At 41.9% G+C, this 144,179-nt stretch overlaps 3 protein-coding genes across 3 annotated transcripts in view; 1 reads left to right on the top strand and 2 right to left on the bottom strand.

Annotated features, from left to right (window-relative positions):
- The window catches only part of esyt1b (extended synaptotagmin-like protein 1b), a 94,303-nt gene extending 88,243 nt beyond the window's left edge, over nucleotides 1–6,060 (top strand). The window contains exon 52 of the mRNA XM_037534861.1: nucleotides 2,137–6,060. Within this exon, the coding sequence (XP_037390758.1) occupies nucleotides 2,137–2,164 (28 nt within the window). The 3' untranslated portion in view covers nucleotides 2,165–6,060. The remainder of the gene's footprint in view (nucleotides 1–2,136) is intronic.
- Nucleotides 6,061–7,255: 1,195 nt separating this feature from the next.
- On the bottom strand, nucleotides 7,256–18,219 carry eif6 (eukaryotic translation initiation factor 6). The gene is made up of 7 exons (XM_017684400.2): nucleotides 18,081–18,219; nucleotides 16,760–16,907; nucleotides 16,525–16,610; nucleotides 14,859–15,034; nucleotides 12,464–12,640; nucleotides 10,357–10,538; nucleotides 7,256–7,611 (listed from the first exon to the last, which is right to left on the bottom strand). Exons 2-7 carry the CDS (start codon nucleotides 16,864–16,866, stop codon nucleotides 7,602–7,604), a joined length of 738 nt encoding a protein of 245 aa, XP_017539889.1. The 5' UTR covers nucleotides 16,867–16,907; nucleotides 18,081–18,219; the 3' UTR covers nucleotides 7,256–7,601.
- Nucleotides 18,220–33,330: 15,111 nt separating this feature from the next.
- mmp24 (matrix metallopeptidase 24) lies at nucleotides 33,331–115,596 on the bottom strand. Its single transcript, XM_017684401.2, has 9 exons — nucleotides 115,471–115,596; nucleotides 77,247–77,395; nucleotides 76,938–77,054; nucleotides 68,412–68,716; nucleotides 63,441–63,602; nucleotides 62,957–63,174; nucleotides 59,585–59,723; nucleotides 50,761–51,027; nucleotides 33,331–34,967 (listed from the first exon to the last, which is right to left on the bottom strand). The coding sequence occupies exons 1-9, from the start codon at nucleotides 115,594–115,596 to the stop codon at nucleotides 34,630–34,632; spliced, it is 1,821 nt and encodes a 606-aa protein (XP_017539890.1). The 3' UTR covers nucleotides 33,331–34,629.
- Between the last annotated feature and the right edge of the window lie 28,583 nt (nucleotides 115,597–144,179).

The following is a 144,179-nucleotide window of genomic DNA, read 5'->3' as shown; positions in this document are numbered from 1 at the left end:
TGCGGGATTATTATGGTTGATCTGTCATTTTTATGCTCTGTATCTTGATGTTAAAAACAAAAAATGATAGACATGGTCTGGAGAATCGTCTAATCATGGGAATCGTGGAAAGCCACTATTTGCCTCTATAATGACTTTAAAGGCATTTCTGTAAAACATTTCAGCAGAAATTTACCTGACGATGCAGTGACTGTGAAAAAGGTCCATATTAGACTTGGAACCATAATACTACCACCACCGTGCTTCACAGATGGGATTAGGTTTTTATGCTGGAATGCAGATGTTTTCCTTTCTCCAACCATAACGTTTCTTATTTAAACCAAGAAGATCTGTCCACAAAACGTTGTTCCAGTAGCCTTCTGGCTCGTCCACGTGATCTTTAGCAAACTGCAGATGGACAGCCATGTTCTTTTTGGAGAGCAGCGGCTTCTCCTTGCAACCCTGCCATGCACACCATTGTTGTTCAGTGTTCTCCTGATTGTGGGCTCATGAACATCAACATTAGCCACTGTGATTCAGGCCTTTAGTTGCTTAGAAGGTACCCTGGGCTCTTTTGTGACCTCGCGGACTATTACACACCTTGCTCTTAGTGAGATCTTTGTTGGTCGACCCGTCTTGAGAAGCGTAACAGGGTCATTTGTACACAGTCTGTCTGACTGTGGATTGGTGGAGTCCAAACTCTTTAGAGTTGGTTCTGTAACCTTTTCCAGCCTGATGAGAATCAACAGCAGTTCCTCTGAAGTCCTCCGAAATCTCCTTCGTTGGTGGCATTATATACTTCCATAAACATGACATGAAGATCAGACTGTGTTAGATCCCAGGTCTTTAAATAAAACAGGGTGGTCACTCACACCTGATTGCGCATCCCATTGATTGAAACTTTTGCCACTCACAGATATGAAATATTGGACCATTTTCCTCAATAAATAAAAGACCAAGTCTAACATTTTTGTCTCATTTGTTTCATTTGGTCCTGTTCTGGACTGGTTATGTTTGGAGAAAGGAAAACCCTGCATTCCAGCATAAGAACCTTATCCCATCTGTGAAACATGGTGGTGGTAGTGTCATGGTTTGGGCCTGTTTTGCTGCATCTGGGCCAGGTGAACTCCATCATCGATGAAACGGTGAACTCTGAATTATAAAAGCGAATTCTAAAGGAAAATGTTACTCAGTAAAAAAAATGACCAAGTCTAACATTTTTGCCTCGTTTGTTTAATTTGGTTCTCTTTATCTACCAATAGGACAATAGAAAATCTTTAGTTTTAGGTCAAATTTAAGCAGAAACACAGAAAATTCACAAACTTTCAAGCCACTGTAGTTGTTTTACTGGTGTGATGAGATTTTAGGTTTTGAATACGTTCTGCTGGTTGTCACAATCATTATACGTTACATTAAACCTACAACGAATCGATATACCACTGTTTATTTCTCATCAAAGAGCAAAAACATTTTGAAGAATCATTTGTATGAACCGAAATTCAGATCTTCTTTATGAATACATTTGATTGATGTACATCAATCCTAACATTATGACCACCTCCTCGTTTCTACACTCATTGTCCATCTTATCAGCTCCACTTACTGTATAATAAGATTAATGATTAAGAGACCCTTATTAGTCCCACAACGGGGAAATTTCACCTCTGCATGTAACCCATCCGTGAAGTGAAACACCACATACACACTAGTGAGCACACACACACGAGGGGGCAGTGAGCAGCCCAACCTGCAGGGCCCAGGGAGCAGTTGGGGGTTAGGTGTCTTGCTCAAGGAAGCCTCAGTCATGTGCTGTTGGCTCTGGGGATCAAACCGGCGACCTTCCGGTCCCGAGGCTGGATCCCTAACCTCCAGCCCACAACTGCCCCCAAATTATGTAGCTGCACTTTGTAGTTCTACAGTTACAGACTCTAGTCCATCTGTTTCTCTGATACTCTGTTACCCTGTTCTTCAGTGGTCAGGACCCTCATGGACCCTCACAGAGCAGGTACTATTTGGGTGGTGGATCATTCTCAGCACTGCAGTTACACTGACGTCGTGGTGGTGTGATACTATGTGTTGTGCTGGTACGAGTGGATCAGGCACCGCAGTTTAAAAACATCGCTTTTCTCACAAGCCTTTTTTTCCCCCCAATTTCAGGTTTGACTTGAAGGAAGAGAACAACTAGCTGAATGCGCTTCACTCTGACCTTCCTTCGAGGTCAACGATGCAACTTATCACACCGATGCCTTCCTGTGCTCTCCTTTCTCTGCCTGCTCATACTGGATTAGTGAACTGATGGACTGACCGATGGTGTAATGTGGCTTACAGGCACAGTATTGAAGTTTATTAGTGAAATATGAGTATGCTTACAAGAAGAGTGTCTCATCTCAATTTTAAAATTGCCAATTTCTATGTAAGCAGTGGGTCATAGATGCTTAGCAAAGTCCCGACATTGTTACATTAATGATGCTTAATGTTCTGAAATGTTAGTGGTGTCAGAACTGCTGAGAATTCCAGAAAGAGAGCTCTTATTATTTTGGTGCGGGATCATTTACAGTGAGCTCCAAAAGTTTCGTCATATCTATGTGCTTTAACACTTTGGTATTGGAAGTGCATAGTGATTATAAGGGTTAGGGTTAGGAACTCTAGAACACAGATTTCGGCACCACACATCAGGATCATCTTCGTTTGTTCGCCAGATCTTTGGAGCTCACTGTATGAAGAATATTAAGCAATATAAGCAGAAAAAAATGCTGATTGGACCACAAACGGTGAGGACCACAGCTTGGATTGCTGGGTTAAAATCTTTTATGATGTATGCTGGGGTAGCTAATGGCCTTGAGCACTTAAGATAAATGACTAAGGAATCCCAGTTTGTGACGAATGCCTGAGAGCAACAAAATATGCTGGACGAGGAAAATGTAGATTAAGATGTTTTAGAATTCAACTTTCATTATGCTGGTAAATAGTTCACTGGCCTTTTCTAGCCTTAAGAATGACCAACGCTTGTGTCATTGTGTTATTGTGTTGTACTGCATAGTTGCCTTTACTGCTGAAAGCATATAGAGTGTGACGTGCTAAAGATCCTCATATCCAAGGCACTTCGTTTTATTTCATTGCCTTATATTTTCAGGAGGTTTGATTTGGACGCCTAAGCTATGTAGGGATGCACCGATTCCAATTTCTTGCCAGACGGATAATCCAAAGCTCACACTGTGGGTGAAATGAACACATTTCGGACTTTCTGTTTGCCAAACGTCACAATATGAATAACAGTATTTGCTCTTAAATTAGCCAAACTGGCATTTTAAACTCAAGTCCTTTGTCTATTGAAATAATATGAGTGGAATAAAGTGCTATAGTGAAGGTAAGAGGCGACATGCGTGGGCAGGGTTATAATAGTTCACTAAAACTGTCATTAAAAACAAGAATTTGCAGTGAAAAAATGTGCTGGTTAAATGTAATGAAGATAAAAATGACAAGAAAATCCGAACTACAACATCCACGGAAAATCAGACTATAATTGTGGTCAGTTTAGTAGATATGTAGTTGAATGTAACTTGAAAGTGGACTGTCCAAATATCTGCCGATTCTGCCTGTGCATCCCTAAAGCTGGGGTAAGAAAAGGAATTCCACTGGAGAACTGCCGTTATAAACACTCGGAAAACTGACCTTAACTGTACCGCTCACTGTAGACGTTAGACTGAGTTGTTAAGCCGTGCTGTAGTTATAGAGGAGTGACTGTAGAGCTGCAGTAGTGAAGGAAACTGGACTCCAGAGTTTCTTCTGAAATGAGGGTGTTAATAGTGAGTCTGTGCTGCAGTAACAGCCTAAACATGCCTTGGAACATTGCTGTGAGGATTTGATTGAGCATTGGTGAGGTCAGGTACTGATGTGAGATGGTCAGTTCTGTATCAAGCTGACACTCAGCACTTTAGTAAAGAAGATGGTTCTATATAGAACTGTAAACACTCTGAGAACATTTTGCATGAATAATGTTCTTTGCAACAGGAATCGGTTCTTCAGATTAATGAAAAACTTGCATGAATGTACTATAGATGATGGTATATAGCACCCAAAAGTGTTCTTCTATTGTTACAAGCTTGACACTGTAACAATAGCAGAACCCTTTTGGGTGCTATATAGAATCATTTTCAAAAAGGTCCATATAGAACCATCTACAGCACGTTCTTTGTCAGCCTGAATAACCATTTTATGATAACGATTAAGGTTGTTATGAGTGTTTATGGTTCTATGTAGTACCATTTTCTTTACTAAAGAACCCTTGAAGCACTTTTCAGCATCTTTTTTTAAGAGTGTAATGGAATGGGATGCTCTGCCCAGTGCTGAGAGTCAGCTGGATCCAGAACTGACCATCTAACATCAGCACCTGACCTCACTAATGCTCAGTCAAATCCTCACAGCAATGTTCCAACATCTAGAAGCCTTTCCCGAAGAGCAGAGGCTGTTACTGCAGCACAAACTCACTATTAACACCCTTTTGCATGGAGACGTGAACTTCTGTACCTTCAGCACCTTAAAGTAGTTGAATTCAGGCCTTAGAAGGACCATCTGGATGGTTCTGGACATAAAGTGTAGGTGTAAAGGTCAGGAGGACCAGGGAACATTGCACTTCCAGCACTGGGTCCAAAAGCATCGTAGTTCTAAGATCTTCTGAAGGCCTGGGGACACCAAACGGACATGATTTACCGGTGATGAGTCTGTTTGCCGTGTTCAGAATATGCCTCTGAATCAATGGTGACTAGAAATAGTTAAGGTCATCGTTCTGTTTGTCCGTTGTTTATTCTTGCACTCAAACTCGGAAGGCCTTATATTTCCTTCTGTGTTACCACGTTTTATTTTTTACGCAGTAGTTTGCTTTTTATTACTCATGTTTATGTGGCTTCATAAGGTTCGTTCCATTTGTTACATTTAACCCTCTACTGCATGCGTTATGACAGCAATTAAAAAAATATTTCATTCACTTTTCTTGCAAAAAATGGACCTGATTATTACATATCAAACATAAAAAGTGGGTGGAGGGTCATTTTGGGGTATGTTGCCTTGAGGCAACATTGTGTGACAATGGGAAGAAATTATATGGAGGCCTGGCTTGTGACTGGTGTTGCTTCTAGGCAACAAACATATGTATAAAAATTCTCATAACAAAAATAACTGATAGTGAATGTTAAAGAGCTTTAGCAGTGACCACTAAGAGAGTATGATCAGGAACATGCTTTTTATTGACATACGTAAACGGTTCCCTTTATTGTTAACCCCGTCATTGTCTTTAAATATGGATGTTATTGTAAAGTGAGGAAAATGGCTTTGTTGCCCAGAGGCAACATATGCAATAGAGGGTTAATGTGTTATGACAGCAATACAAAAACAAAAATCAGTTCACTTTTCTTGTATAAAATGGACTTGATTATTGCATATCAAAACATTTAAAAAATATTGTTCAGGGGTCATTTTGGGGTATGTTGCCTTAAGGCAACATTGTGGTCCCTGAAGTGGTGAGACCTGTTGTTTCTAGGCAACAATATTTCTGCAAGTTCTCATAACAAAAAATTGACAGTGAATGTTAAAGAGCTTTAACCCCGTCATTTTCTTTAAATATGGATGTTATTGTAAAGTGAGGAAAATGGGTTTGTTGCCCTGAGGCAACATTAAATAATAGAGGGCCAATTATTCCTGTTGTATTTGTTGTCTGTGACCCAAATTTGCATGTTTCCATTGTGTATTCCGAAGCTGTATGGCTCTGAACAGCCATAAATGTTTATGCCTTTTGTTTTATTGTCATTTTTTTATACGCTACTGCTTGTAAGCAATAGAAGATGTGCTTTTCACCAGAAGTATAACCCCCTTCGTTTTTATATGATTGTTTTTAAACGTTGTGTCTCTAAACCCTGCTTGAATATGATTTCTGCAGAGATGTACAAAAAGCCAAGCACCAAAGAAACAATCGACCACAGTGTGAAGCTCCTCGCAGCACTTTCACAATTTCCCACAATCCTCTTCACTGTGTTCCGGCTTGACTATCGCCATATTTACGCCAGTAAAACATATCAAACAAACCTTCCTGATGTGTTCACTGTCTTCATGTGGTATCTTAATGGGAACTGCTCCATTTTAGAGCGACATAGACCTGTTCACAGTGGTGGTGATAGGAACCAGACGTCCACCTTTAAAAGCTCCTCACAGAAAGTTCCTACAGGAAATGGTTATGAATTCATTGTTTTGGGATCAGAGGTGGCAGAAGTACTTTACTTAAGTACTAATAATCCAGTAAAAATACTCAAGTAAAAGTTGGTGTAACATTTGTGTGATTTTTTTAATTTAAAGTATAAAAACAAATGTTTTCTTAAAAAAAAAAAAAACAAAAGCAGGTTTTTTTTATTGAGGGTCCATTAAACTGATATATATTGGTTTATACTAGAACTGCAGGCATCATCCACAAAAATCCACTTATCTTGAGAACCCAAACATGTTTACATGCTAGATTTTCTTTAGAAGAATTAGAGGTGCTTTCCTGTAAGACCTTCAACACATTTTGGGATGATTTACATTATTGGTTATAACCAAAGATCGTGGGTTTACGTGAGGTTACAAAGGCAGATGTTATATATGGATTGATTTTCCGAGACACACATTCTAAAATGATTGTAAATGTTATTTTATTGTTGGGAATATTTTTCATACATAAAGTATGGGTTTATGAAAACATCTGTCATAAGGCCATCTACTACGTTTAGTACCTTTGAGTGCATGAAAAAGAAAAAAAAAAAGCCAAAAAGTTGCTCAAATTTATGAAAATGGTTTGAAAGACACTAGGGAGCAATAGTGTCTCCTCTAACATCCCCCCACCATTATTATTATTATTATTATATTTAATATGGTTACTTGAATTTACCAACTGCTTCATAAACAAGTGTACATTGCATAAAAATAATAATAATAAAAAAAAAACCTCTCACTGTGACGAAGATGCACCTAACATACTTAAACTTTCCGATAGGGAATCTAATCAGATACAGGCAGATTATTTACAGGATTACCCACCCTCGTTCAATCGGATACAAACTATTCCGAATGGCCTCAAACGGACTAGACTGCTCCGACAGACATTTACATGGCCGTATTTCGATTGAGCTATTAGTCGGATTATTAACGGATTATTAGGCTACACGTAAACACGGCTTTTGTCTTTAAAAGAAGGCAACAGTGGAAGTGTAGTGGTGAAAACTGACTACTGTAACATGAATTCAGGCTTCAGTGAGTTTTGACCATGAAAGGCTTTATTTTGCACTGCATTGAAGGAAATGGAAGTGACATTTAAACGACGAATCGCTGGATATTTGACTGATATCTTCACATGATTAAGTTGATCCTTGCACTTTGCTCTGCACGTCAATAGATTACATACTTCCCCTTCACATTTCATACAACAAATCTAGTCTGACCAGTTTACACTATAATCTTACAAAGTTTCCATGTGGTATAAAGAGTCTCCCTCCTTTGGAGAGAGGCGTGTCGAAGAAGAGGGCTGAACTTTCCAACTGATGTCCACGTCCTTATCCGGTATTTAGCCAGTTCCAGATCATCGTGAATCCATCTGCAGTTTATGTAAGGCTGAAAAACAAGAATAAAAAGACTCCCATCAGCACCGAAAACACATCAACAGCTATCTTCTCCACAGGGCTGGCCGATATACGGACCCTCATATCTTTAATGTTGAGTACGGCCAAATCTGATCGTAAAAATTAGTGCGCTCAAATTTCACCAAGTTTTCTTATTCATCAGGTTTGTCTTTGGCGTATCTGTAGGATCGAACTCGTGTAAATTTGACCCGGTTTTATTTGCAGTTAAATAATACCAAAATGCCAATTACGGTCAATAACAGTAAAATACACCGTGGTGAATAAAGCTCATGATAATACAGGGAGATTCACTCGAAAGAGGCCCCGAACACTCTGTAATAACTCTCTCTGGGACGACGCCACCTGAAGGGAACAACGTGCAATGAACTCCTCAGTAAATGGAGCTTTGAACAAGCCGGGATGCCCCTGCATCGGAACGATGAGGCAGCCGTTGGACAGCCTCCGTTTGGGTGCAGACCCCTACACCCCTTCATGTGTCTGGCAGAAAAGGGAGCTCACTTCCAGCACTGCATGTTAATGCAAATCAATTACACACACACAGTACGTCAAGATATGCTGCAGAATATTTTTGGTTTAGGTTGCTTCATCATGCTCAGCCATGGAAAACCATTCCATGAAGCTCTCTACGCTGTTCTTGAGCTGATCTGAAGGCCACATGAAGTTTGGAGGTCTGTAGTGATTGACTCTGCAGAAAGTCGGTGACCTCTGCCCTCTATGCCCCTCAGCATCCGCTGACCCCGCTCTGTCATTTTACGTGGCCGACCACTTCGTGGCTGAGCTGCTGTCGTTCCCAATCACTTCCACTTTGTTATAATCCCACTGACAGTGGACTGTGGAATATTTAGTAGTGAGGAAATTTCACGACTGGACTTGCTGCACAGGTGGCGTCCGATCACGGCACCACGCTGGAATTCACTGAGCTCCTGAGAGTGACCCATTCTTTCACTAATGTCTGTAGAAGCAGTCTGCAGGCCTAGGGGCTCGGCTTTATACACCTGTGGCCATGGAAGTGACTGGAACACCTGAACTCAATGATTTGGATGGGGGAATGAATACTTTTGGAAATATAGCGCAAGTGCATAAAACAATGACATGTAAATTATGCACTTATGAAAGCAAACTGGGGCAAATCTGCTCTCATTTCTACACATTGTTCAGGTTGCTTCATCCTAACGGGAGTTACAACAGAATATTTGGGGCCTCTTTCAAGTGAATCTCCCTGTACACCAGTATTGCACGATGTAAAAGCAAAACATCATTACTGTTCAGAACAAAAAAAAAATCTATTTGCAAAAAAGTAACTTTACAGAAGGCAAAAAGCTTCTAAGTGACTAAATATTGGAGCTTCCATTAGTTCATTCATCATGAAATGGTCATAAAAGGCAGCTGGTAGTGGTGTTCCTGCAATTTGACTTATTCAGTTCTGTGCTCTTTGCTGAAGGGATCCTGGACCTGACACAATCCTGCAGCGTGTAATTTACTGTGAGCTTCAGACTGTTTTGAAGACAGATCAAAAATCATAAAAATTAAATAAAGACCAAGATGTCTTTCTGCTAAATGTCCTTTGTCCCTGTCTGCTGAATGTTTACAATACTGTGTAAGGTTCCATTTGGTTGAATTTTAAGAGAAGAAAACAGAACAGAACAGTCCCATCAGAGCTCTGTAAGCTTTCTAAAACTTTATTTTAGCGTAGTGTAGGGAAGCACAGGCTCATTCACTTAATATATAATTCATAACTACCACCCAGCACTACAGCACAGCACTCTGCAAGTGCAGGAAAGGACATATCCTTCACACTCAGACGGACTTATAATATGATAATACAGCCATCAGATCCTTTAACTCCCATGGACTGAACTGAAGGACACACACACCGACCAACACACACATACACAACAATATAGGACTAACTCCCTCCTCACTTCTTGCAGTTCCAAATCATGTCTGGAAAACTGTATTTAAATATATTTACATTTATGGCATTTGGCTGACGCTCTTATCCAGAGCGACTTACAAGTTGATCATTTTTTACATAGGCAGGCCAAGGTGGTGTTGGGAATCTTGCCCAAGGACTCTTATTGGTATAGTGTAGGGTGTTTGCCCAGGTGGGGATTGAACCCCAGTCTACAGTGTAGAAGGCAGAGGTGTTACCCACTACACTAACCACCATTAAATATAATTACTGCGTTTCATTGAAATGCTTCATTTGATGACTGTAGATCTGAATACTTGTATTTTTGCACTTTTTCCTGTATCAACCAAATACTGTATGGTGTACATTGCTGCTGTGGTTGCTGCCTCAGTGACTGCTATGCTCATATATGCCAGGCTATCTTCTAAGCTGCTAATGTCACAGTACGCTCCGTCCTGCTCTGCACAGCTCCACGTACTCTCAGTACCGTGTGCTGCCTGCGTTCTGTTTGTGTTTACTGCAAGTCTTTCGCGGTTATTTATTATACTGTATTGTCTGCACTGTGTTTATTGTATCGTCTCGCACTTTGGTCCTTGAGGGACGTTATTTCGTTTCACTTTGTACTTGTATAGAGCTGAAATGACAAAGCCTGACTTGACCTGACCTCACTACCTTCGTAACGGCTCTTCAGCCTGAAAACTGTCTAGCCGACACACAAAGACTTCCACTTAAAGCTTCCGCAAAACGCAACTGAGAGAAACTAAAGATACTGAAGTGATTCTAACCACCCCGGCCTGGACGTACCTGTCAATCAGCGAGTCTCTCATGGTGGTTGCTATGGCGCTGGGCTGAGTCTCACTCAACCGGAACACACTCTCGATGACTGACAGCTCTGTGCTCGTGGTGTCCAGCCCGCAGAAGGCGCACCAGTCGTTCACCACCATGCCGGCAGCGATCACCTCACTGCCGCGATTTACAGTTCCAGCCTGAAGAGAAGAGACCAATATTATCACCAACGAAAAAAAGGTTTTGTAATACGGCCCCTATTTATTTCAATTTACACGGCTTAAAGAGTCAGAATATGAATATTGTTACATACAAGCCAACAGCGCTTTGCAATGAAATCACACTCATTGTCCAGTTTATCAGCTCCACTTACTGTATAGCTGGTCTTTGTAGTTCTACAGTTACAGACTGTAGTCCATCTGTTTCTCTGATACTCTGTTACCCTGTTCTTCAGTGGTCAGGACCCCCATGGACCCTCACAGAGCAGGTACTATTTGGGTGGTGGGTCATTCTCAGCACTGCAGTAACACTGACGTGGTGGTGGTGTGTTAGTGTGTGTTGTGCTGGTCTGAGTGGATCAGACACAGCAGTGCTGCTGGAGTTTTTAAAAACTGTGTCCACTCACTGTCCACTCTATTAGACACTCCTACCTTGTCGGTCCACCTTGTAGATGTAAAGTCAGAGACGACAGCTCATCTGCTGCTGCACAGTTTGTGTTGGTCATCTTCTAGTTCTTCATCAGTGGTCACAGAACGCTGCCCACAGGACGCTGTTGGCTGGATATTTTTGGATGGTGGACTATTCTCAGTCCAGCAGCGACACTGAGGTGTTTAAAAGCTCCAGCACTGCTGTGTCTGATCCACTCAGACCAGCGCAACACACACTAACACACCACCACCACGTCAGTGTTACCGCAGTGCTGAGAATGACCCACCACCCAAATAGTAATAGCTCTGTGAGGGTCCATGGGGGTCCTGACCACTGAAGAACAGGGTAACAGAGTATCAGAGAAACAGATGGACTACAGTCTGTAACTGTAGAACTACAGAGACCAGCTATACAGTAAGTGGAGCTGATAAAGTGGACAGTGAGTGTAGAAACAAGGAGGTGGTGTGTATACTATATTCCATTTCTGCTAATAGCCCCCTAAATCTCTCACAGCGCACCCTCAAACCGTATGCTGTTTTCCCTGCTTTACCCTGGACTCTCCACGGGGTCACCACACAAAGCAACCAGATTTACCCAAGTAGCTTAATTAGCTGGTGATGTCAGACCAGTGTTTAAGACCAACCTTCAAGAGACATCAAATAAATGCATGAGGGTTCGATTGCATTATTGCATTCTGACTCCATACGAACTCGTAATTTAGAGGATCCAATGATATTTGGGGGGAAAGTGAACAGAAAACATATCAATATATTTTATTCGCAACAGTGTTGATTTTCTAAGGCACGGCTCACTGCTCACTATAGAGAAAACCAGCTTAGACCTGGGGTTCATCATTTGAGCATGAAGTTGACTACAGAATTCAGCTTCAGAGGTCTATTAGCCTCGTATTCTCCAGGGTGTATTTTGGTTTGTCCATCGGAATATACCTGACCAAGCCATAAGGCAAATTATTCAGTAACTGCATGAAATCAATGCACATTTTTTCTTTTATTTATTTATTTTTTTGGTAAAGGCTCCCATCAAATGAACAGAACGTGCGTTTTATGATCTCCACACATCGCTATACGCTTACAATTTACTGCTGAAAGCCAAAAATCTCCGACGCTCTTTGTGTTATTCTCTAAAAGCGATGTTTCCAGAGCAGATCACTGAAGAGACGCCGTCTGTTTATAGTTTAGAGCCCAGATTTGGGGAAAAACGGGTCGACTTTCAGTAGAAAAACAAAGTTCAGCTTCTTTTATTATAAGGGTTTAAAATGACATCACCGTCTATTAGACTGGAGAGAAGAGCTACAGCCTCACACGACGCCCAGCTTCTGAATGGAGCTTATGGAATATGAACGTTATGGAGAACATGACCAAGAGCGTATTGGAACCACCGGTGGTCTCACAGAGGTGAAGAGGTTAATACCCACACCTGACTGTGAACAAAAAGGAAGAACATTACATTTACTCACAACCAGAGGCACTTGAAGAAGCGACGAGAGCTCATCTTGGTCTTCGATGGAAGTTTTGGGGTGGACGAGGCCTCCCTGGTTGCTAAAGGCGCAGTAACTACCCACAAGCACCTGCTCTGCCACCGTTTGCCTAAAGACCTCCACCTTGAGAGTGTCCGCCAAAATTTCTTCCGTCTCCTGCACAACACAGTAAACGTGTAACGTTAACCAAACCGAACATTTCCCAAGTGAAGCAGTGAGGGGTCGGAAATATGGTATGTAATGATAAATTGCACGTTATGATTTTCCAAGCATCCTGTGGAAACAGAAGGGAAAAGCCACCAATTTTTCAAAACTTCGGCTAATTCAATCGATGAACGCGGATCACTTCACGTCAGACCACGCTGAATGACTTTCTTTACATCTCGACCATTTCATCATACAGGAATTTGGAAAATTTGGTGGAATTCCTCTTTAAAGAACACGGACCTGCATCTTTCACCCCAAACAGAGCAGATTAGCTCCTGTTAAACTGGATTTATTGCAGTGAAGAAAAACTAAAAATCAATCTTCTGTTTTTATTCGTTTTTGTGTCTCTGCTCATTTTTTTGTGTTTCGACAATATTATGAAAATGTCTTTGCCATATTATCCACCTTTGGCAGTTCGCCAAACATCACTACATACATTTAACCTCTGCCAAATGTTTCAGATTTATAATGATACGACTTAGACTTTCAAATTAACACCGTACAGTGAGCACTAGATCAAAATTTTGTTGCCTTGGCTCAGAGTAGTTCGGTAATAAAAGTAATACAATGTAGTGCAAAGTGTATCATGTATGTAAACATATTTATATCAGCAGATAAATACTTTTTTAATGAGTATATACACTGGAGGTCCCATGTATGAGGTAATCAAAAGAAAGAAAGATTTGGAGCCGTGTTTTATTTAGAGTCCAGACGTCTTATGGCGTGTGGGAAGAAGCTGTTTTGGAACCTGGCTGTTCTGCTTCGAAGGCTGTGGAACCTCCTTCCAGAGCCCAGCAGCGAGAACAGTCCATGGTGGGGGTGGGAGGGGTCTCTGTTTATGTTCGGAGTTCTGGTCAGACAGCGACTTTTCTCAATGTCCTGTACTGGAGGAAGTGAGTACACGACCCCAGAGAAGAGATGATGACTGAATCTCTTGTGCTAAATAACAGGTTTATTGTATCTATCAGCACATATGGACACCTTACTGTACATACGGCACTGTCATAATACGCTGTTACCTGCAACTCACTGTACAGTCATTGCCTTTTTTATCTCCGATTATAGATCTCACTGCATATACTTGTATATTTCTAGCTGTATAACTGCCTGTAAATAGGTGTCTTTTTGTATTTATTCCTGCCTCTTTGTAATAAGCCAGATTTATTTATAGTTTACAGCATGTGGGGCAGTCGTGGGCTGGAGGTTAGGGACCTGGGCCCTGTGACCGGAAGGTTGCCAGTTCGATCCCCAGGGCTGAGAGTCCATGACTGAGGTGTCCTTGAGCAAGACACCTAACCCCCAACTGCTCCCCGGGTGCCGTGGATAGGGCTGCCCACCGCTCCGGGCAAGTGTGCTCACTGCCCCCTAGTGTGTGTGTTCACTAGTGTGTATGTGGTGTTTCACTTCACGGATGGGGCAAATGCGGAGGTGGAATTTCCCCATTTGTGGGATCAAAAAAGCATCACAAATTATGTATAGTTGACAATTTTGCTGAGCTGGTACATTCTTCTTTTTGTATCAGGGGTCTTAATTTAAAATTCAATAAGGTCCAGTTAGAGAAAATTTCCTCAAGCAAAGGTGCCACATACTGTATACTGAAGTAGCCGAGTAGGAATATCAGCATCTTATACAGTCGACAACTGAATATCAAATCAAATAAAGTCCAGTTCGGTCAGATTTCAACAACATTTACTGTCATTTTTCTCTTTTTAGAGTCACGTCATGTGGAATAACTTCCCTCTGACTCACTTTCTTCTCTGACTGCTGTTTCTCTCCTCGTCCCTCCCCTGTGTGGCGTCACTCACTCGAGTCTCAGAGCTCATCGTAATGCACTGATCTGATTGGCTGAGCAGCGTCACGTGTGATTTTTTTACAACGCAGAGTCTCCCGGGCCAATAAAGGCTAGAAAAGCTACCAATTAAAATAGGAACACCCCATCAAAAATAAATACTTCTCCATAGCTTCTAGGCATAGGACAGGTCTGGACTTGGACCTCGGTCCACCTATTAGTGACCTCTGGTTTACACTGCATCACCCTTATAACTGTGCTGTGTTGCATGACTGCTACATTTCATTTGGGATCAATCAAGTATGTCTATGTATCTGTCTAATCTAAGAAAAAATGTGTCTGTCTTGAAAAGAATAATGAGTCCAAAACGGTTCGTACCCTGTCGAGATCAGGATGGATTAGAGCCACATAGTCGTTGCAGGCAATGACGTTCCCCAGTGCGGAGAGACGCTCCTCTACTCTCTGAATGCGGACCGAGTCTGGAAGGCTGTTCCTGATGTGCTGCATCTCCTGATCTGTTGTGTTGTTGGGCACAAGAAGGCCGTGACGGTTTCCTGTGGAATTAAGAAGTTCACGTTTTAGCCACCACTTTAGACTCAGATCAAAGTGCCCCAATATCTCCTGCAGTGATATACACTCACCAGACACTTTATTAGGTACCTTGCTAGTAAAAGGTTGGACCCCCTTTTGCCTTCAGAACTGCCTTAACTGTTCGTGCTATACTTTCAACAAGGTGTTGGAAACGTTCCTCAGAGATTTTGGTTGGTTATTTGAGTTCCTGTTGCCTTTCTATCATCTGGAACCAGTCTGCCCGTTCTCCTCTGACCTCTCACATCAACAAGGCATTTTCGTCCACACAACTGACCGCTCACTGGATATTTCCTCTTTTTCGGACCATTCTCTGTAAACCCTAGAGATGGTTGTGTGTGAAAATCCCAGCAGATCAGCAGTTTCTGAAATACTCAGACCAGCCCGTCTGGCACCAACAACCACGCCACGTTCAAAGCCCCTTAAATCCCCTTTCTTCCCCGTTCTGATGCTCGGTCTGCACTTCAGCAAGTTGTCTTGACCACCTCTACATGCCTAAATACATTGAGTTGAGCCATCTAATTGGCTAATTAGCGATGTATGTTAACAAGCAACTGAGTACCTAATAAAGTGGCCGGTGAGTGAATACTGGACTCAGCGAAGCTCCTTTGACACGTTTCTTGCCTTTTCCTCCATAATGTCCTCTTTCCAAAATAAGTTTGATGTCCCTTGTTAGACAGCGCTGTAATTATTGGTTTAAACCTTTCAGCAACTCCACAATAAAAGATGCACGGTGTAAACGCAGTAATAGGCGTTTTGATGACGCTGCCATAAAAATTCAGTTTGATTGTGTACAAAACTACGACACAGTTAGTTTGATGTAAAAGTCTGACTGTTCAGACTGAGGTCACATGGCCACGTATCAGATTTCAGTACTGCATATGAAAGTGGCCCAAATCAGAACCGAATTCAACTGTTTAAGCACATTACCTGAACTTTTACTATGTTGTCTGAAAATTTAGTCTAAACCAAAAACACATGTAACCATTAAGTCTACTTCACACCCTCGCCTACAGTATCTGGCATGCACAACGCCGAAACAGTGCGATGGTGCTGAAAAGACCGTTACAGTTTCACGTATCGGTTTAAAAATAGACAGACGCTCCTCGATTTGTTTGATGCCAGTCAGTCTTTAATGACTCTTCCGACACATAAGCCAGAAATTTGTGGGAGCAGTAGATGATTAATCAGCTGTAATATGCCAATTTGCCCTGTGTTTTTGGGTCCCATGCATTGGGGGGGTGGGGGGGATTATCTACTAAACTATCAGAAAACAAATGTTCCGAGGATCAAAACTATATTTGGATACTTCTAAATAAAAATGAATCCCAATTATTTTATCCCAATAATTAGTGTGGACAAACCAGACCCAGGGTGACCAACAAGGTGGGTCAGAGCATATAAATATATCAGAGCATCAAATATCAGAGCATTACCTAATGCCAACTATACTTACCCACACACATTCTACCAATTATCCGACACCCTGCTATGGAAGCGTGGACCACTGGGATCGTTTCTGACAGTTCACCTTCAAAGACACTGAACAACACAATCCAGTTACACAGAATTCATACATTTACATATACATGGTCATTTTTGATGGGTTTAACACAGGGTTTGTGTACAATATAAGCCGAGTAGTCTTACTGGGCAGAGGTCTGATGTTCTACAGCTCCGTGAAGACTCACCTGTAGAAGTTCTCTGACCCTCCTATGGCGACCAGGCAGTATGTGTTGGTGAGTTTTGAGAAGCACCCTATCTCATTGTTCTTCTCAAATGAAGCTCGAACCGCCATCTCTGATTAAAAGCTGAAGAAGGACTGAAATCTGCCAGAAACTGGAGAACACAATCACACCGGTACCGTCAGAGACATTTACAACAACCGCTGCTCTCTTACATTCACTTACAAGCCATTTCCCCACATAATAGCTTGGTTTGAACGTAAATGGCCTTAGGCTGTATATTACCACACGGTGGTGTGACATTATCAAGAGCAACAGCAAGAAGAAAAACTTTGGTCCTTAGAGGAGTGGTGAGGAACCTCTCATCTCTTCTGGTGAGAAGCCATCATAGGCAACAAACTACCAGCCTTACAGGACGTCTGCCAGCCCCACTGCCTCAGGAAGGCCAGAAGATCTGGTCAGACAGAGTCACCCAGCACACGGCCTGTTCACCATCCTGCCATCAGGCAGGAGATTCTGCAGGATCCAGGCCGGAACAACCCGGCTAATGAACAGCTTCTACCCACAGGCTGCCCGGCTTCTGAACAAGCTGTGAAGCCGTGGGTCCAACTACCACTTCACTCAGTCTCTCTGTTATGATTATGATTATTACTGTATTACTGTACTGCTATAAACAATAACACAGTCACTTAAGCTGCTTTAAAATGTATATATTCTTTAGAGATATATAGAAATATATCTGTACACAGCAGAGAGCCCCCCCCCCAACCCCCCCTACATCCTTACATAACCTAGCTCCCTCTTGTTTTTCTACTTTGAGCACATTTAATACATTTCAGTTTGAGTATTTCCCTGTTTTTATTTCTCTAGAAAGTGATTATCTCAACCTCACCACACGCATTTCACCGCATGGATGTCCTGACTTGTGCAAATCTCACTCACACACTCACACACACACACACACACACACTCACTGGAACCTTGAGGATACTGGAGTATTAGGAAGATCAGCAGCTCTACTCCAAAACCGATCACCCACACAGACCCTGGGGCGACTTAACCGCGTCATTACGACACTACATACGGATAATGACATGAACGGGAAAACTGGAACCAACTTATTTCACCCAGAAGAGCTGCTGGTCCTCCATAAACACGGCTAAGCTAAGTTAGCTGGCTGATCATTAAGCGGCCGAACAGGCGACCAAGCAGCCCGTATATCCCAGTAATGTGCGCGTAGGACTAGTTTCTGTAACATATGTACACCATACAGAGTCGTCGCCCTCATAATAGTAATAAAAAAGAAGAAATAAAAGTTTTTTTTTACCGAAACGCCGAACCGAAGCGTGGACTGCGGCGACCCACGTGTTCTCTTCCGTTCCGCACGACGCGCTGACGTCACGGTGACGTCGCCGCGGATGACGTGGAGCGCATGGGGAACCGGAGCTGTTTGTTTTGGTTCTTAAGGTACCACATTTTCCCAAAATTACAGCTCGAACAGGCGTTTAAAGTGCTCGTCTCAGATTCAGACCGCAGTACATTTAACACAGATGCTCGAAACGCTCGAAGGTTTAAACCTTTTCGCTTCGTACGGCGTGTTTTTTGGTCCCAAACACGCCATAAATACAGACGGACGGCGCCTTCGCAGGACGAGCCGGGTGAAGGTGGAGCCGCTGGCGATGTGTTGAAGGGCTTTACCCGTGCAGCGTGTACACACGGCTGGTGTAAACTACCGAAAATGTGCATAATACATGCATACAGTCGTTTAAATAATGATATATATCCTAAATAATAAACAATGAACTCAGATTTCATTGAACAAAGCTTATAGATGTTTTAAAAACGTGTTACCAAGAGAAAAGATCAAATATTCGTCCTTAATTTTGCGCTATAACGTGAATTAGGATGTTAGTGGTGTTGCATAAATACAAGCATGTGATTGATTTAAAGAACATGCTTACTATAGCAGTAATTAATCAATAAATTAATCAAATAATCAATACAGATAAAGCAATGATAAGATTTAAAGAGTCTTGCCTCACTACATACACACATATACACACACACACACAAACATATATATATATATATATATATATATATATATATATATATATATATATATATATATATACACACAAACACACACACACATGGGAGAATATGATGATATTATGTAATACTGTGCTAGGAAACAGTTTGGATGTTATTGAGGCTTTATTATTATTATTTCCCCTTCATATGTCCTGCATAGCAACCGGGCTTCACCTCTCCTGGATCGAAGGATTTGTGAGCCAATCAGGTCGGGCCTCCGCCGTGACGTCACCGGCGTTGACGCTTTCATTAGTCAGGCGCCCGTGCCACGTCACTGCGGTAGCTGCGCGTCACCCGCGGCCGAGTTCTGCCTGGAAACACCGGACAAGCTCCCCGGAGTCTCTCCGCGGCCCGGAGGCCTGAGCGCGGTAACGGCTTCGCCCAGCAGCCCGCAGCTGCGCTCCTCCTGCTTTAAAGGGCAACTCCACCGACTTTACCAAAATTTCTGCACGGCCACACGTGGCTAACACGCCAGCAGAGTCATTCGGGCTGAAGAGATGGTTCTCCAAGGGTTCTGTAGTACAAGCAATGGGTGCATGTAGAACCATGAGTTCCACATAGAACCATTCGCATGCTTTGCGTGGCGCAGTGGTTCCTCACACTGATGGAGAACGTGCGGTGTTGTGTATGGTTCTGTATAGAACCTTTCTGAAAATGGTTCTACATGGCACCAGAAAGAGTTTTTTTCTGTTGCCACAGCGTCAAGCTTGTGCACAGTAGAGAAAATGGTTCTATGTGGAACCACGAACACTTTGCGTCATTAAAGGGTTCTTTGCATCGCGATGCATTGATGGAGAATGTGCCAGAGGTGGTTCTGTAAAGAACTTTTTTTGAAAAGGCTTCCATATAGCACCCCAAAAAATGGTTCTGCTCTTGTCACATGAAGTTTGTAACCATAGAAACCACAGTTTCGGTGCTATATAGAACAACTTTCATAAACAGCACATCCTCCATCAGTCTGAAGAACCATTCCACCACGAAAAGAGCCATTTAAGGATGCCAGGGGTTCTATATAGACCTCATGGTGCTAAACAGAAGCATTCCTTTTATAAAGAGCCGTCTTTTTTTAGGAGTGCAGGGAGTTCGCTCTAGGTCACGTCTCTCTCTGAGGTTCTGTTCTGGTGGAGCTGCTGAGCAGCTGAATTTCTGAATAGCTGCTTTTGTGAACAGCAGAATATCCTGAACTATAAAGCAGCAGGAAAGCAGACGTGCATTACAGGAGCCCGTAACTCCACTGTGCACATGAATCGTTCCACTCATGTAATAAATGCCCACCTATTCAGGTGCACCTGCACATTTCAGTGAGTCGATACCAGTGGCATAAGAAAATCGCCATAAAACTGCTTGTGTTTTTATTTTTCAGTGATATTTCACATCTTTTAATTCATGTGAAAGTAAATAGGAATGTAGGACAGAGTCATTTTGTTAGGGATGTTAGTTTTTGTCCACATGGGGGCAGCACTGAGACATTTGGGGGCACAAAGTGTTCATTTTTAAAGGGGAACTCCACCGATTTTACCAAATTGTTTCACAGTTTAATGGTTGAAACATAAACAGAGTGGGTTTGGTGGGAAATGGTTCAGATTTCTTTACAGTGGTGGTGATAGGAACCAGGGGTCGCCATGACAACAACACAAACATCAGGTGTAACATTATGACACAATTACAGTTCTACAGTTACAGACTGTAGTCCATCTGTTTCTCTGATACCCTGTTCTTCAGTGGTCAGGACCCCCATGGACCCCCACAGAGCAGGTACTATTTGGTTGGTGGATCATTCTCAGCACTGCAGTAACACTGACGTGGTGGTGTGTGTTGTGCTGGTGCAAGTGGATCAGACACAGCTGGAGTTTTTAAACACTGTGTCCACTCACTGTCCACTCTATTAGACACTCCTACCTTGTAGATGTAAAGTCAGAGGTGACAGCTCATCTGCTGCTGCACAGTTTGTGTTGGTCATCCTCTAGTCCTTCATCAGTGGTCACAGGACGCTGCCCACAGGACGCTGTTAGCTGGATATTTTTTGGTTGGTGGACTGTTCTCAGTCCAGCTGCGACACTGAGGTGTTTAAAAACTCCAGCAGCACTGCTGTGTCTGATCCACTCAGTCCAGCACAACACACACAATCACACCACCACCACGTCAGTGTTACTGCAGTGCTGAGAATGATCCACCACCCAAATACTACCTGCTCTGTGAGGGTCCATGGGGGTCCTGACCACTGAAGAACAGGGTAACAGAGTATCAGAGAAACAGATGGACTACAGTCTGTAACTGTAGAACTACAGAGTGCAGCTATACAGTAAGTGGAGCTGATAAAGTGGACAGTGAGTGTAGAAACTAGGAGGTGGTCAGAATGTCACGCCTGATCGGTGTAGATTTCATTTTGTAGTATTATATGGAATGTTGGTGATGGGAAAAGTAGGAAATCTGAAATAATAACTCTCTGTAAGGGAGCTTTCAGTGGCATTAAGCTCTGCGGATGTCAGGTGTTGTATGTGGTTCCTGTCCTCGTGCCCTTTTCTCAAGCTCCTGCATAAATAATCTAAGTCTCATCTCTGTCCTGTAGCCATGGGAGGAGGTCAGAGTGCTGATTCACCTGCTGAACTGAGGCAGAAGAACCAAGAACATCCATCAGATCAAGGCAATGAGCCGCCAGCGAGTCAGAGTCTAGACACGGAAAGTGGAAGCCGTCCACTGGAAGCAGGATCGGAGCTGCCACAGCGCAGAATAGGCAGCAGAAAGGTAGACGACATGAGCTTCATGATATCCTGCACGAACTGGTACTAGAGGGTATCAGCATCAGTGCCAAATCGAGACGGAGAACGCCACCATACTTCACGCTCGCTGTGCACGGCTGCAATAAACATGCATTTGCATCCTGTAAATACACTGTAGGCCTCTTTTACTGCTCTGTGTGTCCAAAAGTCTGTAGACAGCAGCGTTTCTTTTGAAATGAAGGGTGTTAATAGGGATTTTGTCCCCCTTGGCTGCAGTTGCTGGAACACTGGGGATGCAGCAATATCAGATACTTTTCATGTTTCTATCTGCTGCTACTGACACCGATATACAGTCGCCTGCAAAAGTTTGTGCTCCCTGGTAAATGCCCAATCCCACTTCTTCTTTTTACCCCTACCCCTTGTTTTTGAGGGTCACCCTAACCCCTTAGACCTGAGCTACAGGGCAGTGGTTGTGATCTTCCTCTGAAATGAGACCCTCAAATAAAAGAGCATCTCTTCATTATCAGCTACCAGCGCCGCTCTGTAGGCGCCCCTGCCCGTCTGCAGGGACAGCAGAGGAGGGGAAAGTTCAGCTCCTCAAAGAGGGGGGCAGTTATTTATTATCACCCCCCCCTCCACAATTGTTCAGTGATATGAAGCTGAAGTCAGAGATTCAACAGATTCTTGGTCAAATTTTCCCGATCCACGTGTAGTGGGTATCTATTTAGCAGCCCCTTTTCCATGCAGATTATACAAACTTTGCAAAGGACACACATTAAAATAGCTGAGTTCCCTCATTAGAAGGGCTGTCTGGATACTTTTGGACATATAAGCAACTATAAGCTTGAGAGAAGCGTCCTGTAACTGACATTAATGATTTAATTGTATATTTAAATGTCTTTGTTGCAGTATTAGTCTGTAAAGGTGTGATTACTGAATTGTGTCAGAGGTAAATTCAATGGCTGTATCGTATAAACACAGCATGCCTGTAGTAAAGCAACAGACAACTGCACTGCATACAGGAGTCGGTCTGTGTTCTGTGTTGCAGTTACATTAAGCCTGACTTGTACAGTTGGACACAGTTCACCGAATTAATATCCCGGGACCGTATTACAGAAACTTCCTGTCTTAACTCTCTATTGCGCGATGTTGCCTCAGGGCAACATCTCATTTCCCTCACTTTACAATAACATTATACATATTTAAAGATAGGGCTAACAATAAAGGGAAGAGATTGAGTATGTCACTAACAAGCATGTGATTGGTCATGCTTTCTGTTTAAACCCCTTTTTGTACTTTTTTTTGACTTGAGATTTTGCAGAAATATGTTTGTTGCCTAGAAGCAACACTGCGTGACAGTGGAATGGCCGGTCAGCCGGTCACAATCCAGGTCTCACCACGTCACGCAACACGGCTCCATATCATTTCTTCCCATTGTCGCAGTGTTGCGTCAAGGCGACATACACTAAAATGACCCCTGTACACATTATTATTGATTATTATTGATTATTATTATTATTATTTTTATTTGATGCTGTTGTTGTTTATGTTTTTGAATTTATAATCAGGTCTGAAAAAATAAAGGACTATTTTATGCAAGAAAAGTGAATCGATTTTTTAAAAATTGCTCTCATAGTGCATGCAGTAGAGCGTTAAGATCGACAGATCAAAAGATTTTTCACAAATTCATATTACAGAAGCAAAATCTGATCTTAGTTTAGGATTTTTATCTCATCTTACAGCGTCTTTTCTCAAGATAGAAAATCTTAACATACTCGAGCAGAGTCGTCAGTCAACTGGCATGTCTGTTGCCTAGCAACCGACCATACGCACACATTAAACTAATCAGGTTATTTATCCAGACAGCCACTGGTAGTGATGGGAAAAGATCAAACAAAACTAAAGTGTGATAAACTGTAAGTAGTGAATACTGTGACAGTGCCCCCTGCAGTTTATCAGAGTGTCGCCGCTCTCAGTTTCAGTCTCCATTTCCCAAGCGCTTCAGCCGTGTGCGCTAACGTTACTCCTCCTAATAAACAGATGCATGTTCAGCTCTGCCTCCTCATTATTCACCACCATCACTGTAATATTCCATCATCCACATTAACACAGGAAGGTGATCAGAGGGGCGGTGGAGTTCGAGTCGGCAGCGTCTGAGATGTTTAAAACACAGAGTTAGAAAAGAAAAACTTCTCCCAGTGAAAGCCACGTTTTACAGTAAAGATAAACGGAGCTCAATATGCTGGTAGTGAACTACGCCGCCTGACTCAGCCGCCTAAAAACCAGAAAAACGGACCTTAAACAGAAGTCAGGACCCTGTTGGGGTTCATCCTAAAGTTAGGACAGGATTTAGGAGGTTTAGTCTAGTCAGGATGTTTGTGTGATGCTGTTTCCTAATCTGGAGTTAATGATGAGATCAGGAAGGGAGGAGCTGTTATTCTGGAATACTACTGTCCCAAATTCGTCATGGAGACCAAACAGATCAGATTTCAGAGTGAAGAGGTTTCTGTAATACGACCCTGTGGACTGTGGGATTACAACAAAGTGACCGTACACAAGAAATTCACCACATCACTGACTTTTTATTTTCTTTTATTGACATTTCTTTGTTAATAGAACATGGTGATATTATTAGGTACACAGTGTAGAACTGCTGACATAAGATTGAAAATTAAAAGACAATTTGAATCTTTACGGAATTGAAAAAGTTCTTGCAAATAAAGCGGAAATATCTATACTATTAAATCAATACAGTTCAAAATCAATTTAACGTCATTCGTAAGAATGATAGCATTATACATGATGTGTGAACTCAGGCTTCTCTTATAGAGTGAAAGAAAAATTCCGTTTATCACCGTATTTACACGAGCCGTGAGCGAGGCTGAGCGGACAGCAACGTCTGACCTGTAAATCTGACGGATATCAAAAGAGCCACACGGACAGAATCTGTGTTGGTCGGCTTAAATTACGAAGTCACGCGTGTTTCGTCCAAAGAAACGAAAAGAAAAAAGGATTTATGTACAGTTTAAAGTTGTTTAAAAAGCAAATAAAAATAACTTTAAAGCTATTTCAGATAAAATCTTGCTTGTAATCAATCCTCTGTAGGCAAAGAACATAAACAAGTTGTTCCTGTAAAATTCTGGACTACCTCTGATATGTTTTTAATCTTCCTATTGTTAGTCTCGTAAAAGGACTATAGAAACCAAAGGCAACAGCAGGTATAGGTTAAGAGTGGCTGTCGTCCAAAGCCACGATTTCACCCATAAAAAGAGGCAAATCACCACAGAACTCCTTTTCCACGTCTTCCTGTGCAGTTATGTTTATGTTCCAGTTGAGCCGGGTGTCACGTGGATTCACCCTGGCTTTAAACTAAACTGTAGAAAACTCTGTAGACATTAAACGATAAATACTGTAAATAGTTAAATCTTTCTGTTGCTACAATATACAGCGCTGTAGAAAAGTCTTATGGCTGCTGAGAAACTATTTATCTGGGCAGTGAGTTTAACATTAGAATAAATACAGATACACCGGTCAGGCATAACATTCTGACCACCTCCTTGTTTCTACGCTCATTGTCCACTTTATCAGCTCCACTTACTGTATAGCTGGTCTTTGTAGTTCTACAGTTACAGACTGTAGTCCATCTGTTTCTCTGATACTCTGTTACCCTGTTCTTCAGTGGTCAGGACCCCCATGGACCCTTACAGAACAGGTACTATTTGGGTGGTGGATCATTCTCAGCACTGCAGTAACACTGACGTGGTGGTGGTATGAGTGGATCAGACACAGCAGTGCTGCTGGAGTTTTTAAACACCTCAGTGCCGCTGCTGGACTGAGAATAGTCCACCAACCAAAAATATCCAGCCAACATCCTGTGGGCAGCGTCCTGTGACCACTGATGAAAGACTAGAGGATGACCAACACAAACTGTGCAGCAGCAGATGAGCTGTCGTGTCTGACTTTACATCTACAAGGAGGACCCACAAGGCAGGAGTGTCTAATAGAGTGGACAGTGAGTGGACACAGTGTTTAAAAACTCCAGCAGCACTGCTGTGTCTGATCCACTCAGACCAGCACAACACACACTAACACACCACCACCACGTCTGCAGTAGTGAGAATGATCCACCACCCAAATAGTACCTGCTATGTGGGGGTTCATGGGGGTCCTGATCACTGAAGAACAGGGTAACAGAGTATCAGAGAAACAGATGGACTACAGTCTGTAACTGTAGAACTACAGAGTGCAGCTATACAGTAAGTGGAGCTGATAAGACGGACAATAAGCGCAGAAAGGAGGTGGTCATGTTATGCCTGATTGATGTAAACATAAATACAGTAAGACGTGATGTCAGTAAAGTTATTGATATGTTGGGTTTGGTTCCTGACGTCACATGGATTTCTTCCTTTCCATCAAATCATAATATATCGTTTATTTGTATTTACTCTAATGTTAGTGTTTTTAAAGCAAATGAATCTTTCCTGCCCACATAAATGGCTTTACTGATCATTTCCCCAGACTTTTTGCACAGCACTGCCCCCTCATTATAATTCTAAAGACATCAATAACTCTGATAAATGTAACTCTGATGTTATAAATACTTCACTCTTTTCTTTAAGACAATATGCAGTAGTTTGAATATGTGCTGAAGTATGCAGCACCATCATGCTCAGCGTTTTGGGGCCTCATTTATAAAATATACTCTAATTTTATTCTCAACTTTGAAAAATGTCAACAAATCACACACTAATGTCTGCAGCGCAGTCACCGACACTGACATTTTTCTGCTTGTAGATCCATCTACTCACATTTTACATGAAGTTCCTAGTTTAAATGATGAATTTTCACATACGATCAGATTAAAACGTGATACCAAAACTGACCTATTTTAGTTTGTGTTCCTGGTCATATTAAACATGATTCATATCATATTCTGGGCTGTCACTATGGATTAGTATAGAAATCGAGTAGTGAATATATTCACAATTAATCTACAAACAACAAACATATGCGCATTGGTGAGATCCTGCTGGTGTGGGTTTCCTCTTTTTGCGATTTGTGAGTGCTAACAGCAAGGCTGAATGATTATGGCAAAACGTCTAATTGTGATTTCTCTGACTAATATTGTGATGATTTAAATTGCAATAGTTTATAACTGAAGTATAAATTAAGGTATGGGCCTTTTTATTGGCTAAAAAAACTGTATTTTTTCTGGTTTGTTAACATCACATTTTTTTACAAACACTATCACTCCGCTGAGACACTGTTGCTAAGCAACGACTTTGACAGCTGTAGGAGTCGCTCAAGCCATTTGAACATTTTTACTTTGCCACAAACAGAAAACGGACACGGTTAAGACCACATTTGATCGACAGCCGATTTGGTCCGACTCTGAAGACGAGACGACACTAAATTCTCAAACTGTCGTCACCACTGAGCAGCTTTTCAGTCGGCAGCTGTGACAGAAGAACAGCTGAACAACCTGGAATCAGCCAGAAATGAACCCAACAGCATTCGCCAAACTGAACGGGCTGTAAGAAGCTTTACAGACCGGCTGGAACAAAACAACATTAATACTGATCTGGAGAAACTGACCAAACTGAGCTGAACCTGATATTGGCTCAGTTTCATGGCTCAGTCTGCACTTCAAAAGGCGGGGCTTACAGCAGATGGTGCAGCGAGTGGGCGGAGCTTGTTACTCTGACGTAGCAACAAGCTGCTCGTTAAGGAGCTCTAATTAGGAGGAAGGAACTGAACATTAAAACATATTAAACGCCGCGTTCACGGCCAGTTTATTCATTTCTTACTGTATTTATTTAACTGCTGTATTAAAGCAGTAGAGACACTCGAGGAGTGAGTTATCACCAATAACATCACGGCTGTGATGATCTACGGCCACCAGATCACAGCAGGGATGTTATTTCACGATGATACACTCCCTCTCGGGTTCTACTGCTTAAAAATTTCTCTACTTAAAACTTGCAATGTATTCACGTTGTTGATAATCGACTCTTTCATGCTGCGATTTTTATATAAAAACAATTCATCTTTCTACCTACAGCGCCCCTAGTGGAGGGTGTACAGACTACTGAACATGGCTTTATTATGACTCTGTGTTTATCATTGGATTTCATCGAGCAATCATGACAGCCCAAATCATTTCACTGAAAAAGACTACATTGTACATTTGCTGTGAAATGTCTATCAGAACTTTTGGTTTTGATTAGGTCACCGTGCACCAGTGGGCGGGGCACAATAATGTTCACCAATAAAATCATCACCTTCCTCTGACACCGATCATGAAAAATGTTAGCTGAGAGTCCCTCCCTTACAGCAAGATTCACTCTCAAATCCGTCCTGGTAAGAAAGGCGAATGACTTTAAGAGCAAATCTGTGTTCATGTTTTATAAATGTTTTATAAATGAGGCCTCTTAAACCCGGCTTGCGACGTCCATAAATGTAACCACTCTAGAGTGACCATAACATCTGCGTTATGTTCCTCAGATCTCACAGCTCCTCTGAAAAGAGTATGCGCTTTGCTTTTCAGCACAAAAGGGGAGCTGACGAACTCCAAAAAACCTGTAGATCCATCGATTTCATCAATAAATTCATTTTCACTGCCATCACACCAATATTGTTGAATATATTCACAAGTATAAAATGACACAATTGTGAGAACTTGCCTGTTTTCATTCTCATAAAAGACATTTAGTCCATCCTCAGATCGAGGACTACTGGAGCAGCTTTTCCTTAAGGTTGTGTTTTTCCTCTCGCTCCACCACCGTCTCCTAACGACGGGAAAAACCGACTGCATCATCAAAGGATTCAGCGATAAGGTACAACATGTCCAAAAGTTTGTAGACACTTTCTTCTGTAATGAAGGTGTTGATAGTGAGTTTGAGCTGCAGTGACTGCCTCCACTCTTCTGAAAATGCTTCAATATGTTGGAACATTGCTGGGTTGCTTTGATTGAGCATTAGTGAGGTCAGGTACTGTTGTTTAATGGTCATTTCTGGATCAATAATCATCCCAAAGGTATTGTATGGAGCTCCATCACTCCAGAGAACACAGTTCCACTGCTCCACAGCCCAATGCTGGTGGGCTTTATAGCCCTCTAGCCCACACTTGGCACTGGGCATGGTGAGCTGTGTCAGCAATGGGTGGCAACTGTGTTCACTAGTTATATGGGGCGTCTGGATACTTTTGGACATATTGTATATGTATATATGTTGTATGTGTAGATATCATAGAAGAATGTTAAAAAAACATAGTAACACTACTGAAGGGCAGCATTCATGTCAACTGACAAACTAACAGGCGTCTCATTTGTCGTTAAGGCTACTATCGATGTCGTTTCACATCTGTAAGTAACACTTGCTGGGATAAGCCTTTATAAACGTCTACACAGGCCTATGTAGGTGTTGTGTTGCCTTATGAACGCTGGCCTTCAGTAAAACCAAGAACATTTAACCACGGAACGCATTCGTATGTGCTACAACACCAAACTGAACCCAGGTCTCCGAGTTATTTCGGCTCTCGTCACCCAACACCAGTTCATCAGACCATTCAGAGTTGAGGAAGACGATCAGTGAAGCACAGTGTGTTCCATTTAAAACATCCCACCCAGGACGTCATGTACCCAAGCTCTAGAACGCCTCCTTCACCACAGAGCTGACTGGCAGGTGCTTGAATCAGACTCTTATCTGAGAGACAAAAACGCTGGACTCTGCAGGCACAGACGTGTGAAAGCCTGTTGCTGTTTTTTGTGCCATTTCTCTGCCCACAGCCAAGCTGCTCACAGCATACAGTACTGTGCGGGAGTCTCAGGCAGCCTTGAGGATTGTGTGAAACTATTGATCTCACTAAGCTGGATTTTACCAGGAAAGCATTAGAATGAATACAGATATATGATTAACTGATTAAGGGACAAATAAGCAACACCACAGGTTAAAACAGTCTTTTTAGCTGCGTTCAGAACGTTACAGGCCTCGTTGTTCAAATCCGATCAAATCTGATCTCTGACTCGATGGTTCTCACTCGTTTAGGTAAGAGACTCAAACCTGTCGTTAATGTGATGAACCGGCTCCTGAACTGACCCTCATGAGCTCCTCCTACTCAGTAACGTCACGTGACTGAATCACTGCATCATCAGCACAAACTAACGAGCAGAACGAGCTTCGTTCTTATATTTCATATATTCTCATATTTTCATATACGTTCTCATATTTCACGATATTTCAGCAGTTGATGTATTAATAAAGTCATTCAGAGTGGGATGTTGTGAAATTGTTCGTTTGCAGAGAAACTTACCGACTCATGTTCCTTTACAGTGGTGGTGATAGGAACCGGGGGTCCCGATGTCCACAATGCAAACATAACCATTTACTATCCAGAACCTCCAGGGAACCTACTTGTGTTTTGATGACATTTGTTAATGAGGGTAAAATAATGACCAAATCTGAAAAATCATGTTTTCTTTAGGGACTATTTTCCCTGTAGAGCACCCCTCCTGTATCCCTCCACCATGGATGGATTAAAATAAATAGATGAAAATATGTTTGAGACCCAAAATTGATCACAAAACTACTTTAAAACAATGTCTCAGGCACCAGGCAGTGCATTCATAACAACTGAATGCAACTTTTTTTAGAGTTTTAGAGTTTTTAAAGGCATTAAACTCTGACGTCTGGTTCCTACCACCACCACTGTGAACAATTCTGACTATGTTTCCTCTCTGATTGACTTTGTTGATATGTTCACCATTTAGTTATGCAGAAATGTTGAAAAATCAGTGGAGCTCCCCTTTAATTGGATAAAGCAGGTATTGTATGGTAACTAAGCATTTGACGTCCTTGAGGAGAGATTTGGAAACGGTTAAACTCACACGGTCAAGCACATCCCATTAAAATGTTTGTATATTTGGATTTATTCTAATGTTGATGTGTTTCCTAACAAATGTTTGCTGTCCAGTTAAATGGCTTCTTTGCGGATCATTTCCTCAAATGGGCTAAGACTTCTGCACAGTGCTGTCGATTCAGGTGAAATAAGTGACAGAGAGATTAATCAACGCGAGTGGAGAGGAGGGAAAGCACGTTACTCTTGCTTATGGCACGGATTTATGTTATGAGATGCCGGGCTAACTAGAGTTCCTAATGAAACGTCTCCCCTTTGAAATGACGGTGAACTTAAATGAACGATCGAACAGGCCATAGCAAGTTTTAAGACAAGGCACGATGTCTTAAAGAAGGCCCAGAAGCTGTTTTAAGGCAGACGCACAAACATACACAGAGATAATCAGGTGAGAGGTTGTTTGGAAGACCAGAGAACAAATAAACGTGGATAGAAAGGTGTTTTTCTCATTCAGACACGTCTGATGGTAAATTAAAAGATGTTCCGCTCATCCCAGATGTCGGTTTTCAGCAAAGCTTTTTCTGGTTTAGCACCACAGCTACGAGGCTGACACTGGAAGTCAATAGTCACCCAAATCTTATCAGTATAAACATCCTCAAACCTTCACGCTCTTCATTGGGGCAGTCGTGGGCTGGAGGTTAGGGAGCTGGCCCTGTGACTGGAAGGTTGCCGGTTCGATCCCCAGTGCCGACAGTCCATGACTGAGGTGTCCTTGAGCAAGACACCTAACCCCCAACTGCACTGCGGATTGGGCTGCCCACCGCTCTGTGCAAGTGTGCTCACTGCCCCTAGTGTGTGTGTGTTCACTAGTGTGTATGTGGTGCTTCACTACACAGATGGGTTAAATGTGGAGGTGAAATTTCCCTGCTGTGGGACTAATAAGTATCACTTAATTAAGTTGGTGCAGACTTGAGATTTAGGACACAGCATGTACTTAAGGAAGGCTAAACACACATCTGCTAAGCCGCTTCTCCTTCCGGGTCACGGGGGGTGCTGGAGCCTATCCCAGCTGTCACTGGGCGAAAAAAAAAAATTTGGGTGACTATTGACTTCTGTTGTTAGCACCGTCAGCCTCGTCGCTCCAGTTTAAAACTAAACCAGGCAGAATTTGGGCAACAAACCCTCTGGGAGAAGTGGAAAATTCAGTAAATCAGATTTTTTTTTACTTCTTTAAAGACATTATCTTTGAGAAAACATTCATATCGACTGACCATTCAGAGTTGTAGGCCATGTATTCAGAGTATAGCAACTTTTCTGCGTCCAAATCTGAACTGCTACTAAAAGTAAAACATGCCAAAGATGTAACTCTGTTCATTCCAGTGAATAAATGTGACAGAACTTGAGTGGGAGATCAAACCAGTGATGGAGAGCACCGACAGACCAGAACAGAGGAGAAGCCAAATGCTACCCACTGCAGATTCATGCCTCATTGAACGGTGAATGCAGTATGTACAGTACACTAATTACCCTCTGCGGGAGAAACAGAGCCACTATTGTATTGAGATAAATGGCGTTTTTTCACTTTTTCGGACAAACTGCAGTGGTCATGGCAGCTATGGAAAGGCAAGATCGCCAGTAATAATAAGTGAAGGCATGTGAAGAGCTTTATCTAGTCGGGGAACTCGAAGATTATCTTAACATCTTAATGTCTAGGAATCCATCTCAGCAGTAAGGACCGTCCAACGTTTGCTTATAGCGTTACAAAACATTCCTCCCTCATTTTCTGTCGCAAAAAGACTGGATATATTTAGGCTAATAACAAGTAGTCCGGCCAAACGTGACTATCAATGTAATTAAACAGGTTTGTGGAGGAACGTGAGTGAGGCATGCTCAGATGACGTCTAATCATCTAATAAAAGCGCTTGGAAACTAGACGAGATGAACTGATATTAGAAGCTGTTCACCACGTTTTCACCTTTAAACCATTTTAGTCTGAACCAAAACGGCTCCAACTCTTACTGATGAATACGTTCTTTATAAAGCTCTACTGAGGGCCACTTTCACAGACATGGACTGAAGGGAAACTCCACAGATTTTTCAGAATTCGACTATAATTTGATTTAAGCTCATTCGATTAAGATGTAAACACCGTCATTCAGAGCGGTTCGGTGTGAAACGCTGTCTTTTTGAGAAACTTGCAGTCAGAACTGTGCACAGTGGTGGTGACAGGAACCAGACGTCCACCTCTAAAAGCTCCCTCATATGAAACGCTCGTGAATACTTGTTTGTGAATAATTGGCGATATTTCTGAGACACAATTTAAGCCAAACAACATTTTTTTTTAAACATGTTTGTAGTGGAGAGGCTCATGCAGGACACTGTAAAGCTAAACGGTCCCCAAAGAAAACTTCTTCTGATTGATTTATTTATTTATTTTTATTTATTCCTCAACATTTCTTGACGTTGACATTGCCACCCCTGGTTCCTATCACCACCACTGTAAAGAAATCGGAGTCTCTACAATCAACGATTTCAGACTAAACCAGTCTGAATGACTGAATTTTGAAAAAAATGGTGGACGTCCCCTTTGAGCCTAACCTATACGCGTCAATGTAAAATTGTTTTAGTGTGGGCTTCTAATCTGGGAAACTGGCCCTACATCTCTCGCAGATAATCTGTGGAATAAAGCACTCATCTTGCGCCACTGCATTGTTGGTTAAACATTAAAATATATGGCGTTATTTATTAAAATGTTTTACAAAAGTGTGAAGATATGAAATGCGCCCATTTTAAGCTCCTCCACGATGCATGAATTTGCAGATGCTTGTTATCTAGAAACAGCATGACAGTGCAAAAATGTAGGTTTCAGTGTCATCGTCAGCTCGTCATGTCAAAAACGAGCACTTTAGCCACTGTTTATGAATATTTGCATATTTATAGAGGGAGGCGCATTTCCAGTAGTGTGATATGTGTGACTAATAAACAAGGCCTTGCCTAAGAAAGTTACATCTCCGAAAATCTTCCCCAAAGCACACTCTGGGCGCTCCCTGCGCCAAAACACAGGCCGAGATCAAAATGGTTTAAAGATGAATAATTGGTGATATTCCCTGTTTACATTTAAACCAGACTCACAATCTTTTCCACAAATCGTTGTGATCTGTAAAAAATGCCACAATCGGTAAATGAAATTCAAATGTGACTGTTTGTAAAAACACATTCCCACCTTGTTTTCTATTTAGGCAATACTGTGCTTATAAAAATGACCCTTGATGAAAATGTAGGTAGTTATAATAGCAATACGTGACAGTAAAAGGGAATCCTAACTACAGGCAAATGGTTAAAACCACTGATGAACAGTCTGGGATTAAAGATGACTCTCCTTTATCCTTACGGTTAAAAAAACAGACAACTTCAGGATATCAATCCTCACAGAAAAGCACTCCGAATGTGGTGAGACGAGGAACCGCTGAGAAGAGCGATACTACAGAGGGAGAAGAGCATGGGATCTGCTTGGTGCCTGTGAAGTGAGAGCAACCTAGGAAACGAAGAGAAGTAAGAAAGAAACCATGATGTCGTACCACGTTAGGCCGCCTGATCTCCTTGACAAGTCTGAGAAGAAATTCGCTGTCGCGAAAAAGACCCCTGGAGCGCCGGTGCTGACTCTTACAGTCGATAGATCAAAAAAGACTAAAATGATCAGCAAAACTTGGTATTCTTTTCTATGGCCTTTCTACCTACATCGTTATTCGAGTCTTTAACATTTTATTTCTGCTGTTTTTGTTTCGCTTCTTCGGCTAGTTCGATGATAATTCCTGTACAAGTCTGAGTCTGTGGGGAGAGCAAGACAAAAGAGGTGCCGGCGTCTGGCTACTCTTGTTCTCCGGAGGTTTGGGTTCAGTGTGGTGGTCCTCAGACTGTTCACCTCAGCCAGACTGGAGTGCAGGGAGGGAAGGCGTAGGAGCGTAAGGCCAAAGCGATGGTGCGGCTCCTGTCCACACGACCCAACACTCGCCCGGCAATCCAGTGCGGAAAAAAAGAGACGTTTTTGTTTTGTCACAGATGGAGCGACATGGACTCAACCACGTCTCGATTCCCCTCCCCTCAGTTTACGACACAGTCAACAGGCACTGGTCACGTAGGTGCTTCCAAACGTCGTCTAAGCCCTCGTTAGCGGTCCTCTAGTCAGTTCGGCTCTGCGGCGCCCCCAGCCTGTCATACCCACTCCTGCACCGGGTGTTTGTAGTAGGTCACATGCTGTGGAACTGCTTTGTTCTTGAACTGGAAGATGGTGTAAACGAGGACCAGAATGCACAGCGACAAAATGCAGGGGATCACCACCGCGATCGCGTTTACAGTGCTTGGCACGTCATTGATGGCAACCATGATGTCGACGTCGTCGGGGGGGAGGTGCCTGTCCTTGTTCTTCTCCATTTCTGACTGGTCACAGCCCATCCAGTCCTTGAGGATCGACTTGGGGTAGCCCGGTTCCACCGTCAGCTTCTGGTTGTCAAACTTCCAGTACTCCTTTCCTTTGTAGAAGTAGGTGTAAACTGGAAAGAGGATCGGAGAGAAACATGATCAGTTCTACAGGATCACTGTTCAATCACACTGCAGTAAAGAAACTCACATAATACGCAGGGAATTTAAACCCTTGTGTGGTGTTCAGGTCTGTGGGACTCATTTTCAGTGTTTACCAAATGAAAAAATTATGATTTATTATTATTTCAGCCTCAGATTCTTGGCCTTTGCTCATTTTCTGTAAAGAACATATAAAATGACCCATTTTCAGAGCTTCACTCTGTTCACCCCCCACATTTATATTACACATGTGGTGTTGGGCTGAACCCGCGGGGAGTAAAAGTGTGGAGGTGCTGTGTCCTTCACTCTGTTCTCCTCCTACATGGCCTGCTGTTAGTGTGTGTGTGTGTGTGTGTGTGAGGGTGGACAACATGGACAGGCTGCTGACTGGCTACAGCTGCTAAAGGAGAACCCTACGCTGGTTTTAAACATCTGGTATTTTTACATAAATTGTTATGGCTGTATTGATTAAAAACCAATGGGTCCATTAGACCCCTGAGTAACAAACACATCAAGACCACACAAGGGTTAAAACTGAGAGTACGGCCAAGTGAGAAAGTTGCTGTAGTGTACATGTTAATGGATTGCGGCCTGTTTCCATTGGGCCAGTTTGGTTCTATCAACCCTGGTAAGGTTGCCTGTTAGTGTGGTTTTTTAGGAGTAGGAAATGTCTGAAGTGTCACTTTCTGTTTTGGCCAAGAGGCAGAAAATTTTAGATTAAAAAAAAAAAAAAAAGACATAGACGTTCAACAAAGAGTCAACATGTAAGAGTTTACCACTACCACTAATTTACCACTAATTTACCACTAATTTACTGCCAATAAAAATAAAAATAGTCAGATGCATTCGAACAATTTGAGGTGCAGTGGACCAACAGTGAAGATATCAGCCATGTGACGCTTTTATACAGTTTCTATGAGGAACGTTACACACGAGATTTATAACCTGACCATGTGGAGCATCAAGAGGAGATACAACATCCAAGAACTTCTCTACAGCAGCTCTGATAGCACCTGAAAACACAACTCGATATGCAGAAAACAGCAAAACAGAAGCTCACGTGGTGACCATGGAAGAGTCATGTATAATAAAGTGTTTATTAAACGTTTGCTTTTACATGCAGGCCGAGACGCATGACCTTTCCAGACAACTCGCTCCATATTCATGAGGATGTATGTAAGTGTCCTTCTAAAGGTTCAAGGACTCATACAACCCTGGGAGTCTGATTGTAAAGACAAGATAAACAGATGCCTTTAAGATACACACACACACACACACACACACACACACACACACACACACACACACACACACACACACACACACACACACAGATCAAGCTCTCTCTTCCTTTCCTGAAGAATCATGAGTCTGTCTCAGGAACAACTTTCTACTTAGCTACAATTTATGGCCTTAAAGAAACTCATGCAACTTTTTAAACCCAGCTTCCCTTTAACCTCTTAAACTCCTTAAGACCACCGGTGGTTCTAAACCGCACTTGGTCATGTTCTCCATAACGTTCATATTCCATAAGCTCCATTCAGAAGCTGGGCGTCGTGTGAGGCTGTAGCTCTTCTCTCCAGTCTAATAGACGGTGATGTCATTTTAAACCCTTATAATAAAAGAAGCTGAACTTTGTTTTTCTACTGAAATCGACCCGTTTTTCCCCAAATCTGGGCTCTAAACTATAAACAGACGGCGTCTCTTCAGTGATCTGCTCTGGAAACATCACTTTTAGAAAATAACACAAAGAGCGTCAGAGATTTTTGGCTTTCAGCAGTAAATTGTCAGCATATAGTGATGTGTGGAGACCATAAAATGTAAAATGACCATAAAATGAGGAGCTTTTAGAGGGGGACGTCTGGTTCCTATCACCACCACTGTGAACAGTTCTGACTCGGTAAGTTTCACACCAAACCGCTCTGAGTGACTCTGTTTACATCTTAACAACTGCAGTATGAAGAAATTTAGAAAAATCTGGAATTAACCCCGGGGTCTCATTCCAGTAGGCCGTGCCTGGTACACCCCTGCCGGGAGGCATCCAGGGGGCATCCGGATCAGATGCCTGGCCTGGACCACCTCACCTGGCTCCTCTCAGCGTGGAGGAGTAGCGGCTCTACTCCAAGCTCCTCCTGGATGACCGAGCTCCTCACCCTGTCAGTGCAGAGCAGCCCACCACCCTGTGAAGTGAGGAGGGTCGAATTGCAGCACCATATGAGTCTGCATCACAGACACGCCCCCCCCAGGAATGCCCCTCATGGGACGTCAGGGGCAGGTGGGCTTTGGAGTAAAAGCCACAGTAACGTTGCTGAGTAAGCAGAACTACGACGGCGTTTTAGAGTCGCGGTTAATCAAAATAAAAATAGTGGACTTTGGGAATAAAGTCGGAATATTTAGAGATTAAAGACGTAAAATTACGAGAGCAAAATCGACATATTTCGAGGATTAAGTGCTAACCGTAGGGGGGCTGCCATGGGGTCTCGGTTGCTGTACTGGCGACGGTGAAGACGCAGAGCGCGCTGGATTTCCTCACACTCCTGTCTCTTTGTGGATCATTTTGATCTTCATTCTCACTGTCTGTGAAACTTCATGGCCTCTTCATCATATGAAATGCCCTTCATTGCCATTTGACTCTATTGCGTGAAGAGGCTCATTTCCACAGCTCGTATCCTCGATCTCGTTCTTTCGGTCATTACCCACAGCTCATGACCACAGGTGAGGGTGGGGATGTAGACTGACCGTTAAACAGAGAGCTCTGCTATCTGACTCAGCTCCCTCTTCACCACTAAAGTCCGGTACAGTGACCGCATTACTGCTGCTGCCTGTGACCCATCACTCAACAACAAGACTCCTCCACCTGGGGCAGGGCCTTTCCCCTTACCTGGCGTGGGCATGCCATCCTTGTTTACATTAATGCTGCAAATATCAAAGCCATGCTGCTGTGCTATTCTTCCCAGTCTTGATTGTGCATGGATTGTTAAACTAATGAACATCTAAAGACCTGCAGCAAATAAAAACAAAAACAGTGACTGGATACCAGAGGGTATCAGAAGCTTGGCTCTGATTGGTCCAAGAGTTGGATACGATCCATAATCCTGAACCTGACTGGCCCTGGAGCAGGTTAGGCGTGCAGGTGATGCGCCCTGGTAAGATGTGATCCACTGTCCAGAGAACTAGAACGAACTACATTTAAAGTTAGATGGCTAAGCTTCGAGAGGCAGACCACAGATACAGTCCCACTACATGACGGCCCCCCACCCCCAGCTCCCACGTTGAGCAGGGGGTTATGACACGGCTAGTGGAATCGATAATCGCATACTCGAGGGACAGAAAGCACGACTCTGGAATTTTATGCAGCAGCAGCAAAAACAACCAGCTCACTCCGGTCCCCCGCAACGGCCCATAACCCCCCCCCAGAGCTGGACGCACTGCCTGAGACTGCAAAATCAACCTAACGCAGAGCAGCAGATTCACTTACGAAGCATGATGCAGTGAGCCTGAAAACACAGTTCTCTGTGCTTCACCTTGGCAGTGATCATACATAATCAATAGGGCATTATGCCTGTCGGGCACAGAGCCGTTAGCCTGATTGATTTTGTTGAGCTTGAAGGTCCAGCTTGCAGCTGTCAGTACCACTCCTGTTTAAGGTCACTGTACACTCTCAGAAAAAGGTGAGAAGGTCTGGCTGCAGACATGCACACTCAGCCTGACATGCACCACCATGCACCACCAGCCTATTGATGACGTCAGTGCTGCTCTGCCACGACGGTGTTTTTGCCGGTTTTATGAAGAAAAACAGCAAAACTTGAGCTGCTGGGCAACAAGAGCTACACTGAACATATGTTAATGTTGCCATACTGATAATAAGGTCATTAAATATGGAAACGAGCTGAAGACGATCAGAACCGCGTATCAAAAAACTGTAATACTGATTAAACTCCTCAGGACCACCGGTGGTTCCAAACCGCACTTGGTCGTGTTCTTCATAACGTTCATATTCCATAAGCTCCATTCAGAAGCTGGGCGTCGTGTGAGGCTGTAGCTCTTCTCTCCAGTCTAATAGACGGTGATGTCATTTTAAACCCTTATAATAAAATAATAAGCTGAACTTTGTTTTTCTACTGAAAGTCGACCCAAATCTGGGCTCTAAACTATAAACAGATGGCGTCTCTTCAGTGATCTGCTCTGGAAACATCACTTTTAGAAAATAACACAAGTCTTTTAACACAAAATTTTTGGACTTTAGCAGGGAACTGTAAGTGTAGATCATAAAACACAGGTTCTGTTAATCTGAGGGGAGCTTTAAAACTATAAATAAATACAAAATAATAATAAAAATGTACATTTATATTGATGCAGTTACTGAATTATTGGCCTTACGATTTGGTCACGTAAATTCAGATGGACAAACCAGAACATACCCTGGAGAACACGAGGTTAAGGATTCTAGGAGGCTGTGACGATGTACAGTCAGCGTAGTACCGATTACTTTCGCTTTCTCGTCAACATCATCACAACCTCCTACAAAGTTGTGAGACAACGGCGTCATAACTTTGAGGAATTACATTTCAACGTTGTGACAGTGTAGAGAGCACCAAGCAGTTGTCACAACGTAACTGTTTGCAGAGCCATTAGGAATAAAAACCTGATGGTTTTGCTTCCTAATAGGAATCGGCCTAATGGTTGCCGTTGGGAAACAATCAAATGTATATGGAATGAGTCCCAAAACGCCGGATTAAACGATCAGAATCCTTTACACTGTGATATCAACCTCAGCGACTACTGATCCACCAGGAACCTACAGACACTTTCAATGGGTTCCATGACTTTTTTCAACAGGGAGGTAAATTAGACGGAGTTCTCCAAGTGTGTGATGTTGTCGCTAAGCAGCAGCAGCCAAAAGTTCCCGGGCTGCTGGGCCGCTTCTGCCACTGGGGCTGAGAATGCGTGTCGGCAGCCAGACTACTGGAAAACGTACTCAACTGCACTTTTCAGGTCAGGCAGCGTCAGTACTTTTCCGGAGGGAGTTTGATTTTACAAGGACTTCACGTCTCTGTTCAGATTATTTCTACTGTAATGATAAAGCAAAGAGAGTTGTGTGGTCAGTAGTTTGGATAATCAAAGCTGATATTGGAGAGTCCGCACAAGTAGCCGCATCAGAAGGAAAAGGCCGTTATCCTCGTATTCTCCTGGGTATGTTTTGGTTTGTCCATCTGAATTTTCGTGACCAAATCGTAAGGCAAATTACTCAGTAACTGCCTGAATATAAATGTACATTTTTATTTGATTTATTTATTATTTATTTATTTTTGTAAAGGCTCCCTTCAGATGAACAGAACTTATAATTGTTCAGTAACTGCATGAAATAAATGTAAATGTATTTATTTATTTATTTATTTTGGTAAAAGCCCCTCAAATGAACATTTTATGATCTAGACATATTTCTATATGCTTACAGTTTATTGCTGGAAGCCAAAAATCTATGTGTTATTTTCTAAAAGTGATGTTTCCAGAGCAGATCACTGAAGAGACGCCGTCTGTTTATAGTTTAGAGCCCAGATTTGGGGAAAAACGGGTCGACTTTCAGTAGAAAAACAAAGTTCAGCTTCTTTTATTATAAGGGTTTAAAATGACGTCACCGTCTATTGGACTGGAGAGAAGAGCTACAGCCTCACACGACGCCCAGCTTCTGAATGGAGCTTATGGAGTATGAACGTTATGAAGAACATAACGAGCGCTTTGGAACCAAGGAGCTTAAGAGGTTATGCTTGTTCATGACTTGTCAAACAGCAGTGAACATGCAGGTGATGTCACATTTCCAAAAACAACATGAAAACAGGGAAAAAGAGTTTTGAAATTCTCAGCCCTGGAAACATTTTTCCAAAGCTCTGTTTTCATTGAGCTAAAACACCACCTTCATGTTGGCAGTAGGAAGGAGTGCATTACTGGAGAAAACAACTATTCCAAATCTATTCATCAAATATACCTTTGCAATGTGTGAAAACAGCCAAAAAATGTTTTTGGTAAATATATTATTAAAGTGCCCTGATTTATATTGTATCTTTTCAGTTGTATGTAGTTTTAACAAAGTTTACAGATTTAACAGAATATACATGTCCTGAACGAACGGGTCTGACGTCTGTGATCTGCACTGTACGTGACATTAACCAGGTACGTCTGCAGTCAGACTCTCACACACAATGTATTTCAGATAAACAAGATCAAGAACAGAGCATCAATACCTACAGCTCTCGCTTCTCTCCTGTTAGAGGATCATTAGATCATTTATAAAATGGAGATACTGGAAAACATTTAATTTCTAAAAGGCATCAGACAGGATTTTAGCTGTTTTCATACATTTTCAAATGTATTTTGTAAATATATTCACATCTGGCTGCTGTCAGAACAAAACCTGATGTCTCCAAAATAGTAACTTTACAGGAGAAGGAAAAAACCAACATCGCTTTCAATGTAAGTCAATGGAACCAGACTTTTTTCCAAGTCATATATGGCCATTTATTTTGGTCCGTCCTGCATGAAATTTACAAACAACATAAAGACCAATATGCTTTTTCAAATGTCTCAAAAACTGAAAATCTGCAAAAATGTTCCGACAACAGCGAAATGTTTATTTATGTATGGTACATTTCTATGTGTTAATATTTCCCATACATTTTAAAATGAAAATACTTGGTTAATATGGCAGTTTATTCTGGGAAAAAAACAAAACAAAAAACTGTACATATATATATATATATATATATATATATATATATATACTCCTACACTCTGGTTATTGAATGCTATCCATAATCAGCCTGGACCTATGAAAGCTCACCTGGGCCACATCAGCATGTATAAGAATCGGCCCGAACCCCTTTTGCCAGCACTCCGGTTTTCTAGTGGCACCATACTTGGCCCAAAACTACAAATGCTCATGTAGGCCTTGTCAGCACATATACGAATCAGCCCAAACCCCTTTTGCCAACACACTGGTTTCTTGGGCCCAATCCCATTTCACCCCTTACCTCTACCACTTAGCCCTACCCTTCTGTTTTGTGTGCTGATGTCTAGGGGTAGGTTGTCCCCATTCTTATTGAGATAGAGGGGAGGGGTGAAGTGTTGGGGCTACATGACCCTCCAAACGGAGGTCTTTCAGAGACTCCAAACAGAGAGATATGAGAAAAAAAAACAAAACAGCAAGATGGAGCACAAGAGACCAAAGAAACGCACAAACGTGAGAACTTCCTCAGTTAAAAAATACAATATACGGTTTTATCTTAATTTAGTGTTGTTTCAATGTATTATGGTCCTTTTCTGCATAACAAGCATAAACAAGAAGCTTGTGAATATCTGACTTCAGCTACATATCACCAAATAATTAATTAGCAGTACCCAATAATAAATAACCCCCAGCACTCCACCCCCCCCTCAAACCACTACCCTGTAATTTAGTTAGTTAAAATAGGGGTAAAAATAAATGGGATTGGGCTCATCTGGGCCATGTCAGCACATAGGACTCCTCCCAACTCCCAACACTCCAGTTTCTGAGTGGTAACCATATTTGGCCCAAACCTATAAATACACATGTGGGCCACGTCAGCACATATAAGAATCAACCCGAGCCCCTTTGGTCAACACTCTGGTTTCTGAGTGCTACCAACACTTGTCCTGATTCTAGCAGATCTGTGGGAGAGTCTGAGGCCACTCTGTCACAGATCAGCTGGGTTTGGGCTTTGTGCTACCTGGGAGGATGCAGGCATGACGGTAGGTTTGTTGACAGAGGTCCCTATCCTTCCACACTGACCACTGCTCTTGTACCTTTGGCTAAAGCATTTAAAGTTAAAATGAGTAAGAAAGGAAAAAAAGAGCAGTTCCTTTGCAAGAACAGTGGCTCTTCTCCATCAGCCGACCTAAAAGCCATGTCACTTTAAAACACGGAAGCCTCTTACGCGAGGTTCGTGTCTTGCCAAGTGCACTTCCTTTGCTGCCGTCAGTTCAGCTTGTCACGAGCTGTCAGTTATATGAGCTCTCCGGTCGGCTTGCTTGCTTTAGATGAGCTCGCTCCGCAAACCCCCTGGCACCTTACTCAAGATTACACGCACACAGCAGGTGAACTCAACACACTCAAAGTAACCAAATGGATTATGCAAGTCATTTAACGCTGCGGTGTTTTTGAAAAGATCACCTTATCCAACAGAAAAAGCTTTGGATGAAGTCAGCATGGCTTTCCATTTCTCTGTCTCTGCTCTGAGCAATGCACTGTATGGCAACAAAGTTCATGGTTCGGATTTACTGTGCGACTAAACTTTTAGGCGCAGAGGTGCAGGAAACCATGAATCATAGCCAAAAGCGATGCATCTCTTCCTTTGCTCCCCACGCCAAACCGATGCTGCTATCAAATTACCATTGAGGGTGACTCACAGCCAAAACAACCACCGTCGACACAACAACACAGCAGAGCACTGCGCCAAACAGGGACTAACCGTATACTCTATAGTGATGATCACAGCACAAGAGACGCCTACACAAAGCTCTATGGTACACTGCACAATGCAGAGTGATTAAATAACTCCAGGACTAATAATGGTAATCTGTACATAGCAGGGATTGATGGCTGCAGCACGCTGCACTTTGTTGTAAGTGTTTCTCTATGTGGCCCAGTTTGGGTCCTCTCATATATTTTTACCTTTACTCAGTCATAGGGGTGGGAGTCTCTAGGCACCCCACGATTAAGATTCAGAGGCTGCGATGCGATTATAAAGCGATTACTGATGCATCTTTATTTCTATACAGGATGTCTTTTTTCTCACTGTGTGAGGACTCGGTAGCTTTAAAGCAAAGTATCTGTAATGATCCATAATGAATTTACTTCCAATATCCTTTATTAATAAACCAAATGGAAGTGATGTGGTGAGTGAACTGGAAGGCTTCAGGTGGATTCACTGCTCTTGTTTGGGGCACATGAGACTCTGGGTGCCAGTCATCTGCGATAAAATGTGCTGTTAGGGTGACAAAAGATCCAGTGGTAATGGACGTCCATGCAGCACGTTAGAGCCATCCTGCCTGTTTTCTTTGGTGGTTTTGGTCTCATGGTAGAGTGTGTGTGTGTGTGGAAGGGGGCGGGGGGGCTGGGGGGTCCGCTGGATCAGTAAAATATCTTTGAGATGGGACGTGTGCTATATAGCGCGAAAGCCCTGGTGCGCAATGACAGAGAACTGGCAGACTGCAGGTCACATTACAACGCAGCCTCGCCGAGCCAGCAGCGAACAGAAAAGGAAAAGAGAGTAATTAAGACGAATGATTCGAGACGAACTGACTTATTCTCATTTATGAGTTGCTCAGTTGCTTTCCTGGTACGTTAAATCTGCAACGAGAGACTGAGAAACACTAAAAAGTTGTCTAGATGAAGTCGCTTCTCTTTCTAATTTCCCCATTCCACCTTAAACGGTGCTGAATTTACATTCAGTGCCTCAGTCAGAGTTAAAGATGGAACGGGAAAATTCGAACAAGAAACTGGCGAATGAGAAGCGACTTCAGCCTCGTAAAACTGCCGAACACAGATGTGAGAAACACGGCTATAGCTGAGCTAAAGCTTATTTATATTGTTTAGCTTATACTAGAACATCAGCACACACTGAGACATACTGGACATTAAATATTGTGGCTACCAAGCTGGTTTGATTTTTGTTGAAAGGACAAAATGTCTCTTCTTAACATTTGGGATGTGACTCCTGATCTAACCTGGCGTTTAATGCGGAGCCGTTCGGATTTCTCTCTCATCCAGCTGTGTTGTTGTTGTTATGTGCCGTCACAGACTGTCCAGGCGCTGCACTTACCCACTTCCAAGTTCCGCCCTTTGTGTTCAGTCAACATTGCACTATAAATTAAATATTTAGAAAATCGATTTTTGACATTTATGAATTGACTCAGAACCGTCCACGTCTGTAGAATCCAAATCCATCACAAAACCAGGGAGCTAGCCGTACTGTAAGTCTGAAGAACTGAAGTTTATTTCTTGCAGGTACCAGACGCTTAGCCAGCCCGTGAAAAAATGGACTGATGAAGTTTTATAGCTGCACTGAAGCCAAGATTAGGCCCAGCCTATACATGACAAGTCCCAGGTGGGACAGACAGGACCATGTGGCAGAACAGAATGTTCTAAATACAACCACAGTACAGGCACACACAATACTGAACATAAGGACATAACACACGTGAAGCCAGGCGTACACTGTGTGATTTTAGCTGAATTTCAGCTTCATCGGCCGTCGTCTGCTGTGCAGTGTGAGATGGGAAACGATGCCCGATTAACTGCTCAAACGAGCTCCGATTGAGCCGCTGAATTGATCGCTTGTCTCCCAGTTTGATCAGCCTCACGAATCGATTTCTCAAAGTCACACCCAAAACCACACAGAGGCAAGAAAAGTCCACATCTGCGGCACCAGAACCGTATATGATGACTTTGCTCCATTTGATGGAGTTGAATTACGAGGTATAAATAGATTTGAATGTTTTTTGTCTGTAGACAACGAGAGAATCAGAGTAGTGAAAAAGTAGGGGAGAATCAGAGGAAGAGCGAAGTGCTCGGAGCCTCGTGACCAGAAGGTCGCCGGTTTGATCCCCAGAGCCGACAGCACATGACTGAGGTGTCCTTGAGCAAGACACCTAACCCCCAACTGCTCCCCGGGTGCTGCGGATTGGGCTGCCCACCACTGGCAAGTGTGCTCACTGCCCCCTAGTGTGTGTCTGCTCACTAGTGTGTATGTGGCGTTTCACTTCACGGATGGGTTAAATGCGGAGGTGAAATTTCCACGTTGTGGGACTAATAAGGGTCTCTTAATCTTAGACCACCTGCTCTTCAGCTTCAGTGCACAGTGCGGCACAACTTCGCTAACCTGCTGTAGCAGTTGGTCAACGGCTGGATCTCAAACGGCCCCCTGGCTCCTCTGAAGTTCTGCCTTCTACACTAAAATAGTGCCCTGTTTTGTCTGGTATGGGACTGTGCACACGTCTGTATCTCAGAAGGCTATTCATTACACATGTGGTCCACTCGTTGTTCTGATTGAAACAGCTGTATTGTAGACAGAGCGTCTGTACAGGCTGTGTTTCACGTGCACTGTGAGCACCCTTGTTGCGTCAGGTCAGTAGGACCAAGTGTTTTCGTACAATGTGGCCATATAAATCGCAGACTTTGTCCGAACACGAAGGGCGATTCAAACGAACAGTGTGAACAACCAAAGAACAAGATTCCTAAGACTTCCAAGACTTCTACATTCTTCACTGCTCCCTTAAAACATACTATAAAATGTATTTTCTTATATCGTAATCAGTCTATCCTTTCCTCTTACAGAGAATTTTGGTCGGTATTTCCATCTTTTCGCACGTCCTAAATACGTCCCTTCAGTCCACGTACAGGCAATTGGGGAATTGAAGTGTCTCCATGTTCATAAGGAAGATCTACGCTGGTACAGTTTAAACACAGTTATTGGAACTGGTGTTTCATTCTCTCTTAGTTATGAAAACTTCTTTATTATGCAGCTTGACGCAGTGGTAAAAAGAGCCAACACTTCTCCTCCGAAACAGAGGGAGCAAGGGTTGATATGTCCAAAGCAGAATTTGGGCTTTTGGGACATTTCAGCGTTTTCATTTGGTTCGGTTGACTTCACACTGCAACTGCACCATATTATCCACACATGTGTTCACCGATTGGTCTGAAATTTGGTGGGGATACAAACTCTCAGTTACTCTCATGTTTGCCTCCATTATTGCCCAAAAACTTTCACTACTTTTTTACTTTCACTACCCAGTCATTGTATTAAATCCAGCTGTATCCTTCACAGATATTCTTGAAATCAATGCACTATCCTACCCATCACATTGCATGAAGTGGTAAGTGTATCACAACCAAAACAATAAAAATAAACCCCACTTGATCTCTGCGTTTCTACTGTCGACTGGATTGCCACATTGAGGTCAGGTCACTGATGCTTGGCCAAGAATAGGTTCCGTGTTCGATGCAGCAAAATCAAATGCATTGCTTGTTATTATTTTATACAGTTCACGCTGCAAGAGCGATATGAGCGTCTATCACGAGTGAAACGTCAAAACAAGCAGACACTAAAGCACTGATGTGCTGGAAGAAGGCAAAAGCAAAACAATGCCCACCGGCAGTGAAGTGAACCAGGGTTCAGCCAGACATTCGTTTCAGTACCAGCTTTAACATGCACTCGTTCATCTTAAGAGCCAACTTAAGGGCTGCCTCATTACTTCTGCTACCTTGCTGATTGGCATGCTAAAGGCTAATGGCTAACAACAAAATAAAGGCTCCACACTACCACGTCTCTACACCAAAGCATGTGGCGTTTCCCTAACACTAGAGGGCGCTCCTGAGTGAGTCCAAAACGAATGGGTTAACACCAAGCATTTGAGCAAAACCAATGTTTATCGTTTACACATGCTTAAACATTTTTAATATAAAAGAATACATTAATATCCTGGAAACAGAACAGCGGAAAACATTTTCACACCACAGTTTTATTTGTAAAAGCTTTTAAAATCGAGTTATAGGAGTCTAAAACTGCGTCTCACGTACGCTCATGACCCCAAACAGCCAGTGAGCTGCTGAGCTCGCCAACTGATCTGCAGTCAGTAGCAGTAACATCAGTGTCCTGCTGCCCAAAACATACAGGTGAGTTTTCTTTGCTTCTTTAGTGAAATACATCATTTGACTTTCTAAAATTAAAGAAAGAAGTGATTAAAAACTACTTTAACTTTTAGTTTTTAGCCATTTAGCTCCATTTGTCCTCATTCATTGGTTTGCAGTCCTGTTTTTAATATAATGGGGGAAATAGGAAGAGGCCAGACTCCTCATGACCCAGCACTGATATAGCCAAATAAAACAAATATTCAGATTTGATGTGCATTGTTTAAACTTCTCAAAAAACACACTGAGTTACAGAGTTGGCATTTTCAGTCGTTAGTACTCTGAGGCTAACCCAGCCAAAGGTGGTGCTTTGCGTTCTAAAAATCCTGATTGACTAAACCTCCACACACGTTATTTGACGCTGGCCACTCTGTAGCCCACATAAATATCTTTCTCTTAGTGGACAAGCTTGGAGAAATGTATCATATCTGCTAAAGCAGTGTTTGATGCAGAAACATCTATCTAATGCATCTTAGTCTCTTTTCTAGTTTAATACTGTTTAACTTTTTTCTTTATTCACTGTCAAAAAATTAGTGCAGGTACATTTTTCCATTCATCAAGGTACAAACAATGTAAATGTGCCTTCAGACATTCCGACTGTTTACCCTAAATAAGGTTTTCCCAGACAAAGAAAACACATGTATCTTTTAATATCATCTAATTTTTTAAAAGGTAGAATAAAATTAAAATCCCTGGAGGCGAGACGGGGTGTGTGGAGTCAGCACAACTTCAAATATGATTTCAATGGATTATGGTACAATATTGTTCCCTGACTAAAGGTACAGAGATGTACCCCTGAGGGTCCCACCCCAGTGACAGTTTAATACCTTTTTTCTTAGAGTGTATGGTTCAAAACATTCAAGTTAGAGCCCAGCGAACAAGAGGGATATGGACAAAAACCTGCCTTTACTAGTATTTAAGCAACAGGATGTTGTTATCCGAGTGTCTCTACTGCTTTAATACAGCAGTTAAATAAATACAGTAAGAAATGAATAAACTGGCCGTGAACGCGGCGTTTAATATGTTTTAATGTTCAGTTCCTTCCTCCTAATTATAGCTCCTTAACGAGCAGGTTGTTGCTACGTCAGAGTAACAAGCTCCGCCCACTCGCTGCACAGTCTGCTGTAAGCCCCGCCTTCTGAAGTTCAGACTGAGCCACAAAACTGACCCAATATCAGGTTCAGCTCAGTTTGGTCAGTTTTTCCAGATCAGTATTAATGTTGTTTTGTTCCTGCCGGTCTGTAAAGCTTCTTACAGCCCGTTTAGTTTGGCGAATGGTGTTGGGTTCATTTCTGGCTGATTCCAGGTTGTTCAGCTGTTCTTCTGTCACAGCTGCCGACTGAAAAGCTGCTCAGTGGTGACGACAGTTTGGGAATTTAGTGTCAGAGTCGGACCAAATCGGCTGTCGGTCAAATGTGGTCTTAACAGTGTCCGTTTTCTGTTTGTGGCAAAGTGAGAAGTAAAAACGTTCAGATGGCTCGAGCGTCTCCGACAGCTGTCAAAGTCATCGCTTAGCAATGACGTCTCAGTGGAGTGATAGACTGTTTGTGAATAAAACATGATGTTATGGTGAAATAACAGCACAGTTAGAACGCCTCTCAACCAATCAGCTCGCGTGGCCTCAACTAACTGTTGTATAATTCCCAAATCTGTGCTTTAAAATGAAGTGTGAAGCTTCTATGCGCCAGGAAGCCACAGGCTTATCCCACATGTAGACGGAGTGCCTGATATCTGAGCTAAGCTGGACACAACTATTGTGATTTTGTCAGAGCCATTCTGCGGCCGAGTGTAACGCTCGTCCGTGTCTTCTGCAAGCTGCTCTGTGTGCTGTGACTGAGCCTTCACGTCAGTATAGACGCTGGGAGTTTTTGCACTGTGTTGACTGACGCAAAGCCCCTTAGCTGTTGGGTTCATGTTAGTTCAGCGTCGCAGCGCTACTGGATGCTCTAAGAACTTCATTCGACTACACATCCTCTGAGTTTGTATAGAGAACATATTCAGCTGGCAGAGTGATCTATCAGTACGTGTAGCTAATTTACATAATTTTGATGTAAAACATAAAAAGATTGCTGCACTGTGCATTACTGAGTGAGAAGAATAAAAACAGGCTAAAATATGGTGAGTGTGCACTGCCGCAATTTGCCCTGTAAAGCCTGAAATAATCATGAAAAAAGTCAGAGGTGGAGGGTCGGGAATTTTTCATACCACCTCATGCGTCTTTGTGCATTAACTTCACATGCACGGGCTCAAAAAGAAGGTCCAGTTCAATGTTTAGGTCTCAAATGATCTTAAAATCAACATTATACTGACGAAGATATGATAACAATAGTAAATAATTCACTCACGTCCTCAGAAGGTGCTCCTCACCAGGTTTACACTGAGTTCTGTTCGAATTCTCTGTCAATCATCAGATTCATCCGCTTGGGGAAGGGCGCCGATGCACAACCCATGCTATAGAATGTTCTTCCGCACACTGCATGCAATTACATATTTCTGCCAGAGAGGTCTCCAGATCCCCAAAACGTACATAGTGCAGCTTTAAAACAAGCTAAATAAATCGACTCATAATCTTTACAAATTAGTTAGTTTGACACTGCAACTGCACCAAATTATGCACAGATGTGTTCAGTAATTGGTCTGAAAATTGGTGGAGATACAAGCGTTCAGTTACTTTATTGGCAAAAACCACCCTTTTTTTAAACTTTCACTACCTAATCATTGTAATAAATACAGATCTATCCTTCACAGATATTCTTGAAATCAGTGGGCCATCCTACCCATCACATCACATGAAATGAAAAGTCAAACAGCCAAAAAAATAAAAATAAACCCATTTGATTTCTATTGATGAGATTGCAACATTAAGGTCTGGTTGCTGATGCTGGGCCAAGAATATGTTCCACGTAGTGGCACCCCTCAACCCAGCCACCCCCCCAGGGGGGTCTGCGGTATGGAAACATACTAAGCAAAAAATGATCGATTTTCATGGTCAAATACATTCAGCACTGCCAGTGGCCATAAGGCTGAGCACAGACTGCATCACTGCACACATCACTCACATCCTTCCCGGCTGACAAAAGCTCCTTGAGGTGCCTCAGGGATGCCCTTCCACACGGTGATGGGTTTAGGGTAGCCCGGGTCAGCCGTGCGCTTCTCCTCGTTGTAGCGCCAGTACTGGTCGCCCTTGAAGAAGTATGTTTTGCCCACAGGCTCCCAGCGCAGGGCCGTGTCGATGCCGTCACGGGGCAGACAGTTACCCAGCTCCACCAGGCTGTGAGGATAGCCAGGCTCTGCCGTGACCTCCTTAAACACCCAGTACTTATCACCTGCGGAAAAAGAGATAAGATCAGATGGTCAAAATGGTCAAAAAAGACGTATATAAAGTCATTCAGAGTGGTCTGATGTGAAATGCCCCCTTCTAGAGTCTCAGTGTTCACAGTGGTGGTGACAGGAACCAGACCTCTGAAGAGTTTAATGCCCCTAAAACCTCCCTCAGAGAACATTATTACATTATTACTCTCAGAAGTAAAGTTTCTAAACTGTCACTGGGGCAGTGTCCCTCTCATCACTGGGGTGGGACTCTCAAGGGAACATAACTGAACCATAATCCACTGAAATGATCTGTTCTAAGCTGTACTGCCTCCACACACCCTGCCTCGCCTCGCCCCCAGGCTTTTATTCTACTGCTCTGGTTTAAAACATTCAGTTATGAAAAGCTACAAATACCAACTTTTCACCTGGAGAAACTGATTTAAGGTTCACAATCAGACCTTAAACCCACTGTAGAACATTTGAGGGAACATTTACACTGTTTGTACCTTGATGAACGAGAAATGCACTAGAACAGAACCTTCATTTCTAACAGTGTGGTTCTTAATACACTGCGACATTGTTAAACAATGGTTTTGAGAATGTTTTATCCTAAAACCGACTATCTGGTGGTTTTGGATGGTAAGTAAAATGGCTATATCTGTGTTGTAGTCATGGTGACCCCTGGTTCCTTTCACCACCACTGTAAAGAAACCATCTCACGCCAAACCACTCTGACTTCAGTGATTAACCCCTAGGACCCAGTAGGTCCCATCTGGCCTTCATAACTTCAGAACGGTTTAAGATACAAATATGATCCACAGATCAGAACATTCAGGAGGCCCACGCCTAACCAGCAAGCATGATGTCATCGAGCTGTGACATCAGCATTAGTGTGTAATTCGGAAAATCACCTAAATTCCTGATATGATTGCTCTGCTGTTTGGCCTTCATATTCCAACAAAGGGTTAAAACAGCGACATGATTCACAATCAGATCAGTAATCAGACTCTGACCCACCACCCAGAGCGATTTCATCCACCTGTGACCGTCCATCAGCCAGAGATCAGCTCCAGCATCACCCGAACCCCCTCGCTACTGTTATACTACATCTGCTTTCAGCCTTATTATAAACAAAGGCCTTTCCGTTTACATTGATTTAGAGTATTAAACATACCTGATATTCAACATGTAACTCAATTTATAATTAAAAATAAATTAGCCTGTCTTACTGTGAATCAGAGTTTTAGCGCTGAGCCTGAATTCAAGAGGACAGAGAATCAATAAAAGACCACGTCCACCTTATAATTGTTTATTTTTACTCATAATAACCAACAAAATTAATCACCATCAAAATTATCGCTCTTCCAGCTCACAGACACTCCGGACTCACAGTTTCTGAAAAGATTTCTACACCTGCACTCGTTTTCAAGATCTCTGTCCTTTAAAAAGTACTAAATTTAGCAGGCGCTTGGTAAATCTTTGATCAGAAATGACCCAAAATCATAAAGATGTCAAATTTCTGTTATTTACATGTCAAATAATGGCATATCTGAGCAGCCCAGGGTCTCCTGAAAATAACAGCATATGGCCTGTGTGACCGTCACATGTAAACACTTTATAACTGTAACTATAATTTACTCAAAAAATATCCAAACAAAAAAATAAATCCCAGAAATCTTAGGTTTCTAAGGGTTAAATTATGCAGAATTAAAAAAAAAACGGGTGGAATTCCACTTTCTAAGGACACAACAAATTTGAATCTGTATCAACAAACTGTTTCATTTCTTATGCGAAATGTAAAAACACTGTAAACCTAAGCTGCCGGCTCCCGAGCAGATGTGAAGTCACTGTTAGCACTTCTTCTGAATGTCTGCTTGGGCGATGGTCCGCGATGTCGAGTCGGAGGAAATTATCATAAGCTTCTTGCATAACTCTTCTTGTATTTATCAATATTGATGTAAAATCTAGTTTCTCTATTAGGCGTCCAGTGAGCTTGTTTTTTGACGAAGCCTCAATGATCTAAAAATATCTCTAGCAGCTTCTCTCTGCACAGCAAGACTGCATTCATTTACCACAGAGGGGTGAAAAAGAGGGGTTATGAGAGGAAACAGGAGGAAAATGGGTCCCGCTTTATGCCGTGTCTCTTATAACTGTGTAATTACATGTGAACTGCACACGCAACAACAAGGTAACTACTAATGATTTAGTCACTGTTACATACGGACTACAGAAGAACATCTTACGTAATTACACGTGTGTATCAACTTCAGTTTTGCCTCATGTAATTACACAAGTGTATCTTAATAGTTGTAATAGTATATTTTGTCATGTAATTACACAAGGGTAATAACACAAATATAATCAGACTGGAACAGCAGTTCTTTCAGATGGTTTATGATTCTATGAATGCCATGTTTGTAAGCATCTATAAGCACATTTATAACATGTTATAATGCATGTTATAACTAAAGCCTCCTCCAGGGTTAAGAGTGAGGCTTCAAGTTGAAGAATTTACTGAAGGATTTACTGAAACACTAAAACACAATAAAGCTCATTACAGGCTTCAAACGTCAGAGTTTAAACTAGAGCAACATCAGAGTTTCACCCAATGTGGGAAAGTCAATGTTCACCACTGTTAATGTTCACCACTGTCAATGTTCACCACTGTCAATGTTCACCACTGTTAATGTTCACCACCGTTAATGTTCACCACTGTTAACGTTCACCACCGTTAATGTTCACCACTGTTAACGTTCACCACTGTTAATGTTCACCACTGTTAACGTTCACCACTGTTAATGTTCACCATCGTTAATGTTCACCACTGTTAATGTACACCACCGTTAATGTTCACCACTGTTAATGTTCATCACCGTTAATGTACACCACTGTTAATGTACACCACTGTTAATGTTCACCACCGTCAATGTTCACCACTGTTAATGTACACCACTGTCAATGTTCACCACTGTTAATGTACACCACTGTTAATGTACACCACTGTTAATGTTCACCACCGTCAATGTACACCACTGTTAATGTTCACCACTGTCAATGTTCACCACTGTTAATGTTCACCACTGTTAATGCACACCACTGTTAATGTACACCACTGTTAACGTTCACCACCGTCAATGTACACCACTGTTAATGTTCACCACTGTTAATGTTCACCACTGTCAATGTTCACCACTGTTAATGTACACCACTGTCAATGTTCACCACTGTTAATGTTCACCACTGTTAATGTTCACCACCGTTAATGTTCACCACTGTCAATGTTCACCACTGTTAATGTACACCACTGTCAATGTTCACCACCGTTAATGTTCACCACCGTTAAGGTTCACCACTGTTAATGTACACCATCATTAATGTTAACCACTGTTAATGTACACCACTGTTAATGTTCACCACTGTTAATGTTCACCACCGTTAAGGTTCACCACCGTCAATGTACACCACTGTCAATGTTCACCACTGTTAATGTACACCACTGTTAATGTTCACCACTGTCAATGTTCACCACTGTTAATGTACACCACTGTCAATGTTCACCACCGTTAATGTTCACCACCGTTAAGGTTCACCACTGTTAATGTACACCATCATTAATGTTAACCACTGTTAATGTACACCACTGTTAATGTTCACCACTGTTAATGTTCACCACCGTTAAGGTTCACCACTGTTAATGTACACCACTGTTAATGTTCACCACTGTTAATGTTCACCACCGTTAAGGTTCACCACTGTTAATGTACACCACTGTTAATGTACACCACTGTTAATGTTCACCACCGTCAATGTACACCACTGTTAATGTTCACCACTGTCAATGTTCACCACTGTTAATGTTCACCACTGTTAATGCACACCACTGTTAATGTACACCACTGTTAACGTTCACCACCGTCAATGTACACCACTGTTAATGTTCACCACTGTTAATGTTCACCACTGTCAATGTTCACCACTGTTAATGTACACCACTGTCAATGTTCACCACTCTCAATGTTCACCACTGTTAATGTTCACCACTGTTAATGTTCACCACCGTTAATGTTCACCACCGTCAATGTACACCACTGTCAATGTTCACCACTGTTAATGTACACCACTGTTAATGTTCACCACTGTCAATGTTCACCACTGTTAATGTACACCACTGTCAATGTTCACCACCGTTAATGTTCACCACCGTTAAGGTTCACCACTGTTAATGTACACCATCAGTAATGTTAACCACTGTTAATGTACACCACTGTTAATGTTCACCACTGTTAATGTTCACCACCGTTAAGGTTCACCACTGTTAATGTACACCATCATTAATGTTAACCACTGTTAATGTTCACCACTGTTAATGTTCACCACTGTCAATGTTCACCACTGTTAATGTACACCACTGTCAATGTTCACCACCGTTAATGTTCACCACCGTTAAGGTTCACCACTGTTAATGTACACCATCATTAATGTTAACCACTGTTAATGTTCACCACTGTTAATGTTCACCACTGTTAATGTACTCCTCTTCATATCCAATAGAACACCAGCAGAAATCAGAATTACTGTACTGTACTGTAGTGTAGTGTAGTGTTAACCACTACACTATCCAAACCGGGGTAACCACAGTTACCTTTATTTCCCAGCAGTAAATGGCAGTATGCATTAACTTAAGTATGTAATTACAATTAATAAGTATGTAATTACATCACTTACACTGTATCTGCCAGCTTTCCTAACATTTAGCTAGTGTTTATGTGGCTAGTGCTGTGACACTGTAACCAGATTCATCTTTAAACCATTCTGTACGTATATGTGACAGAACAGCAGACGTCCCCTTATCTTAAAATGTAACGTTTACAACATTAATTCAATGTCTTGCATTAAACCCAAAGCAACATCTATATTACCACTCCTTTATTACACAGTACCTACATATTAACTACTCTCTGCTTATTTTAAAGTGTAACTAATTAAAGTTCCTGTGTAGAAGATACACTTGGGTAACTGAACTTGATACGCATGTGTAATTACATAGGCTGTACTTCTGTAATTCATCTGTAACATTGACTAAATCATCAGTAGTTACATTGTTATTGCATATGTTATTAATTTGTAACTACACGGTTATTACAAACACTTCATATAAAGTGGGACCGTAAAATGTGTAAGCAGGCGGAGATACAGAGGAGCTTTTTCATGAGGAAACTGCTGAGAGATGGACGGCCTGGCGGAGAGGGATCAATAGTGAGCTTAATTGAGATTAGGCTCTGGATAATAATCATGTGCTTTGCTTTCCAACACCCTCATTCTCTGAGAACTGGATTTGTAAGACTTCTCCAAGTAGGATCAGTTAGGTCTCCATTCCCAGGGGATTCATTCACTCTGCACATTCAGTACAGTGATGTATGAGCGTTCCTGTTTGAGGACATACTGCACTTTTTCACTGGGGAGGCTTGGAGTCATAAGACATCAGCAAAGCACTTAGATATCGAGTGATGGAGATCATTAGAATAATAAATGGACAAAGGCATCATTAACGAACCCATATCCTACATTTCTCATCTATTTTGTTTTCTTCCAAGAAGCTTGCTTATAACATTTGTGTAATTTCATATACGCCACAAATTCATTTTTCCATGACCATTTTCACCCCTTAGAATCAAACAGGCTGTTTTTGTTACTGTGCCTTTAAGTCTGATATATGTAAATCTGCTCTGTTCTGATTGGTTGTGCTTCTCTCAAAATTCAGTTTATGCGAAACACTGTCTATAACATCAGTGTGAATGGGCGGGGCTAAACTATTATAGGTTGAATAGGCAGATATATGTAAATGTACCGTCACTAAAACAATGAATTGACTGCTTTTTACGGAGCTCTGCTGATGACATCCTGTATAAACAAAAATAATGCAAGGCCACGACTCAGTAAGGTGTGGGAACAAGATCCTAATGCACGGCCACGAGATCATGCCTTATTAAGCTGTGGTTAAGGCTTAATTATCTCTTGGTGATGCCTAATTAAGCCATGTTCACGCATTAGGACCTCATTCCCACCCATTACTAAGTCATGCCCACAACTTAATTATCTTGTTCCCATGTCTACAAAGTTGTGGTCATGCTTTAGGATGTAGTACCCATATATTAATATGCCATGGCCATGCATTATTTATGTTTGTACAGGATGTCACCAGCAGGGCTCCGTAGTTTTTTGCAGGTTATGCTATAGATTTCCATATACAGACCATCTGGACTGGGAAGTAAATGGCTTATTTTCACAGTATTAAAGTTTTGCTTTCTTTCCTAAAAAACAAGGAAAATTCTGTTTTCCATAATAAGGGCCATTTAAAGGGACACTCCCAGTAGAATAAAAAAATGTAACCATTGCTCCATCACTTTCACCATTCCCAGTGATCCTATGGGTATTGTAGTTAGAAATAAACAACTACAAAACTGTGGATGCTATCAAACTGATGAGGCTGAAGGACCCAATGGTGTGTTTAAGCAGTAGAACCCGAGAGGGAGTGTATTATGGTGAAATACCATCACAGCTGTGGTTTGGTGGCCGTAGATCATCACAGCCGTGATGTTATTGGTGATAACTCACTCCTCGAGTGTCTCTACTGCTTTAATACAGCAGTTAAATAAATACAGTAAGAAATGAATAAACTGGCCGTGAACGCGGCTTTAATATGTTTTAATGTTCAGTTCCATCCTCCTAATTAGAGCTCCTTAACGAGCAGCTTGTTGCTACGTCAGAGTAACAAGCTCCGCCCACTCGCTGCTCAGCCGGCAGTTCGTTCTCCAGCTCCTTACACTAAATTCCCAAACTGTCGTCACCACTGAGCAGCTTTTCTGTTTTTATTGGGTCAGTTTTACGGCTCAGTCTGATTTGGTCCGACTCTGAAGATCAGACACGTCTGGCGAATGGTGTTGGGTTCATTTCCGGCTGATTCCAGGTTGTTCAGCTGTTCTTCTGCCACAGCTGACGACTGAAAAGCTGCTCAGTGGTGACGACAGTTTGGGAATTTAGTGTCGTCTCGTCTTCAGAGTCGGACCAAATCGGCTGTTGGTCAGATGTGACGATAAAAGTATCGGTTTTCTGTTTGTGGCTTGAGCGTCTCCTACAGCTGTCAAAAGTCGTTGCTTAGCAACAGCTTCTCAGCAGAGTGATAGTGTTTATACACAGTTAAAATGCTTCTCAACCAATCAGCTTGCGTGGCCGGAACTAACAGTTGTATAAATAGACAATATTACATAACAAGACAACATATTAAATGCTAGTTTTAGGCCAGAATGTCCCTTTACATGTCTATTAAAACAACACATAATGCTGCAAAACGGAGGAATCATTTTAATCACAAAATGCACCAGCGTGAGTAAATGCACTGATGAAAATTTAGAACAAAATGCATGCTTCCAGAGCTTAAAAAGTTGCCTGAGGCAGCACTTTGCAGATCAAGCTCATGAAAATGCATAAAAGCTAATGAATCCTGCTGGTTCGAACTTTGAAGCCACATATTAGGAAGTCCTGATTAGTTGCTCTGACTTATTAGAAGAGAGTTACGGGTTCAATCCTGAATAAATATCATGGCATGTGTGCTGACTTCAAGGTTTCTACCCTCGTAGCTTAGCTCCAAGTAGCTCCATGAGTGCCACCCCCTATTAACCCATTCCCCGCCCCCGAGGGCAGGCTTGTTAAAGGGGAATTCCACCAATGTTTCGAAATTCAGTTGTTAAGTCGTTCAGAGCGGTTTAATGTGAAGTGCCTTGAGGGCTTTACATAAGTAAAGGCAATTATAGACATAATATCACGACACTTCAAGACATTATCATTTAGTTTTCCTGAGGTTTGCTAAGTTGGAATAGATAAAAAAAGAACCATCAGTGCTACATTTATAAACACAATAAAAACTATGAAAGCAACATTTCACACAGTATACTGCACTAAATCCAATTAATCAGGACTAATTATGCACGTTTTATGATGAAACATGCAGTCGGTCAGTGTACTGATGATATCTTGATATTGATAAGTACTGTCATAACACTCACGCCTAGTTTTATGGCAGTTTTAAGACTACATTTTGGCCAAAAACACATTTCAAAAACTCATTTCATGCTGGAAAGGCACATAAAGGGTGAAAGAAAACATATTATTTCAGATTTTCCACTATTTTCCCTTCTTCAACATTCCATATAAACTCAGAAGACTGAGTCACGTTTACTGGATGGTAAATAATATGTCCATATCTGTGTTGCAGACATGGTGACGTCTGGTTCCCATCACCACCACTGTAAAGAAATCTGAGTCTCTACAACCAAACATTTCAAACAAACCACTCTGAATCGCATCTCAAGCAAGAATTATGCAGAAATTTTGGAAAATTGGTGGAATTCTCCTGGAATAGGAAATTAAACACTTCACTTCCCTCTCGTGTAACTTTCTGTGCCGCTGCTATTAGGCACCTACTTAACAGAGTGCTTATTCCACCTTTAGTAGCATCTACTGCAAAGCATGTTGTAGTTAAGCTCATAATCAATGAGACATTTGTGTTTGTACCTTTAAAGAAGACAAATTTGCCGTCAGATCTCTCATAGGCAGCATCAATGCGGGGTGGCAGACCCTTCCAAAACTGGTCGATCAGCATGGGGTAGCCCTCCTGCACCTTGTTATTGCGCAAACGCCAGAACCAGCGATCCTACGGGAGAAAAAACAGTACATCTCAGCTACAAAGATAATTATCATTGAGCTAAAGCTAAACTAGGACACAGCAAGGCTGCATGCATAATTACTGCATACACAAACATAAACATAATAAAACCTCGCATCTCCAAAATAGTAACTTTGCAGGAGAAGGAAAAAACATTCTTTACTTTTACTGTGAGTCAATGGAACCAGACGTCTTTTCAAGTCATTTTGGGTCGTTTCTTTTAGTCCATTCATCATGAAATTTACAAATAATGTAAAGAACAACATGCAACTTGAAATTATGTCAAAAACTGAAAAATGACAAAAACTGCAACAGCAGAACGACAGCAACTCAGCCATGAAGTGGTCGGCCACGTAAAATGACAGAATGGGGTCAGTGGCTGCTGAGGGGCATAGTGCGCAGAGGTCGGCAACTTTCTGCAGAGTCAATCACTACAGACCTCCAAACTTCATGTGGCCTTCAGATCAGCTCAAGAACAGCGTAGAGAGCTTCATGGAATGGGTTTCCATGGCCGAGCAGCTGCATCCAAGCCTTACATCACCAAGCGCAATGCAAAGCGTTGAATGCAGTGGTGTAAAGCGCCGCCACTGGACTCTAGAGCAGTGGAGACGTTCTCTGGAGTGACCAATCACACTTCTCCATCTGGAAATCCGATGGACGAATCTGGTTTGGTGGTTGCCAGGAGATGGTACTTGTCTGACTGCATTGTGCTGAGTGTAAAGTTTGGTGGAGGGGGGATCATGGTGTGGGGGTGTTTTTCAGGAGTTGGGCTCGGCCCCTTAATTCCAGTGAGAGGAACTCTTAAAGCTTCAGCACCAAGACAGTTTGGACAAGTCCTGACCTCAACCCAATAGAACACCTTTGGGATGAATTAGAGCGGAGACTGTGAGCCAGGCCTTCTCGTCCAACATCAGTGTCTGACCTCATAAATGCGCTTCTGGAAGAACGGTCAAAAATTCCCATAAAAACACTCCTAACCCTTGTGGAAAGCCTTCCCAGAAGAGCTGAAGCTGTTATAGCTGCAAAGGGTGGGCCGACATCATATTAAACCCTGTGGATGAAGAATGGGATATAACTCAAGTTCACATGCGTGTGAAGCCAGATGACCAAATACTTTTGGAAATATAGTGTACGAGGTTTTCTTCCAACAGCAGCATGTTGCTTTGTTTTCTTTAGATTTACTCTTTAAATTTAAGATCTGTAGATATGATTTCGCTTCTACTCACAACTACAACAAACTTAAAACAGATGGTTCTTCAAGGGTTCTTTATGAAAGACACTGGCACTGCTGTGTCTGATCCACTCAGACCAGCACAACACACACTAACACACCACCACCACGTCAGTGTTACTGCAGTGGTGAGAATGACCCACCACCCAAATAGTACCTGCTCTGTGAGGGTCCATGGGGGTCCTGACCACTGAAGAACAGGGTAACAGAGTATCAGAGAAACAGATGGACTACAGTCTGTAACTGTAGAACTACAGAGTGCAGCTATACAGTAAGTGGAGCTGATAAGATGGACAGTGAGCGTAGAAACGAGGAGGTGGTCAGAATGTTACGCCTGATTGGTGTGTAGGTAAATATTTAAATGAGACAGTAAAAAGAATTTTTAGATGGTTTATTCAGTAAAGAGTTATTTAATAATAAATAGCACACGGTAATGATCTCTGGATACACCTAACATCTCATTTTTATTTTTATTAATGCTAAATGAATTCCTACAAATGATTCAAAAGCACAAGACTTGCAAATTAAAGTATCTTCATGCCTTTATCTCCAACAAAGTTGGCTGTAGAGCTGTGAAAACTGTGGATCCACCCGTGCACACGGGGACGTCTCTATCAGCAGAAGGCCCTGCAGACCGAGCCCGTATGGACTGAGTTGAGCTCTGACTGATCCATTTGGCTGAGCAGTGCGTCTGTGTGAGTATAGGAGGCAGCTTCTCAGAGCGCGGAAGGAAAAGTGATTTGATTGGATGTGATCAGGTGGTCAGCCTGTCAAAAGCTCTCTCATCAGACGGAAGCTGACCTTCACAGACATTCAAAACACGATCAGAAACTTCAGACCTTATTTATCAAGGCATAACTCACCCATACTCATAGAAAAACATGCGCAGCTGTGTCTGCTGTGACTGAATCTGCATTACATTAAATTTTACTGATGTTTTACACATCACGTTTATGTCAGTACGTATTTAAGTAGGTCAGAAAGAGACATTTCGGCTACGTTCACATTACCAGGTTCCGACCTGAGACGCTTCCATTTGTGGTCACAGATCCGATACGTATCCGATTCGTGGACATGTGGCCTTAACGTGACGCTTAGAACGGAATTCGTGTGCTTTTTTTCCACCATCATTCATCGTTACCGTGGCAACAGCGCCGAACAGACGTTAAAGCCTGTAAACGGTGGAAAAGCAGCTCATCTCACCTTTTTCTCCTCCGTCTGGCTCTGATAATGAAGCTGAGAGCTGATCACAGTTAATGATCTTCTCAGCGAAGCTCGTTCAGCTCGTTAGTTTGTGCTGATGATGCAGTGATTCAGTCACGTGACGTCGCTGAGTAGGAGGAGCTCACGAGGGTCAGTTCAGGCCGGTTTGTCACATTAATGACTGATTTGAATCACTTACCTAAACGAGTGTGAACCATCGAGTCAGTGAGATCAGATTTGAGCAAAAAATTTGATCGGATTTGAGGAATGAGGCCTGTAATGTGAACGCAGCTTTTGTGGACAGAAAATCCAGTCAGAGCGAAAAAGACTGACTCAGACACTGACTCAAAACATAAAAGTCAGATCAAATCAGTGCTGCCCAAAGTGTGGACCACAGGGCAAACTTGACCTGTGAGGCCTGCCAGAAATTCCACCTCTTGTTCAGTGAAACCCATGCAGGCACAGGGAGAACATGCAGACTCCACACAGAAAGGTCCCTGGTCGCCCGGCTGGGGAATCGAACCCAGACCCTTCTTGCTGTGAGGCGGCAGTGCTACCCACTGTGCTGTTAAGCATATCTGCACGTTGCTGCATGACTGCGGTGGGAGAATAACCCAACAAAACAATGCAAGTCATTTTATATGAACTTATGACGAGGCGACCACACTGTGAAAAATGTGAATTACTAGAAAAACCTTGTTAGAGTCGAATTGAGCTCATTTTAAAAAGCTTTTCAGCTGATTGCCTTACAGCTTTAAGTTGACTGCTAATCAAAGGAACAGCTCACCTTAAAAACGAACATCTCCCGTCTGAAGAAGGCCACTGTGTTGAAGTTGCCGTCACAGATGTTGGGTTTTCCGTAACCGGGAGAGGACGGCCGGTCTCCAGAGGGAGGCCGCGGGGGGCGGGACTGCCTGTCGTGCTTCCTCTCGGATGTGGAGTGAGTCCGTCGTGCTGGGAGGGTGGGGAGAGGCCGAGTCGGCTCCAACATCGCCGTTGGGACACCTGTAGGAAAAAGTGCTGTTTCACTACGAAATATGTCCAAAAGTTTACAGACGCCTGCTCAGACATCGAGAGCATTAACCCTTGGGTGGTGTTCAGGTCTGTGGGACCCATTTTCATGTTTACCAGAAGAAATAAATCTGACAATTTATTATATTTTCACTCAGGAAATCATCAAACCATGTAATTTGACTGGGAGTGCTGAAACAGTCAGTTGTCAACATTACAATCATGAGTTTGATCAAACAGAAGATAAAGTGGATCCATACCGTATATTTTCTGGATGCCCTGAAGGTCGTCTAGTGGTAGTTTGAAGTTGTGTGTCTCCATGTACTGGTAGAAGGGGGCCATGATTGCGCTGGGGTCATTGGAATGTTCCAGACCCAAAGCATGACCCAGCTCATGCACCGCCACCAGGAAAAGGTCATTACCTGCGAGGGGGCAAAGGTAAAAGCTCATTTCATTTTGAACATATCGTGACAAGTTGTGACAAACCGTGACTGTTAGACCTTCAGTTCAGACCATAAACGTAAAAACGGTCAAAAAACGGTCAAAACCCAGCCAGTGAGAATGCTGGTTTCTGTTAGCGCTCCTATGGGATCTCCAGTAGTCTGTGAGCACTAAACTAGTGCTGGTCCAGAAGAACATTTTGTGGCTGTTTTAGATCAAACCCAGAATTTAAAGCTGCTAACAGACATTACCATGTTTGAGCTTCAAATCAAATCACATTTATTGTCACATCACATTTACGCAGCTGCGAAGGTCAGTGAAAATCACAGGTGCGTAGCCCCGCCCCCCCAAAACAAAAACCAATTTATATATATTTCTATATACATATATACTCTGATACTTTGTTACCCTGTTCTTCAGTGGTCAGGACCCCCATGGACCCTCACAGATACTATTTAGGTGGTGGGTCATTCTCAGCACTGCAGTAACACTGACGTGGTGGTGGTGTGTTAGTGTGTGTTGCGCTGGTCTGAGTGGATCATACACAGCAGTGCTGCTGGAGTTTTTAAACACCTCAGTGTCACTGCTGGACTGAGAATAGTCCACCACTGAAAAATATTTACAGCATTTAGCAGGTAAATATCCAGCCAACAGCGTCCTGTGACCACTGATGAAGGACTAGAGGACGACCAACACAAACTGTGCAGCAGCAGATGAGCTGTCGTCTCTGACTACATCTACAAGGCGGACTGACAAGGTCGGAGTTTCTAATAGAGTGGACAGTGAGTGGACACAGTGTTTAAAAACTCCAGCAGCACTGCTGTGTCTGATCCACTCGTACCAGAACAGCACACACTAACACACCACCACCACGTCAGTGTTACTGCAGTGCTGAGAATGATCCACCACCCAAACAGTACCTGCTCTATGATGGTCCGTGGAGGTCCTGACCTCTGAAGAACAGGGTAACAGAGTATCAGAGAAACAGATGGACTACAGTCTGTAACTGTAGAACTACAAAGTGCAGCTATACAGTAAGTGGAGCTGATAAACTGGACAATGAGCGTAGAAACGAGGAGGTGGTCATGATGTTACGCCTGATTGGAGTATACAATACAATAAATAAATGATATAAAAAGCCCAAGACTGCGTCAGCCTCCCAAGATGAATACAGCCACAATTTGGAGAAGGATGCACAGAATTATGCTCTCCCAATAGAGCAGAAAACGTTAGCCAGACAGTTTGTGAGTGTATAGAAAGGTGGGCAGGAGATGGGCTGCGCGCGAGTGTGAGGTGCGAAAGTGTATGTGAACAAACTGCAGATCCCCTGGTTGGTAGTGCTTAAATTCAGACTGCTGACGGCATGAGATCAAAGCGGAGATAACGCTTCCAACACGCACCATATGTGAGCAGCGTAGATGCTGATGAAGTGCCTCTGCTTTCGTCCCCAAGCAGCCGCCCCGAGCCTGGGTGAAGCGCAGACTTATTTCAGCTTATCCCTGATGAATTTGTGTATGTGTATTCGTTGTGTATATCTCTCAGATGGAGATACGTTAATAGATTTCTGTCTGCTCTCTATCCGGTGCATCCTCATCCCTGCTGTTTCCCCTGTGGGCTGTGTTCTTCTCCTCAGCTCATCACTGGGTTTTACCCTTGGACTGGGCTCCCAGAGGAACATCCTCTCAGCTCCTGAATGTCTGCTCATCTCCTCGAATGTCTAGTCAGCTTATTCATACTTGAGCTACATGTCCAAATGTTTGTAGACAGCAGACCTTCTTCTAAAATGAAGGTGTTAGTGAGTCTGTGCTGAAGTAACAGCCTCTACTCTTCTGGGAAGGCTCTAGATGTCAGGTACTGATGTTGGGTGGTCAGTTCTGGATCACTCCAACTCATCCCAAAGGTATTAGATGGAGCTCCATCACTCCAGAAAACGCAGTTCCACTGCTTCACAGCCCAATGCTGGGGGGCTTTCAACCCCTCTAGCCCACGCTTGGCACTGGGCATGGAGATCTTATGCCAGGCTTATTCTACATGACCTATAAAAACCGTCACACTCAAACACACAAAACCCCAAATCTCACTGTTTTCACACTGAAACCGGGCGGAACCTGTATGTGCAATCAAGAAGCAAAGATCTCTATGGATGAATATGTTGTCGGGAAACATGCAAGTCATTCTATTCTTCAGTGAAAAGTATGGAAGTGTATAACTGGCCGCTGTTTAAGGCGCTAAAGTTACTGATGTATTTGTGCATTTACTACTTTTGTTCAACAAGCAGCTCCTCCATCATGCATTTATATCCCTTCGCATCTTTCCTCTCTGCTAACTGTCTAATTGGCTTTTGCCTGCACCACTTGTTCATTTGTGCTGCTGACCATCCCACACTACACCGTTAGAAATGAAGGTTCTGTTCAGGTACATTTTTCGTTCATCAAGGTACAAACAGTGTAAATGTTCCCTCAAAGCTCCAGCAGTGGGTTTTGGGTCTGATTGTGAAGCTTAAATCAGTTTCTCCAGGTGAAAAGTTGGTATTTGTTCTTTTTCATAAGCGAATGTTTTAAAACAGATCAGTAGAATAAAAGCCTGGAGGCGAGGCGAGGCAGGGTGTGTGGAGTCAGTACAGCTTAGAACACATCATTTCAGTGGATTATGGTTCAGTTATGTTCCCTGACTAAAGGTACTGAGATGGATCCTTGAGGGTCCCACCCCAGTGACGAGAGGGGAACTGACACAGTGGACTGGACACTTGTCCATGTCCTCTGATCACTCCAAAGCTCAACAGGAAGGCTAAAGATTCATTTCCCCTCTCAGTCCAGCAGAACATCTGCTCCATCGGTCAAGCTCCCAATTCACTTCTGACAGTAAAAATAAGTTGCGATGGGGAAAATCAGGATTAAAACTGGGCTAAAAATCATGTAGTCCATGTCCAGTCATGAGCAGCTTCTCCAGAGCATCCTAATCTATTAGCCACTGCTTTTCTATGGAGATTATACAAGTTGTGAATGCACAACTGAACACTTATGCCAGTGGGTGCACCTTAAAGGGTCAATATCATGGAAAACCCAATTTCCCTTTCTCTTTTTAATAAATGTAGCATTGCACCAGTACATATGGTCCATATATGGAAAATAAACTGCAAAAACAGCCCATTTTGGCTTCACTGTTTACATGCCAACACTGTTTTTGCCAATCCGACTGAATACATTCCAATTACAGATTAAGACTGAAGTGTTTATTCTCACTCTACTCAATTATCTGATGAAAATCTCCATTTACATGCCCACTACAAGTAATCAGATTCAGAATTATGTGCATGTGTGGAGAACCACAGTGTAGACGTTACCATGACAACCAGCATCATGTGAGTCCAGTCAGAGTGAGATGAGCAGCAGTGAGCAGTGATTGTGTTTTTAACTGCTTTAAAATGACGTCAGACTCAGGAAAACGTCCTTCATACGTCCTTATTAAAGAAGGCAGAGAGGAAGACGTCGTGCTCTGAGACACATAAGCTGGACGTCCGTCCCACCGCCGCCTTTTAAAGATCAGAGCATGAACTTCGTCTCCTCTGCAGACCAGTTTCTGCTCTGCCGTGTTGAACGGTATAAACTCTCACTGTGACGCGACGCACATGCAGAACGGAGTTAAACTTTCCGATAGGGAATGTAATCGGATACAGGCGTTTACACGGATATTATTTATTATTTACAGGATTACCCAATGCGTTGAATCGAATTTAAATTATTACAATTGGCCTAAATCAGACCAGACTGTTCCGACTGAAGTGTTTACATGGATGTATTCTATTCCCGATTGAACTGCCAGTCGGATTATTAACAGATTATCAGGCTGCATGTAAACATGGCTAATGAGGTAAAATACAGAGCAGGCAATGAAATCAGGGGCCAAAAACCTTAAGATAAAGAACTTGTGAAGGTTCTTAAGACAAAAACTAAGAAGTTCATAAGAATGTTCTTAAATGCAGTTCTCAAGAAAAGCTTGAGAAGTTCTCAGATATTCTCTTCAGATTATCTTAACTTTTTTTTAAAGATTTTTTCCCGTATCATAAATGATGCAAGATACATTTTGAATTTGTATGAATGGTTATTTCAATTATAAGTTTAATCCACTCAGAGGAGCAAAATATAGTAAAAAAAATCTAACTAAGGGTTTTAAAAAATTAGCAAACAAGATCTAGAGGTGATGGAGGAAGAAACAGCCAACAGGAAAAAATTCACCTTTGAAAATACAGTAATAATGAGGAGGACGGTCAGAAGTAGATAGATCAATAAATTTAGACCTTGTCAACTCTTACAGCCTAAGACAGTGTGAGGCTGTCGTCAGGTTAAGAAAACATGTAAGAACATAATGTTTTCTAGAAAACCACTTGTTCTTAAAGTTATTCTTAGGAAAATGGTTAAGGAAAGAAAAAAAGAGAATTCTTAAGCAGTTATTTGAACTTGATTCTTGAGATTAAAGTTAAGAAACAACACTCATTTTTCTTTCTTAAGACACTTTTGTGAATCTGATTGATCTAATATCAGTCTTCAAACTACAGTAACCCAAACAGCCTGGTTAATTCTAAGGCACCAAAAGAGGGTGGAATGTTGGACCTCAAGGGTAAAAATAAAATGCAAGAGAAAATGTAGGACGGGGCCCTTTAAAGTAGCTGAATTCACTCCGTAGATGGGCTGTCTGGATACTTTTGGACATCTAGAATATCTAGAGGCACTGTTCTTATTCTAAATTTGAGTCAATTTTCCATTGCAAGTAATGTTGGAAGAGAAACTTACCATCATGATTGGCATTGCCTAACGTCCAGGGCTCGTCCGAGTCGAAATGCGTGTCCCCTCCGATTCCAGGACCAGGGAAGTAGGCGTGGGCTAAAAAACCTCCCTCTCCGTCGAAGGGCGAACTGTCGCCGTGGAACCCCGAGGCAAAGAAAATCATGATGTCGGCCTCCTTGCCTTCTTTCTTGATCTCGGAGTAGGCCACTTCCTGAAAGGTCAGCGGGGTCACTGTCTGCCACACGTCGAAGGCCTGCCGTATTGCCCTCTGGGTGTCCTTCTCCCCCACTTTAGGTGTGAAGTTGTGTATGCTGGAAGACAGAGAGAGTGGAAGTGGTAATAAGACACATCCCCGATAGTTTAAAGTCTATTTTGCGAGTTAACGTCCTGTGATTGTAAAGGCTGCAGCATCACATGGCAGATACGGTACAAAGCGCTGCTGTGTTACTGCAGCGAGGGCGCTGATAATTATCTAGCTCATCATTACGCTCAACTCCGATGAATTTAATCAAATAAAACTTCCCTCAGTTTTCTACGTCTTTATTAACTTGCTGCTTTTAAGCTGTGATTATAAGGCAAACTACTAGGTTAGTAATGTTAGCAGAAATACCAGAGCATTGGCGTTCGTCTGGTGTATCTAAAGCAAAGGTCACTAATAGGTGGACCGCAGTCTGAGTCCGGACCATAGGTCCTATGCGGACCTACGGAAAATTATTTAATTTCAAAAACTGATGATAAACGTTGTTGAAATTTTACTGATTTTATTTCATTTGACATTCAGTTGTTGATTGTATAAGATGTTAATATTCCTACTATCAGATCTATCAGACCTACTATATCTATCTATCTATCTATCTATCTATCTATCTATCTATCTATCTATCTATGTTTAGCTTGCAGTCATGATGCAAGTTAGATGTTATGATGTTCTGGACCTTTTCTTGAGGATATTTTCTCTAACTGGACCTTACTGAATTTTAATGAAAACCCCTGATCTAAAGGACTTTCTGTGTACATTTCAAGCTGCTACTCCTTTCTGTGGTCTTGATATGGCTTTACTTTAACCCTTGTGTGGTGTTGATGTGTTTGTGAGTGGTCTGGCGGACCCACCATTGTTTTATTAAATCAATGCAGCCAAAACAATTTATGTAAAAATACTAGACGTTTAAAATATCACAAGTGGCCAGCGTAGGGTTCTCCTTTAGCAGCTGTAGCCAGTCAGCAGCCTGTCCATGTTGTCCACCCTCACACACACACACACACACACACACTAACAGCAGGCCATGTAGGAGTGGAACAGAGTGAAGGACACAGCACCTCCACACTTTTACTCCCTGCGGGTTCAGCCCAACACCACATGTGTAATATAAATGTGGGGGGTGAACAGAGTGAAGCCGTGAAAATGGGTTATTTTATACGTTCTTCACAGAAAATGAGCAAAAGCCACGAATCTGAGGCTGAAATAATAATAAATCATAATTTTTTTCTTTTGGCAAACACTGAAAATGAGTCCCACAGACCTGAACACCACACAAGGATTGATGTGTTAGTGGCAAATCGCTGGTGTTGAGAAATGAAGCAGTGCCAGTGTGTGGTGTATGTACCTCTATTAAAACAGTGTCTTGGATTTTTGGATGTTTGGCATTCCAAACCCCATTCCATGAAGCTACTGATACACAGTTGCGCTGATGTTGCTTCTAGACGCAGTTTGGAGCTTTACAGTGAGTGATGCAACAGAGGAAAGATGATTTTTATGCACTACAAACTTCACTCCACTCTGCGAGTTTATGCGATCTACTGCTTCGGAGCTGAGCTGTTGCTGCTCCTAGGCGCTTCGTTTTCACAGTAATAGCACTTACAGTTGACAGGGGCGGATCTAGCAGGACAGAAATTTACAAACTGACTTGTGGCAGAGGCGGCATCCTATATAGTTTAACGTCCCTGAGCTCCTCAGTACGACCCTCTACTGCCAGTGTTTGTTTTGCAGCAATGAAATGCAGTTACAATATATGCAGGTTGTTGTTGCTATAATGAGTCTATATCTGTCTTCATGTTCAGCCTTCTAGATGTACTCACCAAACTCAGTATTCATGTGCTCAGTAAAGAGTATCATAATGGAATTTATCACAATAACAATAACATATCATCAAATAAGCCATCAGTAGTAAGGATAGTACCCCTGCTGAATACACACCACCACTCAAAAGCTAGAAATCAAATAATATACAACCAATTTGGTGTCAGACAAATCTATAAAAACCTTGTAATATATTTGTCCAGTACAACACAGGTTTCAGATAATCTGTAAAACACTAAGAAGCTCTAAAATTTTTATCCAGAATTTATGTCTCAAAAGAAGAGACCGAACTGCAAGACAAATAAGTTGATAAAAACAAATGTAAACAGAGAGTTACAATATATCATTTATCATTGTATTCACTAACTATTCAATAATCTAATTATACTAATACTCATTTTAATAATGCTAACACTAATAAATCAACTTTGTAAAAGTTATTATTGCATATAAAACAACAACTACAAAGTATTGTACACAATCACATCATACCGAAAGACAGGCTGGACTGGTTGTTTACTAAATAAGCAAGTATAGTCAACTGAGTACAGCAGTTTCACTGTTACATAATGAATTAATCTGCATGGAAATGTTTCTGAAATATGTGGGGCAAAAGGCAAATGAGGCAAAGTGAGTGCAGAGGCAGATGGCAGCCTCCTTCCCTCACAGCCAAAGAGCCTGAGGTGAGAAAACTCACTGACACAAACTCCAGTCCACACTGAAGCGCTTTACTGAGATTAATAGGGGCCTGTTATGAAACCAGATGAGGGCAGTTTTACAGTACTGGGATAAATAAGCTCGGAGGCAATGTTTCGCTATGATGTGCAATTTCTGATACAGTTAGAACAGAAATGAGGCTGTCGCTGTAAAAACAATACATCTTGTGTCCTCCAGCTGAATAAAAATAGCCTGCAGTTCATAGGAGGGTTCAGAACAGAGCAGAGTCTCTTTCTGCCTCTTTCCCTCCCTCCCTCTCTCCTTCTCTCTCGCTCCCTCCCCCTCCCTCTCTCCTTCTCTCTCTCTCTCTACCTCTCTCCCACTCTGCCCCTCTCTTTCTCTTCTTCTCTCCTTCTCTCTCTCTCTCTCCCTCTCTCTCTCACACACTCTCCCCCTCCCTCCCCCTCCCTCTCTCCTTCTCTCTCTCTCTCTACCTCTCTCTCACTCTGCCTCTCTCTTTCTCTTCTCTTTTTCTCTCACACTCTGCCTCTCTCTTTTTCTCTTCTTCTCTCTTTCTCTCTCTCTCTCCCTCTCTCTCTCTCACACTCTCCCCCTCCCTCCCCACCTCTCTCTCTCTCTCTCTCTCTCCCTCAATCTTGCTTTCCTTCTCTCTCACACTCTCCCTCTCTCTCTCTCTCTCTCTCTCTCTCTCACACACTCTCCCTCTCTCTTTCTCTCTCTCTCTCTCTCTCTCTCTCCCTCCCTCCCTCTTTCCTTCTCTCCCTCTCTCTCCCTCCCTCTTTCCTTCTCTCTCTCTCACTCTCTCTCTCACTCTCCCTCCCTCTTTCCTTCTCTCTCACACTCTGCCTCTCTTTCTCTCTCCTTCTCTTTCTCCCTCTCTCTCTCACTCTCTCTCTCTCTCTCACACACTCTCCCTCTCTCTTTCTCTCTCTCTCTCTCTCTCTCTCTCCCTCAATCTTGCTCTCCTTCTCTCTCACACTCTCCCTCTCTCTCACACACTCTCCCTCTCTCTTTCTCTCTCTCTCTCTCTCTCTCTCTCCCTCCCTCCCTCTTTCCTTCTCTCCCTCTCTCTCCCTCCCTCTTTCCTTCTCTCTCTCTCTCTCTCTCTCTCCCTCCCTCCCTCTTTCCTTCTCTCCCTCTCTCTCCCTCCCTCTTTCCTTCTCTCTCTCTCACTCTCTCTCTCACTCTCCCTCCCTCTTTCCTTCTCTCTCACACTCTGCCTCTCTTTCTCTCTCCTTCTCTTTCTCCCTCTCTCTCTCACTCTCTCTCTCTCTCTCACACACTCTCCCTCTCTCTTTCTCTCTCTCTCTCTCTCCCTCAATCTTGCTCTCCTTCTCTCTCACACTCTCCCTCTCTCTCACACACTCTCCCTCTCTCTTTCTCTCTCTCTCTCTCTCTCTCTCACTCTCCCTCCCTCTTTCCTTCTCTCTCACACTCTGCCTCTCTTTCTCTCTCCTTCTCTTTCTCCCTCTCTCTCTCACTCTCTCTCTCTCTCACACACTCTCTCTCTCTCTCTCTCTCTCTCTCTCTCTCTCTCTCTCTCTCTCTCTCTCCCTCAATCTTGCTCTCCTTCTCTCTCACACTCTCTCTCTCTCTCTCTCTCTCTCTCTCTCACACACACACTCTCCCTCTCTCTTTCTCTCTCTCTCACTCTCTCTCTCTCTCTCCCTCCCTCTTTCCTTCTCTCCCTCTCTCTCCCTCCCTCTTTCCTTCTCTCTCTCTCACTCTCTCTCTCACTCTCCCTCCCTCTTTCCTTCTCTCTCACACTCTGCCTCTTTCTCTCTCCTTCTCTTTCTCCCTCTCTCTCTCACTCTCTCTCTCTCTCTCTCTCTCACACACTCTCCCTCTCTCTTTCTCTCCCTCTCTCTCTCTCTCTCACACACTCTCCCTCTCTTTCTCTCTCTCTCTCTCTCCCTCCCTCCCTGTTTCCTTCTCTCCCTCTCTCTCCCTCCCTCTTTCTCTCTCTCTAGCTCCCTCACTCTCTCTCTCTCTGACAGTCCTCAAACATCAAATCAGATTCACCGACACAGACACTCTAAATATAGACCAGGCAGCTCAGAGACACTAAAGACAGTTAAAGGTACAGTTCAACTGAACCCACTCTCTCCTTCTCTCTCTCCTTCTCTCTCTCTCTCTCTCTCTCTCTCTCTCCTTCTCTCTCTCTCTCTCTCTCTCTCTCTCTCTCCTTCTCTCTCTCTCTCCTTCTCTCTCTCTCTCTCTCTCTCTCCTTCTCTCTCTCTCTCCTTCTCTCTCTCTCTCTCCTTCTCTCTCTCTCTCTCTCTCTCTCCTTCTCTCTCTCTCTCCTTCTCTCTCTCTCTCTCTCTCTCTCTCTCTCCTTCTCTCTCTCTCTCTCTCTCTCTCTCCTTCTCTCTCTCTCTCCTTCTCTCTCTCTCTCTCTCTCTCTCTCTCTCTCTCTCCTTCTCTCTCTCTCTCCTTCTCTCTCTCTCTCTCTCTCTCTCCTTCTCTCTCTCTCTCTCTCTCTCTCTCTCCTTCTCTCTCTCTCTCCATCTCTCTCTCTCTCTCTCTCTCTCACTCGATCTCTATCTCTCTCTCTCTCTGTCTCTCTCTCTCTCTCTCTCTCTCTCTCTCTCTCTCTCTCCTTCTCTCTCTCTCTCCTTCTCTCTCTCTCTCTCTCTCCTTCTCTCTCTCTCTCTCTCTCTCTCCTTCTCTCTCTCTCTCCTTCTCTCTCTCTCCTTCTCTCTCTCTCTCCTTCTCTCTCTCTCTCTCTCTCTCTCTCCTTCTCTCTCTCTCTCTCTCTCTCTCTCTCTCTCTCTCTCCTTCTCTCTCTCTCTCCTTCTCTCTCTCTCTCTCTCTCTCCTTCTCTCTCTCTCTCTCTCTCTCTCTCTCTCTCATTTTGAGTAGTTTCTTTCAGTCCATTCCCATTGAAATTAACACACAATGTAAAGAGTAACAGGCATTTTCAAATGGATGTGGATCAGACACAGCAGTGCTGCTGGAGTTATATTGTATATTTTATATATATATATGTGTGTGTGTGTGTGTGTGTGTGTGTGTGTGTGTGTGTGTGCATGTATGTCAGTTTTGACATATTTTGAAAATGCCTGTTGCCCTGTACATTGTGTGTTGATTTCACGATGATTGGACCAAAAGAAATGAAGAAAAATGACTTGGAAATAATTCTGGTTCCATTGACCTCCATTAAAAGTAAAGTATATTTTTTCCTTCTCCTGTAAATTTACCATTTTGGAGATACAAGGTTTTGTTCCGACAGCAGCGATAAATAACCACGCGTCTCCATATTTGTTACAAGTGATTTTGGTACATTTCTCTTGGTCCATTCATCATGAAAATTGCACACAATGTAACAGGCAGCTGTCTTTTCAAATTATGTAAAAAAACAAAACAACGAAACAAACAAACACACTGTTACAACTAAACCCCCCCCCCCAGTGTCAACAATGTGAGCAGTCCACATTTTCCTCATATCCATTGAAAACAGTGCTTTTCTGGGCTGATTTTATTTGTAGACTAATAAAAAATAACCAGTTATTTTGGTGGATATTTTGTATTATTAAAGTTGAAAAATGTCACATATTGAATTGTGTGAGTTTACACTGAATCACCACCTTCTGAGTTTTAACAACTCGTCTCTCAGTCTGTTACAATCAACCTCGCCTCACTTTTCACTGTAGGAGCTCCACAGAGTTCAGGCTTTCAGAGATGAGAGATTAGGAGCAGGTTGCCTGTACAAAACTATGTTTTTTTTAAATAAAAATATTTAGCAAAATCCATATTATGCTGTGTCTTGCACTCCCATATATATGTTCATATACTCTTTTCCTCTTTCTTTCGCCATCACTTCCCAAAAAGGAAAGGCTGGGTTATTTTTAGTGAGTTGCTGAAGGGGAAAAACATCAGCAGGTATTTCTGCTTCATTGCATAAGCAAGTCGTGTAGGCAAATATATTCACTTGCTGTAAATTTAACATGGAGGCAAAAAAAGAACCAAAAAACAACACATGATATATAGATATATATATATATACCCTCACAGAGCAGGTAACACTGTAACACTGACGCTGCGCTGGTCTGAGTGGATCAGACACAGCAGTGCTGCTGGAGTTTTTAAACACCTCAGTGTCACTGCTGGACTGAGAATAGTCCACCAACCTAAAATATCCAGCCGACAGCGTCCTGTGACCACTGATGAAGGACTAGAGGATGACCAACACAAACTGTGCAGCAGCAGATGAGCTGTCGTCTCTGACTTTACATCTACAAGGTGGACCGACAAGGTAGGAGTGTCTAATAGAGTGGACAGTTAGTGGACACAGTGTTTAAAACTCCAGCAACACTGCTGTCTGATCCACTCAGACCAGCACAACACTCTAACACCCCACAGCCACGTCAGTGTTACTGCAGTGTTGAGAATGATCCACCACCCAAATAGTACCTGCTCTGTGAGGGTCCATGGGGGTCCTGACCACTGAAGAACAGGGTAACAGAGTATCAGAGAAACAGATGGACTACAGTCTGTAACTGTAGAACTACAAAGACCAGCTATACAGTAAGTGGAGCTGATAAAGTGGACAATGAGCGCAGAAACAAGGAGGTGGTCAGAATGTTACACCTGCATCTTGTTCTTGATGGGCTCCAGCACAGAGCATCTAATAAAGTGGTTAGCAAATGTAGGCAGAAGCTGGGTTACCTATATAGAATTCCTGTTTCCTCGTGTGCTAGAAAAGAATAGTTGAGGCAGCCTTACTGTCGGTCATGGACTACGGTGATGTCATTTACAAACACGCATCTGCCAGCTCCCTCAAACCACTGGACTGAGTCCATCACTCGGCTCTGAGGTTCATCACTGGAGACCCTTATAACACTCATCACTGCAGACTGGATGAGGAAGTTGGTTGGCCCTCACGAGCAGCACGGCGGGAATCACACTGGATTATTTTTGTTTATAAAACGCTCTCCGGCCGAATATATTACTTCACTGATATCTGTAAATAATGGTATCTATCAGCCTCGATCCAGTGGCTGGATCACAGGCCAGGTCCCGAGGGCTTTTACTGAACTGAGGAAATCAGCTTTTAGTTCCAGCACCAGCGAAATGGACCCTCACTACAGGACACACTACCCCTCATCTCGCTGGGTCAGTCGGTCACTTTACACTTCTACTCTCTAACCGCCTCCACCCTGCCTCACACTGACTTACCTGATTTTATACATGTATTCTTATTCTTATATTAATTATTATTGTTTTATTAATATTTGTCATTTTAATAAATTTGTTCATTAGCATTTTCTTTATTTGTATCTTCCTCGTTTTATCTGAACCTGATTTTATTAACCTTTACATCTTATGTATGTTTTAATTTGCTTTATTATTATTTTTTTTATTCTTATATTTTTATGTATTTTTTATTATGATTAATGTTTCACTTTTTATATTTACCTGATTTGAATCTTCATTTATCATCTGATACACATTCTCAGTGCACTAGCTCTGTATTAACTCGGCAACATTGAGGGGTAAGTGAGGGGCACCCAGACTAGATAAAGACAAGATTGATTGATTGATTGATTGATTGATTGATTGATTGATTGATCGATCTACTGCCACAGCAGGCAAAATGTATTGGAAACATAAGGAATATTGGACACCTGATACTTGTTGTGTACAGTTCTGGAACTGAAAAGTGAGGATGTGAAATATTTTTAATCCCAAAAAAAGGGGTTGCAATATGGCAAGAACTCCCCCCACTCTGCCCCCCCCCCCTCCAACTCTGTAGACAGACCAAACAATTTTTTTACCTGTATGATATTTTTTTGTCCCTCCATTTCTGACCAGTGAGGGCGTAGCGTTTGTTTCTCCTCCGCCGGCTGATGTGTGGGTGATCAGGAACTCCACACCGAGGTTTCTTCATCCACCTGTAAGCAGCGAAGAGACAAAGAGAGAAACAAAACCAATCTCTGTCATGATGAGAGCTTAGTTAGTATTCCTGCCTCTCCTTATCGCCACGGCTGGGTTTAAATGAGGATTTAAATTGAATTTCTCCAGGACATTTTTTACAACGTATGCCATACTGTGAAGGATCAAACTACAGAGGCAGCAGGACTCACTCTATGGTGGTTTGGTCGAGGACTCCGGTCACTGGGATGCCGTAGAACCGCTGCATGGCAGCGACCGCCGACTGCATGGCCTTCTCCGACTGTAAGTCTGATGTCCGAATGTCGTCAGGGAGAAGATAGCCATAGTTCTTCAACCACGTCTGAGCAGAGACGGAGAGAGAGAGAGAGACACTGAGTTAGTCCACGCAGTAAAGAAACTGCCTAAAACCTCAGCCAGTCGCTCATTCTTTAGATATTTACAGGCTTTACGTTCTGACCTACTTAAACTCAGGGCAGGAACAGGAACACAGTAACATGCAAACTCATCGTTTATAGAGCAGTTTCTGTCAGAGGTGTCGGTTCCAAACCGCAAACCCCTGAGTTATGCTCATTTTTCATGGAGCCCTGCTGGTCACATCCTGTATAAAAAAAAATAATGCGTGGTCACAACTTGATGGGAATGAGATAATTAAGTCGTAGCCATGACTTAGTAAGGTTTGGCAACAAGATCCTAACGTGTGGCGATGACTTAGTAATGCATGGTTTCGTCCCCAAGCCTTAATAACTCATGGCCATGCAGTAGGATCTTGTTCCCATGCATTTATAAGGCGTGGCCACACATTAGGACCTCCTTCCCACGCCTTACTAAGCTGTAGCCATACATTAGGATCTCATTCCCATGCATTAATAAGGCATGGGCACGCATTAGGGTCTCCTTCCCACACCTTACTAAGTTGTGGCCATACATTATGATCTCATTCCCATGCATTAATAAGGCATGGGCACGCATTAGGATCTCCTTCCCACGCCTTACTAAGCTGTAGCCATACATAAGGATCTCATTCCCATGCATTAATAAGGTATGGCCACACATTAGGAACTCATTCCCATGCATTAATAAGGCGTGGCCACACATTAGGATCTGCTTCCCATGCCTTACTAAGTTGTGGCCAAGCATTAGGATCTCATTCCAATGCATTAATAAGGCATGGCCACACATTAGGATCTGCTTCCCATGCCTTATTAAGTTGTGGCCAAGCATTAGGATCTCATTCCCATGCATTAATAAGGCATGGCCACACATTAGGATCTCATTCCAATGCATTAATAAGGCACCACACATTATTTTTATTTATATGTGATGTCGCCAGCAGGGTTCCGTATTTTGTTTAGTGTTTTTTGTTGTTTTTTTTAAAGATCTTTTGGATTTCTTTTAAAGTGAAGCTGAAAGATTTAGATTTATCACTGTTTTTTATTATTATTATTATTATTATTGTTGATTTTTTAAATGTTTAATCTGCCTTTTGATGATGCTTTGGCAATATTCTATCGAAATTATGGTCATGACAATAAAGCTTATTGAAACTATCATGAGTTTAATTTGTAAATAAAAAATAATAAATAAAGAACAAGCTGCCCCATGTTTCATGCTACTACAGAAGCACAAAGACTACGTTAAAAAAAATCAGATTTTTGTGCTCAGATCTGGCTTCTCCAGCTCGAAAGTTCACATCCATAGAGGGATGTTTTCAGGGCTGCGTGTACACAAATCAGATTTTTTGCTGTAATGTGACTCAGATCTGATGTTTTCAGGGCTGTGTGGACACAAATCAGATTTTTTGCTGTAATGTGACTCAGATCTGATGTTTTCAGGGCTGTGTGGACAAAAATCAGATTTTTCCACTAATGTGACTCCGATCTGATGTTTTCAGGGCTGTGTGGACGCAAATCAGATTTTTCTCCTAATGTGACTCCGATCTGATGTTTTCAGGGCTGTGTGGATGCAAATCAGATTTTTTGCTGTAATGTGACTGAGATCTGATGTTTTCAGGGCTGTGTGGACACAAATCAGATTTTTTGCTGTAATGTGACTGAGATCTGATGTTTTCAGGGCTGTGTGGACACAAATCTGATTTTTTGCTCTAATGTGTCTCAGATCTGATGTTTTCAGGGCTGTGTGGACAAAAATCAGATTTTTCCACTAATGTGACTCCGATCTGATGTTTTCAGGGCTGTGTGGACGCAAATCAGATTTTTCTCCTAATGTGACTCCGATCTGATGTTTTCAGGGCTGTGTGGACGCAAATCAGATTTTTCTCCTAATGTGACTGAGATCTGATGTTTTCAGGGCTGCGTGGACACAAATCAGATTTTTTGCTGTAATGTGACTCAGATGTGATGTTTTCAGGGCTGTGTGGACACAAATCAGATTTTTTGCTCTAATGTGTCTCAGATCTGATGTTTTCAGGGCTGTGTGGACACAAATCAGATTTTTTGCTCTAATGTGTCTCAGATCTGATGTTTTCAGGGCTGTGTGGACAAAAATCAGATTTTTCCCCTAATGTGACTCTGATCTGATGTTTTTAGGGCTGTGTGGACGCAAATCAGATTTTTCTCCTAATGTGACTCCGATCTGATGTTTTCAGGGCTGTGTGGACGCAAATCAGATTTTTTGCTGTAATGTGACTCAGATCTGATGTTTTCAGGGCTGTGTGGACACAAATCAGATTTTTTGCTGTAATGTGACTCAGATGTGATGTTTTCAGAGCTGTGTGGACACAAATCAGATTTTTTGCTCTAATGTGTCTCAGATCTGATGTTTTCAGGGCTGTGTGGACAAAAATCAGATTTTTCCCCTAATGTGACTCCGATCTGATGTTTTCAGGGCTGTGTGGATGCAAATCAGATTTTTTGCTGTAATGTGACTGAGATCTGATGTTTTCAGGGCTGTGTGGACACAAATCAGATGTTTTGCTGTAATGTGACTCAGATCTGATGTTTTCAGGGCTGTGTGGACACAAATCTGATTTTTTGCTCTAATGTGTCTCAGATCTGATGTTTTCAGGGCTGTGTGGACAAAAATCAGATTTTTCCACTAATGTGACTCCGATCTGATGTTTTCAGGGCTGTGTGGACAAAAATCAGATTTTTCTCCTAATGTGACTCCGATCTGATGTTTTCAGGGCTGTGTGGACGCAAATCAGATTTTTTGCTGTAATGTGACTGAGATCTGATGTTTTCAGGGCTGTGTGGACACAAATCAGATTTTTTGCTGTAATGTGACTCAGATGTGATGTTTTCAGGGCTGTGTGGACACAAATCAGATTTTTTGCTCTAATGTGTCTCAGATCTGATGTTTTCAGGGCTGTGTGGACAAAAATCAGATTTTTCCCCTAATGTGACTCTGATCTGATGTTTTTAGGGCTGTGTGGACGCAAATCAGATTTTTCTCCTAATGTGACTCCGATCTGATGTTTTCAGGGATGTGTGGACACAAATCAGATTTTTTGCTATAATGTGACTGAGATCTGATGTTTTCAGGGCTGTGTGGACACAAATCAGATTTTTTGCTGTAATGTGACTCAGATCTGATGTTTTCAGGGCTGTGTGGACACAAATCAGATTTTTTGCTGTAATGTGACTCAGATCTGATGTTTTCAGGGCTGTGTGGACACAAATCAGATTTTTTGCTCTAATGTGACTCAGATCTGATGTTTTTAGGGCTGTGTGGACGCAAATCAGATTTTTCTCCTAATGTGACTCAGATCTGATGTTTTCAGGGCTGTGTGGACAAAAATCAGATTTTTCCCCTAATGTGACTCTGATCTGATGTTTTTAGGGCTGTGTGGACGCAAATCAGATTTTTCTCCTAATGTGACTCCGATCTGATGTTTTCAGGGATGTGTGGACACAAATCAGATTTTTTGCTATAATGTGACTGAGATCTGATGTTTTCAGGGCTGTGTGGACACAAATCAGATTTTTTGCTGTAATGTGACTCAGATCTGATGTTTTCAGGGCTGTGTGGACACAAATCAGATTTTTTGCTGTAATGTGACTCAGATCTGATGTTTTCAGGGCTGTGTGGACACAAATCAGATTTTTTGCTCTAATGTGACTCAGATCTGATGTTTTTAGGGCTGTGTGGACGCAAATCAGATTTTTCTCCTAATGTGACTCAGATCTGATGTTTTCAGGGCTGTGTGGACGCAAATCAGATTTTTTGCTGTAATGTGACTGAGATCTGATGTTTTCAGGGCTGTCTGGACACAAATCTGATTTTTTGCTCTAATGTGACTCAGATCTGATGTTTTCAGGGCTGTGTGGACACAAATCTGATTTTTTGCTGTAATGTGACTCAGATCTGATGTTTTCAGGGCTGTGTGGACACAAATCAGATTTTTTGCTCTAATGTGACTCAGATCTGATGTTTTCAGGGCTGCGTGGACACAAATCAGATTTTTTGCTCTAATGTGACTCCGATCTGATGTTTTCAGGGCTGCGTGGACACAAATCAGATTTTTTGCTCTAATGTGACTCCGATCTGATGTTTTCAGGGCTGCGTGGACACAAATCATAGTGCCATCACATGCCAGTCATTATAAACCCTATCTCAACTATTGTAAACTCGTCCCTTAGTCTGGGCCATGTTCCCAAAGCTTTTAAACTAGCAGTTATCAAACCTCTGATCAAGAAACCAAATCTTGATGTTACCGTTTTGTCTAATTACAGGCCTGTTTCTAACTTACCGTTTATATCAAAGATCTTAGAAAAAGCTGTGGCCCAACAACTTAGTTCATATCTACACAAGAACCATATATATGAAAAATTTCCATCTGGATTCAGGCCACACCACAGCACTGAGACGGCTCTAGTTAAGATAACTAATGATCTTCTTCTTGCCTCTGATCAAGGTTACATATCTCTCTTAGAGCTACTTGACCTCAGCGCAGCTTTTGATACAATAGACCACAATATTCTCCTAGAAAGGTTAGAAAACATGGTTGGAGTCACAGGGACGGCTCTATCATGGTTCAGATCTTACCTATCAGAACGTTATCAGTTTGTTAGGGTAAACAATTTATCTTCCACTTATTCAAAAGTGAGATTTGGAGTTCCGCAGAGGTCTATATTAGGACCATTATTATTTACACTATACATGTTACCGTTAGGCGCAGTTGTAAGTAACCATGGCATTAACTTTCATTGTTACGTAGACGATACTCAACTGTACATATCAGCCAAGCCTGATGACCAACACAGGTTAAAGAAAATGGAGGACTGTGTAAAAGACGTGAAAGGCTGGATGTCACGCAACTTCCTCCTATTAAACAGTAACAAAACAGAAGTTCTCCTTCTGGGTCCAAAATTAGCAAGAAGTAAATCACCAGATTTAATCTTAAATCTCGCCGACTTTCCAGCCACACCTGGCTCAGCAGCAAAAAATCTCGGCGTTATAATAGATTCAGATTTATCATTCGATCAACACACAGGCGGCATCACTAGGACAGCTTTTCTACATCTTCGCAACATCGCCAAGATCAGAAATGCCCTGTCCCTGCGTGATGCAGAAACACTAGTACACGCCTTTATTACTTCTAGGCTAGACTACTGTAATGCGCTACTGTCAGGATGTACGAGCAGGAATTTAAACAAACTCCAACTAGTCCAAAACGCCGCAGCCAGGGTCCTCACTAAAATTAGAAAATCTGATCATATCAGTCCAGCGCTATCATCACTTCATTGGCTGCCTGTTAAATTCCGTATTGATTATAAAATTCTTTTACTGACTTATAAAACCCTACATGGTCTTGCTCCTGAGTACCTGCAAGACCTTATTTCTCATTATGAGCCATCACGACCACTCAGATCCCAGAATGCTGGCTTATTAATAGTTCCTAGAATTCATAAGGCTGCAGCTGGGGGAAGAGCTTTTTCTTATAAAGCCCCCAAACTCTGGAACGATCTTCCAGAAACTGTTCGGGACTCAGACACAGTCTCAATCTTTAAGACTAGGCTGAAAACTCACTTGTTCAGTTTAGCTTTTGGTAGCTAATGTTCCCCCTTAGATAAAGGCAGCAGATCCAGGGGTCCATGGACACAGGGAATTATAGTAAACTGAGACGCTGGTGCTGTCGTCCCGCTGCCCGCACGCGGTCACTCAGGTTTGTGGACGGTGGAGCGGAGGGATGCCGAACTGTTTCAGAGTGCTGCCGTGTCTGTGTGTCCTTCTGGTTCTCTCCTGTTAGTTAAGCTGTCATAGTCAGATCTGCCGGAGTCGTTAGCCACACTCTGTAAATGTTTACATTCCCTGTTTATGTACAAATGGATAGATTAAAACTAATTCCATTTACCTGCTTTCTTTCCGAGTGTACAATCACCCACATGTCTGGCTGGACACTGAAGGACGACTGACTGCCGAGCCCTCCTGCTACCCACTTCAGACCAGCTGCCCACGCCCCAAGTACCACCACCTACCTTGGACTAGCTGCCCACCCCACGCTGATGTTCTCATAGACTCCTAGTTATTCTTGCTATTACTGCTATTAATATTAGTAATATAATCACTTGTAGGTAGTTTGACCAGAGGAGGATGGGTCCCCCCTGGTGAGCCTGGTTCCTCCCAAGGTTTCTTCCTCAGTTCTGAGGGAGTTTTTCCTTGCCACTGTTGCCCCTGGCTTGCCCACTGGGGGGTTTCTGTACATTCTTACAGTCGTGTTGAAACTTTGTCTTTTCCGAAATTCTGTAAAGCTGCTTTGTGACAACATCCGTTGTAAAAAGCGCTATACAAATAAATTTGATTTGATTGATTTGAAATCATATTTTTCTCCTAATGTGACTCAGATCTAATGTTTTCAGGGCTGTGTGGACACAAATCAGATTTTCCCCTAATGTGACTCAGATCTGATGTTTTCATGGCTGTGTGGACACAAATCTGATCTTTTCAAATCTGACCTGAGTCATTTTCATATGAGGTCCTAGGCCATGTGACCTTAATATGACCCTCAGATCGGAATTTGTGTGCTTGTGTGTTTTTTTCCCACTGTGCTGCGCCATCCGACCTGTAAACGGTGGAAAAGCAGCTCATCTCACCTTTTTCTCTTTCGTCTGGCTCTAATAATGAAACTGAGAGCTGATCAGAGTTAATGATCTTCTCAGCGAAGCTCGTTCTGCTCGTTAGTTTGTGCTGATGATGCAGTGATTCAGTCACGTGACATTACTGAGTAGGATGAGCTCATGAGGGTCATTTCAGGAGCTGATTCATCACATTAATGACAGATTTGACTCTCTAACCTAAATGACTGTGAACCGTTTTTGAGGAATGAGGCCTGTAATGTCAACGTAGCTTAAAATCTGCCCCAGTGAATGAACCTGCGTCCTGAAACAGCCCTCATGTGCACATACTAATCAATAACATCACATGAACCACATGCGTCATGAACAGCAAACAAACTATCCAGCAGAATGAGCCTTTGTAGCGGCTCTCAGCTGTTCGCTGTCAGAGACAGACGACGGCAAAAAGGATCAGATGTGTTACTTTTGCAGTGTTTACTGTCCTTCACTTCAGTCTCAGAGCTGCTGACACATTCACGCTGATCAGTCTCATTAAGGTCACATGGATACAAATCAGAGATGTACTCTTAAAAAAGGCTCTTCATGGGTTCTTTAGTAAAGGCAGTGATATACCAGCACTGCTGTGTCTGATCCACTTGTACCAGCACAACACTCTAACACCCCACCACCATGTCAGTGTTACTGCAGTGCTGAGAATGATCCACCACCCAAGTAGTACCTGCTCTGTGAGGGTCCATGGGGGTTCTGACCACTGAAGAACAGGGTAACAGAGTATCAGAGAAACAGATGGACTACAGTCTGTAACTGTAGAACTACAGAGACCAGCTATACAGTAAGTGGAGCTGATAAACTGGACAATGAGCACAGAAACGAGGAGGTGGTTAGAATGTTACACCTGACCAGCGAATATGGATATATTTGTTAATTTTATTTTTCTTAACAGTTCCTAAGTTTTATTTGTCTTATATATTGTTCTAATAGTCATTTGTTTTGGGCTTTTTTCAGCCCCTTGTTTTCTGTATAATTCTCCGCTACATTGTAAATGAGGGTCGCCCTCAATGTCCCGCGAGTTTAAACGAAGGTTGGCTGATTGATAAATACGTTCAGACAGAGCGAATCCACTGCGAAAAGTGCAGGATCAAAGCGTAGAAGACCACAACATTTATTCCCAGTATCCATTGCAGAGAAAAGCTCGTTTGACATTTCATTTGTGTTCCATAAAAAAATGTATGCTGGTCCAGACCTTATGACCTGCTCAAACGTCCATGTTTATGCTGCACAGTGATAAAAGGCAGCTATATAAAAGCCTCCTGTCCTCATCTCACTCCACCATCTCGAATTCGCCTCCTCAGCTTTCATCTCTCCCCATGGACGAGTGCAGAGTGGAAGCCCAGCGAGCAAACCCCCATTTTATAACAGCGCACACACATACAGACACAGAGGGGCTTTATAATTGAGCTCATGGCTGAGGGTCCATTTTCAACATGAATATTTCAACGGTGGGATCTCTGCACCTCGTCCATCTTAGGAACCACCTCAACAACCTCTGGAAAACTGGAGAACCTTCACAGTTGTAAGTAAGGAAGTCTTATATAAGTCAACATATTATTTGAAGTCTTTTAAGAAAATCGATGATCTCCCCAATCAATGCTGGCAATAAGGACAGACTCACACTTAGCTCTCAAATCCAGGGGACAGCAGGGACTGGACACAGTTTGCGCCACCACGTTCTTTTCACACCTGGCATTAACCAGTGGCGAATCGTGAGTACTAGAGCTGGGCCTTCAGTTCAGGCCATAAATGTCAAGGTTTGTTAAAAAAAATTTGAAAAAACAGCTTCTACACTCTTAAAAACAAGGTTCTTCAGTCAAGACAGTGTTTCTGTATAGAACCGTGAACACTCAAAGAACCATTTGTATTTAAATGCTTCTTTGCATGGTGAAATGTTCTTCAGATTGATAGAGAATCTGTTTAAGTGAGCCTTATTAGTTAAACAATGGGGGAGTTTCTCCTCTGCATTTTAACCCATCCATGCAGTGAAATCACACACACACTAGGGACAGTGAGCACAACTGTCCAGAGCAGTGGGCAGCCCTGTCCACTGCACCCGGGGAGCAGTTGGGGGTTGGGGGTTTTGCTCAAGGTCACTTCAGTCACGTACTGTCGGCTCAGAGGATCAAACTGACCACCTTCTGGTCACAGGGTTGGTTCCCAAACCCCCAATCCCAACGCAATGTCAAGCTTTTAGCAATAGAATAACCCTTTTTGGTGCTATACAGAACCATTTTCATAAAGGTTCTATATAGATACATATACAACACATTCTCCATCAACCTGAAGAACATTTCACCATGCAATGAAGCATGCAAATGGTTCTTTGACTGTTCAGGGTTCTACAGAGAAACACTGTCTTTACTAAAGAACCCTTGTAGAACCATCTTTTCAAGAGTGTTAATGCTATGATAATGCTTTTTTGTGTTAGTGCCAGAATGGGATTAGTAGTATTTAAGCACTAAGCTAAAGCTGGTTTTGGCTGTGCTAGATAAAACATGAACACCTGAAGCTTGTAAAATACATATTATGTTCTATATGAAGACTGTAATAGACATAAACCCCATAGATGGCCAGAACCCACTGGCAGGCCCAAAGTTTTATAACATGCTTCTATAACCTAAGAATAGCTCAGCCAGTTTCCATACAGAAGACTAAGCCTTTGTATGTAATAAGCCTGAGATTTTAAAGGGGTTAATTGTATACTTAAGCTTGTATGTGTCAGTTTTACACTGACTCAGCAAAGAGTTCTGGCCCAGAGCTGCTGCTGTTTTCCATTCGTAACAACTAACCTGGGGACCTTTATGACCGGAAGGTCACTGGTTCGATCCCCAGGGCTGACAGTCCATGACTGAGGTGTCCTTGAGCAAGACACCAAACCCCCAACTGTTCCCTGGGCACTGCGGATTGGGCTGCCCACCGCTCCGGGCAAGCGTGCTCACTGCCCCCTAGTGTGTGTGTGCTCACTAGAGTGTATGTGGTGTTTCACTGCACTGATGGGTTAAATGACGAGGTGAAACTTCCCCGTTGTGGGACTAATAAGGGTCACTTAATCTTAATCTTAAACAGTCTGAACCTGTTTAGACTATGATCTGTCACATTCAGTGACATATCTAGAACTTCTAGAAGGACTAGAGTGACATTTGGTCCAACGAAACTGGTCCCACGGTAAATCAAAGCATGATTGGTTGATTCTTCTGTCACTTCCTAATTGTGTTGGTAGTTAATCTAGCATGCAAGGCCTTCAGTCCAGCTCCTGAAGCCCTAACCAATGAGAGAGCTTGCCTGGCTGTATCTACCTAGACACCACAGAGAGAACAATCCTGATTGGACAGTTTTACATCAGGCTTTTCAACAATTTACACTTTTCATTTCCAACTAAAAGTAGCAATGAAAAAGAGCGTTACAGCAAAATGTACAGAGATTACAAACAACAAGCCGGAGATTTGTATTAAAGAAAAACGTTACTCTCTAAAAATGAAAATATAATGTCCAATGTGCCTCGATCACTCGAACCACCTTTCATGACGCTTTGAGCATGCTTTTGTTCCGATGCTTTTAAATGATCTGTTTTTAAATTTTTAAATTTAGTTTACTTTGTCAGGTACAGGCATAAATCCATAAAGCCATCACATAGCTACACTGCTGTTACATAGGAATGCTTAATGTATAAATCTATTAAATAACTTAAACCAGTGGTAAGCTGGCCAATGTTCCTCGTATGATATGGTAGCATCAAGCTGGCAGGGTTAGCACAGCATTATGGTGGCTTTTGCTGTCGGCTTTAGTTTAGTAGAGTTGTGGGCTTGTAACAGGTTTGTGAGTAACATGCTCTTTGCCTCGTATGTCTGTTTTCAGTATCTCGTTTATGGAAGGCTTTCATTATTGGAGCCGTTACCCTGTTGGCTTTCTGCTAACCTGCTCAGTCTACTCTAACAAGGGCGGAATACATACAGTTACAGGCAATACATACTAGATAAAGAGAGTCTGTTAGCAGCAACCAGAACCAGTTTGACTTGCAGTTCGTCATTTGGTTGGATTTTATGGACACCGATTTCAACTGGAACAACTGAGTGATTATGAAGCCACGTTCATTTGTCCTTTGTAGCTCTACGCTTCCTTGAGAGATTTATGCTCCTGTTCTTGCCATATTTTTAGCTTCACTCAGCTGTAGTGACTGCCACAAACTGCATGTTGTCCCAGAAACACTTCATAGAAATTGAATTGGGCCTAAAATTAAAAAAAGGTAAGTACATGGTCCTAGACTTAGCTAACACAGCTGGACATTTCAGCCATAATATCAAAATGCAGCGGTCAAGTGAAAAACAATTGGGAAAGAACTAGATTCCAGGTTCCCAAGCTGATCACTTCTTTGCTCGTCATTGACATTATTCCAGTTACACTATATTTCCAAAAGTATTCGGCCGTCTGGCTTCACATGCATATGAACCACTGTATTATCTTAGTTTAATGTTGTTTCAATAAATTATGGTCCTTTTCTTCAACAATCTCTAGTAGTGCTGATTTCTCAGTAACTAGCTAAATTTCTCATTCCACCTTCAAGTAACAGCTGCTTCATTTAAGGTGGAACAGGAAAATGTGAATGAGAACCTGGAGAATATCCGACTTCAGCTTCATATCAATGAAGAATTGGGGGGGGTGATAATAACTGACCCCCTCTTTGAAGGCGTATGATCCCTAAATGTAACTAAAGCCCAGCAGTGAGGAGCTGAACTTTCCCCTCCTCTGTTGTCACTGCAGACGGGCAGGGTCGCCTACAGAGCAGCGCTGGTAGCTGATAATGAAGTGATGCTCTTTTTATTTGAGGGTCTCATTTTATGGAGCAAGATTTTAACCACTGCTCTGTAACTGGCTGTGTTTACATGCAAAGAATTTTGCCAATCCAATTGAATACTATCCATTTACAGATTGAGACTGAGGAGTTTATTCTCACTCTACTCAACAATCTGATGGAAAATCTCAGTTTACATGCTCGCTACAAGTAATCCGATCCAAAATGATGTGCATGCGTGGAGCAGCGCTTGGAGTAAATGTTAGACAGCGAACATCACGTGAGTCCAGTCAGAGTGAGATGAGCAGCAGTGAGCAGTGATTGTGTTTTTAACTGCTTTAAAATGACGTCAGACTCAGGAAAACGTCCTTCACTTGTCCTTATTAAAGAAGGCCGAGAGGAAGACGTCGTGTTCTGAGACACATAAGCTGGACGTCCGTCCCACCGCCGTGTTTTAAAGATCAGAGCATGAACTTCGTCTCCTCTGCAGACCAGTTTCTGCTCCGCCGTGCTGAACGCTATAAACTCTCACTGCGACGCGACGCACATGCAGAACTGACTTAAACTTTCCGATAGGGAATGTAATCGGATACAGGCGGATATTATTCTTCTATTTAACAGGATTACCCACCTCAATCAATCTGACAGAAACTGTATTCCGAACGGCCTCAACTGGACTAGACTATTCCATTTGAGATGTTAGTCGGATTATTAACGGATTATTAGACTGCATGTAAACGTGGCTATTCCGTTCCAAGAGGCAAGGAGACAAGAAAACAAGGGGTATGTGTAAAAATAAGAAATGGGACTGGGCTTTACTCTCTTAAGTTAAAACTATGGATAATGTTTTTCAGTGTGACATGAAGGAGTAAGTACTTTAATAATGAAACAACTAAAAGGGTAAATTTACAGAAAATATTACACACAGTAAATCTACACAAAACATCCCTGCTAGGCTGTGGAAACATTATAGAGAGCCGGTATTTAATGCAGCCTTTCTGATTACGCCATGTCGAGCGTCCTTGATCATGGTGACTTATGATGAATAGTCCATGCACTGTTTCTGAATAATGTAAGAAAATGGAAAAATTCTGCGTGTGTTAGTCCAGATAATGCACTTTGCTTTGAAGGGATAACCTAACCTCTAGTGGCAAAACGGGCTGCTGCTGTGCCCCCTTCCATTAAATAATGCAGCAGTGTTATTACACAAAACCACCTTCGCTGTAGAACCCCCCCCCCAAAGCAACAGCACAAATACAAACAAATGCTAAACCCAACTGAAACCGGCACACACTATACACATATGCTATATATCCAAAAGTATACAGATAGCTCTTCTAATAGACAATGAATTCAGCTAAGGTGCAACATTGCTGACACAGCTTGTATAATCTCCACTGAAAAGCACTGACCAATAGAATCGGATGCTCTGCAGCAGCTACAGTTGACTTAAGGTCACTATGCCTACAGCCAAGCATGGGCTAGAGGGGTATAAAGCCCTCCAGCATTGGGCTGTGGAGCAGTGGAACTGCATTTTCTGGTCTGATGGAGCTCCATCCAGGACCTTTGGGATAAGTTGGAGTGATCCAGAACTGACCATCCAGCACCAGTACCTGACCAAACTAATGCTCAATCAAACCCTCACAGCAATGTTTTCCAATATCTAGAAGCCTTTCCAGAAGAGTAGTTCCTGTTACTGCAGCTCAAACTCATTATTAATACCCTTCATTTCAGAAGAAACGCTGGAGACGTAGGCAAAAGAACAGTTTTTTGTAAATGGACAAATAAAGTGGAATCATCACCACAATCAATGTTCCATCTCCATCCACCTCCTGTTTTCTATTCTTTGATAAATGACACCTCGGCGATAAAATCCTGACTGCCGCTCTGACTACAGTGGCAGCTGGCAAGGCTTTGTAGGCACAGAGTAATATTATTATTCCTCCGCAAGCAAGAGGCAGTGAGCAGCTCTCGCACGCTCTCCCAGGTGCTGTCAAAACAAAGAGCTGATGAACAGGCTCGGAGATTAGCTCACTGTATTTTTGGTGAGGCCAGACTTAAGACAATCTTTCATCGCGCGCCATCAGCAAGACGCAGCGGTGCATGCAAAACAGCGCCGCTGTTTGAGCCTGATGGTTGACTATAATGGCTTGTCACATTCATCTGAAGAAGGTTAAATGTTTTGTTCACGCTGTCCCCTGCAGTCATTCATAGCTCACAGAACCACAGGTGCATGTGTAAGTAGAGTTATTGTACAAGGATTTCAAGCTCAGAGCAGCGGGTTTGGAGAGCACACCGACCGTGACTGTCAACAACATAATGCTGTACAGTAAAAGCACAATTTACAGTTTATTTCTTTCACTGCTCATATTCGTAAACCCAGCTGAAGTGTGATGCACTGTATGGCCAACAGTATATAGTTGAGGTAAGGACTGTGGTAGGAGTTCCTCAGTTAAGCTCCATCCATCCATCCATCCATCCATCCATCCATCCATCCATCCATCCAAATTTCCCCGTTGGGATCATATAAATCCATCCATTCATTCATCTATTCATCCACCCACCCACCCATCCATCCATCCATCCATCCATCCATCCATCCCCCACCCATCCGTCCACCCATCCATTCATCCATCCACCCACCCACCTTCCATCCATCCATCCATTAATTCATCCATCCATTCATCCATCTACCCATCCATTCATATATCCATCCATCCATCCATCCATCCATCCATCCACTCATCCGTCCACCCATCCATTAATCCATCCACCCACCCACCTCCCCCCTTCCCCCATCCATTCATATATCCATCCATTCATCCATCTACCCATCCATTCATATATCCATCCATCCATCCATCCATCCACTCATCCATCTATCCATCCATTTATCCATCCATCCACCCACCCATCCATCCTCAATCTAGATGTCTCTCCCCAGACCTGTTACCAGACCAAACAGTGGACGCTGCTGTAACCAATAAATAATTTCAGGTTCTATGATATCTTCCTAAACGACCTGAATGACAGGAGGACAGATGGGAAGCTGGGTGGGAAGGTCACTCCAGGGACGAGCATGTGTTAAAATAATAAACAAAACAACTAAATGTTTTGTAAACTAACAAAACCTGAAAAGAAAAATAAACAAAAAACTACCTTCTCTACCAGGAGAGAAGGGCAAGCAAAACAAATGGTACCTGCCCCTGCTGCCCCCACATCCATTCAGAGTTTCAGAAAGTCTGCAAACACAGCAAGGTGAAGTGAAGAGTGCCGGGCAGGTCTGGACGGGTGGAGCTCCGGGGGGAGAGAGACCCCTGAGCACCTCCCAGGTGCTGTCTTTCTATCTGTCTGTCTTTCTGTCTATCTATCTATCTATCTATCTATCTATCTATCTATCTATCTATCTATCTGTCTATCTGTCTGTCTGTCTGTCTGTCTGTCTGTCTGTCTAAGTGTCTTTCTATCTATCTATCTTTTCAATTCTACTCACAAACATTCTTAAAAACGTTCTCTCTCTCTCTGGAAAAGAGAAAATGAGAGAGCGGGAGTGAGAGAGAGAGAGGGAGAGGGAGAGAGAGAGGGAGGAAACTGACAGAGGATGAAGAGCACACAGAGAGGGGGATGGAGGCAGGGAGAGAGGAAGAGAAATGGCCTCACATAAAGAGGACGGAGAAGAAAAATAAAGACAGAGAGGGGAGAAAAAAGGAAGCAGAGCAAGACGAGTCCAGAGACAGACGGAGAGGAGGAGACAGAGATGGAGCGAGAGAGCGAGAGATGAGAGCGTACAGTAGAGGGAGGATGGGGGATGGGAGGCGTACAGTGCATCAACACTGGAGAAGCTCAGACAAAGGAAGGAAGGAGAGCTGCTGATGGTGTTTCTGTTCAGAGACATACAAACAAATACATCGGTCCGCTCTCACAGCTGACCATTAACGCCACTGAAACAGTCGATATTAACCCCGGTTATTAACATCTATCAATACTGTAATAACACAAAGAGCTGATATAAGCAGAACAGCAGTACAGTATGAGAGCAGTGACAGCAGCTCTACTGTAATGAACTGTACTATGCTGATCTGCACCATCATCAACTTTTATGGCTGATTCTGGTTTCATTTCTCTACAACCAAACTGGGTGATGGATGATTTTTAACAATCACTTCACACTTTTTCATTTTTGGATTGTTATTCTCTCTTTAATAATGCCGAAAAAAAGCTCACATTGTAGCACTAAATGTACACATGAAACTCAATAATACCAGTGTTTTTATTAGTGCATGATAAACAGTATTTAATAAGCCAAACTAACACTTTAAACTGCTAAATGATGAATCAGTTGCCTATTTAAAAACCTCTATCTAAGGCAGTCGTGGGCTGGAAGTTAGGCAACTGGCCCTGTGACCGGAAGGTCGCTGGTTCGAATCCCAGAGCTGACAGCACATGACTGAGGTGTCCTTGAGCAAGACACCTAACCCCCAGCTGCTCCCCGGAGAGTGTGTATTCACTAGTGTGTATGTGGTGTTTCACATCATGGATGGGTTACATGCAGAGGTGGAATTTCCGCATTTGAACGCCGCTCAGCTCCACCCTCTAAAGACGTCATTAACAACCATCAAATAAACAAACGCCGCTCAGCTCCACCCTCTAAAGACATCATTAACAACCATCAAATAAACGAACGCCGCTCAGCTCCGCCCTCTAAAGACGTGATTAACAACCATCAAATAAACAAACGCCGCTCAGCGCCGCCCTCTAAAGACGTCATTAGCAACCATAAAATAAACAAACGCCGCTCAGCTCCACCCTCTAAAGACATCATTAACAACCATCAAATAAACAAACGCCGCTCAGCTCCGCCCTCTAAAGACGTCATTAACAACCATCAAATAAACAAACTCCGCTCAGCTCCACCCTCTAAAGACATCATTAACAACCATCAAATAAACAAACGCCGCTCAGCTCCACCCTCTAAAGACATCATTAACAACCATCAAATAAACAAACGCCGCTCAGCTCCACCCTCTAAAGGCGTCATTAACAACCATCAAATAAACAAACGCCGCTCAGCTCCACCCTCTAAAGACATCATTAACAACCATCAAATAAACAAACGCCGCTCAGCGCCGCCCTCTAAAGACGTCATTAACAACCATCAAATAAACAAACGCCGCTCAGCTCCACCCTCTAAAGACGTCATTAACAACCATCAAATAAACAAACGCCGCTCAGCTCCGCCCTCTAAAGACATCATTAACAACCATCAAATAAACAAACGCCGCTCAGCTCCGCCCTCTAAAGGTGTCATTAACAACCATCAAATAAACAAACGCCGCTCAGCTCCGCCCTCTAAAGACGTCATTAACAACCATCAAATAAACAAACGCCGCTCAGCTCCGCCCTCTAAAGGTGTCATTAACAACCATCAAATAAACAAACGCCGCTCAGCTCCGCCCTCTAAAGACGTCATTAACAACCATCATATAAACAAACGCCGCTCAGCTCCGCCCTCTAAAGACATCATTAACAACCATCAAATAAACAAACGCCGCTCAGCTCCGCCCTCTAAAGACGTCATTAACAACCATCAAATAAACAAACGCCGCTCAGCTCCACCCTCTAAAGACGTCATTAACAACCATCAAATAAACAAACGCCGCTCAGCTCCGCCCTCTAAAGACATCATTAACAACCATCAAATAAACAAACGCCGCTCAGCTCCGCCCTCTAAAGGTGTCATTAACAACCATCAAATAAACAAACGCCGCTCAGCTCCGCCCTCTAAAGACGTCATTAACAACCATCAAATAAACAAACGCCGCTCAGCTCCGCCCTCTAAAGGTGTCATTAACAACCATCAAATAAACAAACGCCGCTCAGCTCCGCCCTCTAAAGACGTCATTAACAACCATCATATAAACAAACGCCGCTCAGCTCCGCCCTCTAAAGACATCATTAACAACCATCAAATAAACAAACGCCGCTCAGCTCCGCCCTCTAAAGACGTCATTAACAACCATCAAATAAACAAACGCCGCTCAGCTCTGCCCTCTAAAGACGTCATTAACAACCATCAAATAAACAAACACCGCTCAGCTCCGCCCTCTAAAGACGTCATTAACAACCATCAAATAAACAAACGCCGCTCAGCTCCGCCCTCTAAAGGTGTCATTAACAACCATCAAATAAACAAACGCCGCTCAGCTCCGCCCTCTAAAGACGTCATTAACAACCATCAAATAAACAAACGCCGCTCAGCTCCGCCCTCTAAATACGTCATTAACAACCATCAAATAAACAAACGCCGCTCAGCTCCGCCCTCTAAAGACGTCATTAACAACCATCAAATAAACAAACGCCGCTCAGCTCCGCCCTCTAAAGGTGTCATTAACAACCATCAAATAAACAAACGCCTCTCAGCTCCGCCCTCTAAAGACGTCATTAACAACCATAAAATAAACAAACGCCGCTCAGCTCCGCCCTCTAAAGACGTCATTAACAACCATCAAACAAACAAACGCCGCTCAGCTCCGCCCTCTAAAGGCGTCATTAACAACCATCAAATAAACAAACGCCGCTCAGCTCCGCCCTCTAAAGACGTCATTAACAACCATCAAATAAACAAATGCCGCTCAGCTCCGCCCTCTAAAGACGTCATTAACAACCATCAAATAAACAAACGCCGCTCAGCTCCGCCCTCTAAAGACGTCATTAACAACCATCAAATAAACAAACGCCGCTCAGCTCCGCCCTCTAAAGACGTCATTAACAACCATCAAATAAACAAACGCCGCTCAGCTCCGCCCTCTAAAGACGTCATTAACAACCATCAAATAAACAAACGCCGCTCAGCTCCGCCCTCTAAAGACGTCATTAACAACCATCAAATAAACAAACGCCGCTCAGCTCCGCCCTCTAAATACGTCATTAACAACCATCAAATAAACAAACGCCGCTCAGCTCCGCCCTCTAAAGACGTCATTAACAACCATCAAATAAACAAACGCCGCTCAGCTCCGCCCTCTAAAGACGTCATTAACAACCATCAAATAAACAAACGCCGCTCAGCTCCGCCCTCTAAAGACGTCATTAACAACCATCAAATAAACAAACGCCGCTCAGCTCCGCCCTCTAAAGACGTCATTAACAACCATCAAATAAACAAATGCCGCTCAGCTCCGCCCTCTAAAGGTGTCATTAACAACCATCAAATAAACAAACGCCGCTCAGCTCCGCCCTCTAAAGGTGTCATTAACAACCATCAAATAAACAAACGCCTCTCAGCTCCGCCCTCTAAAGACGTCATTAACAACCATAAAATAAACAAACGTCGCTCAGCTCCGCCCTCTAAAGGCGTCATTAACAACCATCAAACAAACAAACGCCGCTCAGCTCTGCCCTCTAAAGGCGTCATTAACAACCATCAAATAAACAAACGCCGCTCAGCTCCGCCCTCTAAAGACGTCATTAACAACCATCAAATAAACAAATGCCGCTCAGCTCCGCCCTCTAAAGGTGTCATTAACAACCATCAAATAAACAAACGCCGCTCAGAGCCGCCCTCTAAAGACGTCATTAACAACCATCAAATAAACAAACGCCGCTCAGCTCCGCCCTCTAAAGACGTCATTAACAACCATCAAATAAACAAACGCCGCTCAGCTCCGCCCTCTAAAGACGTCATTAACAAACATCAAATAAACAAACGCCGCTCAGCTCCGCCCTCTAAAGACGTCATTAACAACCATCAAATAAACAAACGCCGCTCAGCTCCGCCCTCTAAAGACGTCATTAACAACCATCAAATAAACAAACGCCGCTCAGCTCCGCCCTCTAAAGACGTCATTAACAACCATCAAATAAACAAACGCCGCTCAGCTCCGCCCTCTAAAGACGTCATTAACAACCATCAAATAAACAAACGCCGCTCAGCTCCGCCCTCTAAAGACGTCATTAACAACCATCAAATAAACAAACGCCGCTCAGCTCCGCCCTCTAAAGACGTCATTAACAACCATCAAATAAACAAACGCCGCTCAGCTCCGCCCTCTAAAGACGTCATTAACAACCATCAAATAAACAAATGCCGCTCAGCTCCGCCCTCTAAAGGTGTCATTAACAACCATCAAATAAACAAACGCCGCTCAGCTCCGCCCTCTAAAGGTGTCATTAACAACCATCAAATAAACAAACGCCTCTCAGCTCCGCCCTCTAAAGACGTCATTAACAACCATAAAATAAACAAACGTCGCTCAGCTCCGCCCTCTAAAGGCGTCATTAACAACCATCAAACAAACAAACGCCGCTCAGCTCTGCCCTCTAAAGGCGTCATTAACAACCATCAAATAAACAAACGCCGCTCAGCTCCGCCCTCTAAAGACGTCATTAACAACCATCAAATAAACAAATGCCGCTCAGCTCCGCCCTCTAAAGGTGTCATTAACAACCATCAAATAAACAAACGCCGCTCAGAGCCGCCCTCTAAAGACGTCATTAACAACCATCAAATAAACAAACGCCTCTCAGCTCCGCCCTCTAAAGACGTCATTAACAACCATCAAATAAACAAACGCCGCTCAGCTCCGCCCTCTAAAGACGTCATTAACAAACATCAAATAAACAAACGCCGCTTAGCTCCGCCCTCTAAAGACGTCATTAACAACCATCAAATAAACAAACGCCGCTCAGCTCCGCCCTCTAAAGACGTGATTAACAACCATCAAATAAACAAACGCCGCTCAGCGCCGCCCTCTAAAGACGTCATTAACAACCATCAAATAAACAAACGCCGCTCAGCTCCGCCCTCTAAAGACGTCATTAACAACCATCAAATAAACAAACGTCGCTCAGCTCCGCCCTCTAAAGACGTCATTAACAACCATCAAATAAACAAACGCCGCTCAGCTCCGCCCTCTAAAGGCGTCATTAACAACCATCAAATAAACAAACGCCGCTCAGCTCCGCCCTCTAAAGACGTCATTAACAACCATCAAATAAACAAACGCCGCTCAGCTCCGCCCTCTAAAGACGTCATTAACAACCATCAAATAAACAAACGCCGCTCAGCTCCGCCCTCTAAAGACGTCATTAACAACCATCAAATAAACAAACGCCGCTCAGCTCCGCCCTCTAAAGGCGTCATTAACAACCATCAAATAAACAAACGCCGCTCAGCTCCGCCCTCTAAAGACGTCATTAACAACCATCAAATAAACAAACGCCGCTCAGCTCCGCCCTCTAAAGACGTCATTAACAACCATCAAATAAACAAACGCCGCTCAGCTCCGCCCTCTAAAGACGTCATTAACAACCATCAAATAAACAAACGCCGCTCAGCTCCGCCCTCTAAAGACGTCATTAACAACCATCAAATAAACAAACCCCGCTCAGCTCCGCCCTCTAAAGGCGTCATTAACAACCATCAAATAAACAAACGCCGCTCAGCTCCGCCCTCTAAAGACGTCATTAACAACCATCAAATAAACAAACGCCGCTCAGCTCCACCCTCTAAAGGCGTCATTAACAACCATCAAATAAACAAACGCCGCTCAGCTCCGCCCTCTAAAGACGTCATTAACAACCATCAAATAAACAAACGCCGCTCAGCTCCGCCCTCTAAAGACGTCATTAACAACCATCAAATAAACAAACGCCGCTCAGCTCCGCCCTCTAAAGACGTCATTAACAACCATCAAATAAACAAACGCCGCTCAGCTCCGCCCTCTAAAGACGTCATTAACAACCATCAAATAAACGAACGCCGCTCAGCTCCGCCCTCTAAAGGCGTCATTAACAACCATCAAATAAACAAACGCCGCTCAGCTCCGCCCTCTAAAGACGTCATTAACAACCATCAAATAAACAAACGCCGCTCAGCGCCGCCCTCTAAAGACGTCATTAACAACCATCAAATAAACAAACCCGGCTCAGCTCCGCCCTCTAAAGACGTCATTAACAACCATCAAATAAACAAACGCCGCTCAGCGCCGCCCTCTAAAGACGTCATTAACAACCATCAAATAAACAAACCCCGCTCAGCTCCGCCCTCTAAAGGCGTCATTAACAACCATCAAATAAACAAACGCCGATCAGCTCCGCCCTGTAAAGGCGTCATTAACAACCATCAAATAAACAAACACCGCTCAGCTCCGCCCTCTGTCTGACTGTAAAAGTTAACAATAGTGAAAAATAATTGCAACAATGGCAAAACATTGCAATCAATTCAAACCCCTGCAATCAGGCGATTATGTAATTGCTGTGACTGGCCTGGTGATTTATAGAACTGTGACGACACAAAGAACAACCTGAATGCATCAATACATTTTTGTATGATCAAATTTTTCTCCTCTATGATGCAAAGCTTCTTTGAGTCTTCGACACATTGTTATGTAGCACTTCAAAAAGGTGTAATTTTCAGTCACAGAATCTTTTTTTGTTATAATATTGATCTGTTTCTGCAGAAAAATTGTGCTCTATCCGCGCAGCCTGAGCTGGTACGGCGTACGAGGTACGGATGACAGTCTTTCTTTTGTTCTCGGCGAATGGAAACATCTCGTTCTCTCTCTTTGTTTCCCTGCATGAGACGTATTCAGGACAAGCCGAGTTTCTGAAGCAGGCGAATGTGTTGACAATTTTTAACTCGCTTTAGTGCCTTCATTGTGCCCACAGCGAGAGAGAAGACTCTGTTCTTGCACCTCATACACCCACGGCTGCCCACGCACACGCACAGTCCAACACGCCTCACTCGCCAGACAAAAGTCAATAAAGCCTCATTCTAGCACGCTGCACTCGTGTCACTTAAAGAGGAGTTCCACTGATTTTCCTAATGTCCTGCGTAATTCAGTGTGTGGGATGTAAACAGAGAGATTCAGAGTGGGTTTGGTGTGAAATGGTTCAGATCTCTTTACAGTGCTGCTGATGGGAACCAGACGTCGCCATGACTACAACACAGATATAGACACTTTATTTACCATAAAGAACCATCAGAGAACCTACACGAGTCTTCTGAGTTTATGGGAATGTTCGTAAATGGTAAAAAAGTGGAAAATCCATATGTAAATGAGTTTTCTTTGGGGTCTATTTTGCCTCACAACACCCTGCAGATATCCTTCCACCATGAAAATGCATTGAAAATACATTTTAGGTCAAAATTGTCTCTAAACAATCGTCAGACATCAGGCAGTGCATTTATCATCTTTTCATGGAGGAACTGCGGGCAGTTGTGGGCTGGAGGTTAGGGATCCAGCCTCGTGACCGGAAGGTCGCCGGTTCGATCCCCAGAGCCGACAGCACATGACTGAGGTGTCCTTGAGCAAGACACCTAACCCCCAACTGCTCCCCAGGCGCTGCGGATTGGTCTGCCCACCGCTCCAGGCAAGTGTGCTCAGTGCCTCCTAGTGTGTGTGAGCTTACTAGAGCGTATGTGGTGTTTCACTTCATGGATGAGTTAAATGCAGAGGTGAAATTTCCCTGTTGTGGGACTAATAAGGGTTAAGTAAGTAAGTAATTAATTAATTAATCACTTAACTTTCTGTGCAGGAGCTCTTAGACTTGGATGTCTGGTTCCTATCACCACCACTGTGAACAAACACTCAGTAAGTTTCCCCAGAACAGAGCATCTCACACCAAACCACTCTGAACGACGTTGTTTACATCTATCAGAAATGTAGAAAAACTGGTGGAATTCCCCTTCAAATAAAATGGACTCAAAGCATGTTCTTTAGTCAGCGTCTCATCACCACAAGGCTGAAAGACTAAAAACAGCAAAACCCATTTGTCTCTTTAACTGACTTAACTGAAGAGCTTTTTCTCCATCAGTCGCTCTTTCACATGAAAGAACAGTTCTTTTATTTTCGACCCACTGAAATCTGCGTCGGTTTAACATCAGAGAAGCAAAAGGGTCCAGTTTTGTACAGGTAGTGCAGTGATTTCATCATCTCAGAGAACAAGTGAACAAAAGGTCTTGCAGGTCAAGAACTAAAATATTACACAACTACTAGATTCCTCACATCCAGCGCACCCACCACCATTTCACGTGTCTTCATGGATGGATCCGGATGGGCCGGATTCATGAAAGTGTCTAAATGTGTTTCATCTTAACTTCATGCTTCAGAGAAAAGCTGTAAAATTGTTATTGTTCAAATAAATTCTTAAAATTCCCTTATTTTCTTATAATCTCTTTTTTCATACGAATAATTTTAAGAAAAAGTGGTTTTCTTGAAAATATTATGTTCTTAAATGTTTTCTTAACTTTACGTCAGCCTCACACGGTCTTAGGCTGTAAGAGCTGACGAGGCCAACATGTAAATTTATCGTCCTCATCTCCCGCTTTCCGCCGTCACACCAAAATTATTGCATTTTCCAAGGAGGTTTTTTTTTTCCTTTGAGTGCTATAAACTAATAACTGTGATAGCCGTTCATGCAAATTCAAAATGTATCTTGCGTCTTTTATGATACAGGAAAACAGCAACGTAACCCACATAACAGTAAAGACAATAAAGATTTTCCTAAAAAAATAATAGAATAGTTAATATAATCTTAAGAGAATGTTCGAGAATCTCTTACTTTATTTTCGTGAATTGCATTTAAGAACATTCTTATGAACTTCTTAGTGTTTGTCTTAAGAACATTCACAAGTTTTCTTAAAGTTTATTTGATTCCAGCTCCTGCTTCTCTAGTGTTTCTTCTGAAATGAACAGGGTTGGCAGAGCTACTGAAAAATCAGTAGTTAGCTATTTTGTAGCTACTTTCCTATTTGAAAAGTAGTGGCTAATTTTTACCTATTATTTGAAAAGTAGTGGCTACTTTTTACCTACTATTTGAAAAGTAGTGGTTACTTTTTAGCTACTATTTGAAAAGTAGTGGCTACTTTTTAGCTACTATTTGAAAAGTAGTGGTTACTTTTTAGCTACTATTTGAAAAGTAGTGGTTACTTTTTAGCTACTATTTGAAAAGTAGTGGCTACTTTTTAGCTACTATTTGAAAAGTAATGGCTACTTTTTAGCTACTTTTTGAAAAGTATTCTCTACTTTTTAGCTACTATTTGAAAAGTAGTGGCTACTTTTTAGCTACTTTTCCAGAAAAAGTAGTGGCTACTTTTTAGCTACTTTTTGAAAAGTAGTGGCTACTTTTTACCTACTATTTGAAAAGTAGTGGCTACTTTGTACCTACTATTTGAAAAGCAGTGGCTACTTTTTAGCTACTATTTGAAAAGTAGTGGCTACTTTTTAGCTACTATTTGAAAAGTAATGGCTACTTTTTAGCTACTTTTTTGAAAAGTAGTGGCTACTTTTTAGTTACTATTTGAAAAGTGGTGACTACTTTTTAGCTACTATTTGAAAAGTAGTGGCTACTTTTTAGCTACTTTTCTAGAAAAAGTAGTGGCTACTTTTGAGCTACTTTTTGAAAAGTAGTGGCTACTTTTTAGTTACTATTTGAAAAGTAGTGGCTACTTTTTACCTACTATTTGAAAAGTAGTGGCTACTTTTTAGTTACTATTTGAAAAGTAGTGACTACTTTTTACCTACTATTTGAAAAGTGGTGACTACTTTTTAGCTACTATTTGAAAAGTAGCGGCTACTTTTTAGCTACTATTTGAAAAGTGGTGACTACTTTTTAGCTACTATTTGAAAAGTAGTGGCTACTTTTTAGCTACTTTTTAGCTACTTTTTGAAAAGTAGTGGCTACTTTTTAGCTACTTTTTGAAAAGTAGTGGCTACTTTTTACCTACTATTTGAAAAGTAGTGGCTACTTTTTAGCTACTATTTGAAAAGTAGTGGCTACTTTTTAGCTACTTTTTGAAAAGTAGCTACTTTCTAAGCATGATTATCAGAATGTTTGTGGATCTCCACTTGACACACCAAACAAGCCCAACTGATAGTGTGAACAAGTTTATATTTAATCATGAGGAACTGAAAAGCTACAAATATCCAAAAAGTATATCACCAAAAAGTACGTTTAAGTGTAAGCGGATCACCTGAAGCCTGTAGCGAAATTGTGGTGAAAACTTTCGCTGTGGCTACACACAAATTTGTAGACGCTACAGCTACTAGATACAAAAATCTGTAGTTAGCTACAAAAAGCAGTGCTCTACTTAGCTATTCCCCCATCTTTGGAAATACAGGGTATTATTAGTGAGTTAGTGCAGCAGTTGCAGCCTCTACTCTTCTGGAAAGGCTTTACACTAGATGTTGGATCACTGCTGTGAAGATTTGATTGCATTCAAAATTCACATTCAACATGTTTCTTGATACAACTGAAATATAGAGTGACTGATATGGCGCCTTGTGCTAATATGTTAATTAATATACTTGAACTTTATTTAAGTTTACTTAATAAAATGAGCTGAGTACATGTTTTTTTGGAATGGCTTGGACCCAGAATCGTGTAAAAGTTCTTTGTGACAGCACATGATGTTGTAAAAGTGCTATACAAATAAATCTGAATTGAATTGAACTGAATTCTCTATTCACTGATGAATTCAGAGCAAGAAACACGTTTTTCATCATAACATTTTTACATTCAGACTCAAAAGTACCTTGTTTGTAAGTGTATTTTGCCTTTGGTTACGTGCCATTTGAAGCTTTCAGTAAATGAAATGTATCTGTCAGCTGTCATCGTGCTTTTTGGGTTGTTATTATTATGAAATCTCCAATTAATGCATCTAAGATGTCAGCGCCAGCGTACTTATATAATCTACATCACCCCAACTATTAATAACATATTTGTAGTTGTGTAGTCGATTCTACAAAGACATGAAAGAAAAACAGCTCACATTTCCATGGAAACAGAACACATTTCAGCCACATGGATGAGGTCATGATTTATGAAACCAAAACAACTTCACAGAACGACAGAACTGGATGTGCTGTCCACAATCAAACCTCATCAGGAACTTCATCCAGAAAGAAGACAGGGTGAAAAGTGGACTGAAACCCGCACCGAGACGCTCAGGCGTCCAAATCCACACCACATACATTAATAGGGAACAACTGCTGATCTTTCACGCTCAAATCCGACAAACTGTTGGGGCTCATCTGCTCTCGGCTAAAATTAAACTGTCAGAGGGAGACGGCCGTCCCGCTTCTCTGGGAGACGGCGTGTCTCTAACTCTGAGTGACACAGTGCTGAGGGTTTGGGCATCTCTGTGGGCTCTGACACAGACGATGGATCAGTTATTAGTTGAGAGAACAGGTTTTACTAATCCCTTCAGTTCACAAGGAGGTCAACCAAAAAGAGGAATTAAAGAAATCAGCATGAATAAAAACACTCTTATTGTAAAGACTGTGGATCTGGTTTTAATCTAGATCCTGAGAATATTACAGTCACTGCAGAGAGGCTGGAATCGTTTACCTTACTTCAAGAAAATCTTCTTCTTCTTTCGGCTGCGCCCTTTAGGGGTCGCCACAGCGGATCATCTGCCTCCTCTACTTTCACACCAACCATCTCCATGTCCACCTTCACTACATCCATAAACCTTCTCTGAGGTCTACCTCTTCTCCTTCTACCCGGCAGCTCCACCTCCAACATTCTTTGCCCAATATATCCACTATTCCTCCTCAACACATGTCCAAACCATCTCAACCTGACCTCTCTGGCTTTATCTCCAAACTGCTCCACCTTCACTGTCCCTCTGATCTGCTCATTTCTAATCTTGTCCATCCTTGTCACTCCCAACGAAAATCTCAGCATCTTCATCTCCGCCACCTCCAGCTCAGCCTCCTGTCTTTTAGACAGAGCCACAGTCTCCGAACCAAACATCATAGCAGGACGCACTGCTGTCTTGTAAACCTTCCCTTTCCCTCTTGCTGCTATCAAGAAAACGAACTAGTTAAAATAGTTTCTCTGCAAAATCATCTACCTGTATTTTGGACCCGATCCCTACAGTTCTACTCAAAGAAATCTTACCAGAAATAACCAAGCCCATTCTGTCAATAATAAACTCCTCTCTTAGCCTTGGATACATCCCAAACACTCTTAAACATGCAGTAATTAGACCTCTGATGAAGAAAGCGAACCTTGATCCCTGTGAACTATCAAACTATAGACCCATCTCGAATCTCCCCTTTATATCTAATTCAATTAAGCTCCTATTTGTGTAGGGATCATCTACAAAAATCTACAAAGGAATTAAAGAAATCAGCATTTAAAAAGAAGAATGAATAAAAACACTCTTATTGTAAAGACTGTGTATCTGGTTTTAATGTAGTTTAGCAGCTGATGGTTGGCATGTGGTCTGTTGTGTTGAAAATACTATAAACTGAGAACAAACCCCACCCAGAAATGACTCGGTTACACACAGCCCTACGCACAACTTTGTGCAGCCCTGTTGTTGTTGATTTTCTAAGTGAAAATAAAGTTCAGTTCCTCTACTACGGCGGCGTTTTAGGGCCACTGTTAACAAACATAAAAAATTAGAGAATAAAGTCATAAAATTTCGATAAAAAGTATTATTTCAATAAAAAAGTTGTATTAATTTGATAATAAAGTCATAATATTTTTGAGAGAAAGAGTCATAATATTTACAGAAATATATATATATGTGGTAACTATACAGGAGAAGGAAAAAACCTGCTTTACTCTTACTGTAAGTTTGTCCAGGTAATTTGGGGCAATTTCTTTCAGTCAATTCTTTGTGAAATTTACACATAGTGTATACACACACACACACACACACACACACACACACACACACACACACACACACACACACAGCATTTGGCTGATGCTCTTATCCAGAGTGACTTACAACGTGCTCATTTTTTACACAGGTGGGTGAAGGTGGTGTTAGGAGTTTTACCCAAGGACTCTTATTGGTATAGTGTAGGGCGCTTACCCAGGTGGGGATTGAACCCCAGTGTACAGCATGGAAGGCAGAGGTATTACCCACTACACTAACCAACAAACTATGATAAAAGGTTAGTTAATTATCATACTACAATAAAAACATCCGCAGACATTTCCAATCAGAAATACTATCTGTGGGCAAGAGGAACTGATGAGCACCACGTCAGTCATCGACTGAAATGGATGTCACAGTGTTTTAAGGAATGTGGCTGTCAGTCGAGTACAGAGCATCGTGTTGAGTCATTCCAGCAACTCCTTCAGGCAGTGAGCAAAATAGCATGGAGCAGTGTATGTCTGATAGATCCGTCGCTGAACACTCATGTCTTCTGAAATAAATAAGTAAATAAAGTAATAGTGAATGAAGTGGCCTTTTGGATGTGACCACTGAGTTTTAGTGGTTCAGTCCATTTGAGTAAGGCTATGCGACTGGAACACACATTACAAATGTAAACTAGGGAGCGTATTACAGAAACTTCGAAAGTCTGAAACCTGATCTGTTTGGTCTCCATGACGCCTGAATTTATCACATAATCTCATCATTAACTCCAGATTTGAAAACAGCATCACACAAACATCCTGACTAGACTAAACCTCCTAAATCCTGCCCTAACTTTAGGATGAACCCCAGCAGGGTCCTGACTTTTGCTTAAGGTCCGTTTCTCTGGTTTTGAGGCGGCTGAGTCAGGCGGCGTAGTTCACTACCAGCATAATGAGCACTGTTTATCTTTACTGTAAAACGTGGCTTTCACTGGGAGATGTTTTTCTTTTCTAACTCTGCGTTTTAAACATCTCAGACGCTGCCGACTCGAACTCCACCGCCCCTCTGACCACCTTCCTGTGTTAATGTGGATGATGAAATATTACAGTGATGGTGGTGAATAATGAGGAGGCGGAGCTGAACGTGCGTCTGTTTATAGGAGGAGTAATGTTAGCGCGCTCGGCTGAAGCGTTTGGGAAATGGAGACTGAAACTGGAGAGCGGTGACACTGTGATCAACAGCAGGGGGCGCTCTCATGGCATTCACAACTCACAGTCTATCACACTTTAGTTCTGTTTGATCTTTTGTACATCAGTAATGGTAGCTAATGTTAGCTGCCGGGCTAAGTAGCTAGATTATTTTGATGGATCAGACACACCAGTACTGCTGGAGTTTTTACACACTGTGTCCACTCACACTAACACACCAACACCACCACGTCAGTGTTACTGCAGTGCTGAGAATAATCCACCACCCAAACAGCACCTGCCCTGTGAGGGTCCATGGGGGTCCTGACCACTGAAGAACAGGGTAACAGAGTATCAGAGAAACAGATGGACTACAGTCTGTAACTGTAGAAGTACAAAGTGCTCCTGTACGGTCAGCAGAGCTGATAAGATGGACAATGAGCACAGAAACAAGGAGGTAGTTTCAATGTTATGGCTGATGTGTGTATTTGATGAACTTAAAAGACTGTTAGGCCAAAATCTTGTCTCAAAACTACCAGAAAACAACATGTAAAACCTTTCTGTGAGGGAGCTTCTAGTGGTGGACGTCTGGTTCCTATCACCACCACTGTAAACAGTTCTGACTCAGTAAGTTTCTCTAGAACAGAGCGTTTCACACCCAACCGCTCTGAGCCAGAATCCACCGGTCAGTCCAGGTACTGAATAACAGGCCTTATAAGAGGCTGCAGATCCAACAAAGAAGCCATTTAGTCTTAAAGGGCCCATTTCCTGATGATCACACCCTCACAATCACCATCTTCATCTTTACTAGTCAGATCATGAGCATTATGTAAACACAGTAGTTCAGCAGACGGCACTCTCAGGTTTGCCAGATGTGTTACGGCATTGAAGTCATAACTGATACTCCAGATGTCACCATCCTCATAGCTAATCACATAGCTTATCTCATACCTTCACTGTGAACGAGCAGGCACACAAATGAGAGGTTCTCCACCACTAACACAGTTCAGATTTAGGCCCAATCCCATTTCACTCCTCACCCCTGCCACTTAGCCCTACCCCTCCATTTTGAGCGTTCACATCTAGGGGTGGGGCGTCCCGATTCTTGTTGAGATAGAGGGGGAGGGCGAGGTGTTGGGGCTACATGACCCTCCAAACGGAGGTTTCTCCGAGACTTCAAACAGAGAGATGTGAGAAAAAGAGCCAAACAGCAAGACGGAGCACAAGAGACCAAAGAAACCCACAAATGTGAGAATTTTCTGTTAAAAAATTATGACAAGCACTGCATTATCTTAGTTTAATGTCCTTTTAATGGTCCAATTCTTCATAACAAGCATAAAAAATCACTAGTAGTTTGTTGATGTTTCAGTAGCCAGCTAAATTTCCCGTTCCACCTTAAATAATGGTGCCACAATGTACCTGCTGCTCCTTTTAAGGTGGAACAGGAAAATTTGTACAAGAATCTGGAGAATATCTGACTTCAGCTTCATATCACTGAAGAATTGGGGAGGGGGGGTGATAATAAATAATTGCCCCCCTCTTTGAAGGCTTATGATGCCCTAAATGTAACTAAAGCCCAGCAGTGAGGAGCTGAACTTTCCCCTCCTCTGCTGTCCCTGCAGACGGGCAGGGTCGCCCACAGAGCGGCGCTGGTAGCTGTTAATGAAGTGATGCTCTGTTTATTTGAGGGTCTCATTTCAGAGAGAAGATCTCAACCACTACCCTGTAGCTCAGTAACAAGGGACAAGGTGACACGAAAACAAGGGGTAAGGGGAAAAAAGAAGAAATGGGACTGGGCCTTTCTCTCTGGACATTTCTTCATGCTTGTCATATCAACATCTGCTATTGTTTTACACAATAATGACTTAAAAAAACATAGACTGAAATGCTGTAGACAGTAGACGATGTTTAACTTAATATTTTAACAGCAAAAATGTATTTACTTTTAATCATATACTATATTTGTCTATTTACAGTAATTCCTTGACCCGCCTGGAGATTTGGTCAGCATTTTTCAAACGCGAGGCATGTTAATTTGATTAGAGCTTCGCATCCTCAGAATCATCTACAGTCTGTTCAAAGCTGTAGAGCAGCAGCATCATAACAGAACCACTTTATGCACCTGCAGCAAAACTGGTTTTGTATTAATGCCTACAGTCACTTAAAGCATCTAAAAGCTATTGTACTTTTCCACAGTGAGACCGACTTTTAGGAACTCTTAAGTTGGAAATTCTATTGGGAACTAATGAGAAATGTGAGAAAACATATCGCTGTTGTCGGAAGGAAACCTCGTATTTCCAAAATGGTGACTTTACAGGAGAAGGAAAAAACCTGCTCTACGTTCAATGCGAGTCAATGGAACCAGAATTTTTTCCAAGTCATTTTGGGCCATTTCTTTGGGTCCATTCATGATGAAATTTACACTCAATGAAAAGAGCAACAGGCGTTTTCAAATTATACCAAAAACTGAAAAACAGAGATATGAAGCTTTCTTCCATCAACAGATGATATGCTATCTTGTGCCAACATAAAAATGCGCTGGAACAGTTTCTATAACATAGAAAATGCATGGAAAATGGTTCTGCTCATCTCTACCAGCGGCTGTACTGGACCAAATCTTTACACAGAAGCCAGCATGAAAAAGACGAACGCACAACTATACGGTTGTTTCCGTGTCGTAAAACAACGGCCCGACCGGCGGAGGATTTCAAACAGAGGTCAGATCACTGAGTTAGTGGACTGCTATAAGAAGTATTATGTAAATAAGACCTGAGACACTAAAATGTCATTAGTTTGCATGTATTACAAACAGAAACGGAGGAAAACAATCCAGCGTTAAAAACAATAATGAGACTGTTTGAGTGGTATTCATGTTCTTTAGCCACTGATGGTTGGAATTTGATCTGCTGTGTTGAAAATACAATAAATTGAGAGCAAATGGCCAGTGGTGGACAGTAACTAAGTAACTGAGTAAATGTAATTAGTTTCTGTACTTTAGTATTTTTGGTGTATCTGTACTGAAGTTTCTCCGTTCTGGGCGACTTTTTCCTTTCACTCCACTACATTTCAGAGTCTAATATCCGACTTTTTCCTCCTACATTTTGAGAAATCTGTCGTTCCTTCTGGTTTCTGTGTGTATAAAAACGTCACATGTCAAAACGAAAGAAGCGCAAAGCCAGAGCACCAATCAGGGCCCAGTGGTCACTTTGTTTAGAGCTGGTTTTGACCTGTTGGTCATACCGACCCAGTGCAGCACGCGGTTCAACGTCAGCGCAGCAGCGTAAAACTTTGGGAGAGTCTGTTCAACATAAATGATGAACTAACCTAACTTTGTGTAAATAGAGCTCAATATAGAAATATGTCCACATATGCAGTCGAGACTGACGCGGCCTTTTTCTGAATTTCTACAAACACCATTTCATTTTATAGTAAATGAGTTTGGGCTGGTTTATGTTTATGAACAGACGCCTACAGATCAACATAGTAAAGGAGCTCATCTGTGATCCTGAGTTTAAAGCCAGTTTTTATTCAACTTAAACTTGGAACTAAGTTGTAAATAAATCTGAAACTGAAACTTTGCTTGTGTGTAAAAAGTGATTTCAGAGCCACTCGGTTCTCCCTGATGGAACCTGTTTACCTTCAGTGTTTTGTGCTTCTGATCATTTTAATAGACGTCAGCGTCACTAATTAATGACGTTCTATTAAAAGACTGGTTTACCAAGAGAGACGCTGGAGGACTTTCACCTGAAATGAGTTCATGAAGCCAGTCTGGTTATAAAAATGATAACAGGACATCAGAGCCAGAATTACTCTTTTAGTACTTTTACTTTATACTTAAGTACATTTGAAGGTAAATACTTTAGTACTTTTACTCAAGTGGAGGTCTAAAGGGAGGAACTTCTACTTTTACTGGAGTAATATGTTACCTTGGGGGTCTCGACTTTAACTCAAGTACATGGCTTGTGTCCTTCGTCCACCACTGGAATGAGAGTCATTTGACGGTCAAATTACTATTATTGTTGATTTACTGTTTACTTGCTGAATTTAACACACTGGGGAAAAATGTACCCTGCACAAAAGATACAGCACATGTTATATTTTAAGTTTTGTGTACACAAATTTACAGGAAAGGTCATATTTAAGTTCCGTGTAGAGCCCAACTCAACCACTGAACGGACCATATTAAACATCTCAGCAGATCTGTGGGCCAGCTTTGTTCTCATTTTGTTTTTATTAACACTTTGCCGTGACCTGAACGCCATCGTTTACTCAGAATCTATCAAAACAGCAACAGCAAAACAGGCATTGAATATTTATCCAAAAATAATTCTAAATACAAATAAATAGTTTAAGGCACTTTTTCTTAGTGGCCTATGTACTTGAATGAGACACCAGGTACCTTTTCTTTTTGTGTAACCGCTGACCCAGAGGTTTTCGTTGGGGTCAGAACACAGACTATGGGGGTGTTTACATGCACATACATTATGGGGAAACTCCAGGTCTGCATGAGTCAGACAGTCAGATTTCTGCTTCACAACCAGCCGATAAACTCACAGAAGACGACGTGGCGTAAACGTAACGTAAAACTCAAACTTCATGCTGCGACTTATTAAAAAAAACAACATCAGACCACTTATGAACCGGCTTCTCGTTCGAATTTTCCCGTTCCACCTTAAATGGAGCAGCAGTTACATTCTGGCACTTCAGATGTCAGAACTGCTGGACTATTTAAGGTGGAACGGGAAAGTTGGCTACCTAGCTACTGAGACATCGGCGATTTTTTATGAAGAAAATGACCAAAACACACTGAAACGTCATTAAACTAAGAGAATACGCTGGTTATCGTGACTTATTAACAGAGAAGAGTCTCACATTTGTGGGTTTCTTTAGTCTCGTTGGTTTGGTTTCTCCTTTTTCTCATATCTCTCTGTTTGGAGGCTCTGAAAAGCCTCCGTTTGGAGGGTCATGTAGCCCCAACACTTCGCCCCACCCCTCTTATCTCAACAAGAATCGGGACGCCCCACCCCTAGACGTGAAGGCGCAAAAGAGGGGTAGGGCTAAGTGATATGGCCGGGGTGAAATGGGACTGGGCCTAGATTCAGCCGTTGACGATTCTGTGTTGTTTTCTGTTACATACTTTTCCCTAAAAATGAATAACTGGACATTAAATAAATGAAGGTGGTCTCTGACTTTGGCACAGGGTGGTATAAAGTGGGCAGTGGATGTCAGTGTGTGTTAATAAAGCGAATGTCTGTTCTGAAACACGGGGCAGTATTAATACGAGCTCATACCGGAGAGGACACCTGCTTTAGTCTCATGAATGAAACAACAGTGTGGGGGTCTGAAAAAGACTCTGAGAAACGTCGTCTGAATTAGAGCGAAGAGCTACAGCGCTGACAATTCAACCTGTAGCTTCGGGCTACACGGTTCCTTTACAGCTACACGTCTGACGTACAGAACGTCCGCCCCACTCAGGCTGCGGGGGATCGCTTAAAGAGCAGTCAGAACCTCTGATTCTCGGCTCTAATGAGACGAGTGTGAATTACACGCGAGTGGGTGAGCTCACAAGTAAACAAAGGAACAAAGAGCACCCACCTGTACGAACACAGCCTGACCACCAAACCAGACGCTGCACAGCAAAAAGGGGTTCACAGAGTAACAAAACAGGTCCTAAGACCTGGAGCGATAGCAGAACCCTTATTGGTGGTATATAGAACCATTTTGCAAAATGAAGAACCATATACCACAGGTTCTCCATCACAGAGAAGAACAATTTAACCATGCAAAGAACCATTCGTGCATTCAGATTGTTCTCTGAGCTCTTTATGCGAAATATATAAACACTGCCTTTACCAGAGAACCTTTGAAGAACCATTTTATAGGGGTCTACACTCTCAGCACAAAGGGTTCTCTATCGCTAACAAACAAAAATGACTTGTAATGACTTGACTTGAACACTTTTGTACAAGGTTCCACAAATAAACCATAAGAACCCTTTTTGGTGCTATATAGAACCAGTTCACAAAATGAAGAACCGGATACCACAGGTTTTCCATCGCAGAGAGGAACAAGGTGACCATGCAAGGAAACATTTATGCATTCAGAATGTTCTCTGAGCCGTCATGGATCTATATATTATATATAAACAGCACTTTTACCAAAGAACCTTTGAAGAACCATTTTATAAGGGTGTACACTCCTAGCAATAAAGGGTTCTCGATCTATAATATCCAATAATGACTTGTAATGATTTGATTTGTACTAAAGGTAGAACCCTTTTTTGGTGTTTTGGACAAGGTTCTTCATATAAAGCATAAGAACCCTTTTTGGTGGAACCGGATACCACGGGTTTTCCATCACAGAGAAGAACAATGTTACCATGCAAAGAACCATTTATGCATTCAGATTGTTCTCCGAGTTGTCATGGTTCTATATATTAAACATATAAACAATACCAGTTACACTTTACTGTCGGGTGCTGTTAAATAAGGCTACATGACACCTACATAAGGTTGTCATTACAACTGACATAACCCTACATAGCTGTTTATAAATGCTTATTACAACAGACGTCATCTGTCATAAAGGCTACTTTAGCTGACTTTGATCAAAATTGGCTAATGTAACCTTTATAGCGAATGACGCTTATTGGAACAAGCATTTATAAACAGTTATGGAGGGTTATGTCAGTTGTCATGAGAAGTTCACGTAGGTGTCATGTTGCCTTATGAACAGCACCCTACAGTAAAGTGTTACCACAATGCCTTTAACAAAGAACCTTTGAAGAACCATTTTATAAGGGTGCACACTTTTAGTAAAATAGTTCTACAAAACCCCAAAATGTCTTGTAATAACAGCAGAACCCTTTTTGATGTTTTGTACAAGGTTCTTTTTAAAACAAAAAGGGTTCTCTATCTATAGTACCCCAAAAAACATGTGTAGAACCACTACAAGAACCCGTGTAGAACCATACACTGATATTTTTTACATGTCAAGCATATAAAGGCATTTGCTACCGAAAAAACCCAAACATTTGGTACCCTGAAGAACCTTTCATTGGATGGTTCTTCAGAGACCCATCATTTTGTAAATGACATGTGAGTGTGAAGAACTTATTTAAATTGTTTAAAGGACCAAGTAATGTCAAGGTTACAAGAAGAACCCTTAGATCAGCAGAGAACCTTTCAGAAGAACCACATAATGTGAAGGTTACAGGAAGAACCCTTAGATGAGCAGAAAACCTTTGTATTACGTGAAGGTTCTTAAAGCCTTCGGAAGGTTTCTAAACATGGTTGTAGTTTTTTTTTTGTTCTCTAAAGAACCTTTCAATCTAGTTCTCCATGAGATGTGACTGTGAGTCAGTAAAAAAAGACATTATATTATAGAATGGTTCTTTAAATGTTTAAAAGGTTCTTGACGCTCACAAATCTTTTCAAACATGGTTCTTCAGGAAACCAAACATGGTTCTATGGCATTGCTCCAAGAACCTTTTGTGGCACCTATTTTTAAGAGTGACGTGTGTGTGTGTGTATTTGTCACATGATATGTTCTTTTGTTATCACAGCACCCAAACGTACCTCGAGGATCAATAACATCTATCCATCTACCTATCTACACCTTAAAAAGAGGGTTCTTCCAGGGTTCTTTTGCAGAACCACAACAAAGAGCCTCTTGCATGCTTAAATGTTTTTTTCTCTGTGATGGAAACCGTGATGAATATGCTTCTTTGGATACCATGTTCCTTTAAATGCTTCTATACAGCACCAAAAAGCGTTCTTCTGTGGTTCCACATCACAGAACCTCCTTTTTTTGGCATCACATAGAACCCTTTTTGCTAGAAGTGACACAAAAAGCCATACAACTTCACACGCAGCATGGAGCACAAAAGCTTTTATCCGGTCCGGCACGCTCTTTGTGACGGAAACGTCGACAAAACAACCCCCGTGGTTCCACTCTTTGTCCTTGGACGCTGTAATAGGAGAACACAGCTGGCGAGAACCCGCTTTCGGAAAGCATAGCCATCTCCAAAACTGAGAGACATGCTTAAATGGAGCTTGGCTTGTCACCACTGCCCCCCTCCACTCAAACGCATCCCTACCATTTCCATAAATTATGGAGGAAGCTATATTTGGATCCGTAAGGGAAAAAAACAGGCTGGGTCTAAACAAAGTGGAAGCATCTCACGGGTGTTACGGATGTTCTTAGGAGGAAAACAACAATAAATGAGCTGATAACATCTGGATAAAGGCTGCAAACCTTTCCCTGTGTAGCCTGATCCAGTGTGGGGTGGGTTAAAGGAAGGGTTTTGGAGGAAAGTAGCCTGTGTTAGGTAATAAAGGAGGAATAAAGGAGTGTATATTAATATTATTAGATGATGTTATTAGATAATTATTATTATTATTATTTTGGCATATATATATATGCTTGAGGTGGCTTTGCATCGCAGCCTGTGTGGTGATGGTTCGAGTGTTTACTGCACAGTCAAGCACGAGGCTGAAGTTGGCACCTCGTTCGAATTCTCCGTTCCACCTTAAATGGTGCAGCAGTTACATTGTGGCTCCTCAGGCGCCACAATGTAACTGCTGCACCATTTAAGGTGGAACGGAGAATTCGAACGAGATGCCAACTTCAGCTTCATAAAGGCGAGCCAGGCATGTTTTGTTCTTATGAGAGGGGTCTTAGCTGACCACAACAGACCCCCTCGCGGCTATCCCTGCCTCCTCAGCATCCTCAGCATCCTCCACCTACCTCCACGATGAAGGTCCTCTCCTCCCCGCAGATGGACACGACCCAGAAGAGGATGTGAAAGTAGCAGGTTTTCCAGCAGAACCCCGGGAGCCCAGTCCGTTTCCCCTTCGCTCCCACCCCCGCCATGACTGTCCCCCCACCACCTTACAACAACAAACAGACCCCCCCCTCCCCGTCCAGTCTCGCGCCGCCGTCCCGTGCTGTTTTAACTCGCGTGGTAATGTGGCTATTTCTCAGCGCGAGCCATCGTGCATCTGCCTCCGAGGATGCGGTGGGTGAGTCGGCTGGGGGCGGTCGGTCGGTCGGTCGGTGGGTCCGTCCGTCGGTCAGTCCCACGCGGTCCCACGCGAGCGGCGCAGCTAAATACTTAATCAGCGAGGCTGGATAGCGTTGCGCTCGCGGGCGCGTGCACGGGTGCCGCGCGGATGCAGATGGCACTTCATTAATGTTGAACCGCAACACGACGCCGCGCGTGTCGTCACGGCTCCGTAGCCTATCTAGGCTCGCGCGCGCGCACGCACGTGTGATAGCACAAAGGGGCCGCCAGAGCTTTAGGTGCGCACGAGGAGGATGTTTAAAAACAACAAAGGTGGTTCTTCAAGGGTTCTCCAGCAAAGGCAGTGGTTCTTCGCATGGTGAGGTGGTTCTTCAGATTGGTGGAGAACGTGTGGTGTATGTGGTTCTATGTAGCACCAAAACAGGGTTCTGCTATTGTTATGACGTCCAGAACCCTATAGAACAGTGGTCATCACCCAGAGCCACTTCACCATGCAAAGGAACCCTTTAAGCCTGCAAACGGTTCTGTGAGTGTTCGTGGTTCCATAAAGAACCAATGTCTTTACTGAAGAACCACTGAAGAACAGTATTTAAAAAAATGTATACAGTGGAACCGTTGAGAGGGTTCTCTGTCTAAACTGTTTAAAAATGGTATTTTAGGAAAGAAAATGGTTTTAAATAGAACCGTGAACACCCAAGAACCCTTTAGAACGTTCTTTGCACAGGAAAAATGTTCTACAGATTGATGGAGAATGTGTTTTATGTAGAACCCTTTTTCGAAAAGGGTTCTATATAGCACCAAAAAGGGGTTCTGCTATTGTTATGAGGTCATACTTATAGATAATAGAAGAACCCTTTTTTGTTCCTATATGGAATCATGTACAACATTCTCCATCAGTTTGAAGAACCATTTCATGATGTAAAGAACCCTTTATGCGTGGAAATGGTTCTTTGACTATTCATGGTTCTGTACAGAACAAGTGTCTTTACTAAAGAACCCTTGAAGAATTTTAAAAACGAGTATAGAATAGAACCATTTGTAAAAGGTTCTTTAAATAAACCACGCACAACAGGCTTTGCTTGTTCATTGTGAAAGAACCATTTGTTTGATGCTGTGTTACAAAGGGTGCTACAGCAAAAAACACAATTGGTTCTCTAAAGAACATTTCAATGTGTTGTAAATGTTTCTAGATAAAACCCTTATGATGTCAAGCGTGTATATATTAGAAAGACACATTTGTTGATATATAGAACCCTTTTTTAAAAGAACCAGATACAACACATTCTCCATCAATTAGAACAACTATTTCATGAAGCCAAGAACCTTTACGCATGCTAATGGTTCATTGGGTGTTGACGGTTCCATACAGAACCACTGTCTTACGAAAGAACCCTTGAAAAAAAGGTTCTACAAGGGTATTTTAGTAAAGAAAATGGTTTGAAATAGAACCATGAACACTCAAAGGACCGTTTGCATGCTTAAAGGGTTCTTGCATCACAAAAGTTTTGGAGAACGTGCTATACATGGTTTTATGTAGAACCTTTTTGAAAAGGGATCCATATAGCACCAAAATGGTTCTTCTATTGTTATGATGTCAAGCTTGTGCATAATAGAAGAGCCCTTTTCAGTGCTATATAGAACCCTTTTCAAAGAAGTCCTATAGAGAATCAAATACAGCACGTTCTCCATCAAAGTGAAGAACCCTTTAGTGATGCAAATGTTTTTTTTTGTTGTTTTTTTTTGGGTGTTCATGGTTCTATATAGAACTATTGTTTTTACTAAAGAACGCTTGAAGAACCACATTTTTGTGTGTTACAAAGGGTGCCACAAAAGAACAACTGGTTCCCTAAAGAACCTTTCAATGTGTTCTATGTAGAACCTTTTTGAAAATGGTTCTTTATAGCACCAAAAAGGGCTCAGCCATTATTATGACATCAAGCTTGTAACAGTAGAACTTTCTGGTTCTATATAGAAGTAAAACATCAAAAACGTTCTCTATAGAACCATATACAACACATTCTCCATCAATCTGAAGAACCACATCACTATGAATACCATTTAAGCATGAAATAGCTCTATATACACTCTCTGACCACTTTATTCGGTACAGTAAAGGTTGGAACGTTCCTCAGAGATGTTGGTTATTTGAGTTTCTGTTGCCTTTCTATCATCTGGAACCAGTCTGCCCATTCTCCTCTGACCTCTCACATCAACAAGGCATTTTCGTCCACACAACTGACCGCTCACTGGATATTTCCTCTTTTTCGGACCGTTCTCTGTAAACCCTAGAGATGGTTGTGCGTGAAAATCCCAGCAGATCAGCAGTTTCTGAAATACTCAGACCAGCCCGTCTGGCACCAACAACCACGCCACGTTCAAAGTCCCTTAAATCCCCTTTCTTCCCCGTTCTGATGCTCGGTCTGCACTTCAGCAAGTTGTCTTGCATTTACATTTATATTTACGGCATTTGGCTGACGCTCTGATCCAGAGCGACTTACAATTTGATCATTTTACACAGGTAGGCGAAGGTGGTGTGAGGAGTCTTGCCCAAGGACTCTTATTGGTATAGTGTAGGGTGTTTACCCAGGTGGGGATTGAACCCCAGTCTACAGCGTAGAAGGCAGAGGTGTTACCCACTACACTATACCGACCACATAACCTTGACCACCTCTACATGCCTCAAATGCATTGAGCTGCAGCCGTGTGATTGGCTGATTAGCTATTTGTGTTACCAAGCAATTGAACAGATGTACCTAATAAAGTGGCCAGTGAATGTAGACAGAAATATAAATAGAACCACTGCCAAAGAATTTACCAAAGAACCCTTGTAGAACCCTCTTTTTAGGGGTGTGATAATAAGCTAAAGGCATACAGAATCATCATTTGTCATTCTATTGTGAGGAGTCAGCTCTGGGGATCGAACCGGCGACCTTCTGGTCATGAAGCTCGTTCCCTAACCTCCAGCACATGGTTGCCCCCAAGAAACAGATGACTTCCCTGACCGGGAACCGAACCCAGGCCGCAGCAACGAGAGCGGCAAATCCTAGCCACTAGACCACCAGGACTTGCTTCGCTCTGATTGAAGCTTCAGCTCAGCTATAGCCGCTTTTCTCACATCTCCATCAGGAAACTTTTCAACAAAAGTACTACATTTTCTCGTAAAACGTCCACCTTTAATGGTGCCTGAGGGACTAGAATGTAACTGCATGTCCATTTAAGGTGAAACCAAAAATTCGGACAAGAAGCTGGCGAACGAGAAGCTGATGAATGAGAAGCTGATGAACGAGAAGCTGATGAACGAGACCTGGTGGTCTAGTGGCTAGGATTCGGTGCTCTCACCGCCCCGGTTCGATTCCCGGTCAGGGAAGTCAGCTGTTTTTTGGGGGCCGACATGTGCTGGAGGTTAGGGAACCAGCCTCGTGACCGGAAGGTCGCCAGTTCGATCCCCAGGGCCGACAGCACATGACTGAGGTGTCCTTGAGCAAGACACCTAACCCCCAACTGCTCTCCAGGCACTGCGGATGGGGCTGCCCACCGCTCCGGGCAAGTGTGCTCGCTGCCCCCTAGTGTGTGTGTGTTCACTAGTGTGTATGTGGTGTTTCACTTCACGGATGGGTAAAGGCGGAGGTAATAAGGGTCACTTAATCTTAAGTCTGTGTTTTTGTTTATATTATATTTTTAGCCTATTGTAGCACAACAGCACACATTGAGACACATTTACAGCCAAGATGGTGAAATGGACACAAAATGTTGTGGCTCCCAAGGTGGTTTGACTTTTGTTGAAAGGACAAACTGCCCCACCCACTAACATGACAGCAGACTTAGGAAGGACGGTAGCTCACAAGTTCGCTGGTGTGGTTTAGTGAATCTCTCAAAGCAGACAAAGTGAAACATTAGTAAATGGTCAAAAACATTCAGTTAGTATGCATCACTATTCAGTTGCAGAGGCACTGTGTAACAAATGATGGCAGGAGATTGTAAAAGTACAAAGAGCTGACCTGTTTCATGTCCACCTTGCCAGCTAAAGCAATTTCCTAGTTGATGATGCGTTTCCTGTTACTATTGCACATGTGCGCTGCCTCCTACAGGGATTTAGTGGAAAAATCTAACAGGTCTTAGAGAATTCACTTAATCGGTCTTGCAGTAATCCAAATTGAGTGTTTTCTAACGAACATAAACAAATAAAGCATGTTTTATGTTTTTAAAATAACTTTTATGTAAAATATTTGCTTAATGTTTATAATGACATATTACATAAATCATTCCTGGAGTGGGCGCAAATGTTATGGTTGTATTTAAACGTTTTTCCAATATGGTAAATTAATAGAAGGTGTGTATTAATGAATAGAATATGTAGGAATTGTGTACTAAAATAAATAGAAATTCAAATAAACAGAAATCGTGTACTAAGATTTGCTGGGAAATGTCATATTAAGTGTGTTCTCTTAAAAAAAAGGAGGTTTTAACTTGTTTTCCTTTTAATAAAAGCATGTCATTTGTTTTAAGGATTTAGTCTAAAGCAGTACCAAAGAATGATGACAGCAGCAGCCGTAGCAGCGGCGCGCCTGGCCTGATCCGAGAGGTCACAGCCGAGGGAGGCGTCTCAGCGGTGCGGAAGCAGGAGAGACAGGCTCTGGCAGGATCTCAGGCCCAAGAAAGAGGCACTGTATCTGGGTCACAGTGTGCAGAGCTGCTGCCTCTCCTGGAGCTGCTCCACTCCATGCTGAGAGAGCAGTGGGGTGCGAGCCAGAGCTTCCAAGACTAGCAGCGGGGGAGGACTACATCTCACACCCCATCCATCTGGAGCTGTGCTGAAGAAAACGCACTACAGAGGAACACACAGCCGGCATCACTGGACACTTAACACACAACACACACAAACAGAGGACTGTAGTTATCAGACGAGACAGTACATACAGAACCCTTAGCTGGCTTTCTTCTCTAATCTTCTGTACCGTTCAGTTTACCGGAGAAAAGAAACTGAAACTGAAAATCACTCAGAAGCATCAACAACTAAACCCAATCTCAGATGTGTGAGGGTCAGTGAGTCCCTCTTTCCCTTCATTCCAGCTTCCATTCCTCTCAGGAGCCTCACTTTCAGCTCCTCAAAGAACCTGCAGACACGCCTCCAAGGCTCAGTCTGAGAAGCTGGTTGATGATTTTCTGAAGTAATCAAACCCATTCAGTGGTGTTGAGGTCTGGACTCTGGGGCGGTCAGTCCATCGTTCGGCTTCTTTGTTCGATGTGTCCGTCTTCTTTTCTCAGCGAGGTTCTTCTTGATCAGCTACACATCCTTTCAGACCCACAGTGCTGAGTCGCCTTCTCACAGTGGAAGGATGGACAGAAACACCTGTGGATGTTTTCAGATCTGAAGCAGCTTGATGTTCTCCTCTCTCTCTGAGATCAAAGCTTTCAGTGCTGTTTATCTGATGGGGGCAGTTTTGGGGTCGACCAGCTTTTCCAGGTGGTTGTTAGGAGCCACATTTTCTCTGTAGCTTCTAATCAGTTTTGGTAACTTCTCCTTTTTTCCACTTATTTTCCTTTGACTTTCTCCTTCCTTATGCAAGTGGGTTATCTTATGTGTAATCTCCTGATAAATATCTCCTGAAAAATGAGTAACTTGCACAGAATAACTGTTTTGACTGAAAATAAATGCATAAAGGGCTCTCTGTGATGATTCCATAGGCACTCCATTAAGACAGAGTGGACAGCAGTACATATAAATGGTTCAGTGTTATGATGAAAGCTGCAATGAAAACTGAAGCTCAGTTTCAGTGTTTATCACTGTTAGAAAATATGGAGGGTCTTCTATTTTTGTTCCTCAATCACAGATCTTTAATATTGGATCATTTTCCTCAATAAATAAACGTCTGTGTTTTTGTGTCATTTGTTTTATTTCGTTCTCTTTATCTACTTTTAGGACTTGTGAAAAAATCTGATGAAGTTTTAGGTCAAATTTATGCTGAAAGATAGAAACTTCTAAAGGGTTCACAAACTTTTTCATTGTGCAATATGTTCACAAGTGCAACACAGATCTTATGCATCTCTTATCTTAATAAGATTTCTTAAGATCTTATCAAATCTTATCTTACCTTTAAAACATTTACTGAAGATGATCAGGCAGTAAATCCTCCCAGTCAAAGAGGAAAAAGGAACAAAAGGTATAAAATGCTTCTTAAAGCAAATGCCATCATGCTGATATAGTCATAAACGTTTAACCAATCAGGACAACATCTGAGAAAATCATTTTATTTCATATATCTTTTTATCCAGTGGTGGACAGTAACTAAGTAACTGAGTAAATGTAATTAGTTTCTGTACTTAAGTATTTTTTAGTGTATCTGTACTGAAGTTTCTCCGTTCCTTTCACTCCACTACATTTCAGAGTCTAATATCCGACTTTTTCCTCCTACATTTTGAGAAATCTGTCGTTCCTTTTGGTTTCTGTCTGTATAAAAACGTAACATGTCAAAACGGAAGAAGCGCAAAGCCAGAGCACCAATCAGGGCCCAGCAGTCACTTTGTTTAGAGCTGGTTTTGACCTGTTGGTCATACCGACCCAGTGCAGCACGCGGTTCAACGTCAGCGCAGCAGCGTAAAACTTTGGGAGAGTCTGTTCAACATAAATGATGAACTAACCTAACTTTGTGTAAATAGAGCTCAATATAGAAATATGTCCACATATGCAGTCGAGACTGACGCGGCTTTTTTCTGAATTTCTACAAACACCATTTCATTTTATAGTAAATGAGTTTGGGCTGGTTTATGTTTATGAACAGAGGCCTACAGATCAACATAGTAAAGGAGCTCATCTGTGATCCTGAGTTTAAAGCCAGTTTTTATTCAACTTAAACTTGGAACTAAGTTGTAAATAAATCTGAAAGTGAAACTTTGCTTGTGTGTAAAAAGTGATTTCAGAGCCACTCGGTTCTCCCTGATGGAAACTGTTTACCTTCAGTGTTTTGTGCTTCTGATCATTTTAATAGACGTCAGCGTCACTAATTAATGACGTTCTATTAAAAGACTGGTTTACCAAGAGAGACGCTGGAGGACTTTCACCTGAAATGAGTTCATGAAGCCAGTCTGGTTATAAAAATGATAACAGGACATCAGAGCCAGAATTACTCTTTTAGTACTTTTACTTTATACTTAAGTACATTTGAAGGCAAATACTTTAGTACTTTTACTCAAGTGGAGGTCTAAAGGGAGGAACTTCTACTTTTACTGGAGGAATATTTTACCTTGGGGTTCTTGACTTTAACTCAGATACATGACATGATTTGTGTTCTTTGTCCACCACTGCTTTTAATGAACTTGAGTGATCATACTACTGACATGAAAAGGCACCTGACCAACACGTTTACATGCATTTAGTTAATCAGATAACAGGGAAACTCCAGGTCTACATGAATCAGACAGTAATCGGAAATCTGGACCACTTCACTCCAAACCTCTCTGAATCTTTCTGTTTGCATCTCAACTGACCTATATAGAACATTTTAAAGCTGAATACTTAATTACGTCAGTAGCTACTCTTTCCTAAAAGCTCATCCAGTACATTGAGAGTTACTGATGTTCCAGCTTTACACTCTTTATTCTATGCGCATTCAATTTGTTTTGGTCTTTGTTGAATTTGCCTTCTGACCGTTAAAAGATGTGAACGTCATAGTATTTTCTAAAGACATTCAGTTTATTAGCTCTGTCATCCAATAATCTCCATCAGCACATTTCCACAGGCTGTCTGAGGGGTTTGGTGAATGTAATGTGGGCCATCAGTAACACCATTGAATTCAGTGCTCAGTAAACAGACAGCGTGTGAGAATCCAGCACTGTGAGTCAGAGATGACGGGACAAGCAGATCGGTTCACACTCGCACCAGAAACTGCTAAGCCTCAAATTAAGACCGTCTACATGAAGTTATGTAAGCGTATTTTTGCAAATCCAATCTGGCGCCTCATTGTGTCTGAAGTGTGAGTCTAGAATGTGTGTGATTATGCAACTGAATGCCTTTAACAGGTGTGCACTATTGTTCAGAAATTGCTCAGAATCTGCTTTTTATATACCACAATAACTCAATGTATAACACAGTGTATATTCATAGATTTAAATACTACAACCCGGACATCAAAAGACAAATTGTAGATTTTGTGTTCAATATTTTGGCACGTTTTGATCTGTTTACAATATTTCTGGCAGCTGCTTTTAGATCTGATCACCGTTTTTGCAGTCTGGATATTAATCATATTACACACCAGTTATTGTGGTACTGTGGTACACCTTTCTCAGTCATTACAGGACCTTCCACAGCTCTGTTCCTCATTCTGAGCACTTTATGTATTCATGTATTTATTTAGCCAAATCATAATTTTATTTCATGTGCACTGGTCTATTATATTAGCATGATTTTATGCATTTACTTATGACCAAATACTGGTTAAACTTGATGCAATGCCATTCCTCTCCACATGAGGTCACTGTAGCACAACAGAAATCTGCACTGTGTGGAGGCGAGACTGAGGTGAGATTCAAGATTCAGTGCTGTCATATGTATTCAGAATACAGGGCATTCTTATATTACAGCAGCCCTTAATTATAAAAACATATATACATATAAACATAAGCACACATGAGGCAATAGAGGAGGGAGGAACACCAGCTGGTGACTGGCAGTGAGGAAGGAGGTAGATGTCAGTAATAACACTGTGATGGGAATACGCAGTGTACTTAAGAGTAAAACTACGTGCAGAAATAATGCAATGTAATATAGCACATGTGGGCTAATACAGTGTACAGTAAACTACTGAAAAGCAGTGTAATACTACAGTATATACAACGCTGCAATATATCGCTGTTCTCAGAACAAAACCTTGCATCTCCATTTTTGTCGATTTTCAGTTTTTGACATAGTTTGAAAAAGCATGTTGGCTTTTATATTGTGTGCAAATTTCACGAAGGACGGATCAAAATAAATGACCCTAAATGACTTGGAAAAAATTCTGGTTCCATTGACTTCCATTAAAAGTAAAGTAGGTTTTTTTCTTCTCCTGTAAAGTTACCATTCTGGAGATAGCAGCGATATAATAAGCTTGGTAACCCAGTGGAAAGTTATTTCAGTATATGAAAACATACAGTTGAGAACTAATGTGTACTTTAATCAAGGAAATCTCAACCACCGCCAGCAAAACCACGCAGCACCTTTCTCAAACCTGAGCCTACGAGAAGAATCACAGCAGCCGTTCAAATCAGCTGAAAGCAAAGCCAGAGGCAGAGGGCAACTCAACATGCAGTGGAGAATGACAGCACGAACAGGTGAGTGTTAAATTCAATGTGAACATAAAGTCACAACTCATTTTCCTTCTGTACTGTGGCCTATCTGCAGTGTTGAAGTGTGGCTATTAGAGTAAAGAGTCCAGAAGGACTAGAAGCCATATGTTAAACACAAGGCCCACGACACAACCGCATCCAGAACGCAAAACTCTTATTTATATACAATAATCAGGCATAACATTCTGACCACCTCCTCTTTTCTACGCTCATTGTCCACTTTATCAGCTCCACTGACTGTATAGCTGGACTTTGTAGTTCTACAGTTACAGACTGTAGTCCATCTGTTTCTCTGATACTCTGTATCAGCTGTCATTCTCAGCACTGCAGTAACACTGACGTGGTGGTGGTGTGTTAGTGTGTGTTGTGCTGGTATGAGTGGATCAGACACGCAGTGCTGCTGGAGTTTCACACTTCTGGACTAGAGTGAGGTTTTTACCCTACAACTGGTCCCGCTGTATATCAGCGTTTGATTGGTTGATTCCCCTGTCACTTCCTAATGACGCTGGTTAGGTAATCTAATGAGTAAGGCCTTCTGTCCAGCTCCTGAGGGCCTTCCCAATGGGAGAGCAGCTTAGCTGGATCTACCCAGATACCACAGAGAGAACAATCCTGATTGGACAATTTTCTGTTGAGCTTTTTCGAGAAATTATCAATTTGTTTCCAACCAAACTTAAATATTAAGTATTAGCACAATATTGTCAGAGTTTAAATAAAATGAGCATTTAAACCCTATACTTAATTGAAAATAGTACAAAGACAAAATATCAGATGTTGAAACAGAGAAATTTTATTGTTTTTTGACAAATATTTACTCATTTTGAATTTGAAGCAAACAACATGTTCCAAAAAAGTTGGGATGGGGGAACAAAAGGCTGGTAAAGTTGCGTGATGCTAAAAGAAACACCTGGTGGTTGATCGGCAGCAGGTCACTAACATGATTGGGTATAAAGAGCCTCTCAGAGAGGCGGAGTCTTTCAGAAGTAAAGATGAGGAGGGGTCACCACTCTGTGAAAGGCTGCACCATCAAATAGAGCAACAGTTCAAGAAGAACGTTTCTCAACATAAAATAGCAAAGATTTTATTAAAAGACTCAGAGAATCTGGAGAAATCTCTGTCTGTGAGGGACGAGGCCAAAAACCAGTATTTGCTGGCCGTGATCTTTGGGCCCTCAGGCAGCACAGCATTACAAACAGACATGATTCTGTAGTGGAAATCACTGCATGGGCTCAGAAACACTTCTGAAAACCACTGTCTGTGAACACAGTTCATCACTGCAGCCACCAATGCTGTTAAACTCTAAAACACAAAGAAGAAACCAAATATAAACAGGATCCAGAAACGCTGCCACCTTCTCTGGGCCTGAGCTCATTTAAAATGGACTTTGGGGAAGTGGAAAAGTGTCGAACATTCGAAATTGTTTTTGGAAATCATGGACACTGTGTCCTCCGGGCTGAAGACCACTCAGCTTGTTATCACCCCACAGTTCTAAAGCCAGTATTCATGATGGTTTAGGGGGGCATTAGTGCACATGGTATGTGTGACGTGCTCATCTGTGAAGGCTCCTTTAAAGCTGAACGATATAAACATGTTTTAGCAACATCTGCTGCCATCCAGACGACGTCTTTTTCAGAGATGGCCTTGATAAACTAATAAACTAATAAAATTGATCAGTTTCAACATTTGATATGTTATCTTTGTACTATTTTCCTTTAGAAATTTGATTTACATGACTTGCATATCATTGCATTCTATTTTTATATAAATTTTGCACAGCTTCCCAACTTTTGGGGAAATTGGGTTGTATTATATGAAGGCCTAAAAGGCCCCAAAACCTTCCACACTATGTTTTTTTCTCAGCCTGTTGGTGCACAGTGATGTAATCAAAATCAGAAGATGGAAAACAAGAATTTAATCTTTTACACGATGTTATATGACGTGTCATGATTAACAGAAACATGAACTGACAAGGTAAACAAGGTGAATTTTGTACTTGTAAAGAAGGTCTAAAGTATTACAGACTTTTGAGGCTGTGACACTGAAAGTACTTCAAACAACGTGCATGCTGGGAGACCATCATACAAACTGATAACAAATAGTAAACACTATTACTTGGTAATAACTGGTAATAACCAGGATTTCAAAACATTGAAGCTCAAGTTAATCTATAACTTATGTAAATGCCTGTTGCTCTAGTTTCAAAGGCAACTGAAGCTTAGCGTGACATTCCTGAGGCTGCGTACCTGTTCAAAAGGCTTAACAAGTCTCAGCATATAGCCGCAGAGATTAAACTGTGCCTGTGGCATCAAACACCGCAGCTCACCAGCCAGCGCAACACCAACACTGCCCTGCTCAGAGGAGGATCACATACCTGCGCTTTATCACCTGTCACAACTCAGAATGTCTGAACACCTGAGGAGCCACCAGCTCATGAAATTCCAGCAGAGTGGAAATTTTCTAGCTTTTGACCTTCACTGTCCTGCTGAAGGATTACTCTTGTATTGTTTTGCTTCGATTAACCCAAAGAGTTCATTACACAACAGAATTTCTGGATTTTGAACAGGTTAAGACGTAATCAGAGCCGTTCAGAGCGGTTTGGTATGAAACGCTCTGTTCTAGATAAACTTACCGAGTCAGAACTGTTCACAGTGGTGGTGATAGGAACCAGACGTCCACCTCTAAAAGCTCCTCACAGAAAGTTCCTACATGAAATGGTTATGTATTCACTGCCTGATGACTGAGACGCTGGTTTATGACAGTTTTGCGAAGATTTTTATTTAAAATGTATTTTTAAACTCAATTGAGGGTGGAGGGATACATGCAGGGTGTTGTGAGGTAAAATAGTCCCCAAAGAAAACTTATTATTCCAGATTTTCCACTATTTTCTGTCATGAACATTCCATATAAACTCAGAAGACTCGTGTAGGTTCTCTGGTGGTTCTGGGTGGTAAATAAAATGTCTATATCTGTGTTGTAGTCATGGCGATGCCTGGTTCCCATCACCACCACTGTAAAGACGTCTGAACCAGTTCACACCAAACTACTCAATTACTGTGTTCACATCCTGGTGATTAAATTATAGAGAAATTTAGAAAATTTGGTGAAATTTCCCTACTAACCTACCTAAACACCATGAAACTAGTTTTCTGTATTTGTAAATTCAGATTGGCCACTGCTGATGGCAGATCTTTTAGTACCATGGCTATATATATACACACACACACACACACACACACATACACACACACACACACACACACACACACACACTGTTACCCTGTTCTTCAGTGGTCAGGACCCCCATGGACCCTCACAGAGCAGGTACTATTTGGGTGGTGGATCATTCTCAGCACTGCAGTAACACTGATGTGGTGGTGGTGTGTTGTGCTGGTCTGAGTGAATCAGACACAGCAGCACTGCTGGTGTGTGTATGTATATATGTATATATATATATATATATATATATATATATATATATATATATATAGAGTGAGAGAGAGAGAGAGAGAGAGATACAGAGAGAGAGACAGAGAGATCACAAGATAATTAAGTTATGATCTCAAGATTACAGTCCAATCTCATGGCCTCTGGAATAACACAGATTGACAACCTGCTTGAAAAGCATGAAGACGATAAAGAAGAAAGTACCACGTAAGCTGATTAATGATCTGCTAATATCGCTTTACAGGCACAAAACTGGTTTGAACGGAGAGAAGAGAGAGCAGCCGCATCGTCCCTGTCCAGTCACTCACACTGACCCCATTACCTCCACAAACTGCCTCCTCAGGCCTTCCACTGGTCGGTCCTGCCAGAACTCGTCATCAGCGAACAAATAACTGTCTACTGTTTCAACCAAACAGAAACATGACTCACAGTTTCACAGCATATAAACTCCCAGCGCAAATTTGAGAAAATATTCCGAGTAAACACTGGATAGACACACAGATGGCCAAAGCCTGAGACCTCAAACCTTAAAACCTCAAAAAAAGTTTTTTTTATAAATCTGGAAAATCTAAAATGAAGAAAAGTGATGAGAATTTGAATAAATGAACGAATTAACAGCCATTTGTCTCTGTCTCTGCACACTGTGAAATTAGACCTCTGCATTTAACCCATCTCTGCAGTGAAACACCCACAGACACGCTAGTGAACACACACACTAGGGGGCAGTGAGCACACTTGCCCGGAGCAGTGGGCAGCCCTATCCACGGCGCCCGGGGAGCAATTGGAGGTTAGGTGTCTTGCTCAAGGGCACTTCAGTCATGGACTGTCAGATAAGGGGATTGAACCGGCGACCTTCCAGTCACAGGGCTGGTTCCCTAACCTCCAGCCCATGACTGCCCCCTGCAGGGGTCAGAGGGGTTGGAGAAGTAACACAAAGAAGGATAATAATAATAACAGCCTTGTTCACCAACCGTTCTTAAGAGGAAATTTCTTCTTAAAACCCACTTTTGCGGTTTTGACGAAGATTCTGACTCACCAGTGTGAATTTATTAGCGCCTTCTTTAATATAGAATTAGGTCGTAGGTGTGTATCTATTGAATACTTCTAACAGGTTCAAAACTTGGCTTGGCCAATCAGATTTTAGGACCAGAACCACTCGTTTTATAAGTGTTTTCAATTAAAAACCACAACCACTCGAAAGCAGCATCAAGCTGTATGATGTATTTCTGGGCCTCGTTCACCAATTAAATGTCTTCTTAAACCGCCTCACGCAGGTTTTACAAAGACCCTGGTTCACCAGGGTTCTCTTACGTGGGGTTTGTTCTTAGGTAAGAACAGAATCTACATGCTCTCAAGAGCACAAAGGTGAGAACCGTTCTGCGCTTTAAGAACACGCTATGAATCTGATGGAAACTTTTTCTTAGAACTTTTATCAAGAACATATTTAAGAACGAACTGAGGAAGATACTGGAGAATGAGGCCCACTGATGCAGCATCTTCACTACTGCTGTCTGACTACTGGACCCTGCTTCTTATAGTTACATCTATATGTGTGTGTATGTATATACAGTCGTATCGTGTGTAAGTTTTGGCACCCCTGGTCAAATTCCATGTTTAGCAGATTTCCTAAGTTACAACATCCACCACAAAGAGCGCACTTCCACGCACTTTATTACACAATTATAGTTCCATACTTGGAAAACAAATATTAAATTGTGGTCTGTGAAAAAGTTATGGCACATTTTATATATATATATATATATATACTATATTTTTTTCTATATTTTTTAACAAACTAGCAAATAAATGGAATTCGTGTACTAAAACTCACAGAAATATGTCACATTAAACTCTGAACTCCACCCAGCTGCTTCTGTCCTCCACACAATTCCCCTTCTGCTCTATTTGCTGGCCCTGATTTCCTGAGTGTTTGTTGAGGCTGAGTGGCCTTCAGCCCTGCCCAGTGCCAAAATAGACACACTATGGAAAGAGAGCATGTGCCTTCATTACAGGATGTGAGGATGAGACATCCAGCACTCTAAGATCAGAGGACAACAAGGCCTGAAAGCACCAGACCAGTTTTATCCAACCAAAGCCTTGATCTCCACTGTAACAGTTTGGCATGGAACTGAGGAAAATCAGAGTCTAAGACATACAAACAATAATAATAATAATAATAATGCTCAGTGCTATGATATGTCCAAATCCATATATATATATATATATATATATATATATATATATATATATATATATATATATATATATATATATATATATGTACCCTTACTAATTAGTAAATTCAGCTACTTTAAGGTGTCCAGTGCCCAATGCTAAGCATGACCTAGAGGGATATAAAGCCCTCCAGCATTGGGCTGTGGAGCAGTGGAACTGTGTTCTCTGGAGTGATGGAGCTCCATCCAGTACCTTTGGGATGAGTTGGAGATCCAGAACTAACCATCCAACATCGGCACCTGACCTAATGCTCAATCAGATCCTCACAGCAATGTTCCAACATCTAGAAGCCTTTCCAGAAGAGTAGAGCCTGGAGGAGCAGGTGTCTACAAACTTTTGGACATTTAGGACCAGTTTCCTAGACCCAGATTAACGATAATCTTAGTCTAAAATGAATTATCAATGGAAATTCATCATCTCCACTACAGCAGATAAAAAAGATGGTTCTTCAAGGATTGTTCAGTAAAAACAATGGCTCTGTTTAGAACCATGAGTTCTGTAAAGAACCATTTCATGCTTAAAGGACTGTTTGCACAGAGAAGTGATTCCTCAGACTGAGGGAGAAAATAAGTTGTTCTATTGTTGCAAGCTTGGAGTCAAAAAGGTTCTATATAGAACCATATCCAGCACACACTCCATCAATCTCAAGAACCATTTCATTCCTTGAGTTCACTGCCTTTATATAGAACTCGTGGTTGTAGATAGAACCAATCGTTTTGCTAAAGAACCTTGAGGAACAATGGTGAAAATGTCATATATCGGACCTTAATCTCAGCCAGTGGTCCGGTGGTATTCAAACAGCCTTGAAACACCAATGCTCCAGCGTATCTGATGACAGGACAGAGGGGCATTTCCTCATGTCTTTTGGCAGGAAACACTGTGCTGGTGTACAGACCAAAGCCCTGTTTTTATTAAGTCCCCACCCAGTTCCACAGACACCCCATTATGTTGGTTTGTGCAACTTCTCTAAACAATGTGTTTCTGGTTTATTGCCTTCCTATGGTTCACTACATTCATCAACCTATAGTCCTTGAGTTCTTACCTTCTGTCATGCATGAATCTCCTAAAGCTTCTGAAACTTCTTCCTCACAACTTTTTTTGGGTTAGTTAACCCCTTAAATTTTCCGGGGCCCAGCGGCAAAGTTTTACTACACACTTCTGGTTTCCATTGGATTTAAATCCCTGTAGTTACTGAATAATAAGCCTTAGTATATAATAAGCTTGGAATTTAAGGGGTTCATTTTTATACCCTGCACTGTTGGAAATGAAGGTTCTGTTCAGGTCCATTTTTCTTTCATCAAGGTACAAACAGTGTAAACGTTCCCTCAAAGCTCCAACAGAGGTTTTAAGGTCTGATTGTGAAGCTTAAATCAGTTCCTCCAGGTGAAAAGTTGGTATTTGTTCCTTTTCATAACTGAATGTTTTAAAACAGAGCAGTAGAGTAAAAGCCTCGAGGCGAGGCAGGGTGTGTGGAGTCAGTACAGCTTAGAACACATCATTTCAGTGGATTACGGTTCAGTTATGTTCCCTGACTAAAGGCACTGAGATAGAGCCTTGAGGGTCCCACCCCAGTGATGAGAGGGGAACTGACCCAGAGACAGTCTAGAACCTTTATTTCTGAGAGTGCAGTAAAAGAGGTTAAGTGAAGTGAGAACCCAAGAGGATTCCTTAAGCCAGAGATTAACTGGGAGTGCTTTACTGCCTTGGGTCTATTTAAACGAATCTGCTTATGTAGACATTTATTTATTTCTCTGGGATGATTACTCTTTTATGCTGAACGTGATCTTGCCACGTTTTCAGGAAATGCAAAGTCATTGTAAGCACTGTTGGGCATGTCGAAGCTTCACCCTAAGTCTCAGTGTATTGAACTTGTTTTCACTGCTGGATGCTCATTCATTCACTCAGTCACACCCAAGTTTGAAGTTTTGAAAAATAGTGACTTGAAATTCCTGCCTTACAAGACTGTGAGAACAGTGAAGACTCTGCTCTCTGTAATGTGGATTTGTAGCTGATGTTGGTCAATTCAAAGCTGAGTTCGTTTACGTTTGCTCCTCATTCTTGCTGAACTTTGGAGATGATTTCCAGATTAATGGTTTCCAGCAACATTTCCACATGAGGTGCTCAATACAGCTAGTGGGCTGGGAAGGATGACTGAATGATGTCCAGGGACCCCAGTCTGCTGGGGGGCTAGTCGGATGGAGCTGCTTCAAATAGCCTACTTAGATCAACCACCTGCAGATGTAAAAATGAGATAATGTTATCTGTTCTCAGGCCCCCTCAAGTTTTATATTATTATTGATACAGGGGGTTTTGTTGTCGTCACTCAAATGAGATGATTTTGACCATAAATGTGTGTTTACTCTAAAATGTGTGTATGATTACTTCTGTTTCAGTGTTGCCACTCAGTTTGCCTTGACAGAAAGAGTCAAGATTAGGATTCAAATCTTTTTCAATATATTTAATCAATATTAAATTCTTTATACAATATTAAGTTCTCTGGTCCTAATATTATAATTTTACCCCAATTTTAATTCTTATACAAAATTCAATTCTTACACCAAAATTCAAATCTGACATGAAAATCCTGCCCACATATCAAGTCAAAATTTTCTTTCCCAAAATGCAATTCTTACATACAAATCTGAACCAAAATGAAATTAATGTACAAAATTCAAACCTTACCTTGAATTCAATTCTTACATTAAAAGTTTACAAAAATTCAAATTGAGTTCTTAAACAGAAATCTTACACAAAATTCAAATCTTACTTAAAAATGAGTTCTTAAACAGAAATATTATACAAAATTCAAATCTTATCTTAAATCGAGTTCTTAAACAAAAATCTTACACAAAATTCAAATTTTACTTAAAAATTAGTTCTTAAACAAAAATATTACACAAAATTCAAATCTTATCTTAAATTGAGTTCTTAAACAGAAATCTTACACAAAATTAAAATCTTACTTATAATTGAGTTTCTTAAACAAAAACTTTACAAAAAAATAAATCTTGCATAAAATTGAGTTGTTAAACAGAAATACTACACAAAATTCAAATCTTATCTAAAATTGAGTTCTTAAACAAAAATCTTACAGAAAATTAAAATCTTACACAAAAACCACAAACTGTTGTGACGTAGGCACAATGTTGCTCCTTAATCATTCTTGAGGCTGTTTTTTCTTAGCAAATTTTCATGGTTGTTCAAAATGGTCATCAAAACAAATGTGGAATATTCTGGTCAAAAATCCATTAGAACCCATTAGTTTGTTCATGCTCTTTCATATTATTGATGTAAAACCCAACTGATGAACCAAAAAAAGTAAACCTGTCTTAAAACTGTGGACAAACACTTTTGTAATACCACATTAACACTGGAAATTATGGGATCAATGAATTTGCTGATGTTGTTATTGTTGTATCTCTTCAATGTATTCAATATTATCATTCATGCCATTTTATATCATGTATGCTTTATGATAGTATTAACATGTACTTTTAATGTGAGATTACAGATGAAAATGCACTTTTTGGATTAACTCACTAGTTTACAGCTTTGTTGATACTATTTATTAACTACTAACTGGCACCGTCCTTGAAAATTTGTAAATAACTTAACATAAATGAAGTCAAGCTTCTAGAAGAGGAAGTTCTATTCAATGAAATGCAGGGTAATCAGCTATGAACAGTTTGGGGAAACCAAAAGCCACACCCATCTCAGCTTGCTTCTCATGTTCCAGCTTCCTCATGCGTGCAAATATCTGTAAATGATTATGAAAGATAATCTGTAACAATTTTACTATATCAAACCATCAAAAACTTCCTCTAAACTTTTTATTGCATTGATAGTTTCTATTGTGTCCGTAAAATTCCTTCTCCTGAAAGTGGACCGAAGACGTTTCCACGTGTCAGACACAGCCTGATCATTTTTCTGAGCTTTTGCACTAATATACACTTCCAGAGACATTAAATCTCTCAGATATGACACCTTTTAAATGTTCTCCTTTGCAGTCCAGAGCTGAATGCGTATGATTGGTGTGTGTATTGGAATGACAGGGTATATTACATTTTAGTGTCACATGATTAAAATGATTCTAACAATATTTTGATTCTACTTCAAATCTGTGTTTAGATGTTTTCAGTCACCCAGGGATTTTATTTCAACAAAACATACATAAAAATGCAAAACGTAAACACATGTAAAACGTTAGAGCAGCAGACTTGTTACTGTATTTTCCTTCTGATTTCTTTTCTCTTTTGATATGTATGAAAAAAGTAACCTCATATATATATATATATATATATATATATATATATATACATACATACATACATATATATATATTAAAAGAAACTCAAAATGACTTGGAAAGACGTCTGGTTCCATTGACTTACATTAAAAAAAAAAAAAAAAATATATATATATATATATATATATATATATATATATATACCTCATATTTTCTTTTAATGTAAGTCAATGGAACCAGACGTCTTTCCAAGTCATTTTGAGTTTCTTTTAGACAATTCATCATAAAATTTATACACAACGGAAAGGACAACTGACATTTTCATAAAAACTGAAAAATACACATACATACAAATACAGTGGGGTCCAAAAGTCTGAGACCTCTTTGAAATCTGGGATTTTTTTATTTAATCCATTAAAGCAACAGAAAACATTTTTGAATAATTTGAGTAAAAAGTAAGTCACTATACAATTTGAATGAGAATCCAGTCAACATGTTAAGGCCTTTGTATGTGTTTATATATGTAAGTACATTTATAAATAAGAACATCCTTAAATGAAATACTCAAACATCTAATCCAGTTGACAGTTGAGAGCATCTCAGTTATGTTAAGTGGAAACAGGGCTCACTGTGACTCACCCAGCATCAATGTTACAAATCAAAAGAATGAAAGGGAGGAGAACCGAATGAAAATGTGGCATGTGCTGTCTGTGGTTTAGAGCCACAGGATTGTTTGTAACTGTAGGTCAGTCTGGAAAACACTGAAACTAGACTGGTGGTGGGGATTAAGCAGATTAAGACAGAGGCAGCGAAGTATCGTTAAACAGCAGATACATCCTTAAAGATGCATGTATGCTTTCTGTACATTACCCTCCAGAATATCTGTCACCCTCAGAACAGATGAGCAAAAAGGCCCCCATTCTCCACCAATCTGAAGAACCCTTTGATCATGCAATGTTCTTTGAATGTTCATGGTTTTATACTGAACCATTTTCTTTGACTAAAGAACCATTGAAGAACCATCTTTTTAAGCGTGTACACTGTGAAGCTCCATCCAGTACCTTTGGGATGAGTTGGAGTGACCCAGAACTGACCATCCAACACCAGTAGCTGACCCCACTTATGCTCAATCAAATCCTCACTGCAATGTTCCAACATCCAGTGTAAAACCTTTCCAGAAGAGTAAAGGCTGTTATTGCAGTAAAGGGGAACAAACTCACTATTAATAGCCTTCATTTCCAAAGAAACGCTGGATAGACAGGTAATTGTTTCCCTCTGTGTTTTTATGGTTCCGTATCTCTTCATTGTCAACACAAAACACAAAACAGTTAATTATTTCAATAGAGCGCTGTGAAAATGTGGCACCACAGCTTTTTAAAATGTCTTTACGAAGCAATCAACTACAATTATTTTGCCATTATTGATAAAAAAAAACAGCAACATGTTTACTATTCAGATCGTAAACACTCTAATATGAAACCAAAACCCAGCTCTGGCTATGATTCACAGGGAAAGGCTAAAGTTCAGCAAAATTGTTGATAACGCTTGTGTATTTCTATCCACCAAAACTAGCCATGACTATTTTTTACATTAACATTTTCCAACCTCTCTTTATCCCTTAGAAATAAACAGGCTGTTTTTGTTACTGTGCCTTTAAGACTGATATATGCAAATGCACTCTGCTTTGATTGGCTGCTCTGTACTGTGCCTTATTCAGAAAGCACTGGATGGTGAAACATTTCTTATAACTTCAGTTTGAATTGGTGGAGCTAAACGACTGTAAGTCACACAGGTGAATTTACATTATACACGTTACATGGACAAAAGTATTGGGACACCTACAGGAGCTTTTATACCATTCCATTCTAAATCCATATGCTTTAATCGGTTCCCTTTGCAGCTCTAACAGCTTCTACTCTTCTGGGAAGCTTTGTACAAGATGTTGGAGAGTGTCTGTGGGAATTTGCGCCCATTCAGTCAACAGACCATCTGTGAGGTCAGACACTGATGTTTGATGAGAGGGCCTGGCTCACAATCTCCGTTCAAGTTAATCCCATAGGTGTTCAGTGGGGTTGAGGTCACGGCTCTGAGCAGGCCACTAGAGTTCCTCCACACCAAACTCATCAAACCATGTCTCTATGGAGTTGCTTTGTGCACAGGGACTCAGTCCTGCTGGAACAGGAAAAGCTCTTCCCCCAAACGGCTAACACAAAGCTGGAAGCAGATAACTGTGTAAAATGTCTTTGCAGAATTAACATCACCCTTCACTGGAGCTAAGAGGTCAAAACCCTGAAAAACAGCCCCAGCTCATTATTCCTCCTCCACCAAACTTTACTGTTGGCACTATGCATTCCGGTAGGTAATGTTCTCCTGGCATTCGCCAAACTCAGATTCATCATCAGATAGGGAAGTGTGATTCATCACTCCATAGAACGTTTCCACTGATCCAGAGTCCAGTGGTGGTGTTTTACACCACTCCAGCCGACACCTGGCATTGCACATAGTGACCTTAGGCTTGTGTGCAGCTGCTCAGCCATGGAAACCTTTTTGTAAAGTTCCTAACACACAGTTCTTGTGCTGATATTACTCTTAGAAGCAGTTTAGAACTCTCTAAACTTTTACATTTCTTAAGTGTTCACCTACTCCTGTACATCAAACACTTTTAATCCACAAAAAACAAGGAAAATTAAATTTCGCAGGATATGCGCTCTATAAATTAATATAAATGAATAAGGCAGCTCAAACAGAGACTCAGTTTCACTCTGAAGCCTTCACAGTTCCTCAGCTTTGAGTAGAGGACAGTTGTTCCCTGCAGGTATACAGCCCGTCAGGTGTAACACTAGGCTACTTGCCCATTCTCATCTCCATCTCTTTGACTCTGAATGGCTAATGATGAAGGCTCATTGCTGAAATGAGACTGTGAGAGGTAGAGTTACTTTCTCTGGCCCATTAATAGACAACAGATCAGCTTCCAGCCTCCAATGCTATCGAACCGCTAATGTATTTACATTCTACAAAACAGACATAAGAAAAAAACAATTCTATAACACCAACCTACACCAAATAAGCTACAAGGTATTTGTTAAAGGAGTAGATCAGTTCCAAGTTTTTTTCAGTTATATTTATATACAAATCCCTCCAAAACAGGGGTGCCCAAAACTTTTGTCCTGAGTGGCAAAGAAGGTAACTGAACTGCAAATCTGTTATTTTAATGCTTTAATGGTGAAAAAACAGTAAATTTATTAACATTCAACTGAAAACTACCCAGCTGTTTGTGGTATGTAGGTAGGTACAGCCAAGTGAGCTCTGTCATTGGTTAGGACATCAGGAGCTGAACAGAAGGTCTTATGTGTTAAATTAACTTCCAACATAATCAAATTTAAAATGGGACCAATTTTGGTAGGAAAAGGCATCTCTGTAGTCTGTCTGGAAGTTCTAGACACGTCACTGACTGTCAGTGTTGTGTAAGCTACTGAAAATCAGTAATTGGAAACAGTAACTAGTTACTTACTTCAAAAGTAATTGAATTCCTTTACTGATTACTGCAACTTAAAGTAATGAGTTATTAGGAAAAGTAACTTTTTTCTGTTACTTTTAAATGTTGGCGTTCTAACAATTGCATGTCTTCAAATCGAGCCTTGGCTGTTTGGATGGAGGGGCTCCTCGGTCAGTGGCGCTAGCACTGGGGTCTTTCATGATTAGCTTTGTTGTTTGTTGTTTTACCAGGTGCTGTAGAAGGTCTTGATTACTGTTCTTCGATGTGGATAAAATTCTCAGACCTGCACATCGTCTACAACTTATCAGTTCTGTCACTGATCTCGAGCAGGGAAAAATAACGCCCATATTTCCAAGACTGCCCGAACGATTGGCCACTGTGTGGGCTAACGCTGATTGATTGATTCATTGGGCCACTGTGAGGTCGAGGGACATTAGATCATAAACAGGAAACTGGGGGAATGGGCTGCATTTGTCTGCTATAATCTGCAGTCGTCTGATAATATTTTAATGCAAGAAAAATGTAACACATTTTAGTGAAATTGCATTATTTACTTTGAAACGATAATGAGATACATAACTCATCACCCCCACAAGTAGTGGAAGTACAGTAATGCATTACTTTGTAACTTGTCATTTCCAACACTGTGAATATGAGCCATAATCTAAGCAGGTTCCAGTTAGTTGTTAGGAATGTTAAACAGCAGCTTTATGTCGGAACTGTACTGTAACACTGATACACGCCAGCATATGATTTTATACAACAATTAGTTCCGGCCATGCAAGCTGATTGGTAGAGAAGCGTACTAACCGTGCTGTTATGGGTTTTTCATAAACACTGTATCACTCCGCTGAGATGCTGTTGCTGAGCAACGACTTTGAGATGCTCAAGCCATTTGAACATTGAAAACAGACACTGTTAAGATCACATTTGACCGACAGCCGATTTGGTCCGACTCTGAAGACGAGACGACACTAAATTCCCAAACTGTCGTCACAACTGAGCAGCTTTTCAGTCGGCAGCTGTGACAGAAGAACAGCTGAACAACCTGGAATCAGCCAGAAAAGAACCCAACACCATTCACCAAACTAAACGGGCTGTAAGAAGCTTTACAGACCGGCTGGAACAAAACAACATTAATACTGATCTGGAAAAACTGACCAAACTGAGCTGAACCTGATATTGGGGCAGTTTCATGACACAGTAATTCAGAAGGTGGGGCTTACAGCAGACTGAGCAATGAGTGGGTGGAGCTATTCGAAGAAAAGAACTTCACGGCCAGTTTATTCATTTCTTACTGTATTTATTTAACTGTTGTATTAAACTCGAGGCCGTGTATTATCGCCAATAGCATCAGCAGTGATGTTATTTCAGGTTCTATTGCTTAAATGTCTGTTTCATGCTTCAAATAAAATATGTGGAATGTCTTTTACAAGCTTCACATGTCCACGTTTAATCTAGAAAGGTCAGAAAACATCAATTGTAAATTGCCATTAGCCCAGCACCAACATATTACTAGAATCTCATATGGCTGCTGGCAAAATTTAGCATTACTTACCGTTTTTAGACGTGTTTTGTGGTTTATGGCAAGACAGAAGGCCTAGATCTATTAGTTCAGGGCACGATCTTTCTATCTTGAACTTCCACATGGTTTATGTTGACAGAGAGGAATGATCTAAAGAAAGACATGATTTATCAGATAACAGATAAGATCAGCATTCATCACAATGAAGATGACAGCCTAAGCTGTTTTCAGAAAGGCATGTTATCATGCAGAATGCAGCCGGTCTGGTCTGGCAGAATTCAGCACACAGTGTTACCCAAGAATTTTCTAACATTGGCTGTTACTCACAGATGTGTATCTGCCCTAGTCAGCTCAGCACTGAAGCTCTAGTATGCAGATATGTATTCCATGCACTATTTTGATATGACATTTGATTAGATTAGATGTGTGTAGCTTTGTAGCTCAATAATGAGGCAATAATTGGAGGAAAACAATGGCTTTAAGGGTTCTTCAGTAAAGAAAATGGTTCTATAAAAGAACCACGAACACTCAACAAACCCTTTGCGTGTTTGCTGTAGATGGTTCTATCCAGAACTTTTTTTGAAAATGGTTCCAGCACCAAAAAAGGTTTTCCTATAGCTGCGATGTCAAGCTTGTAACTATGGAAGAACACTTTTTGGTGCTATATAGAGCCCTTTTAAAAAATAATTACTTTTAATGTCCATATTTTCACTGGTTTTCACTGTAGATACCCTTAAATGACGACTTCAGGGGCATTTGAACAGTATTTGGGAGATTTCCTCACTTTTGGCTTTAGGACATCTGCTCTGTGGAATATCTCCCATGTTATCAGCCCCTGTTTATTTATCGAGGTCCATCGCATATTTAACATATCCTACTGCTTCCAATATTTATGTACTGATAATAATAGTAATATTTAGTTTTACTATGACTAATTGGGTTATTCTCATGGACATGACACATACTGGGTCCCAACTTCAAATAAAAAATTAAATAAAAAACTACTAAAATGTAATGTTTTCCCTTTTTCGGATATAAAACGATGATGCTTGGGTTGAATAATTAAATGAAAACCTGAATAATTGATTTGCTCTAAAATCGCCTGGTCTTGGTAACATTTTCCAGTTTAAGTGAACAAATTCAAACAGTAAGGTTTGAAGATGAATCTTTAAATAATATTTTTTTTCCTTCTTTTGAATTGAATTCAGAACCATCAGCCAACTGTGTTTTGCACACTGGAATTAGACCTCCACATTAAACCCATCTATGCAGTGGAACACCCACATGCATGCACACTAGTGAACACACACACTAGGGGGCAGTGAGCACACTTGCCCAGAGCAGTGGGCAGCCCTATCCACAATGCCCGGGGAGCAGTTGGGGGTTAGGTGTCTTGCTCAAGGGCCCTTCAGTCACGTACTGTCGGCTCAGCGGATCAAACCGGCGACTTTCCGGTCACAGGGCTGGTTTCCTAACCTCCAGCCCACGACTGCCCCCAATTTTTTTCCTTCAATCTGTGCCCTGCTGTCACAGAAAGGATTTTAAAGCTAATAGTTAAAACATATTTAGTTAGCAAAATACAGTACAATTTTTTACAATTTCATCACAATACTGCAACACAATGACAGCTATTGAGGTTTTTCTCATTATTTTGTTGATCTGGTTCACAGTTTACAAGAAAAACATTAAAAACATTCAACAGTTAAAACAGAACAGTTATTATTGTTATGGCTACCATCTAGCAACACCTTGGCACTGCCTGGGTTACCATAACAACCACCTAGCAGTGCCCTAGCAACCACCTGGGATATCATAGCAACCGCCTAGCAACCCTGTAGGACCTTGGATACCATGGCAACCACCTGAGACACTATAGCAACTCCACAAAAAGCACATTTCTTCTTCTTCTTCTTCTTCTTCTTATTATTATTATTACTAGTATTACCAATACCATGGGTAAATCCTGGCCCCCGTCTCTATAGTACTCGTGGTTGATATAGTTCCTTCTCAATTAAATATTTATTACCACAAAAAAATCCACAATAAATAATTAATTCCAACTTGTAGATATAGAACCACGAGCATGTCTACAGCCAAAACTATCGCACAGCTGACCACAGAGAACCTGCAGCACATGGAGCATCCAGACTGAGAACATCCGTCGGATATTTACAGAAACTGGAAACTGGTTTACTCATATATTCTTTCAGAGGCTGCAGTGAGAGGAGAGTCACGGTGGAGACGCAGGTGTCGTGTTACAGCACTTACTGAGCTAGTTTGGAGTTAAGTGACCTAAACAAGGCCACAGCGGTCAGAGTAAAACTGAGAGACGCAACCTACAGCTCACTGGTGAGCCTCTGCAAAGGTGCCAGATATGATGTAATCTTTAAAGAGCCCATGCCCATCCAGAGCCCATGCCCATCCAGAGCCCATGCCCATCCAGAGCCCATGCCCATCCAGAGCTCATGCCCATCCAGAGCCCATGCCCATCCAGAGCCCATGCCCATCCAGAGCCCATGGCCATCCAGAGCTCATGCCCATCCAGAGCCCATGGCCATCCAGAGCTCATGCCCATCCAGAGCCCATGCCCATCCAGAGCTCATGCCTATCCAGAGCCCATGGCCATCCAGAGCTCATGCCTATCCAGAGCCCATGGCCATCCAGAGCTCATGCCCATCCAGAGCCCATGCCCATCCAGAGCCCATGCCCATCCAGAGCTCATGCCCATACAGAAATCCAAACTTTCCACCCCTTTTTTAAATAAAAGAGTTTGATGTATTAAGAGAGAGATTATATCACTCCCATTCTGAAAGAACTGGATCTGTTAGAGAGTTTAAAGCTCTGCTGCTGGTTTTTAAAGCTCTAAATAACCTTAAAGCATCACTTACATCACAGAGTGTCTGTTTCTGATCTTACATCTGCAGATACTGACCTTCTGAACACCTTCAGAAAACATGGAGAGACTCTTTCTGTTATTCTGCTTCTAATCTGTGGAGCTCAGTTCAGCTGTTATTAGAGTCGAGCTCAGAGCTCACTTTTAATGAACACCTGAAAACGCAGCTCTTTAACTCAGAGCTTCAGTAAAACTCTGTTTAATCTGATCTGATCTGTCTTATATGATTTTAAATGAATACTCATGATTTCTTCTATTATTGTGAAGCTTTTAGTGTAAAGCACTTTGAGCTGCTACCAGCATGAAAAGTGCTGTATTAATAAATATTATTATTACTAATAATAATAAACACATACATTTAAAAACATACAGTTCCCTGCAAAAAAGTCTTTTTTGATTTCTCTGTTTGTGATGTCATGAAAACCAACACTTATACTTATACCCACCTACTCATGTTGAAGTAATGAGTTTTTCAGTTTTTCAACTGAAAACACACATACACACACACACACACACACACACACACACCTTAAGTAAAAAGAAAAATCAGAAAAATGCAGGGTATGGGCCCTTTAAAGCTTCACTGGGAGTGTTTACATGCACGCAATAATCTGATAACTGCAGACAATCAGATTTTGTCAGTAATCTCATCAACATGTTTACAGGCACCTGAGTAAACAGATAATGGGGAAACATGAATCAGACAGAAATCAGATTTTTGCTTTGCAACCAGCCGATAAACTCACAGAAGAAGACGCGACGTAAACGCGACGTAAATCTCAAACTTCACACTAAACACTGCGCTGCTTTACCTGAAAATATGAACTTACATCACTTAGAATCTATGAAGAATGAATATGAAGAATATTAAAATCCTTTAGTTCGTGTTTGGTTTCAGCGCCGCTTCAAAGTGTTTTGCCTCGTCTCACGACATCCACCGCATGCGCAGACTGAGAAGTCCGAAAGAAATCAGAGTAAGAGCTCACAGCCCTGAGAAAGCTGCTTACTGAGCTGAAATCCAGCCTCTTTATCAGATTCTTAATCAGATTTCTAGATCGGAGTGTGCTGTTTACATGACCATTTGAATAATCAGATAACTGCAGAAATCTGATTATGATGGGATCATTGAGTGCATGTATAGACACTGATGGGTCCACAGAGAACAGCTTGCAGTTGCTAGATGTTGCAGTTGTCTATAGTTTGTGTCGTAACTCAATAAATATTGTAAGATAGGATTTCATATTATTTTTATCATCACAGACCCTGAAG

Source organism: Pygocentrus nattereri, chromosome 26 (assembly GCF_015220715.1).
Source record: "Pygocentrus nattereri isolate fPygNat1 chromosome 26, fPygNat1.pri, whole genome shotgun sequence".
NCBI classification, from domain to species: domain Eukaryota; kingdom Metazoa; phylum Chordata; class Actinopteri; order Characiformes; family Serrasalmidae; genus Pygocentrus; species Pygocentrus nattereri.
The sequence above is the reverse complement of the archived record's forward strand: the minus strand, read 5'-3'. Positions and strand labels throughout refer to the sequence as shown.

Coding starts and splice junctions, on each gene's coding strand:
- eif6 (XM_017684400.2), bottom strand. CDS start 16,866: ATGGCGGTTCGAGCTTCATTTGAGAAGAACAATGAGATAGGGTGCTTC. Junction 15,035..16,524: donor AATTGGTAGAATGTGTGTGG/GTAAGTATAGTT, acceptor TTAATTCCACAG/GAAACCGTCACGGCCTTCTT. Junction 10,539..12,463: donor TTCTTCAAGTGCCTCTGGTT/GTGAGTAAATGT, acceptor TCTTCTCTTCAG/GCTGGAACTGTAAATCGCGG.
- mmp24 (XM_017684401.2), bottom strand. CDS start 115,596: ATGGCGGGGGTGGGAGCGAAGGGGAAACGGACTGGGCTCCCGGGGTTC. Junction 63,175..63,440: donor GGGCATCCAGAAAATATACG/GTATGGATCCAC, acceptor TTTTTCCTACAG/GTGTCCCAACGGCGATGTTG. Junction 51,028..59,584: donor CAAATTTGTCTTCTTTAAAG/GTACAAACACAA, acceptor CTTTTTCCGCAG/GTGATAAGTACTGGGTGTTT.